At 32.8% G+C, this 117109-nt stretch overlaps 5 protein-coding genes, 1 long non-coding RNA gene and 1 other non-coding gene across 12 annotated transcripts; 5 read left to right on the top strand and 2 right to left on the bottom strand.

Annotated features, from left to right (window-relative positions):
* The first annotated feature begins 16138 nt into the window (after positions 1-16138).
* On the top strand, positions 16139-31258 carry LOC145724332 (uncharacterized). The gene is made up of 4 exons (XM_081972508.1): positions 16139-17334; positions 24357-24569; positions 24622-24813; positions 30200-31258. Exons 1-4 carry the CDS (start codon positions 16419-16421, stop codon positions 30409-30411), a joined length of 1533 nt encoding a protein of 510 aa, XP_081828634.1. The 5' UTR covers positions 16139-16418; the 3' UTR covers positions 30412-31258.
* A 1446-nt stretch (positions 31259-32704) lies between these two features.
* On the top strand, positions 32705-37212 carry LOC145724968 (uncharacterized). The gene is made up of 3 exons (XR_014177138.1): positions 32705-36235; positions 36296-36401; positions 36454-37212. It is a non-coding gene; the product is annotated as an uncharacterized LOC145724968 (long non-coding RNA).
* Positions 37213-37337: 125 nt separating this feature from the next.
* Positions 37338-38871, bottom strand: LOC145724967 (arylalkylamine N-acetyltransferase 1-like). Its single transcript, XM_081973483.1, has 5 exons — positions 38712-38871; positions 38474-38657; positions 38224-38420; positions 37776-37906; positions 37338-37719 (listed from the first exon to the last, which is right to left on the bottom strand). The coding sequence occupies exons 1-5, from the start codon at positions 38817-38819 to the stop codon at positions 37476-37478; spliced, it is 864 nt and encodes a 287-aa protein (XP_081829609.1). The 5' UTR covers positions 38820-38871; the 3' UTR covers positions 37338-37475.
* A 1866-nt stretch (positions 38872-40737) lies between these two features.
* On the bottom strand, positions 40738-68811 carry LOC145724241 (beta-1,4-glucuronyltransferase 1). 4 transcript variants are annotated; one of them, XM_081972401.1, is made up of 10 exons: positions 61745-61889; positions 61440-61566; positions 61230-61361; positions 46321-46492; positions 45976-46272; positions 42428-42675; positions 42192-42345; positions 41962-42136; positions 41744-41897; positions 40738-40998 (listed from the first exon to the last, which is right to left on the bottom strand). In XM_081972401.1, exons 3-10 carry the CDS (start codon positions 61236-61238, stop codon positions 40798-40800), a joined length of 1410 nt encoding a protein of 469 aa, XP_081828527.1. In that variant the 5' UTR covers positions 61239-61361; positions 61440-61566; positions 61745-61889; the 3' UTR covers positions 40738-40797. The 4 variants fall into 4 exon arrangements, with proteins under 4 accessions (XP_081828527.1, XP_081828526.1, XP_081828525.1 ...); XM_081972400.1 differs by lacking the exon at positions 61745-61889 and adding an exon at positions 68726-68811 and having other exon boundaries at positions 61230-61566; XM_081972399.1 differs by having other exon boundaries at positions 61230-61566.
* Positions 68812-76970: 8159 nt separating this feature from the next.
* Positions 76971-91738, top strand: LOC145724832 (uncharacterized). 2 transcript variants are annotated; one of them, XM_081973273.1, is made up of 6 exons: positions 76971-77120; positions 80166-80362; positions 84392-84628; positions 87667-87733; positions 89346-89521; positions 90898-91730. In XM_081973273.1, exons 2-6 carry the CDS (start codon positions 80197-80199, stop codon positions 90990-90992), a joined length of 741 nt encoding a protein of 246 aa, XP_081829399.1. In that variant the 5' UTR covers positions 76971-77120; positions 80166-80196; the 3' UTR covers positions 90993-91730. The 2 variants fall into 2 exon arrangements, with proteins under 2 accessions (XP_081829399.1, XP_081829401.1); XM_081973275.1 differs by lacking the exon at positions 76971-77120 and adding an exon at positions 77300-77509 and having other exon boundaries at positions 90898-91738.
* TRNAI-AAU (transfer RNA isoleucine (anticodon AAU)) lies at positions 88125-88198 on the top strand. Its single transcript has one exon. It is a non-coding gene; the product is annotated as a tRNA-Ile (tRNA).
* A 3049-nt stretch (positions 91739-94787) lies between the features above and the next one.
* On the top strand, positions 94788-102019 carry LOC145724469 (protein Malvolio-like). Of its 2 annotated transcripts, XM_081972762.1 has the most exons (10): positions 94789-95075; positions 98183-98293; positions 98925-99114; positions 99170-99329; positions 99384-99578; positions 100591-100849; positions 100905-100964; positions 101013-101172; positions 101225-101447; positions 101526-102019. In XM_081972762.1, exons 1-10 carry the CDS (start codon positions 95055-95057, stop codon positions 101794-101796), a joined length of 1650 nt encoding a protein of 549 aa, XP_081828888.1. In that variant the 5' UTR covers positions 94789-95054; the 3' UTR covers positions 101797-102019. The 2 variants fall into 2 exon arrangements, with proteins under 2 accessions (XP_081828887.1, XP_081828888.1); XM_081972761.1 differs by having other exon boundaries at positions 94788-95075; positions 100905-101172.
* Positions 102020-117109: the final 15090 nt, after the last annotated feature.

The following is a 117109-nucleotide window of genomic DNA, read 5'->3' as shown; positions in this document are numbered from 1 at the left end:
TATCTGAAAAATCGATTTCCTGGAAGATGGATTGGTAGACGTGGTCCCATGGGATGGCCTGCGAGATCACCCGACCTCACTCCGTTGGACTTTTTTCTATGGGGGCATTTAAAATCTAAAGTCTATGCAACACAGCCGGCCAATATTGCAGACCTTAGGCAGAGAATAATACATGAATGCCGACAACTGACACCGCAAGTCCTCACAAATGTTCGCAAACTCTTCCAAAGTCGCTTGTATTATTGTATGGAAGTTAACGGAGGTTATTTTGAGCCATTAATTAAATGATAACCGCTATTTGCTATTATTTCTGCAGTTAACAAAAAATAAACACAAAACGTATTTTTTTTGGTAGATATTCAGGGTGTCTACTTTTCATTGAAAAACACTGTATACTCACTACTCAGATGTAATAGCTGCTGCCTTTTAGAAACCATTAATTTTCCAAAATTGCCGTCATATTTCGCCATCTTGAAACTAGAATTATCCAGCACGACCAAGAAATTACATCCATAAATAATTGTAAAGCTTCTTAAAATTTTGACTAATTTTTAATAAAGTTATTATCAGTGAACAATTTGACATAATAAATACGCCATTTTATATCGGTTCTTGTCAAACGAGCAAACAATGCAACAGGCAACAATGGCATAATTATACTTATAAAGATAAAAAGTTATTGCCAATTGAAATGATCCCAAGCTATATTGAACGTACTGTACAAATGCAGAGTTTTACAGAGCAAATTTTATCAATATTTAGACTGAAAAATGTCGGGATGGCAATCAAAAATGCTTGATGATTCACATTTAAGGTTATTTGTAATCGATCAATTTCATTGATTGATCTTAATCTAATGAATTTTTTTACCAGTTTCCTGAAATCTATGGACATCAGTCAAAATTATGAATGTTCATGTTTCTTTGCATAATTTTTGGTTTTTCGTTTAAACTCTATTTTATAAAGAAGTTTTTCCTTATGGAAACCTTTATTCAGACCTGGCCTAGTTTCTGGTAGACAAATTATAATAATTTGTTCGAAAAAATGAATTTTTACAGTTTCAACATTTTCTTACTGCTCTACGGCATTAAAAGTAAACGGTTTTGGTACGCGATTCTCTTAACCAATACAAAAAAAGGGCAACTCAGTTTTTTTTAAGGTTTTTGGTTAAGCTTTCTGCTTCGGTGTTCACAAAAGCGGAATATCGTGATAATAATCCACCTCGAATCATAATTAGCCCGATTGTCTTTGATTCTTAATTTGTTGACCAAATTAACTACAGTTATTTGGCAATTCACTGTAGTAAAATTAAATATTGTTACCTAATATTGGCCAATAAAAGGCTTTTTTAGAGGTCTTCACGTAATGCATTAGCCATAGCAGAACCGCACGACATTAAACAAAAAGCGGTCAGTGGCGATACTCAAAATTATTCAAATCCAGCATAAAAATTTTGATTCTCATGATGGAAGGTTACCCAACACATTTTCTACACTTCACAGTATCGGTAAATATTGTACTTTTCTGAAGAGATTTCAGGGTTTTTGCGATAAGTTGGTACAGTTCAAAGAAGCCTTTTAGTTCGCCTCGTTTCCAAAGTGAATTCGTTTATTGCAAATTTAGGGAATAAAAAGGAGAAAACTACACGCAGTGGGGCAATATGAATTAACCTTAGCAAGACCTGGACAACGTGTTTATTTTTTTTTTGAGATTTGCATCGTGCAGTTGAAGAACTGAAATAACTACTCAAGTGGAACGAAGGTTATATAATATTTATTAATAAACAAAAATTGTTCTACAACAAAGAAACCGTAAAGTTTACTTAATTAACTTGCAGCCATAAATTTCATACAGCTCTAGAACTTTCAGTTGAGACACTTTGTCAAGTGTGTGTGCAGATCACTCTGTATATACTGTAAGGATGAATGTGGGACCTTTTTGTTTTCTCTTGGGTTCCTTTAGAGACATTCAACATGGCAGAACTTTTGCATTGATTTAGCTATTTCATAAAATCAAATTCTTCTCGAATGCACTTTTACAAATGCAATTTTTCTCTGCCCAATCAATTTTTCTATATTTGATACAGTTTTTTTTTTACTTTCTAGTGCGCACCCAAATGAAATGTATTGAAACCGTTTCGCTGTTTCTATTTACGTCCATGCCCGACACAACGTTTACCATTTTTTTTTACTAGAAAAATATACTTTTATTTTGGTTGATGCAAGAATTGTTTCGGAGACCACAATAAGCAAATAAAGCTTTAGATAAAAAAATTAAAACAAAATGGTATTCCTTTTTATTAACGGCAAATTCACAAAGCATGTAATAAACGTGCATTCAGAATGATATTGTGGAAGTCGCAGATTAGTGACGCATGATTGTCCCGTAAAACCGTACGGACGAACAATAAAACTTATAAAAAAATGTATATTACATTTCCTAAATTAGAGTACAAAACGTGTTGGTCCTCTTATGTAAGCGTTTTTGTGCTCAAAACTACGCAATTTAAGTTAACCTCTGCGGTATTTTCAAAATGTCTGCACACAATGGCATCATAATATTTTTTCGGAGAGAAATTTATGTTTGATTATTCCTGTACTAACTTTTTTCATTTAAAAAGACTTGAAAAAGTTGGGAAAGGCGCAAATACGTAGTAAAATAAGCAATTTTTTTGGAAATAGTCAAGAGAGTCACTTTTAAAGTTCAAAAAGTTTTGTGTTTTTTTTATTTTCACATTAATTCTATTGCAACTGCTAAAGACCCCAAAAACATATTGCAAACTTTTAGATTCTCATTGTAATTAAAGCCGACATTTTGATTTTTCAAAGCTGAGACGTTTATGTCAACAAGTGTGTTTGATTAAAACAAATACACATACAATTATTCAAAGTTACTTTGTAGTTTTGATCTTCCTTTACAGAAGGTTTGTCTTGTGCTATGTAGTGTCTAAAAGTGTTTGAGAAAGTAACTAAAACTTCTATTCAACTTTGAAAAAGGTATGCAGAGACTGCCAAAACGTTGGTTTTGAAAAAAAAATTCTCCAACTGTATAAATATAAAAAAAATTTTGGGACCACACATATCAAATCTTTGTCCAAAAACCATAAAATCAAAAACACAAATGCGTTGATATGATTGAACTGGCTAATTCAAATTTTTAAACAAAGAAGATGATAAATTATATCGAGCTGACTAAATGCCTAACATTTTCAAGAAACAGTAGAAAGAATATATTGAATGAATGTTCCTCAAATTTTTGAAAGAATAGTGGGAGAATGAGAGAAATTGGTTGTGCCGATTAATTGATTAAAATTTTTAAAAGAAGAGTAGAGAATCGGATAAAATGATTGAGCTGACTAAATGCCTAACATTTTCAAAAAAGAGTAGAAGGAATGTATTGAAATGAATGTTGCTCAAATTTTTGAAAGAATAGTATAATAATGTGAGAAATTGGTTCTGCCCATTAATTGATTAAAATTTTTAAAAGAGAAGAAAAATCAGATAATATGATTGAGCTGACTAATTGCCTAACATTTCCAAAAGAAGAGCGACAGAATGTGTTGAAATGATTGAGCTGGCTAAATGTCAAAAATTTTCAAATGAAAACCGGAAGAATTTGTTGAACTGGTTGAGTTGGCTAATTGCCCAAAACATTCAAAAGAAAAGTAGAAAAATGTGGTAAAATAATTGTGTTGGCTAATTGACTAAAATTTTCAAGCGGACAGTAGAAGAATGTGTTAGCTAATACACCAGAAATTTCCAAAAAAACGAACTGAAAAAAAACAAAATTGTGTTGAAATTATTGAACAGATTAACCCAGAAAATTCAAAAAAGCTTACTGATAAAGAAAGAGCGGAAAAATGTGCTGAAATGATTGAGCTTGCTGATGGTTCCGAAATTTCAAAAGGACGAACTGTATTGATATGATTGAGATGGCCAATTGCTCGGGAATTTCAAAAAAGACTAACTTACAGGGCCGTATTTATGCACAGACTACATAGGCTGCAGGACACTCTCTGTAATATTTGTATAGTTTTATCTGTATTTGTAGTGAGGGCCCCTAGGCTGTAATCTATGTAGCTTTTACGTAAATACGGCTCTGCTTAACACGTTCGAAAAATCTATTCACATGCTATTGTCACAGATTCCCAACATTTACAAACGTACTATACACCGAATAATCGCATATGTCAGCAAGTCTAGTAGGAATCTGGGTCAATCGACGAGTATTTATTCAGCAAGGCTGGCCATCTAAAATTACTGGTCTCCGGGTTGGTCGGCGAGCAACATTCCCTAACTTGAAGTGGTGGGTCGGCTCGCTACCTTCTTAGGATCCCAGGCTGATAAGAGAAGGGTTCTCTCGCAACTTGAAGTGACCGTTAGAACCCTTAACCCTGTCAGTTGTTCACTTGGTCTTTTGGTCACACCGTACAAGAACACCTTTGCGTGCCCCTTTACGGTGTAGCCGAAGGGCTAAAACCCCACTCGTCTCTCCCGAACCCCCATGCGCTTAACGACATTCACGGCCGTGTTGGCCCTTCTTTTCTGGGGGTAAGAATAACCCTGTTTAAGTGTTTATTTTACATTATTTATAATAAATAAGGCTTACCTGTAACCAGAGTTGTTTCTCTACCATCCCTCACTACGCACCCCTAAACGTGACATGGTGGAGGCGCTCCGTTCAATCCCCGTCTAGTAATCTCCATATTGGTAGACACACCCTCGCAACCCAAGCCACTGAAGGCGAAGGGAAAAAAAAAAAGGAATGAATAGAGGGAAATACAACCTGAGGTCAATAAAGCCAGACAGCCCGTTTGAACCGAGACATAGAAGCTCGAGTGTGGGGGATACACGAAGACAGGAGCCAGAGGGCCTACCTGAATACATCACCCTCACTGTAGTGAGACAGAAAGAAAAAGCATTAGTTGAAAAGAAAGAAGGCGGACAGGGGGACAACGAGGATACAGAAAGCGAACTCGACGTAACAATAAGAGAGAAAAACTCACCCCCGCTAGCACAAGCACAATCAGAGAGATTAGAAAGCAGAAAGAAAGTGATAATAGGCACCAACGCCATGGCAGACGTTACAATCTCCACTGTAGAGACAGGAGAAAAAACACCCGCACTACCCCAGTTCATCAGCCCCCCAACTTTCAACCCCTGTACAGACTCAGCACCAGTATTTATAGCTACCTACGAGCGAACAGCGGTGGCTAACAACTGGAATGATGCCTTAAAAATACTGTACTTTCACTCCTTCTTACAGGGGGCTGCAAACATATGGTACAGGGAATATAAAGAAACTTACCCCGACAGTAATTGGCACCATATCTGCCAGGCCTTTAAAATCGAGTTTAGTGACGGCGACATCAATTCACGGCTACTCTCAAAAGTGCGGGAAAGGAAACAAGGGTCCCTGGAACCAACAAAAAACTACTTTTACGACCTAAGGGTTCTATACGAAGAGTACAAGCAAGTGGTCGACCTTGACGAGTTCCAAGAAATTTTTCACAACGGCCTAAGAGACGAATCCAGAGCAAGATACTACTGGCTCACGCATTTCCCCAACCGGGCCCCTCGAAACTTGGATGAAATGAAAATGCTGTGCATTACAATGGACAACGCTCCTGTAGAAACCACCCCACCACCAGCATTTAGACCCCAGCGCCAATTCGAGTACAATTCAGCTCCCAGGCAACAGTCAAGCTACGAAGTGAACCGCCCCTATCGAGAAAGAACCCCGCCACCACCCAGAAGGACGTACGATACAAGGCGCACGCCCCCGCCAGAAAGGCACTACGTCTCCACAAGAACTAGAGACAATAAACCCGCGTGCTATTACTGCGGGAAACCAGGGCACTTTGCTGCAGTCTGCAGAAGCAGGCAGCAGTACCCAAACGCCAGGGGGTGGCAAAACTAAGCCCTGTCACCCTCTCCACTCAGGGCCCAACGTGCTGCAAAATTCTACACATCAACGCGGTGGTGAACGGTTACTATGTACCAGTAATTATCGACACAGGTGCAGAGTTAAACATAATAAGCCACCACCTCACAGAGGGGGTGTACAAGCGTGGCCAACAACCTACCCTACTACTCACAGCAGGAGGACAAAGAATAACTAGTCAAGGAGAGACATGGGCATCTCTTGAACTTAGGGGCAACCAAGTAAGAAAATTGAGAGTGAAAGCGACAGTTTTGACAGGCCCACCCCAACCTTTGATATTAGGGATGGAATTTTTAAGGGAAATGAAGGCCTCCATATGCTTAATAATGAACACACTCAGCTTGGCACAGAACATGATTATACCTCTAAGACAAAATACAAAAAACACCCACAAGCTGCACCCAATTGCCAATATAAGAAGCACCAACAATTTTAAATTAGAGCCAAGACAGGAAAACAGCATGCGAAGCTGGAAAGAAGTTTTCCAGGAAATGCCCGGATCAATTTTCAGCGTGCCAAGCAACGTCGCATGGGCCTTTACGTGCTCCACTACTCCAAGCAAAGACAGAGGAGTCGGAAAAGCCATTAGAAATTACCTAGCGGAGAAAGAAACAGGCAAAATAAGCTTAGGCAGTACTACCAGCTTTCAGAAAGGAAACAGGCACGTCCTACAGATGGCGTTAATAGAAAATAATGGTGAATGCACGTCCGCCCAGACACTTAAAAACTGCTGCGCTAAATTAAAAGAATGGGCAGTACGGCACGGTATCTCTAACATAGCCATCCCTAGGTCGACTGCCGCAAATAACAAAACTGACTGGACAGAAATTAAAAATGCACTCTACGAGGAATTCAAAGACACAAACCTAACGTTATGGGTCTCTAAAGATAAAAACCCGCGGCCAAAACCCCATAAACTGAGCAAAGGCAGCTCATGGGACGCCCTGCCGTACTTCGTAAAGGACGAAGAAAACATGGCTGAAAAAGTAAGAATGTTTGAAGATTGCGGCCTTAATCCAGGGGAAAAGAAAGCAGTAAAAGTTGAACCTCAGCCCCCAGGGTACGACAGCAAACTCATGGTGCCAAACGAAGGGTGGTTGATCCGCAACAACCTCTTGTGCAGCTTAGATCAGGCCGGAGAGGAAATCACGGTAAATCTGACAAACATAGGACCCACAAATAGAGTAATTTTCAAAGGCACAACGATAGCACGATTAGAATCTACAAATGAAGACATAAGCCACCTCTATACAACGTACAAAACTGAAGAGGACGTAGTAACACTAGACGACCATAAATTAGATCACATCACGGAAAAAGAATTCAAAAAGAAGCTGGAAAATTTACTAACCGAATATGAAGACATTTTTTGTAAATCACCTAAGTACATGGGAAAAACACAACTCATAGAACATAAAATAGAGGTCACGGAAAATAAACCCGTCAAATGTCGCCCTTACAGAGTGTCTCAAACTGAGCGAGAAATCATTGACGCACAGATACAAGAAATGTTAGAGTGTGGCGTAATAAGACCGTGCCATTCACCTTGGGCAAGCCCAGTTGTACTGGTGAAGAAAAAAGATGGCTCCACTAGATTCTGCGTAGACTACAAAAGAACGATAAACCCAGTGACCAAAAAATCTTGTTACCCAATACCGCAGATCGACGACATTCTTACATATCTGGGAAATGCCAAGTACTTTACCACCTTGGATATGTTTTCAGGGTATTGGCAAATACCAATTGAAGAGTCGTCAAAACAATACACGGCATTTACGGCACAAGGACACGGGTCATACGAGTTTAATGTGTTGAGTTTCGGACTGTGCAACGCACCGGCAACTTTCCAACAATTAGCAGATAGGATATTCAAAGACATGAAATGGAAAGACATCCTAATATACCTAGATGACATTATAATCTACTCAGAAAACCTAGATGACCACATCACAAAATTAAGAAAAGTATTTCAAAAAATGAGAGAAGCACATTTAACCCTTAAGCCAAGCAAGTGCGAATATTTACAGCAAAAGATAAGAATTCTAGGATTCTCTGTAAGCAGTGAAGGAATAAGCCCCGAAGAGGATAAGTTAGCGGGAATTAAGCAATTTCCCACCCCTAAGAAAACAAAGGAATTACAAAGCTTTTTGGGATTATGTAATTTTTATAGAAAGTTTATTAAAAATTACGCAGTATTAGCTCGGCCCTTGCATGAGGCAACAAGAAAGAACAAATTCTGCTGGGGTAAGGAACAAGAAGAAGCATTCCAAGTGCTAAAAGAAAAACTCACTTCAGCACCAGTCCTGAAACATTACAACCCTGACATTGGCTGCACAATGCATACAGACGCCTGCACAGAAGGAATAGGGGCAATTCTACTACAGGAGAGCGACGACGGACAAGAACACCCTATAGCCTATATAAGTAGGTCACTGTCAAAAGCAGAAAAAAATTATTCAATCAGCGAATTGGAGTTATTAGCAGCAGTTTGGGGAATGACCTACTTAAGGCATTTAATTTATGGACACCCAGTAAAAATAGTAACCGATCACCACGCTTTATGCTGGATTCATAATATTAAGGATCACTCAAGGAGGTTGGCACGCTGGGCTCTCAAACTAGCAGAATTCGATTACACTGTAGTGTACAAGAAAGGGAGTAAACACCAGGATGCAGACTGCCTGTCGCGGAACCCAGTGAGTAGTGCAGATGAGTACGTCATAGAAGACTTAGACGAGGTACCAACGTTCACCATCTCAACAGTTAATATGGGGTACTTGCAGGATCAAGACAAGAATTTACAGGACTTGAAACTTGCAATACGCAACCCTGAAGAAATCAGTATTAACGCACTGACACGCAGAAAAGCAAAAAATTATAGACTTGAAAACGACATTTTGTTCAAAACTACCCCTACGAAAGATGGATTGGAATACGCACTCGTAATTCCAAGGGCTTTAAGAGAAGAAATCCTATGGGAAGCTCACAATGCACCCACCAGTGGACACATGGGCGTCACGAAGACACTAAGCAGATTAATCCCTAAATACTACTGGGACTCTATGATTAAAGATGTCCGCGGATACATTAGAGGTTGCAGGGATTGTCAGGCTAGGAAAGGGCCCACAAACAGAAAACCACTAGGGTTTCTCCAACCCATAAAAGTTGGTCGGGTTTTTGATCAAATAGGCATAGACGTACTGGGGCCATTCAGGAAAAGCAGCCAGGGAAAAACCACCATTATAGTAGTAACGGACTATGCAAGCAGATATGCCATTACAGCTGCCCTACCCAATGGAAAAGCAGGCCCCGTGGCAAAATTTCTGCTAGAAAAAGTAATACTGATTCACGGGGTCCCACGGAGCATCCTCAGTGATAGGGGAAAAGTTTTTCAGTCGGAAATAGTACAGGAGTTGCAGCAAATCATGGGGATGAGGAGTACCTTTACAACTGCCTACCATCCATCCTGCAATGGCCTTACAGAACGGCTGAACAAAACACTGGCTGACATGTTGTCACTCTACTGCAGCTCTGATCAGACAGACTGGTGCTCATACTTGCCTTTCGTCACCTTCGCTTATAACACAGCAAAACAAGAAACAACGCAGTTCAGTCCTTTTCAACTGGTGTTTGCTAGAGACCCCACACTGCCGCTGGACGCATCTCTACTGGACAGTAACGATGACTTAAACTCCCATGAATTGAGAGAAAAGGCACTACTTCTAAGGGCAACAGCAGTAGATAATATCCACAAGAAACAGGACAAAGACAAAGGCATTTATGACGGCAAACACAGAGAAGGGGAATTTGAAGTAGGTGACAGGGTCAAAATTTTCATCCCAATTAGAAAAGTGGGTAAAAGTGAGAAATTGCTACTACGGTGGTTTGGGCCCTATAAGATCACGAAAAAACTTAGTGAGGTGAATTACGAGGTGAAACAAGAGAAAGGGAAGAAAACAGACGTGGTTCATATAGGGAGAATCTTGCCGTTTTACGATGAATGGACGCTCGGGGACGCGTCAGAAGATAGCTCAGATGAGGAAAACATGGTGGGGGAACAATAACTGGCGCAGGTCAGCCAGGGCCCCTATTACAAATATGGTATAAAGGGAAAGTATAAAGGAAAATTATATTTTGGTTGTATATATTATTGTTTAAACTTAACGAAATACGCTTTGACAAACATTCATCCAGCAGGCAAGCAAAAAACCATACCAACCACAGCGCCTATAGCGGCAAACGAGGACTCTCCGGGAGACAACACAGCAAACTACCCGGACTTAGCTGATAACTTCTTGCAAAGGTGCCAGCGAACCATAAGATGGCAGGGTACCACCACCTGCGAACTGAGTAACAGGTGCTCGGGTACCAGTCAAACGAAGTCCAACCCAGGCCTACCTCAACACCAAGCCGCTTGTCCAGGGACAATGCAGCGTCATATGTAGGAATTTGTGAGCGTACAATTTAGGTTATAGTATTTTTCAAATAAAGGCAGTGGCCACACCTCCTGATAGAATAAGGCGTTACAACATAAGACTAGGGTAAGTAGTGTTCGGGACGAACACTTTTTGGGGGAGGGAGATGTCACAGATTCCCAACATTTACAAACGTACTATACACCGAATAATCGCATATGTCAGCAAGTCTAGTAGGAATCTGGGTCAATCGACGAGTATTTATTCAGCAAGGCTGGCCATCTAAAATTACTGGTCTCCGGGTTGGTCGGCGAGCAACATTCCCTAACTTGAAGTGGTGGGTCGGCTCGCTACCTTCTTAGGATCCCAGGCTGATAAGAGAAGGGTTCTCTCGCAACTTGAAGTGACCGTTAGAACCCTTAACCCTGTCAGTTGTTCACTTGGTCTTTTGGTCACACCGTACAAGAACACCTTTGCGTGCCCCTTTACGGTGTAGCCGAAGGGCTAAAACCCCACTCGTCTCTCCCGAACCCCCATGCGCTTAACGACATTCACGGCCGTGTTGGCCCTTCTTTTCTGGGGGTAAGAATAACCCTGTTTAAGTGTTTATTTTACATTATTTATAATAAATAAGGCTTACCTGTAACCAGAGTTGTTTCTCTACCATCCCTCACTACGCACCCCTAAACGACCCCAAAGACATACTGGAAACTTTCCAAAAATTGCAGAGGCCTCACAAATGTCAAACTTTTTTTTTATTTTTAAAAATTACCGCATCAGTAATGCGTCTGAGAATTACTGAAAACTCAAAAATTGTTAAAAAGTTCTACAAATGATTCAAAGCTGCCACAAATTGTAAAAAAATTATAGAGGTTTTAAGAAATATTTTGGAAATACCAGAGGCTTGTAAATGCTACTGAAAGCCTCCTAAAAATTGCAGCAAAGGTTCGGCAAGTGTATTAAATTGTACAAGTTTTATTTTTAATTAAAACAGAAGAATTTGGAATTATTTCGGTAATACCAGAAACCTTAAGATAATAATGAAAACCTATTAAGAATTGCCAGACCTCTATAATGCGAGAAATGCAGTGGCATCTAATTAGGAATAAAAACCTATAAAAAGCAAAAGCTTTTACAAGTGTTCTACAGCATCTAGGAATTGTCTAAAATTACCACAAGTCTCTAGAATTATTTTGAAAATGCCACAAAGCCTCTAGAAATTAGTGAAACTATCTTAAAAATTGGCAAACCATCCAAAAGGTCTTTTAAACTTGATAGAGTCTTCTAAAATAACTTTTCCTGAAATGCCAGTGGCCTCTAATAAGTGTCCTCCTCTCCAAGTGTATTATACCTTTCAAGCATTTTCTAAAATTGCTAGACATCATCTAGAATCATTTTGAAAATTTCCATAATCCTTTAGATACTAATGAAAAGCATTAAAAAATTGCCACCAAAGACCTCTAAAATTATTTCGGAAATGCCAGAGGCTCTTAAATAAGCATGAGACTCTCACAAAAATTGCTATAAGTTTCTCTGTGTAGTGTTTAAAACCTCTTCCAAAAAGCTTTTTAAAATTACTAGATCATTTTGGAAATGCCAAAGTACTATTGGAAACCATCTAAAAATTACTTGAACCTTGCAAGAATTTTCTAAAATAGAGGAATTTTTCAACTTGATTTCAACGTAAATTCTAACAATTACTCGTATGTTGGCAATAACGTCATCCTATATTAGTTTGATTTTTCGTGTAGGTATTAGGTATAATATATTATTTTGCTGTTTGCAGTTCCATAATCCATAGGTAATTATTAGCATTAATTATAGGTATTAATTATTAAATTTCTTTCTATTTTAGTCAATTATTCAACGCTTACTAACGAATTGAGTAATGATTTAAACAATGTTTTATTCATAAGTCACTTGTTGTCTAAACTATTAATTTTCGTATTCTAAAAAGCAGGTTTTCTTTATATTCTGTGTTGTGTTTTGTTAAGTAAGGTTTGTTTAAATGACTCTCTTGCAGTTAACTATCTAAAATAACTATACGGGGTGGTCAAAATACCCTAACAAATAACTTTTGCAAACTTTGTAAAGTTTTTAAATGTAACACCGATACATTCATACTCATTTGAGAATTAATTATACCAAACATTTTTCTGTGGTCAATTTTCTTTCTAGAATTGCTGAAATTAAACATAGTTTGACATAAGATATAAAATATGTTTGAATTGGCTTCAGAATAGAGCGCAACAGATCATCGTAACGTGATCTACCCTGTATAATATAATAAAGAATTTGGTATTTGGGTTTATAACTCATTCTTGCTATACTGTGGTATAAGTCCAAATCATAGATATTTGATCTCACATTGACTGAACTGTTTGGCCTTATTTGAAACATTTGTAAACCTGATAATCATAAACAACTTTTTTCTATTGTTCTTCTGGATTTGATTAGGAGATAACACACATTATCTACCCCGTCAGTAATGAGTAATTACTCACGGGTTCAGTAGCAGGTGCTGACTATTGTCACTTTGAGTAATATGCTATTAGTCTCTCGATGATTTGAAATGAAACTTTATCTTCGTGAGTAATAGCAAACATTACATGCTTGTTGAATAATATACTATTTGATTGTGTCTTGTTGTTTTATAAAACACACACAAAGTATAGTATTTCTATTGAGTTCCTACTTCCACTACTCATATCACTTTACTAGATTCATAATTTTTCTCTTGAACTGCTGGCACTTATTTAACAAATTTGAAACTGCATTACTATTATAATTATGATATTACAGTAAATACAATGTCATATTTAGTAGAATTTCATTCATGAACGGACCCGTCTGGAAAATAAACGATTACTCCTTACCGCAAACGAACGTTGCAAAAATTACATTGGGTTTTGCATTTTTCAGTTTACTCCAACGATCGAAACCATATCGAAAGAGTTTCTTTGGCCCGTTACGAGCTGCCGCTAATACTATTGAATGGCGATATGGACAGTTGAGTACATTAAAAACCCAACTTTTTAGGGTCTAATGATAGGACACGTCGATAAACACTAAAATGCACTGTTGAGTAAGCGGAATTGTTGTTTTTGTCGCTAAAACGAAAAATCTCTTATGGTAGAAAGTGTTTTTCACTTTCAAAAAATTTCAAATTGATTATTGTGAATGGTAATAACTGTAAAACCACACATTTTTTAATAAACGAGCAATAATCTTCTGAATCTGAAGACATTAAGAACTTTTCGTTGTCATCCTATCACTCAGTTTAATATTCTACACCATTTACACATGTAGTTTAGAAAATATCACTTGGATTTTAAAAATATAAGTTGGATTTCAGAATCTATAACTTGTATTTCATTATCGTAAATTTGGTTTTAGAAACCGTAAGTTGTATTTCAGATTCGTCACTTGTATTTCAGAAAAGATCACTTGTATTTTAGAACGCGTTATTTCAATTTCAGATTTTTTTTGTGTTTCTATGTGGTTATTAGTTTATTGTTTTTTTTTTTAATATCACTTGAAGCAAAAAAACCTGCTCTTCGGGAGTATTAATTTATATAAAATATACAGGGTGTCCCGTAACTATATGACAATCTCTCGGAGGCATACAGGGGAGGTCAAAATAATACGATTTGGTTATACAATTTTTTTTAAAGTCATTCCCAAGGGAAATATTGAGCCCCAAAGAACTGCCTTCCAATTAACGTTTTTGGCCGTAACTTTTGAAACACTGTATATTGTAATGATTATTGGGTTTAATGTTTTATCGAAAGAGACCTTCTATTTGACATGAAAACCAGGTATCTCGTATTCGAAAGGCAGGAACTAACTGGACCTAAGGCACAATTTGCTTAAACTTTGACAGCTGTCATTATTTTCAGCTGCAAACGCCATTAATGGATACTCGTACCATTTTTATCGAAAAATTGTACTCTTCTCTTATTTCGATAGAATAAACGGGTTTCGAGATAAATCGATTTTTCATTGAACTGCTTAAACCACAATGTACTTTTTCTAATTTTGGCATATAAAGTGACACTTTTCAAAACTGATTAGAGTGACAAAATGTTTTACTTTTCGCAACTAGTTACGAAAAGTATCACTTTATGTAACTAGTTATGAAAAGTTTATTTCATCACTCCCTGTTTTTAAGCATTTCCGTAGAAACATATGGGCGACATCCATCATAACATGTCGTTGTCACAGTTTATACAAGGTGCTATGAAAGTGAATATTTGTGTTAAATCACTTTAAAAGATTGTTTTCACAGCTTTTTGGTCAAAATTAGAAAAAATTATGTATGCAACACGTTTCTAAAATGTCTTATTGTGTAACTCATTCAAATTGTAGGACCTCGCTGCGCTCGCCCTACAAACATTCATTCGTTACACAAAATCGAACTTTTCGTAACTGGTTACATAAATAGCTATTTTTTACTTATTTCCTTTTTTTTATTAACTTTTTTTGCTACACTTTAATTTTCCAAATTACAAATGACCATGTCTAAAATCCAACTGCTCTTTTCTATACTACAAGTGACTAATCTGAAATACAAATTGCAATTTCGAAAATCAAATTTATTATTCTAAAATTGAAAGTACCTTTTCTGAAATACAAGTGATATTTTTCAAATCCATCTTACGGTTTCTAAAATTCAACTGACGCTTTCTAAACTACATGTGTAAATGTGTAGTGTAGTAAATACAGTAGCGGATAGGGTCAACATTGTACTATTTAGTTCTGAAAACGTGTCACTGCCCAAAATGTTAATAAAAAATTCAAAAAAATGTGATAGAGAAAAGAAAGTTTTTTTGTTTTGATGAATTATTATAGAAAATGTATTTTTTTCCAATATGGCCAAATAGATCTACGAATAAGTGATTTGGTAGAACTGAATGTGCTCATCCCACAATTTTTCTTATTCCATATTCGAATAAAACGCAAAAAAATATGAAATACGTATTTTTTTATTATAAAAAACATGTTTACCATAACAAAAATTAAATTCTAATGATAATTACCTATAATCATAATCAAAAAAGTCTACCTAACTAGCCAAAATAAAATAAAACTTGAACTTTGCCAACTTCAAAGTTATGCCTAATTTTATTTCACTGTATAAACACCCTATGGAATTTCAACATATATTTAAATGTTTATTTTATTTTTATTTTAGTTTATTTGCTGTATAAACCAGGCATTAAGTTAGATTAATATTTTACAATATTGTACGGTTAAAAAAAAACTGAAAAATGTTATTTTTTCATCAACAAATAAATAAATGAAGTCAAAGTTGCGCATTTTATTGCTATACACAGAAAATGCTTAGAATTTCCAGGATATTTAAACAATGACAACAAAACATTTAAAAACACATACAAATATACATTTCCATTTGAAAAGCTTGATATTTTTTTTTGGAACTCTGTATGGTATTATGAAACAAATCACCATATAGTTTGTTACTTATTTAGATTAAGACAGGTACTTTACAGGAATAAGGAAAGTTACAGAAACATAATTTTCAATATAAACAATAGATTTCTTTTCATTTAGAAAAAATTAACAAACAAAAGTTATATTTAAAAGACCGTTGTTGAGACATTAACTTAGCCAATAGTTTGGTTTCTATAAAACCAACAATACGTTTGCAAATTTTTAAGAAATTTAGATACGTAGTATGCGAAATATCGTAAACCAATCTCTCTTATTGTGACATGGGCCTAATGAATTTAACAAATGTGGGCAATCAATATTTAAAAATACACCCATAGATGCTTACTCAACGGGCCATTGTAAAGCCATCAGACAGATTAACGGCTTTTAAATAACAATACTAGCTGAATTAGTCTGTTAAGAGCGGAACCAAATCCTTTCATTTCTGTCACCGATAAGTTACCCGGTCGTCGGGTACTTAAGTTGTTGCGACAAATTGAATGCCATTTTTCTCATTTCAAGTCTGATCGGTGCAGTTTTATAACGATCGGGGAAAAGGAAGTTGGTACTCGGGTTCTAGCGGTTTAACTCACATAAAACGTTGCTATGTATAGATTGGTGGTGTCCTGTGTTTCCTTTATGCTTTTGTGCGGTCGAATCGAAAGTGCAAAGGATGCTGTGGTAAAACCGTTTGTGATATTTCAACCTGGTGATTTTTTCGATCCATTTACTGAAAATGGATTGGCGGAAAGTCAACGTAGGGATTCGATTGTGCCGGCGCAACCTGGTTCGTTTGCAGAACCCCCTAATAGTGGTTTAAATGCCAAGCGATCTAGAGTGAGATCGATAGGGCAAATCAGTGGAAATGCCCAACAGATTAACGCTCAACTATTCCACCCGAGTTCGTTTTTGGAGGAGTTTGATAAGTTCAGTAATCAGGTAACACAGAATCAAGCCACGATCAACTCCAGAAGAATTGACGTACCACCTCAAACTCCGTTAAGACGACAGAACCCAGTGAGGTCTCGCACTAGAAACCCTGTTAGAACCCAAGCTAATGTAGTACAACAACAAACCCCATTAAATCACGCATTTCAAATACGCAATAACAACCAAAACGTTGGTGCTAGTAATCCAATTAGAACACGAACTCGTGATCCTGCAAGATCCCAAACTCAAAGGTACCAAAACCCTTTGTTAACTCAAATTCCACAACCGGCTAACCCGCAACGGTTTAGTTTACCGAAAGTAAACGATGCAAAAACTGCAGGCAGTGATGGAGTACAAGACATCATAAAACAAGCTTTAGCAGCCGATATCAGTGCATTACCTGTCACATTGCAGAAATTCTATATTGAACCTCAGCCCTTAAAAAGTCAAATAGTTCATAATAGAGGTCTAGAAAGAGAGAATAGAGGTCATGAACCTAGTCGTGTTCACGTGATTGAACGACCGGTTAAAGTGGTGGATACACCTGTTGAGGCTAGTCATGTACATCCACATCATTCTAGTGGTCAATCAGGTGTGTATTTCTTTTTCTGTATTTTTTAATAGACATTTCTGTACCAAGAATATTACGGAAGATAGAATAGTATGAAGGTCAAAACAGTTAATCAATCAATCAATCAAAATCAAATGTGTCTTATTTGACTAAATCGGTAGACAATCAATGCTTGAGCAAACTCAACTTGATAAATTTAAAAGAAAAAAATCAGATAAACTGTCAATTTCAGCATTGTCAATTATTACACTATACAGAGTGTTCCTTAACAAAATGTACTATTTTAAAAAGACGTTTTTAAAACTCAATTTAAAGATTTTTTAGCTGCAGTTATATCCTTTGATTTATACAGGATTGTCGTTGTTGTTGTTCTTTACTTAACTAAACTCATATTGTTTACAATGTGTTGTTGGATTAATTATTATTACAATTAAATTATGGAAATATTTTTATATACCTTTGCTAGTTGTGCTTGGTTTTCACGCAATAAAATCTTGAAATCCTCTGTTACTACCAATGAGTGCTGTTAAATTATTACACACGAACTCTGGAACACCCTGTATATCACTTAATCTTCTTTTACAGTTTCTGTGTTAGTAGCCAAATTAATCGTTTCAACATATTCTTCTACTCTCCTCTTCTGAATTTGCTTTTTCTCTAAGATATTTCGACTTTTAGCATCAATAAATCAATCTTCTTTTACAACCTCTGACCGATTAGCCAGCTTAATCGTTTCAACTTTTTCTTCTGCTCTTCTTTCATGACAGTGATGGAATTTAGATATTCTCTAAAATATGTTGTTGTAGACTTTGATATCGATCAGTTCATCCACCATCAGTCTTTAGACAAGACTCCACCAGTTGGCCAAGTTGAAACCAATCGTTCCAACTTGTTTTCTGCTCTTCTTTCCTGGTGCCAGAAGAATTTAATTCTTTTTTAAAATATGATTTGCTTTTCATCTATCAGTAAGTCTTCTTTCAAATTTTCTGGTTAATTAGCCAGCTGAAGCATTTCACCACATCGTCTGCTCTTCTTTTCTGACGCTAATGAAATTTAGTTATTTTTTTTAATATGTTAGCTTTTGACATGGATCAATCAGTCTTCTTTCAAAATTTCTAGGCAGTTAACTAGCTGAAGCAATTCTCCACAACTTCTGCTCTTATTTTCTGAAGTTGAGAGATTTTATAATTCTTCTTTAAAACTTGTTGGCTTTTATAACATCAATCATTCAGTTTTATTTTGAAAATTTTTGGGCAATTAGCCGGATCAAGCATTTTTTCACATTTTCCGCTTTCCTTTCTGAACCTGATGAAATTTAATTCTTCTCTAAAATATGTTGCATTTTGACATGGATTAGTCAGTCTTCTTTAAAATTTTTAGGCAATTAGCCAGCACAAGCATTTCACCATATTTCTTCTCTGACTTTAATAAAATATTGACATAAATCAATCAATTAACCTTCTTTCAAAATTTCTGACGCTGACGCTGAAAGATTTTACAATTTTTCTCTAAAATATGTTGGCTTTTAACATCGACCAGGTCAGTCTTTCAATTTTTTTTGGCAAATAACCAGCTCAATTATTTTAATACATTTTCCGCTCTTCTTTTCTAACAATTATAAAATTGTCTTCGTTTCTAAAATATGTTAACTTTTAACATTAGTCTACTTTTTCTTCTGGACAATTAGCCATCTCAATCGTTTCAACTTTTTCTACTGCTTTGCTGCTTTTTTGACATTAATAAATTATAGAAATATTCTCTAAAATAAGTTGGCTTTTGATATTAATCTTACTATTAGTATTCTTTCAATATTTCTGGGAAATTGATCAGCTTAAGCATTTCAGCACATTTTCTTTTCTGACTAATGGAATTTAGTTCTTATCTAAAATATGTCGCATTTTAATACGGATTAGTAGTCAGTCGTCTTTAAAAATGTCTAGGCAATTAGCCAGCTCAAGCATTTTACCATATTTTCTGCTCTTCTTTTCTGATGCTAATGAGATTTAATTGTACTGTAAAATATGTAAATGGCTTTTATTTTCTTCTTTCAACTTTTTTTATAGTCTTTTTTCAAAATTCCTTTTGACAATTAGCTAGCCCAATTAATTCAATACATTTCCGCTCATTTTTTCTGACAAAGACAAAATTTCCTTCTTTTCTAAAATATTTTGATTTTAGATTAATCAATCTGACCTTTTTTTATTTTCTGGGCAATTAGCTAGCTCAGTTGTTCGCAACACTGAGAGAATTTCTTTCTTCTTTTGATATCAATCAATCAGTATTCTTTTAAATTTTTTGGTAATAACCCGCTCAATCGTTTCAACATGAACTCTTCTTTTCTGACCCTGATAGAATTTAATTTTTCTTTAAAAAATATTGGCCTTTGATATGTATCACTTTTAGTATCAGTCTTTATTTGGGTATTTGTTTTGTTTTTGTTTGACATGATTGGGTTTTTAGCCAGCTCAATAACTTCAACATGTTCTTTCGCTCTTCTTTTCTGACTACTAAATAAGATATAACATCGATCTGGTAATGTTTTTCTAGTTGTCGTTTAAGTTTGCATGATTTTTTGACTCTACAATTTACATAAAGTTATAATAAAATATTTTCCTACTTGGTTGCGGCAAAGTGCACTTTTAGGCACTCATTTGAGTGCCGGAAGGACTACTCTTCCGCACCGGACGCGGTAAAGTTACTTTTCCGAATTACATGAATAATAATCCTGAAGTTTATATGTGTAGAGTAAAGATATCCATATGCACCAATCTTTTTATGAGAAAAAAATTAGTGAGGTAAAGTTACTTTTTCACACTCATTTCATTTTTCGAAAATATACATTTGAATCAAAAAACAATAACTATATATTTGATTTCCCAATTAAGAATACACTTTTAATCATCTTTGCAAACAGACCCTGTCATTAATCATTAATATTAATTTTACTATAGGTTCATTACAAATATTGTTCCTAACACATGCGGAAAGCGTCTTTTCCCCAATTAAACTGCTTGTCCGAACTCCGCGTTGTTTCCGCACTTGTTAGGTAAATAACTATTACATATTTTTACTTATCAAGTAAGTAAATGAGTAGAATACTGATTTAGTTATTACCCTTTAACGCAATGTAAAACTGCAAACATTTTAATTTTCTATCACGTAAACTGTTGAGAGTAACTAATTAATTCATCTGAAATAAATTCCACTACTTTTTTTGACAATTTTGATTACACCACAGGCGTAGACTACTTTCCATAAACAAAGTGGTTTTATCCAATTTTATTCTCTGAAACGTCCATTCTCATTAATTAGAAAATCAACTACGATATTGAATATTTATTACATCATTACGTAGTAAATTCATTTAAAACCAATTTGGCGATTTGGAGAAAAAAACAATTTTCAGAGCGATGAATAAGCGTTTGGTTTGCTTGGATGAACATGACATAAGCTAGCGAAAGTGATCAAATTTTTGGAAAACTGTAATGGAATTCCAAAGAATGGTTGCGGTTTACCAAACAAAGTTAAAAAGATGTTTGTTGCAGACATTGAGGAATTTCCAACCTTGACACTGCAAATTGCATAAACCAGTGGTGTCTAACCCGAAATTAAAGTGTCCAAATAACTGTAACAATTAATTTGTTCTCGAATTTAAAGGGTTAAGCAAAAATAGGTAACGTTACAACATATGCAGCTTTTTCAAATACCAGACCATTTTACTAGCATTAAATTCGGCATTTTGTAGTTGAATTGTGTCTGAATTTTTTAACAATAAATAAAAATCGCACTTACATGCTCCGTGAAATCGCAAATAAAGTGTGAAATTAAGTGTCACACTATTATTATTCTATTACCTGCCAGAGTTGTTTTACTTGCAAAGCCGCAAAAGGGGAAACCATATTGTTATGATAGTAGTTTTAACAAAACTTGCACAATCGACCATACGAAAGTCACAATTTGACTTGCATGATCTTCGATGTTACTAAAAAATTTAAAAATGTTTGATTTTTTTAACTGGTCCACCCAACTTTTCATTAGTACAGCTTGTCTCAATACACCATTTTATTTTGCGATGGTGCGTAAATAAGATTAGTTTCATCACTTGAAAATTAGAGAAAATATTATTTTTTTAAGTTTTTTTAGTAACTGCATGTAATTTGTTTTTAAAACGTTTGACTTTAATTCAAATAAAGTCGTTTTTTATTTCTATTTAATATACAGAGTGTTACAAATTCGTGTGTAAGCATGGAGATCTCGAAAACGGTAATAATATAGTTTATGGCATTATTGTGCTATTTGCAAATTTATAATCTTAAAATTCCGATTACGAAATATGTATTAAAAAAAACGAACATCTTGAATGGTTTTTTTTAATATATGGTTATCCCAGCACATATTTTACAAACAGTTTACTAAGAATTTACTGACCGTTTAGGAAACTGACAAATTGCCAATTAGTTTTCAAATTTAACATTTAATAAGATAGAGAAGCAATTAAATCATTAGCGAAAGCTTCTCGGTTATAATTTGGCCACCCCGTATACATACATTTATTATTAAGAAAATTGCAATAAAAAATTAAAATAGACGAGTTCGATTATTTTCCAGAAAACAAACCTTTGAATGGCTTTACGGACACAATGTGTACAGAGTGGATCAAAAACGTATATCTGTTGACGTGGATTTAGGTTTTTTTTTCCCTGAATTTAATTGGAGATTTAGATGCGCCATATTTAGACACCCATGAAAAACGGATGAGATTTTTCCAAATTCAATATATTTCAAAAAAATACGAAAACATTATTGCATGGTATTTCTGTCGTCTGGTGAAACTAGTTTACTTGCACCGTTCTATTTCCGATCAAATGTCTCGGTTATTTGTAATTTTTAATTTTTAATAGTTTTAGTAATGTATTGAGATAAAAGAAAGCTGAAATTACGGGCTAATTTTTTGACGTTTGAACCAACCTTCTGCCTGTCATAGAAATTAAGTTATTAGCTGTCAAATTATGACATATTCAATAGAATTTGTTTTCTTGCACTGCTCTATTTTTCGCTCAATATTTCGGTTATTTGTAATTTTTTAAAGAATACTGTGTTGAGACAAGGGAAAGCAAAAATTACGAGCTACATTTTGACATTTAAGCGAATTTCCTTACTGTAATAGGGACCAAGTTAACAACTAGTTTACTTGCACTGCTCTATTTCCCGGTCAATATATCGATTATTTGTAAGTTCTAAAAAAATTGTAGTATTAATTGTATTAGCTAAAATTACAAGTGCTCTATTTTTCGCTCAATATCTTGCTTATTTGTAATTTTTCAAAGAAAAATGTGTTGATATAAAAGAAAACTGAAATTACGGGTATATTTTGACGAACTTTTTGGCTGTCACAGAGACTAAGTTATGTGCTGTCAAATTATGACATTTTCAATGAAACTGGTTTACTTGCACTACTGTATTTCCCGGTCAATATATTGGTTTTTGTAATTTCTAAAAAAAATTGTATTTAGGTAAAAGAATGCCAAAATTACGAGCTACATTTTGACATTTGAAGGAATCTCCTAACTGTCATAGAAACCAGGTTAGAGGCTGTCAAATTAGGTCACCTTCACTATTTCTAGTACAGTTACACTGTTGTATTTCACGCCAATCATCTTGCTTATTTGTACTTTTTCAAAGAAAAATGTGTTGAGAAAAAAAAAACTGAAATTACGGGTATATTTTGACGTTCGAACGAACTTCCTGGCTGTCACAGAGACCAAGTTATGAGCTGTCGAATTATGACATTTTCAATAAAACTTGTTCAATTCTTGTCAATATATTGGTTATTTGTAGTTTCTAAAAAAAATTGTGTACAGGTAGAAGAATGCTAAAATTACGAGATACATTTTGACATTTGAAGGAATCTCCTAGCTGTCATAGGAACCAAGTTAGAGGCTGTCAAATTATGACACCTTCACTATTTCTAGTACAGTTACACTTGTATTTCACGTCAAATATTTTGCTTATTTGTAATTTTTCAAAGAAAAATGTGTTGAGATAAAAGAAAACGGAAATTACGGGTATATTTTGACGTTTGAACAAACTTTCTGGTTGTCACAAAAGCCAAGTGATGAGCTATCGAATTATAACATTTTCAATGAAACTGGTTCAATTGCACTACTTTATTTCCCGGTCAATATATTGGTTTTTGTAATTTCTAAAAAAAATTGTATTTAGGTAAAAAAATGCCAAAATTACGAGCTACATTTTGACATTTGAAGGAATCTCCTAGCTGTCATAGGAACCAAGTTAGAGGCTGTCAAATTATGACACCTTTACTATTTCTAGTACAGTTACACTTGTATTTCACGTCAAATGTCTTGCTTATTTGTACTTTTTCAAAGAAAAATGTGTTTAGATAAAAAAAAACTGAAATTACGGGTATATTTTGACGTTTGAACGAACTTCCTGGCTGTCACAAAAGCCAAGTGATGAGCTATCAAATTATGACATTTTCGATAAAACTTGTTTACTTGCACTGCTCTATTTCCCGGTCAATATATCGGTTATTAGTAATTTCTAAACAAAATTGTATTTAGGTAAAGTAATGCCAAAATTACGAGCTACATTTTGACAATTGAAGGAATCTCCTAACTGTCATAGAAACCAAGTTAGAGGCTGTCAAATTATGACACCTTCACTATTCCTAGTACAGTTACACTTGTATTTCACGCCAAATATCTTGCTTATTTGTACTTTTTTAAAGAAAAATGTGTTCAGATAAAAAAAAACTGATATTACTGGTATATTTTGACGTTTGAACAAACTTTCTGGTTGTCACAGAGGTCCGGTACATACGTAATACAATGTAAATAATAAGTAATAATTACTCAATCTAATGATACATTAAAATTATAACAAACACGCTTTATGAACATTTCCTGCTCACGAAATTAGAATAAAGAAGATTTTACTCAATAAGGCCTTCACGATTGCCAGACTAAAAACTAAATTTTCTATTCTAAGTATTTTAACTAGTTTTGCTGTGATTTTTAAAGGTAAATCTACGGATAATGGCCATCACCACGATACACGTCATCATAGAACCCACGACCATGAAGACGAAAAAGACTACGAAGGCAAACATGAACACAGCCAGTCCAATTACAAGAAAAACGCAGGTTTTCACGACGTAGTTCAGAAAAGTACCGAAAATGGCAAACAACAAGAACACCACGATGAAGCAGCGCTTTATAAAAAACATCACGAAGGTAAGTTGGGTTCTTCTTTTCCAGAAATTTGACTAAAGTTGGAGGTTTAAAGCGGAAAAGTCCCATAAAGCCGGAAAGTTTGGAGAGAAAAAAGGTCATAAAAGGGGACACAAAACGAAAGGCTACCACAACAAATTCCACAGGGATGAGTTTCATAGAGAACATCGGTTCTACGACGATTTCCATAAAGAAGGATTCCACGAAAAACATGGGGCTAAACAAGGCCGATATAAACATAAAGAAGGTAAGTTTCTTATAGAAAATTTTAAGTTTATAATGAATTAGTGTAAACGTCTTTGGTGTAAATGTATAGAACCTAATCTGCACGAAGTATACAAAGTGTCTCAAATGGATGGAATATCTCCAAAACTAGAGCAATGCGGTTTCCGCGAATCAGTGCTCGATTTTTGTGAAAAGAACGATGGAAGGGGTGATTTTGAAAATATGACAGTTTGAAGAATGAACCCTCCTCGTATTTTCTTTATTATTAGCGACACAGAAGAACTACAAATGGTTTTCCGTCGAAAATTTAACGTAGAACTATCTAATCCGTTTTTTTCTGGAACCCACAGTTATACAGGGTGGTCCAGTTTTAAGTGTCAATAATTCAACATTTGATAGCCAATCAAAAAATAAGTTGACTTGCATTGTGTCATTTTTCTGAAAAACGTTTCCTAAGGAAGATACAGTCCTCCAAATTTCAATTTAAAAAATCGTTTTATAGTTTAAAACTGAACATTCAAGACTTGTGAAAGTCCAAATTTGTACTGAATAGTCTAGAAACGTGCTTTTTACTATTAGGAATGGTCTTATGATTCGCTTTCTCAGACTGCCATCCTGGTTGAGTGTCTGAAACTGGCATTCAAGAACTAAAAAAAGTCCGGAAATCAAGACAAAGATTGTATTGTGCATGAAACTCATTTTTTACTACTAAAAATAGTATAAAAGTTGACTTTTAATGCTAGAACGGACCTTACTAGTACTAAAGAGAGTATAAAAGTATATTTTCAAGACTTTAATTGGTGTACAACTCAATTTTCTGGACTGGACAACAAGTCTAGAAGTAAATTAAATTTTTGGACTATTTTATTTCTAAAAATTAGTTCTCAAGACTATTATTGTAGCAATTGGTACCAAAATTTTTTACTTTTATTACTGAAGAAACTTGACTTTTGGAAATAGTCTTAAACTCGATTTTTCAGTCTTAAAAAGCACTAAAAACAGTCTGAATTTCTTAGAGATGCTACAATTTATTGCACCTATGAGTGTAGAAGTGGACAAACTGGCTTTTAGGCCTGGTAAGTCAAAAACTTTGTAAAGATAGTCTTGAAACTCGATTTGAGGCACTGAAAACAGTCTTAAAACACTAAAAACAGTCTAGTTTATTAAGAAATACCCGAATTTTTAGCACTGAGGTGTCTGGAAGTCGATTTAATAGTGACAAAGCTTGGAATGCTATTTTAAGTCTATGCTATGAAGAATGTAAAAATTATTTTTTAAGTTTGCTATGTCAATAACTTGGTGAAGATAGTCTTGAAACTCGATTTTCCAAGCTGAAAGCAGTTTTGAAGCACTAAAAATAGTCCAGAATTCGAAGAAAATGAAAAGCAAAGTAAAAAGCACGAAAAGTTCGTTTCCAAGACAAATTTCATGAATGTAATGTCAATGTCCTGCATCTAAGACTATTTTCAAGACTAAAATATTGAAATTTGTCTTCAAATTATGAAAACCTACTTCAAATGCAAATTTTAAGCTTCTGATGTCACTTTTCATTAGTTCAGTCACATTTTAGGGTTCAAGTCAATTTTTAAGGTTTAAATGTATGAATTTGTAGTAACAAATTCTTGAAAAAGTAGTTTTTATGTCTACAAGTCAATTTTTTTTTTTTTCATGCAAGTCTCTCGATTTGCATGAAAACTGGTTACAAACACAATTTTTAAGCTTCTGAAATTTTTATCTTTTCTAATTCAATTTTCAAAACTAAAGTCTTTTAGTTTGTCTGGAAACTATGAAAACTGGCTACAATAATATTTTTTAAACTTCTTAAGTGAATTTTCCGTTTCCAAGACAATTTTTAAGTTGGGTTGTATTAGTTTTGGGTCTTTGACCGTAATAACGTGTAATAAAGTGCTTGTTCCAAATTTGATCAATATTGCTCCAACGGTTTGACAGTTATGACAAAAAAACGATTTTTTAAACAGAAATTTGAAGGACTGTATTTTCCTTAGGAAGCACTTTTCAGGAAAATGACATAACGAATGTCAACTTATTTTTTAATTGGCTATGGATTGGTGAATTATTGACATTTAAAACTGGACCACCCTGTATAGATATTAACCAAATATACTGTTTTTAAATGGGACACTCTATATATTTTTACAGATTTCAAATAAGCAAAAAAATACGTTTACAAAAATCTATCACTAAAGAGATTTTTAAAAGGTTTTTTTAGGTTAGAAATACCATAATGGCTAAATAGCATTAGTGGATTTTAATCTTTTATAATGTCACCAGAAGTTAGAAAACTGTTTTTAGTTCTCAAGGTTGAGAGAAAAATTGTTTCAGTTTGAAGCCCTTTAGCGGCCAATTGATTAACTTACCAACCAGTACCAAATTGGCGAGTTATTTATGATTAAGTGAAATACTGCGTTAAAAGTGAAAAAAAAATTAGTCGACTTTGACGCCGTCTAGCGGCCAAACCGCCAAACCAATTAACCAAAGTTGTCATATTTCTACAAAGGCCATTTTATTGGCTATTTATCGAGATATTAAAGTCGTTAGCATGTTAGTTAAATAGGGAAGTTGTTTAGGTTGAAACAAAATAGTGCATGAAAATTGATCAGAAAACATTTGTCGTCTTTGACGCTCTTTAATGGCAAAACGATTCAACCTGTCAAGCAAAGTAATTATATTGTTTGAAAAGGTATTTCCTTGGCTATCCATCGACATAAAAGGTTCCTTCATTATGTGTCAAATAAGACAGTTATTAACGATTGAATGAAAGACTGTATGACAAGTTTCAAAAAACGTAAATTTGGCAAAACGTGTCACGTGATCTAGAATACACGTGCAAACAATGATTGGGTAATGATTGGGTAAAAAAAGTTACGTGATTTTTTTCACTTTGAATGAAAAAAAAGTCAAAATATCAGCCAAAAGTCACGTGACACTTTACCAAAAAAATTGTGTAAAAAAAAATGGCGGAATTGCGTGTGAGTGTCTCACGTGACTTTGACAGAACAGAAAAGTAAATACATTTTAGAAAAAGTCAAATCAAAATTGCCGGGAAAAAAATCACGTGACTTTGGAAAAACCAATTGGAGTAAAACAAGCAAAACATTGTCAAACTGGCGGAAATGTCACGTAATTTTTAAAAAAACTGGTTAAAAGCCATAATCATTGTCAAAACCTGATTGAACCTAAAATCTTATTTTTTTCCCAACTAAACCTCCAAGTTCAGCCAAGCGTAACTCGATTATTTGGAAAATTATGAAAAAAGTATACAGGTTAATTCAAACTCGACCCTCACCATTGGGATCTCGGAAACTATAAGAGATACGAGAAAGTTTAAATTGGGGCAAAGTTGCGCAATGTAAAGCTCAACCAAATGCCGTTTGAAAAATTTTGATTTTTCGAGAACTTCCGAAGATATCCGAAAAAAACTGAAAATTTGATTTTTTGTTTTTATTTATTTCTAACCTTATTTGAAGAGATATTCCAAAACTAAAAGCACCTTTTCATTGCCACTTTTTCCCAGCTATTCGATGATGGATTCAAATTTGCCACACGACGTTTCGTTTTTTGGCAGCCATCATCAACTTTCTTTTTTTTATGGGCGCCATATTGGATTTTTAGCCCACCAAATAGTACGTTTTATTCTGATTTTAGTGATGTATAATAACTTATGATTTTTTCCATAAATAACAAAATAATTCAATAAAAACTAATTTTACCTTAGTTAGCTTTGAGTTAATGAGACGTTTTATGAAGATTACTTGGTAGTACTTGTCACACGCAATTGACCTGAACATACTTAGTCACAAAGGTGTACACGTGACTTAAACCGGTTTATTCTCTTGAAGAGCTTAGGCCACTCGCTACGCTCGTGGACCTAGTTGTTCTTTTCGTGAATAAAAAATGGTTTAAGTCACTTGCTGTATAAATAACTATTTAATCACTCTGAATGACATTCGCCTATTTACAGATGTAAACAAACAAACATCAATGTTACATCTACGGGGCGCGGTGAAAATTTAATAGAAGTGTAATTTTAGTTTTTTTTTAATATAAGAAGTCGAAATTTAATAAAATACTGTATAAAACACGTGACTTAAATCGGTTTATTCACTCGAACAAATATGAATGAATAAAAAATGATTTAAGTCAGTTGCTGTATAAATAACTATAAACTTGCACTTAATATTATAAAAAATTGAAATTTGGCAAAAAATTAAGTTCCTAAAATGATGATCTTTCTCTTGGAAACATAAATAAGCCTTTTAAGTTAGAGATAATGCTAACAAATCTCTTTTTCTGATTAACCTAAATAGTTCAGCAATGCTTGTATAATAATAATATTTTCTGCGGGGGTTTCTTTTCTAGATACATTTTTAACTATGATTCACGCTCTAACGATCGTCCGAATTATCGTGTTTGACAAGTACTGTCAGATAATGACATTTTATAAAACGACCCATTAACTCAAAGCCAATAACTAAAGTAAAAATAGTTTTTATTGAATTACTTTGTTATTTGTGAAGCAAATCATAAGTTCTTATACATCACTAAAATCAGAATAATACGTACTATTTGGTGGGCTAAAAATCCAATATGGCGCCCATAAGAAAAAAGAAAGTTGATGATGACTGACAAAAAACGAAACGTCGTGTGGCAAATTTGAATCCATCATCGAATAGCTAGGAAAAGGTGGCAATGAAAAGATGCTTTTAGTTTTCGGATATCTCTTCAAATAAGGTTAGAAATAAATAAAAACAAAAAATCAAATTTTCAGTTTTTTCCGGATATCTTCGGAAGTACTCGGAAAATCGAAATTTTTAAAACAGCCATTGGTTGAGCTTTAAATTGCGCAACTTTGCCCCAATTTAAACTTTCTCGTATCTCTTAGGGTTTCTGAGATATCAATGGTGAGGGTCGAATTTGAATTACCCTGTATAAGGAGAAAGTTGTAGAGAATTTCACTTTTTACCAGATTGTGCTAAGTTATTTTTGCCTTAAAAAGCTTCCTTAGAGAAATATTTCCGAAAAACTGTGTCAAACTTTTTGAAAACGTAATTTTTCGCTTATTCCACATCTGCATAAATATGTAAGGTGTCCCATTTAAAAAAAAGTATGTTTAGCTTATATCTTAAAAACGATGTGATCCAGAAAAAAAATGGATTAAATATTTGGTTCCTACGATGATGGTAGAGAAAATACGATGAGGGTTCCAAATTGTCATACTTTAAAAATGTAGCTCTTAGAAACGGGGGCAGCTGTGGAACATACTACACCATCATTTCTTTCTACTCCATTTTGCTATTTTTGGAGATACCCCGTAAAACCATCGAGTTTCAGACACCCGGTACAAAAAAAACAAACTAAAATAAGATGACGTTTTTCTGAAATTTCAGGAGCTTACAAGAAGGGTAAAAGCGCAAAATCTGGTAAAGAAGGTCACAAGCACAAGAAGAAAGGCGTTTCGAAAAAAGGTCACGTGGAACAAGAGCATAAAGGTTTTGCTAAAGGGGGTGGTAAGAAAAAGTACCATAAGCACCATAAGGATTACCACAAGAAAAAAGGTTCTTCTGGTGGTAAACAGTATGGGTACCAAAACGAAGAGTAAGAATAGAATATCACATTTTATTTTAAAAATTTGTTGGCTTTGAAGTCGCATTTTAAATGAATTAAACAGGGCTAAAATAAACATACGCCAAATTATGTATATTTAGCTTGTATACTGTTTTATAACCGATCAAACTTATTAAGGTGGTGTTCCAAAATTCAGTGATTTGTGTACAGAATAGTGGAAAAATTAGAATAGGTATAATAAAAGGTATATGCCAAAACAATTTTTTTTTATAAATTTTAATTCAAGAAAAAATAAAAAAACAAAAATTGAATGTTTTTTTAGTTAAACTTAAACGGTAGTTTAGTTCAGCTCCAGTTAGCTAAATTAATATTGTACAAGCGGTTTTCAATCAATACACAGAAATTTCGATAATACATTTCTTCATTCAAATTTTCGTGAATTATAGATTTGAACTAAACGATGCATGTAAAATTGTGTTAATTTCATTCTTAAGGAAAAACGCACCGGAATCAATTTCACGCAACTTATTTTAAAATCGTTTCGTTTGTTGGTCCTCAATTATGTTCTGCTTTTTTGTTTTATATTAAAATACGCCTAAATTCGTCTTGCGTGAATAATTTATAACGAAATTTCTAGAAATTCTAGTTAGTACTAGTTAGTAGAAAGTTTATTACATTTTTTTTTAGAAAATATTATAAAAACTATGTTGGTTAAATAGAATCACTAATTTTGGAACACATAGCTACTTTTAGAAACTGCAGTATCACTTTTAATATTCGTTTTTAGATTCGTTATTTAAGTTTATGTTAAGACTTGTAAATACGATTTCGTGTATATAATTTGTTATAACCTACTCTAATAAAGATTTTTTAATTTTTCAGTTGCAGTTTCTTCTCAGTACGTTATTTAATTGGATAATGATCTTTTTTTAGTTTAGAAAAATTTACCTTGGAACCATAATGAAAAAAAAAAAAAGAAAAGGTAACACCCACATTCATACATTGAATCTAACCAGATCTCTGTATAGTTTTATTAATATTCTAACCAAGAAATTTTTAATTACAATAATTTATTACAAATGTAAAAAACTGTTTACAGACAGAAATTCTAGTTAATAATAAAAAGTTTTTAAAAGTTTAGAAACTAGTTTATGACATATTGCACCAAATTTAAGTTTATTTAACTGCACATATTTATTTTCAGAATTATACCAGTTTTACCTTATTTTTTGACTATTGTAAAAACCAAAATTCTATCAAAACGACTATAACAGCTATTAGATTGGATCAATATCTGAAAACTGCTTGAAGAGAAATTTTACGCCTTTAAACATATTTTTATCTCATCCGTGTTAACAAGTTTTAATACCTTTGCAGATTGCAAAAACCGAAATTTTCATTATATAAAATACCAGATGTCACAAAAGTTGCGTATTCTATTGATAAAAAGAGTCAGTCAAAAGTCAATTTCAATTTTTTAACACTTTATTACTGATATTTTGGAAAATAAATGGAACTTTTAATTCTTAAAAACAATTTTAGTTTTCAGCTCCGACGTTTCGTTTTTCAGATACCACTAACCATTATCAACACTTAAATTCTAAAAATTGTGTAGCTGCATTATTTGAGCAGCTATTAAAAAGCGTTAATAAAGAAAATTGTGGCAAACTTTATGCTCTACAAGATTACATTTAGGTGTTTTCATCCTTAAAGCCCTCCTCAAAGAGCCACAGGGCAAAAAGTAACAAAATGCACCAAAATGTTATTTTTCAATTAGTTGGATTTTTCACGAAATGGAAAATGTTTTTCTTACAAAATAAGTTTATGCCAACAGTTGCTTTGATGGTTTTTGGATTTTTAAGGGTTTTAATGGAACAAACATGGAACTTATCGACCTTTTTCAGTGTCATATTGTTTCTTCAGAGTTATTCTAGAATTAAAGAAATAGTCACACTTATCACTAAACCACTTTGCTTATTTAAATCGAGAATAATTAAAAAACCTTAATTAATTAAAAAAAGTTAATTATTATAAATTGTTTATTAAATTGATATATTCTTATAAATTACTACTAAATTTTTAAATAAGCTTCTAGTTTAAATCAACCTGAAACATTACAACATTAAATTTGTTCTCAAGAGTTAAAGCAAAAAACAATGAAGCAAACGTAGTCAATTACAAGTTTTTTTGCTTTTAACTTTAATAGAGCAAAATGATCAAAAATTACTAGTTAACTCAGTTTACACCAGCAAACTTTTATTGGATTCAACCATAGTGAAATTAAAAACTTGTAATAAAAAAAATTAATGCAGTTTTTTTAGAAGTACATTACACAAAGCAAAAAGTTGAGTTTTTTTGTTATAAGCAATATTCTTCAACAAATTATCCAAGCAAGATATAGTTTTTCTCTAAATTGAGGAAATAATCTGAGATCTTGAAAGTTGCCACCAGACATCATTGTGGTTTTTCTGTCAAACTTCATATTTCACGTTTTTACTGAAAATTAAGCGAAAAGAAGCTTTGAAAGGTTTTGTCGTGATATTACACCTTTGTGATTTAATAAATTACATTTAGCAAAGAGATAATTTAGGACTAAAGAAAACTTTGGCAACAATGTGTATTTTGCCTCTTTTTGTTTGATTCTCGTTATAAATATTTTACATTGTAATGTAAATGTGTGTGAAATTGTTGCCAAATTTCATTTTAATTATTGAAAAAAAGATACACGTATTCAAAGATGAACATAGGTATATGTGTGGTATAATAATAACTAAGAGAAAGAGAGTTTTACTGAATTTTGTGTATACGAAAAATTAAAGTAATCAAAAGATTGCAATATTGCCATAGTCTAGAAAAAATAAAAACCAACTCACATTTACAATTTTTAGTCGTTCAAAGTGAAACTTTTCTATTTGTGACGTAATTCCAATTTAGTTTTAGTAGGATTTTCTATATGAGTATAATCGGAATATTTGAATGTTCAATCTAATTTTAACTCAACTATTCTATTTATTGAACAATCCCATTATTAAAATAAAATCAAGTCTACATCGCTACGGTCTATTCTTCTGGTGAACACAATCATTTCAATAAAATAAGAATGTTGACATTACCTGTGTAAAAAGTGCAAAAAACACGAGAAAGGCTCCTAACAATTTACAAATGAAACCTCATTGCTTAAAAGTCATTTGCGACTACTGAAGCACGGTAACACAATGGTTATCATGATTATGTATAATATTTAAAACAGTTTTTCAACCTATTCACACTTTTACTTTGTGCCAATAGAAGAAATAATTTCATGCTTCGAAAAGTCCGGATGTAAAGACGTGATTGAAAAAGTTTACAGTGAAAGTATTAGCAAATTGATTACAAAGTGGAAGTTTGTGGTATAATTTAACCATTTAGGGTTTATTGTTGCGGTAATACAGGGTGTTCCAAAATTGTCATTCGTTAGCTATAAATTCTGTAGGTTAAAATAAAATAGAATAAAAAAGCACTGTCAATATTTGACCTAAATTATTAACTGAAAACGAGCTCATTTTAAGGCAGTGTAGCTTTCTTATGCTCAAATGTATATCATAATTTATCAACAAATCATCAGGACGGTCCAATTTTATACAATGTCCAAGACTGATGTAAGATGTTTCGATGACAAAATTTCGTTTTGATGATTTAAAAAACCAAAACCAAGACCCGATTAACGCAATCGGAATCGACCATTCTGAAAATACATAAAACCCAAATACCGTTTTTATGTATTGGGATATTACCTCAAAAAATATGTTTGTTTTGAAAGATTTACTTTTCCTTTACCGCAAATTTTGCCCGGCTTATTATCGAAACTATACCAATTAATTGTCCATTATAGTTTGTTTTACATAATATCGAAATTAATCTGTACAATTTTAATCACATTGCTTAGCTAATAATTTTGTTATTAATTTGTTGCAACATGCCTTTTGTTCTTTTCCTCTAAAGTCTTAACAATGTAAGTATTTTCAGGAACAATACCGGAATAATGATAATGAATGTGGTTTCATTGATATGTTTTAAGATATCTTCTGCCATCAACTAAAATTTCTGATTTTTTTTAGAGAAACTAACTTTCAGCAATCTCAACCTCAACAATTATTAGGTATTAGCTAAATGTTTTCAAAATATTCAGAAAAATGCCCGAAACATGTTAATCAACTTTGACGTCCTCTAGCGACTAAACGGGGCAATCTAGTCCTGCCTGCTCACTCTCACGTGATAGCTGTATTCATTTGTTATTTACAATCATCTGACATGTTTATACGGAATGTTTTAAATTTTGGGCAAATGACAGTTTTTTATGGTCTACATATACTGGCATCGGCCATATTGAATTTAAACGTCAAGGTGGTCATTTTAACTAATTTTGACCCGGAGAACCCAAATCCAGTATCCCTTTGGCTGCAGCTGCCGCCATTTTGTCACTGACCTCTTAAGATCAAAATTGATTTACATCTGGTCGATCTTACAGATAATCTGTTTATACAACAATTGATAGAGAAAAGTGTATAGCACTTGGGTCTGAAGTACATCTAGCCTTTGTTGATTTAGGGAAGGCATATAATACAGTCTCAATCTCGCTTAAATAATTGTGATTAATATGCACCACCATTCTCTCTTTACCGATTAGTTAATCTTTTTACCTACGACCTCAGTGTAAATAGCTATTTACGCATAGTTTTCCGTTACGTAACGAACCTCTTTACGCACAGTTGTAAAAAAACGCACAGCTGTAAAAAAAGCGCACAGTTTTAAGATCGGCCACAAACTATCGCTCTAATGCTGGGAAAAATTGATTTTGTTTACCTTTCTTCCTTTATCAGAGTATATTAGATGAAGATCATCGCGTAATGCATTGTTCATACAGTTTTAAGTAACTACCACTTCGTCTAGAATATTATCTGCAATAGCAAACACAAGTTTTCCCTTTCTTCTTAATAACTGTAATGTTACCATAAATAATTATTTTAAGAACAACACTAACAACTATTTATGTAACATGATTTGTGAATTTTTTGTATTACGTTATTATTTTTTTCTTTGGTGGCATAAAACCTATGATTAGTTCAAATATGATGTCAATACGTTGAAAATATACTTTTTTAATGAAAAGTTAGTCTGAATTATATTAATTGCGAAAACAGGACTTTCCATTTGGTCGTAGGTAAAGTATAGTACGTCACACGTGCTCTAAGGCATTTTACGCACTCATGGAATTACACAATCGCCGCTACGCGTTTTCGTTCGTAACTTTTTCCATATCGTGCGTAAAATGCTTCTTACAGCACTAGTTACGTAATATACAATAAACAGTTTGGCGCCGCTGCAAAATTAAACCGAAAGACGAAGAATATATGCTTTATCCAAACTTTTGTGTTGTGAGACAAAGAGAGTTCCAAATTTTTTCTCTTTGGAAAAGCAGTGTTTAATAAATTTAATTGCTAACAATCATGCAGATGTGTTAGAAGATAAAAAGACTAACAGGACGTCAATGGATATGAAAAATAGTCTGGAAACAAATTGAGGATAAATTTAATTCTAGCGGGCTTCTTATTTGCTACAGAACGAACGAAAAACGAAAAAAGTTAGCAGAGAAGAGAAAGGAAACAACAGGGGGAGAGACAATATCAATCCAGAAACAAGATGAAACCGATGAAATGTTAATGTCAGTTTTAAACCAAAAAACTTTAGTTGGGTCTCAAAATAAATTTGATAATGATGCAGATTCAACAGCTACTCTACAATCCCAAATAGTGCAGAAAGATATAGTATGTGAATTCATACAGGATGTCGATGTAAAAAATGGGGCTTGCTCTGAAATGGTAAATTTCCTACTATACATTTTCTTTTTCGAAAAATTTGAATAATTAACCCAATTTTAGGGACATTGCTGAGAATATTCTTGACTTAACTAATGATGAGAGGACTATAATTAGAGGCCAAGAGGCAAACAATAAAGCTGCATCATCTTCAGAATTAAATGCCAGAGTAAGTTAGTACTTTTTATGAAAGGTTTGTTGTTTAATTTTTTTGTTCACAGAACAATAATTGGAAAAAATACACCCCAGCTGCATACACCCATGTTCACTATTAGATCCTGCACTGAAAATTCAGAAAACAAAATCTAGGATTCAAATCTAATCAACTATCCGATACACCACAAATTTCTATGAAACGGAAAAGAATGGCTACATCAACTGTAATAAATGTTAATTTTTGGCCTAATTGTTCTTTTCGTGAATAAAAAATGGTTTAAGTCACTGGTTGTATAAATAACTATTATTTCACTGTGGAATTTCAGTACATTTAAATGCTTTTATTTTATTTTATTTGAATAAACCAGGTATTTAAGTAACTCATATCTACTACTTGAAAAGAAAATAGTTATTTACATTACTAGTGTAGTATGAGCAATTTTATAGTCACGAGTGGGAAGTATTGTCACGACGAGATCGTAGATTGAGTTGTAATCGATCGATAATGAATATTTTATTGTACTCTTAGGGTGCTTTACCGCACTAGTGCGATAAAATCAATGACTACGTTTATATCGAGCAAATTGAATCCGCTTATTCAATCCGAACATGTAAACCGTCATAAAATCCTCGATATAAACGACGCGGATTAATGATTCGAATTGACTAGTCAATCCTAAAAAATAACAGGATTGAATTGAGTTTTGTTTTCGTTAATGTGAAACAGATTGTTTGTTTACTGCAGTACTGCAGATATATGCAATTAGTAAGTTGTGATATAATTTTATAACAAATTGACAATAGTATTGACGTTGTTCTTACCTTAATAAAATGTGTGTATTAAATAAAATAAAAAATTAATAAAATGCACTTTCTGAATGTCTGTTCCACAAACCCAATAAAGCAGCAATACATAACCTTAGAACACACACATTAATAAGCACAAAAATTTACTTGTGTTACGTTTTTATTCCCTAAAATATCGTTAAAATATTATTTTCAGTAAATATTCTTCTGTTCGTTATCAGACAAATTAATCATAATGAACAGAAAGTTGAATACATCACTACATGATACAAGCTGAACATTAGACATGCGTTTCTTTAGGCTTCTCAGATTTTTTGGTTTTACCAAATGACAATTTGAAAAATTTACTTTTTTCTCCAATTTTCTTTTTTAATTCGTGATATTGGGGCGAACAGTCGCAATATATTTTTACGCTTTCGTGAGGCCATGGCGGTTTGAAAATTGGCTCCAAATTCTGGTCCAGGTAGGTGCAATATGGAATTTCGGCCACTTTTTGCATTCCCAAACGTTCACAAATTTTCGCTCTAAAAATTATTCAGTGATAAATAGCAAAAGGAGCAATTGAAATTTTAAAAATTACGTGTGTAAACTGGTTGCGTCGCATCGTATTACTGGAAAACCAGCATCAGCACCTAAACTTTTTGATTCTTCTATAAGACGGAAAGCAAGTCCTTTTTTGCGGTGCGGTCTTTTAACAAACAGATGAGCCATCTACAAAAATAAGTAGAAGATCTATACATGAGAAATTTCACTAATAATAAATGTTGAATTACGTTTGTTTTAACAAATATTTTTCCTTTGAAGCTTTAAGTTTCTGTAATGTATTAGAAATATACTGAAAAAATACAAATATCAGGTGACCTTAAACTTGAGAATCTAATTAATTTTCCTAAGCATTAAACCACCAATACGAAACACATACACATATTAAAATGTAAGTTTGATATCTCTGGAAAGTAATCTGGTAATTAGTAATTCTGCTTGTACATGTCAATAACTTGATGGTGTAATTTGTTAAATTATAGTACCTCGTAAACTTTTTGAACTCCTAAACATCTCCAAAGATCTGGAACTCTCATTATGTGAGCATAAAACAATATCAACTTTCTGATATCATCCGACTGAATTTTGCATGCTAACTTCTCTTCCATATCTGGATCCCAAGGATTAGTCGAAGTATTTATGCATGCGCCTACTATACAACCGTTATATTTACATTTTGCCACTAAAATTACAATATAATTTACTAAAATAAAAAGCAACTGCATTAGATTTTACCTAAAGTGTAACCTTCTGCCATAGCGTGCATTGCCCTTTCATCCATAACTGGATTTGGTCGAACGTTAAGGGATGAAACTGTAGGCTCTCCATCGTAATAACCCTCATGCATTACCTTTAAAACTTCATCGAAATCATCCTTGTTGGCTCTCACAATGACGTAAGGTGATGTTTCTCGAACTTCCTATATCCAGATGATTGTATAAAATAATTGGAAAATGTAGCATTAATTGAATACCTGTTTTTTATGAAAGAATGCCAGTTGCCTTTTGCAGCGTGTTTTGATAATTTTTCGTGATTGGTTACCGATAATTTTGAATATGGATGGGCCAAAAATGAGTGACATAGTGACTTGAATTTTTGTCGAAATGACACTGACAAAGACATTTTGGTAGGTAAAACAGTGTGTGTATGATTGTTGTTTTATAACCTGAACAGGTAGAATTTTTATATTACATAAAGTCTGATCACAATGTTTTTGGATCTACCCTATCTATGGAATTTTGACATTTGGCCCTTTATATATCTTTGACAATAGTTTTTCTTTAATGTTATATGATAATTTTTTTATGCCATGTCAACTATACCTATACTAACAAAAACTTTACTTTCTAAGTAACCTTTCTAACTTACTTCACTGTGAGTTCAAAGGCAAAATAGCGCACTATTTTAAATAGGACACCATGTACATTATTACGTTATTCGATTCAGCTTTCTGTGTTCAATTTTTCATATTCTGTTAGTTTTCATAAAAAGCAATAAAAATCATCAAAAATTTTATTCTACTAGATTAATGGCGGATTGCACCGCTGGAAAAAGTGTATGTTGTAGGGAATTTTATCCTGTAAAAGACTGTTACAAAGAACTTTTATTCTTGTGAAAGCACAAAAAAATGCTTTAAAAGACCCTAAACAAGTTCAAAATCAACTCAGTTATTTAAAAAAAATCAAAAATGTGTAAAAGAGGAAAGTTGTAGGAAATTTCATTGCCTACCAGATTGTATTACGGTATTTCGGTCCTAAAAGGTCTCCTAAGGGAGATATTCTCTAAAAACTTTGTCAAAGCACAAAAAAGTGCTTTAAAAGACCCTAAACAAGTTCAACCAAAAGTAGGTAACTCGCTTATTTAGAAAATTATCACCTAAGCTAAGTTGTGATTTGACTGTGACAGACCATGTGCAAAATGTCATAGTCAAATTAAAACCTAGTCTAGGGTGCCCTTAAATATGTTAACCGGCCCTAAACGAAGAAAAGTTAGGAAGAGAAAAGCAAAGAAGAATAATTTAAAAGAAAAATACTTGAGAAGAGAAAAGAAAAAAGGCACCAAAAATAGTATAAAGAAGAAGATAACAGATATTTATTTAGCATAATAGCTACATACAAAAAAAAACAGTAATCATAAATCTTATTTTATCTTAAGAGTCGAAAGAAGAAGAAGATAAAGCAAAAAATAAAGAAGAATAAGACGAAAGATAGTTTCGTTTTCTTTATTTGGAAGCAGAAAAACTTGATGTTCTCTAAGTTTTCATAAAAAGCAAAATAGATCAACGTTTGGCGTATCAGGAATATAGACCAAAAAAGAAATAAAACTAATTAAAAACCAATTTAAAACCGTCTCTTTTTCGAAAAGTAATTAACATAACTTCAATAAAATATAATTTGATTTGGTGTTTTATTTAAAGTAATCAAAACATGTGTCGAAAATTTGACAAGTGATTGACATATTAATATGTTGATTTTGACATCAGACTCTGGCTATTGTTATTACTTTATTTAAACTTTGCTTAAAGATCAAAATTACCAGGGTTATCTTTTGAGTAAAATATAAACATTTTTCCATTGTACTATACAAAAAACGCACATTTTCAGAGATGCACATTTAAGATCACAACACACAAGTTTAAGGTGTAAAACTGGTTGTTCGAAGACCAAAAAGACCTCTATTTCAAATGAGACACACTGTATATTATGATCATTCAATTCAGGTTTTCTCTAGAACAAGAACTATACAAAAAAAAATTAACATTTCTAGAGATATATAGAGTAGAAGTTTCAACAGGAAACAGGAAGACAAAGATGTGACAACGTTTGAGGTTACTTCTAACATTTAACCAAAAAATGTCTGATTTGATACTTTAAGATTTTTTGTTATTTTCTTATTCTATAGGAAAAATTCCATGGATAGGATAGATTTAAAAAAAAAATTATTTGATTTCATAACATTTTCCAGGTAATAAAATTGTACAAAAACAAAATAAATTAAACTTATTCACAAGAACACAATCTTTATTAAAAATACAATTTGAACACATATAGAAAGAATCTCTAATGTTTAATCATGTTAAGAGGATCTTTATTGTATCGAGCAAATATCTCCTTTTTGAAGTTATCGAACAGTTTCCGGTTCTGGTTGTTTTGGTGTTCTCTCCATGGAGGACGACCTTTCTTCACTTGTAATCCCCAATGGCACGTAAAAATGGGAGATAAAACGTAGAATTCGTAGCCGGCGACAAACATCTCATATACCTAAAAACACCACAATTTTTAGTAATAATAATTGTAGAACTAGCAATAACAACAATAAGTAAATACCATGTCTTGACGTAACCGATCATACATTTAATAAGTGTAATGCCTCTTTCACAATGAATGTAGCATAAGAATCACATAAACATAAACATAAACGGAAACTTAATTTATTTCAAATTCTTGTTATTTTGGTTTATTTTGCAATTTCTTAGAAAAAAATGGACATTTTGTCGTATACAAATATGAGTTTTATGTTTACGTGTTTGTTATGTTAACGTTTATTGTGATAGAGGTATTATGGTTAATCTTAAGATCTTTTCATTACTTTTATGTTTCGTCATTTTACTTAGTGTAATCAAAAATGTGCTGCAATTAGTGTTATGTGTCAAAGTAGTCAAGGCGAAGATAAATGTCAAATATAATTATGGGATTTACAATGGAAAGAGATTTTTATGCAATTTATATTATATTCATAATAGAGAACCGGTTTCGGCTTTACGAAACCATCTTCAGTGTTTAATTTAAAGGAGAGCAGGTAAAATGTGTAAGGTGATGGTTTAAATTTTGTTCACTTTCCTAACTCCTTTATTGTTTATTTTAGCCCAAAAAGCTGCTGGACCAGAACCAGTATAGACTCCAAAACTAGGGATGATCAAAATTCAATCAATCATTCTGTACATATGGAAAGTACCTACTCAGCGATTTAGAAATCTAGATAATAAAAGTATACATATTGGTTTACCTGACTATTCCTTGTATAACCATATCCAATAAACCGCTCATCATGGGGTGGTACATTATCAGTGGATATGTAGAAGGGTTCATAGAGAAACTCAAAATTAGTGACCGGATGACTTATTCTCACTTTTTCGTCCGGATCTTTATAACTTTGCCATCTAAAAACAATCCAGTTAAAACTCAAAACGTAACAAATTCAACATAACTTTGAATATCAACTACCTAGTGAAATTTGTGGCATATTGATTATAAATAAATACTTTATGATGAAAAGGTCTCGCTAATCCTTTATTGGCCATTCGTATCAAATCAGTCTTATTTGGTGGGAAAAATACTCTTTCGTCTAATTCATAAGTTGGCACTACGTAAGCACATTTACCTGAACACTTCTCGGTTTCTACAATATAAGAAAAACACCAAAAAATTGTAATGCAGGACGTGAAGAGACTTACCAAAAAACTCATTCAAATTCTCAGCCATCCCTTTACTCGGAATAATATCAACATCAGTAAGAAAAATATATTTGGTTTGGCAATTTTTACGAGCAAGGTTTCTAAGTAAATTTTGTGGATATGGCAATTTGTTCTTCCATGAATTGAATGGATACTAGAAAATAAATTTGACTAATTATTATTAGCTATACCATAATCTTATAAAAAAAAATATTCAGTGACGTTTAAAAACTTACGCGCAGTTTCATGGTAGTATCTACAATAAGCTCTTTCAAAGCACCCATAGGGTTACCGCACTCCATTTTCGATAAAGCTTCCTCATCTATAGCGTAGTTTTTTGGACCCGTATCTCGCTTTATTGCTATGTGAAAGGTAACTTTATCTCTAATTCTTTTATTGCAATTTCTTAAATACATTATGTACAACAGGAGATGATTCAATTCTTTTTGGTTCCCAGCGAATACTGATAAAGATATAGGACCACCTGAAATAACATGGCAGAGTTAGGTCATTGACGACCAACAAACTGATTTTGTGTGAGTTTGTCTGATTGACTTAAAAAAAGATAAAAAGCAATGAATGTATAGCGAAAACCAAACCAAATTGCTAATAAGTCCCAGGGTGATTTTAATTTCTCTCTGTGTAACTTAATTGTACAGAGTGTCCACACATTGACCGGGAAGCAAAATGAATTTTGTTAAAACGACATATTGTTGCCCTGTTTCTTTTATAGTTTTTGAGATTCTACATTTTACGGAAACTTGCTTTTATTTCCCAAACTTTGCTATTTAGATATACGAACAAAATTTTTATAGTTTATTTGCAAAGATTCTAACTTTCTTTTAAAATAATTGATAAACCAAACACAAGGTATTTGAAAAAACGTCAATGACATACAGTGTGTCCCAAATTGGTTTCACATTCATTGGGATCTCGGCAAATGTAAGAGTTACAGAGTCTTGCAAGTGGGGAAAGTTTCAGAGAATGTTATGTGAAACTTATTTCCGGTTTCCAAATTGAATTATCTTCCTCCGTTTTCCGGAAAATTGGAAAAACGAATAATTAGAAAAAAATCTATCGTTGTAGTGTATATACAAGGTGCCACAAAGTGTAAGAATCTTAGAAATGTAAGAGATACAGAGGTGGTTAAAAATTGTGGCAAAATTGCTCAGTTTAAAGTTTTTTAAAATGCCGCTTTCAAATTTCAGAAAATTCCATTACTTCCGAAGACATCCAAAAAAAATCAAAATTTTGAAAACAAGTTTTTATTTTATTCTTTATTTATTTGATCACATAACAGAAAATATATGACATTTTTAATATTGCCACTTTTCCTTTTTTACAACGTAAAACAATAATATCATATTTGATATCCGACGTTTCGGTTTTTGGTTACCATCATCAAATTTTTTTTTTTTGTTGATTGACACGTTGTCATTGCATCTTTTTCGCTTTTTCTTCTAAAATTTGACAACGTCACATTTAAAGTCCGACTTTTCTATTTTTGATGATCATCAATTTAATTTTTCTTTTAATATATTTTAATTCTGTTTTTAATTAGCAATATTAAATATTTTGCTTGAAATTTGGCCTAATATTGGGTGAATACTAACCTACCACATTTACTAGAATATTCCTCCTGATAATATTCGAGTAGTTTTTCAGTGAAAATTTGACTTTATAAACTATTTTCAGTATTCTATTGATTTACAGATGTCAATTTAGCGGCTTAAGCTTATTAGAATTATGGTCCTTATAATACTCCAGTTGAAACTTGGTCTTTTAAGTTGAATTTATTAAACAAATATTTTATTAAAATGTTTTTGGAGCATTTTTAAAATTTAAAAAAAAAGTATGTTCTAGTATTTTAATGGCATTTGTAAAATAGGTAGATTACCGCCATATTAATCATTTAAGATCAGGATCTGACCGAAAAACTTCTGGAATAATATCAAAAAAGATTGTTTTAGTAAGTTGGACCACAAATTTAACATTTGTCAAATTGGTACATCTCTCACTCACTCAAATTCGCGTTTTTAAGTCAAATTTTAAGTGAAAAACTTTAAGGTTATTGTAATAAATTCAAGCAACTAAATTGACATTTTTATATTATATGGGTATTGAAATTAGATTTTTAAGACCAAATTTCGAGCGGAAAAGTTCTGGTAAAGTTTCAAGAAGGTTAAATTACAATAAATGTAGGCTTTTCAAAGTAGAACTATTATCAGTGTAAAAAAATAAATTAAATTATATTTCTAAAATTAGGTTAGAAATCAAAGAAGTGTGATCATTGCTAAAATAATTGTAACAAAATTAACATTAATAAAAAATTTGTTTTTTTTGCCGATCTTGGGAAATACTCTCTTTTCATATCTTCATCTACTATCTACAATATTTAGAACTAGCTCATTAACAAAAATATAATTTGTGTTATTTCAGTGAAACTGCAAAACTGAACCATATCATATGATGAGAAAAAACTATTCGAAAATGTAAAAATTGTAATACCGCCCATCATAGAAAGAAAGTTGACAATGATAAACAAACTGAAACGTCGGATCTCAAATATGATATCGCCACGTTGTAGAGGAGAAAAAGTAGCAATGGTAAAGTGTTATTTAATTTCATTTATCTCATCAATTAAATTAACAAACATAGAAAAACTAACTTTAAAAATGACATTAAGTGTTTAAGCGGCATATTATTACTTAAAACTCCAGATTGCACATTTCGTACTTATACACGAATTTGTTTTACCCTATACAGGATGATTCCAAAGTTGGTGCTTTCCTTTCACTTGCGATTTGGGCTTCAAAAAATATGTTTTTTTTTCCTTTGACGCTTTTTTGAAATATGAACAATAACGAAGATACAGGGTGTCAAAGTTTTACTGAAAAAATAAAAATTTAAGCGTATAATTTTTTAAAAACATTTTCGAAAAAAAATATTACCCTACTAGTTTTTTTTCAACATAAAATGTATTATTGAATTCCTTGTTCAATTCTAAAAATAAAACCCCTTCTATTATTTTTTGCTACGACGCACCGCTTTCGAGTAAAAAAATAAAAACCATCTTAATGCGTGCCTAAAATTAAATGCTGTTTTAATTTAAAATGTCAAATTATTAAAACATAGTTCAAAGGCGGCTGAAATCTTTTGTTTTTGTTTATGTCTGTTGATAAAGAATAACCTGTAGTTAGTTAAAATTAAATTTAAGTTATTCTTTATTTTGTTTTTTTTTCAGTCAAATTTTGACACCCTGTATCTTCGTTATTGTTCATATTTCGAAAAAGCGTCAAAGGAAAAAAAAGCTTATTTTTTGAAGCCCTATTCGCAGGTGAAAGGAAAGCACCAACTTTGGAATCACCCTGTATAGTAACAAAAACCTAATTAGATCTATGTTCCAGTAAATTAATTAAAACCTTGTAGACTATTAGAATTATGTATAGAAAGTGCTACAACAAAAATAGTTAAAATTGAATTGCGGTATTTGCGTAAATCATCACCAGCACTCACTGTGTTAAGATGTATGCAAACCCCGTATACGTGGAGTTAACATCAATGTATCCAATGACGTAATGCCAAAAAATTTTTGACATCAAATTCTGATAAAAATACACATACAAATGCAACAAATGTAAGCTTCTAGAGAGAAAAGGATTAAATCTGCTAATTTTTGAGACTCATATTAATTAGACTATAATTTTTTAGGTTGTCATCCTTATATCATGTTGTCAATTTTACACTACATATCCGATTACTAATAAATAAAGTTTATTCTTACCCCAGTAAAGGCTGCTCTCAATAAGAGACGCGATCTTATCCAGAGAACTTTGAGTGGCCAAACAAGTTTTGTAGGCCTTTGACAGTTCCACATACTTGTCACCCACGATAACATTATCGAATAATTTATACTCGAGTTTGTTATCCGCTCTGCCCAGAGCTAAATTCAGATTCAAAGGGTATTTTTGCTTTAATTCTAAATTTTTGTAATACTCCGCAATATTGTCGTAGATTGTTTTGTTCAGGCTTGCCACTTTCAATTGGGCCGCCTCTTTGTTTTTAGGTGTAGCATCTAAAACTATAATTTTACAAAGTTGATTTAAAAGTGGAAATCTGTTCTACTTACGATTATGGGATTTGTGGCTTTTACACTCGTTCAGTTCATTTTTCAGATCGTTCACAACATTTGATCTCTGGTTACATGTTGTGACGTAGATCAGCTTTACGGTCAACAGAATGTTGTAGGCAGTCATAAAGACCAAGATGCAGATGCAAATCTTCCAAAGACGCCATTTGCTCTACAAGGAAACAACAGATCATTCATTAGATAATTCCAGTTGGAAAAAATGTTTACAATTGGAGCTAGCTTAGAAATAGGAATTTGGATTCAGCGTAAATTTAGAATTTTATTATTTTATGGATTGGGCTGTATTATGCAATTTTTTCCAATTCTAAGTTTTTTGTATAAGGATAAAAAATTATGTTAGGTTAGGTTAGGTAAAATTGTTAAACATCCTTTTCTCAATCCTTCCATAGTAGATTAATTATTAATAAACGAGAATTATCGGATAATAAGAAATATTGACACTAAAACTACTTAATACACATTAATTTGTGTTTTTCTGATGATCGCAGGCACACAATACAAATTAGAAAACCTTGAGAGTGTGTAAGATCAATTTTTATTACCAGAGTATAAAATAATTATTAAATGATTACTAGACTGAGTGAGTAATATGATTCACTGCAATTAGAATGGAATTCAGTTACTCCGGATTGTGGATGATTCATTAAAGATTGTGTTTTTATTACCAATAATTGATCTATTAAGATTGATTTTTACTGGAAAACATATTTTGAAACTACTCCCTACTTATACAGAGTGTTTTTTAAACTGTCGTGATTAATATGATATTAGTATATCTAAATAAACGTTTGTTCCTTCAAATAGAACATTCTAAAAGTTGTAGTTACCCTAAGAACATTTTGCTTTTTACCAGCATTTAGAAAACCCCTGTGTATAAATGAAAGACTGTCTACTAGGAGAAAGATAATGTATGGTCTGGGAGTGACCTCATTGAATACTTTATTAACCTGCAGAGTAGAAATTTACTTGACTTTCAGCAGCTGTGCTATTGATTATCAATTTAGTAATTTTCTAGTTATGAATTAAAAATGAAAAGGGAGCATCATAACAGAAAAAAATGTAATTATTAGTAAGAAACACTTATTTATGCTTAGCTAACACATTAGCTAACTTCTCAAAGAAAATATCTGTTCCCATGGAAATTTTGTATTTTTTTCAGTGGGACCGAAAATCTCTATGATTTTGATGGTTGTGAATTTTGGGGCTTTTGTTGTCTCTCAAATACTAGCTAGATTAGAAAGATTCAGAGATTGTTTAAGCTAAGTGAGTGAAACTCGATGGCGTAAAGGGTTTTGGTCGATAAATCGAAAATTTCAGTTTATTGAGCACTTTCTAAAATGTATATTGTTTCTTAGAACAATACACCTAAGTTGATTTTCAAAATCAAACTTACAATTTACTTTTTTGGAAAAACAGTAGCTGGTAAAAACCTATTGACAGAATTTAACTGTCAATAATTTTTCTCTCTGTGATTTGCAACAAGTCATAATAGTCATAGTCATAATAAATAATTATCATATGTATCTAATTTTGCCTTATTTTCATGTTTTAGTCAGTTTAGACACTGTAGTCTTTAAAAATTCACAGCATTGCTATCATACATATTAGTTATACTAATTATAAATTATTATATTAACTATTTTTGAAAAGCTGAAACAGATTAAGAAAAAAATATATTGTGTGTCATTTTTAAAATAGTGTTTTTTTCAATAAAACTAAAGTACTGGTCAAAAATCTATTTTTTTTTATGCAGGTTGTATAACACTTGAGAAGAGTAATACTGTCTTAAAATAATCTTGTATTTATAAGTTTCACTAATTTAAAATTTACGATAATCATCCACACGCCAATAGGACACCCTGTACACTTTTGTTTTCATGTGTCTAATTTTAATCAGTTTAAGTGTCTGAGGATGTCCATAAAATTTGAAAAACGGAAATCATAAGTCAAAATGACTCAAACTTCTCTCTCTGACATATGCAATGTGTCATAAAATAGACTCAAAATTTTGAAAAGAATTCAAAACTTACACGGGGCCATCTATTTAAAAAAATCAAGTTTGACATAACTATTACGTTGATCGTCCTGTATATGTCGATACTACGTCAAAAAATGCGCAACAAAAAAATTATAAATGGCGTTTGAGTAAATCATAGAAAAAATAGTCTTTCTGTAGACCGATCATACACAGGCTGTGCAATTTCAGATGCCAAAAATTTGCATCAATTATTTTAAATATACAGGGTACCACCAAATTATTTTACCAAAAGAAAATATTTTTTAATGAATATTTCCCTCATGTGTTAAATGTCCCATATGAGCAGTGCATTTTCACCAGAATGACAGCGATAATTGCATTCTAAAGTGATAATTGCATTTCGATAATTGCACTGTACGTATTGTTACGGTCTGGGCCTACTATGCTCGATACTTCTTAACGAGCGCTCGCTTCGGGATGAAACCGATGCGCCGCAATATCTGGCCGGGCGCGTATTAAAGTAGGCCACAGTTAGGAAGCGCTACCTGGAAGGTTCGAAGCAAATCGCGAAGCGTTTCGCGGTCATTCTAGAACGTGGTTTGTGAATATAAAAGAAGCGGCGTCGACGAGAGAGTAGAGTAGTGTAGTAGTGAATTTGGGAACGCGGTAAAGTTTAAATAGCGGAGTAATTGTGGAATTGTAGTAGTGTTTTTAGTAGCTGTGTTAATTATTGTACGCAGTGTTTTAAAGTGTAAATAAATTTATTAATTGTTGAGTTAAACTGACTTTGTGTGAACCCACGGGAAAATCGTAACAATTGGTGTCAAAGAAGTGCGATCAGACTTTAGTGCGACGTGAATTGGAACTAAACTTCGGGTTAGAGACTTGTGTTCAGAACCGGACTAGAGATTTTCGGAACAGTGGTGTGTTGTTCAATTTATTTTATGCCAATAACAAGACGTCAAAGTGCAAACATGGAGGCCCAATTTGCAGCTATTATGGACATGCTTAAACAAAATCGACAACAAGACAAGGAAGAACAAGAAAGGATTCGACAACAAGACAAGGAAGAACAAGAAAGGATTCGACAACAAGAAGAAAGAATTCGACAACAAGACAAAGAAGAAAAAGAAAGAATGAGACAACAAGATATAGAAATGCGTCAAGAAGATAGAGAGCGGCAAGAAAAGCGTAACGAAGAAATATTGAACGTTCTAGCGGGGACCAAGAGTATGTAACCCATAGTCTCAAAAAGATGGAGTATGATGTTCAGGTAAAATTTAATGATGTTCGGGAGGACATAAATAAAATTCAGAATGATGTAGAGATAAAGCTACGCGACTTAGAGCGGAAATTTGACAGCAGAGGAGCCAGCTCTACAATAATCACCGGAAACGGGCTCAACAAGATCAAGCCTCCCACATACGATGGTCAAACTTCATGGGCAATGTACCAACTCCAATTTGAGGCCGCTGCAAATGCAAATGGATGGAGTAACGAGGAAATGGCTGTAGCACTAATAGTGGCATTACGAGGACCTGCATTGGAGCTGTTAGAAACGGTGCCTATCGCCCAACGAAGCAACTATGAAGCATTAGTAGCTGCATTAGAACGTCGTTATGGGGATCAACATAAGAAAGGACTGTATCGAACGCAATTAATGGCAAGACAGCAGAAAACTGGTGAAAATCTAGAAGAGTTTGAAACCGAAATTCGTCGCCTTGTGCATCTGGCTTACCCAGTCGTCCCGGATGAAATCCAAGAAGAACTTGTGGCACAGTATTTTGTAGATGGGATTCGAGATCCGGAGGTAAAGAAATGGCTGAAGATGTTCAAAGGGAGCAACAACAGCGAATTACTGATTCGAGCGCTGGAAATGGAAGCTGCGTGCAATGATTTAAAGCCAGAGCCTATTCAAGAGGAAAGAGTACCGCCAGCCGATCATGTTGCTACATTAATAGATGAAATTAAAGCAATGGTAGGCCAATAAGTGCAACAAATGGCAGCATCAGGAAATAGTCAGTCCACACAATTAGAACGATCACGCCCGATCACGAGAGTGGAGTGTTATCGATGCGGACGTACGGGACACATTAGAAGGAATTGCAGACAGCGGTCTTGTTCTCCAAACCCACAGTGCCGACGAAATCAGGACATTAGAACAAATCACCGGAACTCCTCTGTTAAAAGAAACATTACATGTTATATTTGCGGACGTAAAGGACATTACCAATGGAATTGCAGACAGCAGTCTCGTTTACCGACCCCGCAGAACTGGCGTAACCAGGAGCAGGAAATGAAGAACCCGGAAGGACATTTACCGCGATATGTAGAGGATCGTCAAGCTTTGGATAGTGACTTAAGGTATCGGAAAGGACAAATTCATAATGGTTGGAGGATTGGTCAAATCGCGATGGTGACAGATAAAGAGGCTACAAAAAGAATGAAGAGCTGCGTTTCTAAGGAGGACATAATAAAAGGACAGCGCTCAGACTCTGATTTGGAAGTAATCAGAAGATGGTTGGAGAAGGATTTGAAACCGGATTGGCAACAGATTTCCAGATATGGACCAACAGTAAGGGGTTACTGGTTGCAGTGGAATTCGCTTCGACTGCGAGATGACTTAATTACTCGCAAATGGGAAAGTCCAGACGGAAAACGCTTTGTTTACCAAACAATAGTGCCCAATTCCTGCAAAGAGAATGTGCTGCGAGAACTACATGACAGTCGCAGAGGAGGACACTTTGGAGTAAACCAGACTTTGGCTAGAATAAGAGATCGATTTTACTGGATTAACTTCAGAAAGGACGTTGAGGAATGGTGTAAACGGTGTGAGCAGTGTTCGTTACAGAAGGGATCCAGCACAATTCGGGAACTTGAGAGAGAGAAGATGAAACCAAACAACAACCGTATGAAGATGACACTGGACCACAGACCAACTGGTGGCAATTATAAGGAAGGTGATGCTGTGTGGATGTTTCAACCCAGGAGGAGCAAAGGATTAAGTCAAAGATGGCAACGACACTGGGAGGCACCTTACAATGTGGTAAAAAGGTTAAACGACGTCGCCTACAGAGTCCAACGCAGCCCCAAAGGCAAGATGAAAATTGTCCATCTGGACAGACTCAAGAAATACCAGGTGGTGTAATTTCTGAACTGAAGTTACCCCCGCCTGTCTGAGATGGTCTGGATGACCTATACAGTATTTGCGAAATGTGAATGAAACAACGTACTGGTTACAATGTGAAATTTAATAATAAACCTTGAAACACTACGACACATTTACTCTTAACGCACCGCAAACGATACACTCGCGTGCGCATACTGATCAAGACTCCTTTTTACATTTCTTGCGCCGGTTAGCAACCGTAGTTCCAGACACCGCCGCCCGCTCCCCGCAGTCCCCTTGAAAAATACGCGATGTATTTTTAGGGCTTTTTATGCGGAGTTGCCAATATGTGCATGCTGATTATTAACGTTCAACATGCCCCCCACCTTGAAAGGCTACTTTCAAAAGAGTAATATTGTGTCAAAGAAAAAGTTTAACATGTAATGCTTAACATAAACTTATTCTAAGTAACGCTATTTACATAGGCAACAGCCACTGGCAAACATTAACCCTTTGCTACATACTAGTATCTATAGGCAATGGAGCCAGCTTTACGACTGCTCGTTTAATTGTGCCATACGCGGTTTTGACCGTTGCAACGCGCACAACACCATCTGTGCCCGGGTGCACTTCACTAACACGCCCGAGTTTCCAACGAAACGGTGGTAAGTCATTATCATGAACCAAGACCAGTTCTCCGACAGCTAGATTTCTGCAACTTATCTTCCATTTCTGGCGTTGCTGAAGTTGACGAATATACTCAAATGACCATCTGTGCCAGAACTGCTGCTTGATTTTCTCAAGTTTCTCGTACAAGGCTAGTCGGTTTACTGGTGTATGTTCTAAGTCAGGATATGGTAAAGACGACGAATCCCGACCGATCAAAAAATAAGACGGAGTCAAAGCGCACAAATCGTTAGGATCACTCGATAATCGCGTTAAAGGTCGACTATTCAAAATACATTCTATTTGACTAAGTATTGTACAAAAATGTTCAAAGGTTGGCTTGAAAGGAAGATTTGACAAAACCTTCATTAAATGCCTTTTGGCACACTTTATGCCGGCCTCCCAAATGCCTCCGTGATGTGGAGAATACGCGGCTATAAATTTCCAATTGATATCTAAATCTGTACCAAGTTGTTTGATGATACAATTTTGATTAGATTTTAGGAATTGTCCAAGTTCATTCAATTGGTTGTTTGCACCTAAAAAGTTGCTTCCATTATCGGTGTATACATTCAGTGGCTTGCCTCTACGAGAGATAAACCTCTGAAAGGCTTGTAAAAATGATGATGTACTTAGTTCTGTTGTTAGCTCTAAATGAACAGCTTTAACAGTTAGACATATAAAGAGACATAAGTAACACTTTCCAGTTTTTCCTGGTCGACCAGCATGATCTTTGTAGAAAAAAGGTCCAGCATAATCAATTCCTACATGAGTAAAAACTGACATCTGTGGCGATACTCTAGCTGCTGGTAAGTTCCCCATAATGGGCTTAACAAATTTGGGATTAAATTTGAAACACACTATACATGTCCTGACGACCTTTTTTGCCAAATTTCTTCCAGAAATTATCCAGTATTTTTCCCTAACTCTTGACAAAAGTAGCTCAGGCGCACAATGAAATGATGAAATATGCTTTTCTCTCATGATTAACAATGATAAATGATGCTTTCCTGATAAAAGAATTGGATGTTTAATATCAAATGAGTATGGTGCATGTTTCAATCTACCCCCCACCCTGACAACATTATCTTTCAAGAAAGGTGATAGAGACAATAAATTGCTTGTTTTAGAAACATTGCCTGTCTTTTCTAGATCATTAAGATCTTGACCAAAAGACTCTTTTTGAGCAAGTTTGATCAAAATATCTTCAGCTGACCGATGCTCTTCAACGGACAACTGGTTCGTCTTCCTTTTGTCATGTTGACACTTACAGTTATGGATAAAACGCAGAACTAATGCCATAACCGTCCTAATTCGAGGAAAAGAAGAAAATCGGTTAAATGGAAACAATTGAGTTGTAACTTGGACAAAGACTTCAACGTTCTTTTTAGTTTCTGGTAGTTGTAGTAAGTCTATTGGCTCAGAAATTGTTATGTCAACTGGCCACTCAGATCGAGACTGGTACAACCAAGTTGGTCCGGTCAACCATTCTCGTTGTCTTTCAACGAGCTGTTTAGGAGAAGTACCTCTTGAGACAAGGTCAGCGGGATTTAGCTCCGTAGGTACATAATTCCACATTTCAGGAGGAGTCAGTCCTTGAATTTCTGTGACTCTATTCCCCACAAAAACTTGAAATTGATGTGGTGATGATCGTATCCAAGCTAGTGCCACAGTTGAATCACACCACATGAACGAATCGTCAATTTTAAAAGTCAATGATTGTGTCACCTTTGAGAAAAGTTTAGACAAGAGCAATGCGCCGCAAAGTTCCAATCGAGGAATGCTTATCGACTTTAATGGGGCGACTCTTGTTTTTGACACTAGAAGATTGACAAAAACATTTTGATTTTTATCAATTGTCCTTAGGAAAATGCATGCGCCGTAGGCATATTGAGACGCATCGGAAAACCCATGGATTTCAGCGCGAACACAGTCCTTACATGTAGCTTGTCTAGGAATATTCAATTTGTTTAACTCTGGAAGTTCCAGTCGAAAAGATTTCCACTTACGAGCTAACTCAGTGGGCACTTCACCATCCCAAGGTATATTTAATGACCAAAGTTTTTGTAAGAACATTTTTGCTCTTATAACGACTGGACTTAAAAGACCAAGCGGATCGAAAATCTTTGCCACTTCGGACAAAATAACGCGCTTAGTTACTTTGGCATGTGGAATGATAGGATGTATGAAAAATGAAATGTAGTCTGAACTAGAGGACCAAGACATACCCAATGTTTTGGTTGAATCAGAAGATCCAAAGTAAAACTCGTCTGAAACTGCTTTTGAGTTATTTAATGAACTTAAAATGGTTGAGCAGTTAGATCGCCACTTCCTTAATTGAAATCCAGCGGATTCCAGAATTGAGCTGACTTGATTTGCTAGATCAATGGCTTCACTAACTGAATCAGAACCGGAAAGAAAGTCATCAACGTAAAAGTCCCTTTTTAAAGATTTGGCTGCAAGAGGATGTGATTGCAGATGATCTAGACTCAACTGAAGCAAACATCGCGTGGCCAAAAAGGGTGCACTTGCTGTGCCATAGACGACTGTATTCAAGGAGTATGAAAGAAGTTCTTGATCTGAATTTGATCTCCACAAAATCAACTGAAGAGGTTTAAACTCATCGGCTACTAGTATCTGACGATACATTTTACAAATGTCTGCATTAATCACAAAGGAATGCTGTCTGAATCTTAGTAATATAGATACTAAGTCTTCTTGAACTGTTGGTCCAACCATCTGGATTGAGTTATAAGAGAGACCACTTGAGGATGCAAATGAGCTGTTAAAAACAACCCTGAGTTTTGTAGTGGAACTATCTTCTCTGAAAACTCCATGATGGGGTGAATAAAAGGTTGTTTGACCATCAGAAGGTTGAAAAGGTGACATGTGCTGTAACTGCTCATATTCTGTCATGAATTGACAATACAAATTCTTTAATTCGGGCTTATAATTTAAACGTTTTTCTAATGAAAAGAATTGCTTTGCGGCTCCATCTCTGGAATGACCTAACTTAGAAATAGATTCTTTAAGTGGAATGGAAACCACAAACCTACCATCTTCACTTCTACGAACAGTATCAATAAAGTGTTGTTCTGCCATCTGTTCTTCCTGAGACCATGGACATTTAGTTGCAACTTCTTCCAATTCCCAAAATGTTTGAAGTTGAGTTTGTATTTCATACTGACTAACAAGATGACAAGTTGAAACTTGTTGGGAGTTGCGATCAGACATCTGACTTGTAAATGACCCTGTCACAATCCAACCAAACTTAGTGTTCTGTAACACTGGCAAACCAGGTCCTAAGTTTCGGAATCCTTTGCACATGATTCTCCAGAAAACTTCGGCACCAATCAGCATGTCAATGTCTTGCGACAAGTAGAATTTAGGATCAGACAATGAAACATTGGAAGGGATATTAATCGAATCATGGCTCAAAGAAAAAAGTGGTAGTTTATTTGTTATCTTTGGTAAAATGAAACATTGAATGGAAACATTAAAATTTGTCTGAAAGGAACAAACTTGAAGTGTGCAACCTTGTGAAACCTTGACATTTGCTTCGTCTATGCCAGTGACTGAAGTATTGGTTTCAAACTTGGATAAAGACAACTTGCTCGCAAATTTACTGGACACAAAATTAGACATTGAAGCATTGTCAAGCAACGCACGACATAAATGAGATTGTCCTTCAGAATCCACAACGTTTACCAAAACGGTTGCTAGCAAAACTTGACTTGCACTAGATATTTTACACACTGTTGTTTCCTCGGGTTGATCAGTTACTGAACTGTTAACTTGTTCAACCAATGTTAAACCAACTGGATTTACTTGAGGTTCTATTGGGTGTAATAAGGAGTTATGGTTTTCAGAACATCGTCTGCAGGGTCCAGATTTACATTGCGAAATAGTATGACCTTTTTGAAGACAATTTTCACAAAGATTTAATGATTTTACCCTTTCCCATTTTTCTGGCAAAGTCAATGAAAGAAATTCAGGACACTTGTAAATGGAATGATTTTGGGAACAATGATAACAAGCAAATTTTCTTTGAAAATGTTTGTTATCTCTTTTTTCATGTGAATTAGATAAAAGACATTTTTGAGGATGACTGTCACGTTTTTGAAAGTTGTTAAAATTAGATTTGTCATTTGCTTTGTGAGACGATTTTTGAAATTCGTGTAAATTAACTTTCTCTAAAAGATTTGCCCTTGATACTAAGAAAGATTTTAATTCATCAACAGTTGGCAAATCGCTTGCACTTTCATGTTGTTCCCAGCTAAAAAGAGTTGTCTTGTCCAGTTTGCTAGTCACTAAATATATAATCATTGGGTCCCAATGCAACGTACTGACACCCATTGATTCTAACGCTCGTAATATCTTTGACAAAGTATCTACCAAACTGCGCAAGTTAGCAGGAGCACAAACTTTAAGATCTGAAATGTTAAATAAACTTCTAATATAATTGTGTATCATTAGACGTTTATTGTCAAAACGCTCGCACAAGATCTTCCACGAAATTTCATAATTGCTTTCTGTTACTTCAAGTGACTGAATACATTGTAAAGCAGAATCTTTTAATGACGTTCTCAAATAGTGTAACTTTTGAACAGCATCCAAATTATCAACATTATGAATCAATGATAAAAAGAGTTCTTTGAATTCTAGCCACTGATTAAAATCACCTGAAAACTTTGGCAACTCGATAAGTGGCAATTTGACATTTAATGGCTTAGTACATGAACTTGAACTAGTAGAATTTACCACATCACTAGGATTCTGAGTTGACGGCACAGAGTGACTTGATATATCAAATATAAACTGTTTTGCATCCGAGATGACCTCATAGTACTTGCTTTCAAAGGTGTCACCTGGATCTTCTTGAAATCGATCAAAGTCAATTCCTTCCAAGTCAAATTGTACGTTATTAAAATCACGCAATAAATGGCTTTCAATGTCCTTGAGACGAGTATCTAGCTCTATTAATCTAGACGGGTTTGGAGAATTTTTTAAAGCATTTAAAAAAGAACTAAACCGCACCAATTTCGTTTGTAACATATCTTTTTTACGCTCCAAGTCCCTAATAGCAACTTGACTGTCCATTTTGGACTGCTCTTGACTAGCATCCTGTCTGCTTTTCCTAGAAGTCATATTTAATATCTAACAGTACACTTTGACCAACTTAGACTAGGAAAACCGACAAACAAAACCTTAACCTTATACGCAAAGCTAATATCTAACATTAACTTTAAATGCAAAAAAGACTTCTGAATTCTGAAGTATCACTACAAACATTTAAGTATTACGTAATGTTAGCCAATGAAAGACAAACTGTAGATGCAACGCTAGATAAAACTATAGAAAATATGTACATATACTATACATTAACTACGTTAACCAGTTCGTAAATGTAATGAATAAATCCGTTTTTTTACGCACAAATTGAAGTGATTTGTCCGAACGCGACACGAAAAACTACGCAATTCCGCGAAACGCGACCCTGACTAGAACAATACTTTTTCGGAAAATCAGCAACTCTGGTACTTACATGAACTTGAGACTCTGGAACTGAGCTCCTTGCTTCAACTGCACTTGTATTCAATTTTAATTGACAGTGACTAATGCTCCAAACTGCACTTCTTGTTTGGCTGTCACTTAACTTAAACCTTGTTCAGTATTTAAAGTCTGAATTTGAGTAAAATGTGTCGTTACCGCCCTGGCTGGCAGTTTTATTAACGTCGTATTTACTTCGGTTTATTAGGACAAATAATGGTATCCGCTCTCGAAGGACCAAATAATGGTGTAATTTCTGAACTGAAGTTACCCCCGCCTGTCTGAGATGGTCTGGATGACCTATACAGTATTTGCGAAATGTGAATGAAACAACGTACTGGTTACAATGTGAAATTTAATAATAAACCTTGAAACACTACGACACATTTACTCTTAACGCACCGCAAACGATACACTCGCGTGCGCATACTGATCAAGACTCCTTTTTACATTTCTTGCGCCGGTTAGCAACCGTAGTTCCAGACACCGCCGCCCGCTCCCCGCAGTCCCCTTGAAAAATACGCGATGTATTTTTACGGCTTTTTATGCGGAGTTGCCAATATGTGCATGCTGATTATTAACGTTCAACACCAGGGATTAGATGAAGCGGATCGGGACGATCAGCTTTAAGAGGGGGGCAGTGTTACGGTTTGGGCCTACTATGCTCGATACTTCTTAACGAGCGCTCGCTTCGGGATGAAACCGATGCGCCGCAATATCTGGCCGGGCGCGTATTAAAGTAGGCCACAGTTAGGAAGCGCTACCTGGAAGATTCGAAGCAAATCGCGAAGCGTTTCGCGGGCATTCTAGAACGTGGTTTGTAAATATAAAAGAAGCGGCGTCGACGAGAGAGTAGAGTAGTGTAGTAGTGAATTTGGGAACGCGGTAAAGTTTAAATAGCGGAGTAATTGTGGAATTGTAGTAGTGTTTTTAGTAGCTGTGTTAATTATTGTACGGAGTGTTTTAAAGTGTAAATAAATTTATTAATTGTTGAGTTAAACTGACTTTGTGTGAACCCACAGTTGTAACAGTGTAACAGTATCTATAACGACTGCATTGTTGTAGAGCCTATTGCTAGTATACTAATTGTTGTCTTTGCGCAGTTTTTTGACTTTTTATAACCAAACAATGTCAAACGCGATGTCAACAAAAATTAATGAACGGTTTGGAACTTGCTCATTGAGCTCCATTGAGCAATCTATAGTTGCAGCAAAACCAAAACATTTTCTTTATTCGGGAAATATTCCCCAAAATTACATTCGTGCCTTAAAAATGACCTGATAATTCTGCGTTCAAACTTGTTATCTTTGCAAACTGCATTCGGTCATTTTCATATTTTTTTCTAAAACAGCCCTCCACCTTCGGTGTCGGGCTCTTTCGCCAAAAAAATATGGAAATAAACTCATGCAGTTAAGAGATAACAAGTTTTCACGCAAAATTATCGGTAATTTTTATGCACTTGTGCAATTACCCCCGATAATTATTCTAGCTAAATAAACAGTTTGGAGGTTTTAGAGGCCCCTGGAATTTCCAAATAATTTCAACTTGAGAATTTTGTTAAATCTCAAACAATATGTAATTGGTGGACAAAAGGATATCAACAAGAGCATAGGACATGTAGGGTGTTTCAAAAAACAACGGAAAGTAAATAAACAGCATATTTTTTGTCAAAAAATAAGGCATAAAGCTATAATATTAATTCAGAATGTTACCAATTTTGTTACAAAAAAGTGTCCAAATTGAAGTAGAAATTCAAATTTTGGGCCATGAACTTAGAAAAAAAGTACCCTGTATGGTAGTTTGTAATAATTGATAATTTGTTCTTTTTTTTCTTAGAGTCATCATTAGTAATTTCTGTTCCATAGGAAGCTGCAGGTTTTAGTAGCATTTTTAAGATTTTTGGTGAAACTTTTGAGGCTCTGGCTTTGGCAATTTCAAAAGATAACTGTAAACATTCTTCCAATGACTGTAAAGCTGAGAATTTGTGGTATACAGGGTGTTCCAATAAGCCGTACACGCCGCTGTTTCTCGGAAACTATAAATAGTAGTGCTTTCGGAAAAAAATCTGTCTAGTAAATATAGCATATAATAGAAAATGCTTCTCCAGCTTTCTAAATTCACCGTTAGGGAGCGTTTCGACACCACTAAAATAAAAAATTTCTAAAAACTCTAAAAATTTAAATGGAATGGTATAGCAGAAATACGATGAACTCAACGAACAATTTTGCTACTTAACTTTTTTTTTCTTTCTCTTCATATAAAGTGGTGTGAGTGGTCCAAAGTTTGCTTCGAAGGAAATTAAATATCTCGAAAACGGCTGATCATAGCAATCGTTTTTGCGTCATTTTAAAGAGCATCTTCTGTCCCAAAGGTCCAAAGCCTCTCAAAACACATTTTTAATTTAGTTTATCGTCTTTCCTGTAAAGGGCGTGTTTCCAAAATGTACGTTTGCAAAATGCAATGATAAGGCTTTCTATTACCTATTCTATAAATAATCCGATTATCTAGCGTGCTGTAAAAACCGCAGTACTCTGTCTCTTCTGTAAAGATCACAAGATATCTTCGAAAAATCGTTCAAAAAGCTCTTTTTAAGCGGTTTTTCTCTGATATCTCGTGTTACAGAAGAGATAGAATATTGCAGTTTTCACACCACGATACATAATCAGATTCTTTAGGGAATAGACAATAGAAAGCAATATCATTGCATCTGATTTCTGATTGAGATATCTAGGCTGAAAGTGTAAACTTTGCAAAAACGCCTTCTACAGGAAAGACCAAAAACAAAATTGAACATATGTGTCGAAACATTTTAAAGAGCAAAAAATGATCTTTAAAATGTCCCAAAAACGAAATCTTTGCGATCAGCCGTTTTCGTTTTAGAGATAGTCCATTTCTGTCAAAGCATCATTTGGAACATCCCCACTACTTCACATAAAGTGATTTTTTTTGAAATAAGTTTTTTTACCATTTTCTATTTTAGTGGTATTGAAACGTCCTCTAGCGGTGGATTTAGAAAGCTGAAAATTGTTTCCAGCATTTTCTCGTGGCCACATTTACTATACAGATTTTTTGTATAGTTTTCGAGAAACAGTAAAATGTTAAACATTTTAGAACTAAGTAGGTAGTTGGATATTAAATATCTGTCATTTTCAACCAAAATGGTTCACGAATCAATATTATTTTCTTGTTTTAGTATTACTTTATGATTGAATAATCATCAATATAATGATAATAAAAATAAATATTTGCACAGTGCGGTATTCCAAAACATATTATATTTTCGGGTAAAACGGTGTGAAAGTGTAATGAAGTTATTTGTTATTATAGGGTTAGTTTATGATTGTTCAAGTGGCGACATACTCTTATAAAGCATCAAATTAGAGTTTATTTGCAACAAATGTATGTATGAATTAAATATGCAAATATAAATATTTAACCTTTTACCAAAACTGCCATTGTCTTGGTTACTTGTTGATAAAGAGAAATGAGCTAAATTTAAATTATTTGCTTCTAAAATTGAAAAATTGAATTTCAAATAGCTCTTTAACAGAAACAAGCATCTGGAGTATCAAAAGTGTCACTTACCTGAAACATTAGTTTCTCTAGGTCACCACTTTAGATATGCAATAGAGTGAAAATTTGCTTCGTTCACCTTTTTCTAAAACACTCTTGACCAAACACCTTCAAGTTCATATTCATTGTTCAAATGAATGGTATCTGGAAACACAAACGTTGGGAAAAACAATGTTTAATGATTTAACCGTTCAGTTTCATCAAATGCGATCATAACTCAACGATGATAACGGTGCTAGTGTAATTTCCAGGCCTGTACTGTATGTTGTATGTTGTCCTCCCTGATTAGTCTAGTAGATTTTCCAGACAGTGCAGCTGCTGTATTGTCGCACCGTAATTGAAAGAGGACCTGCAAACGTATAATATTTTATAACCTGTTGCGATATACATTCAAATACCGCATTATCAGTTTTATTGCAAAACCATAAATAATCAAGCGTGTTATTAGGCGGGTTAAATCTCCGCCGCATTCTTTTACTGCTATAAGTTTGAAAGCATGCGAGAAATCCCCGTAATATCACTATTACCTGATTAAAAAGATTTTATAAACCGATACAATGGTGCACTTCACTTCATTCTATTTGAAAGCAGTAGAATATCCGACCCTATGATAGGGACCTACATATAAATTGCCAACGCAGCCCTTAAGTGCGCAAGATCTACACGTGCGTAGGTTTGTCCATATCGATCCAGGATTTTCCTCTGTTTTCTTAATTTTATGAATGGAAAATCGACTTTTTGACGAAATCAGTAATGAATGTGTTTTTAAGTTCAAATTCAATTCTTGTGAAATACTTTATTTTGCCATGCTAATAACCTGTAGAATTTGCCTAGAAAAAAAAAAGAAAAAAATATGTATGTCATTTGGTCGCTTTCTTAACAATTTTGTGGTTTCTTATAATTTGTATGCAAAACACTACATCTGTTGTTGTTGGAATTGGATTAGCGTTTGAGTGTATTAAGATTCAAGGTGTTAAATCCAACCTGTCCAAGGATTACTTGCTTGATCGTTGGTAGTAAATATTGATAACTGGATACATTAAACTTAAAAGCTTCTGAAATTAGGTCGATAAGAGCCACGTGACTATTTGAGATCATGTTGGATATCCCATCCAATGACTCGTTGTTTTGTTCTTCACCTAAGCAATTTTAGAGTAAACCTAAAAAAATTAATATGTTGCCACAAAACACAGACTGTTTAATAGAATGTGGATTTTAGTAACATCAAGTTTTTTCTTGATTGCCGGTACATAAGCAGTTACAGGAAAATTTAAGTTTCCTTAATAGAACTTATAAATTCACTCTGTATAAACAGAGTTATATAAAAATCTAAACTTTTCACAACAAAAGAAAGTATATATGGTGGACCATGAGTAATGGGACATAGAGCTACTATCAAAATAATACAATTTAGCTAAATTGTCCTATACCGAAAGTTAATATTAAGAAAGATACACGGTGTGAAAGTTAAAATTTATCTCGAGACAGAAATTAAACTTTCCCCCATGGTTCGTATACTATTTTATTTTCAACCATTTATCAGGACCTTATCAAACTTTTAATAAATCATTTAGTTGAAATATTGATTGCTAGAATCCGGATTAAAAAGCACTAAAATCGTGAAAAAAAGCGCTTAAAAAGCAAAATCATTTTCCTCCAAAAATGCATAAAAATCTGTAAAAAAGCTTTAAAAAAGCACAAAACTCTTTCAGAGATGATCAATTTTTTTTACTATTTTTGAGTTCAACTTCTAAAAGTTTTCAAACTGCTTTAGAAGCATACGGAAGATTATAATTTGGAAGGTTTTTGAACTGTTTTGAACTGTAAAGAGCATATTGAAGGTTCTGGAAGGCTTTAGAGGCATTTGGGAACTCTTACACGGTTCTAGGATTTTTTGGAAGCTTCTAGACTGTTTTAAAAGACTTCCGAATGCTCTGGAGTTTCTGTAATGTTTTGAAATCTTTTTAGACTACTTTCGGAGCATTGAAGTCTGGACTGCTTTTAAGACATTTTACTTTGAACTTTTGGAAGCTTTTAAATTGCTCTTGAAGCATGCGGAAGCTTTTAGATTGCCTTGAAACTTTTTGAGAGCTTCTAGACTAGTTGAAGACTATTTGGAATGCTTTAGACTGCTTGAGAAGCATTTTGGAGTTTCTCCAGTGTTTTAAAACCTTTTTAGACTAATTTAGGAGCATTTGTAAGGTGTTTGGACAGTTTCAAGATCCTTGAAGGTTCTAAGGCATTTGAAGCCTTGTAGACGTTTGAAGCTGTTACTGCTCTAGAAGTATACGGAAGCTTTTAGACTGTCTTGAAATATTTTGAGAGCTTTTAGATAAATTGAAAAGCATTTGTTAGTGTTCTAAAAGCTTTTGGAAGCTTCTAGTCTGTTTTGTAAGCTTTTGTAAGGCATTTTAGAGCTTCTATAGAGTTTTGGAATATTTTTACATTTTTTTAGACTACTTTAGGAGCATTTGGAAATTTTTTGGTCAGTTTAAATTTGTAAATTGATACTTATACATTTTGCAGCATGTTTTTGTCGTTTCAATACAGCAAAAGTCAATATTACCTCTTGGCCCAATGGCCTACTGTGCGACGTTACAGAACCAATAAGATTACGTCAAAACTCCTGCGTTTTTCTGTCAAAGCAGTTATTAGTTTATTTTTAAAAACTTGAAAACTTGTTAAAAACTAGTTAAACCATACAAAAATAGCAGTAAATAAGCACAAAAAACTAAAATAAGCACAAAAAGAAGAAAAAAGCAAAAAAAGCATGAACAAAATATGTCAAATGACGTGTTTTTGTATAAATCGTTCACATTAGATGTCAAAAGTTGGTTGCTTTTATTATTTACAAAAAGCTAAATTTCTAGAAATCCGGACTCTATTGATTGCTAATAGTCTCTAACAATAAGGTAGTATAGGTGTACGAGTAGTTATGACTTCAACCATGATAAACGACTGCTGATTTGTTTACAAGCTTGACAACGTCATTACTGTGCTATTGTGTTTTCAAAATTTAGAGCTGAAACGTTTCTTAAAGTTCTTAAAGTTCTAAAAGCGAATAACTCACCTTTTCTAAAGAACGAAAAGTAGAATTAACAAAATTCATAGATGAGCGTATGTTTTACTAAACAAGCAAAATTACTTCTCAATACTTTAGTTCACATAGGTATACATACTAAATGACATATGACGTAACCTTTTGACGTTATTAAACGGTTGATTAATTTGATAAAAAATCAAGAAAATTTACATTTTATTGTAGTAGTAAAAAAAGACCCTTAATCCCCCCCATTCTTTCAATTTTTTTGAAAAATAAAAAAATTTAAAATACTTTTTTTGTACTTATTTCACCGAATTTAAGGTCCTTTGGTATAAACATGCCCTTTGCTGTGCATTGAAACCCTCCTGGAGCAAAATACAAAAATTGCCAAAATTGCACTTTTTGCAAAAATGACATTTTTTCAATTTTTGAATGATTGTAACTTTTTTAACTCTTATAGATTTCACTAAAACGCCATTAGAAAGAGGATAAAAAATACTACAAAATGAGCCAAAACTGGCCTCTCTAGCTCTTCATGTTACCGAGATACTGAATTTCAAAAAGTAGTAAAAAAAGACCCCTAGTTATACTCCGCTTTGCGTCGTTCGGTCAACTGCTATCAGCGTGCGGAAAAGTGTCACTTCCCGCACTTGTTAGGTAAATATCTATTTTCGACTACTGACTTTGAAAGTACCTCATAGCTGAAAGTGGTTATTTGCCGCACGTGTACAGAAAGTGAATAATTTTCTGTCCTAAAGCGTTTTCGCTTCCTACTAACAATCTACCCACCAACTTTACAGTTTCATTTTTTTCACAATTTATCACTTTATCACAGTTTTTTATTTTAGAAGTTAATCAACCAATATCCTTATACATGTGTAAAACAAAATGGATTTTACTAAAATGGTTTTAAATATACAGTGTTAAAGCTACTTTTATAAATAGGTTTGATTAATGTGTATTTAAATGTAACCTTAAGGTTTACTGTTTTTGGTATACCCTAGATTAACCAGTTTCAATTAATTATTGCTTTAAGTTACTTTTAGGGAATTAAGTAATTGTGTAATTTTAGGTTATTATTACTCTCTTTTTCTATTAAATAAAAATAATATACTTAACAAATCAAGTTACAAAGTAGTACAACGTGGATGTCTTACCGATTCAATAACAAACCATACAAAATCCATATCTTTTTTTCAATTTGTTTGTATTTAGAATAATTGTAGGAAAATAATTTCTACTGTAGAGCAACAAAATAAATTTTGTTACTTTGTATAGCTCATTTTAATAAATCACAAACTATATTATAATTTACGTAACAGTTTCACCGTGCTCGATTTAACTTAATTGATCATATTCGAAAAACATTACCGTGACATCATGATGATAAATAATAGAATTTTGTAATTAGGTGCATCGATATAATTTTTATAAAGTTTCAAACTATTACAAAATTTGTTTATTACATAATATTGACACACCTTGTGATAATAACGAAAATCCGAATATCTTCTATAATTTTTTAGAGAATATTGAGATGCATAGGTAGTTTAGAATCACTTTTGTATTTACAGGATGGATCTTTACTAAACTAAGTAACTTGCAACAAACCAAATTTGGAGGTGTTTTCAAATTTTGATATGTCAAATAACTATGTTTTATAGTATGTGGCACAAACATAGAACATTAATGGGTTATCTTAAAAATTAATTAAACCCACATACTTTTTTAAGAAAAACCCGTAAATGGTTTATTTTTGCACGTCACCTGCAACAATTTAAAATGTTTATTCTTCCTTCAACCTTTAGCAGGCAAAAGGCGCGAATAAAATTTGTTGTGGCGAAGACTATGTGTCTTTTTCATTTTGTATTTCTTACACCTCCACTGAGAGATTATGGACTTCTGCTTCCAATTTAAAGTTTATCTAATATATGTATATTTTTATTGTAACAGCAATAAATATAATATTCTTCCTTAAAAATACTTTTTCCGATGATATAATGCCTAAATATACATTCATTTAATAAACAAAATATTATAATAATAAATATCACAGAGTTGAAGAGCAAAACAAACACAGCAAACAGCTGGATTTTTTTTATTAAATGGTTATAAATAGATGAAAATCTAATATAGTGAAGAGGAAAAGTCCGGCAGGAAATCATTATTGATTTATGTGAAACTGTGTTAAGTGGTATACAGAGTGTCCGGAAATGGTGTGACTCATACCCTTGGTGCTGTAGAACTACCTCGTATAAGTGTTGGTCGTACTATATCCATTATACAGGGTGTCCCACGACGAAAGACATCGATTGATATTGGAAAAAGTATAAATAGAAGAGTTTTGAAAATTTGGCAGAATACTGATGTGGGCATGCCCAATCTAACTAAAATATTTTCAAGATGGTTGCACTTCCGGTTATACCGGAAGTCGATCACAACTTTCTTATTTTAAATAGAACACCCTATGTATTATTACATATTTGGATTCCTCACAAAATTCTGACCAACTTTTGTGTACAATGCCGTATGTCTATCTCTAGCCGTTTTCGAAATATTTGATGTTTTTCCAAAAAAGTGACAGTTGCAACGCTCAACATATTTTTGTACTCTGTCAAAACCGTATTTCATTTTGCAATGAAACTTTGGGTTATTGTAAATAAAGGATCGTTTTATTAAACTGAGGGTGCGTAAGGACTCATTTGTATACAGGGTCGTCAAAAAAAAATCATAAACTTGCCACTAAAAAAAATGAAAAATTTCAAGTTTTTTAAATAGAAACCCACATTTTTTATGACGGAATCATTTTGAGCATTAAAAATTACTATACGTTTCAATTTACTTGCCTATACCTAAATCCAACCCTTTTCGTTTTATTTGGGAATAAACATTTTTTATTCATAAAACTCCAGATTTCTTGACAATTTCTCTCTCTAATTACGTGTGGATTTATGTCACACCAGTAGTGTGAATTATGTCTATTGATCATTCCATTTTTAGTGAAGTCCTCGTCGCTCTAAATAATATTATTCAAAAACAATTCTTTTCCATAGTGACTAGTCAGCAAAAACTCACTAAAAACCACTCTCTTCGGAAAGTCAACTTCCTTTAAGTGTTGCACTAATTTAAATAAAAAAGAGTGAAATTTATGTTTCTTCAGGATCCTTTGAATTGAGCTTTTGGATATGCCTGATTCTACAGAAACTTGTCTTATTGACGAAGTTGGATTTGCAACAAAATAGTCCAAAATTGCAATTTCTACATTTGTTTTATTAAAGATTGGTTTTGTTTCAATAGCTTTTCTCTTCACATATCCCGTATTCTTAAAATTTTCAATTATTTGCTTGACAGCTTTTGGTGATGGCTTTGCTTTTTCCGGATAACGAGCGGCAAATACCTCACATGTTCTACTATCACATTCTCCGTAAATAATAAACAGATTTAAGTAATCTTGGTTGGACGGCATATTTGCAGTTGTCAAAACACTCAAAACTAGTGTTATTAACATGCCCTGCATTGTCCAATATCACCGTATGTCAAAAGCATGATCAACTAGAGTACCAGCTAATCCCAACCATGCAGCCTAATAAAAAAAAGGTTAATTCTCAAATAAAACGAAATGGGTTGGATTTAGGTATAGGCAAGTAAATTGAAACGTATAGTAATTTTTAATGCTCAAAATGATTCCGTCATAAAAAATGGGGGTTTCCATTTAAAAAACGAAATTTTTTATTTTTTTTAGTGGCAAGTTTATGATATTTTTTTGACGACCCTGTATACAAATGAGTCATTACGCACCCTCAGTTTAATAAAACGATCCTTTATTTACAATAACCCAAAGTTTTATTGCAAAATGAAATACGGTTTTGACAGAGTAAAAAAATATGTTGAGCGTTGCAACTGTCACTTTTTTGGAAAAACATCAAATATTTCGAAAACGGCTAGAGATAGGCATAGGGCATGGTACACAAAAGCTGGTCAGAATTTTGTGAGGAATCCAAATATCTAATAATATATAGGGTGTTCTATTTAAAATAAGAAAGTTATGATAGACTTCCGGTATAAACGGAAGTGCAACCATCTTGAAAATATTTTAGTTAGATTGGGCATGCCCACATCAGTATTCTGCCAAATTTTCAAAACTCTCCTATTTATACTTTTTCCAATATCAATCGATGTCTTTCGTCGTGGGACACCCTGTATAAATAAACATGAAATTATAGAACTTCCAGTATTTTTTTTTGAAAAATGTTAATAAATTAAGATAAAATAAAGATTATAAACATGAAGGCAGGACGTGTTTAACTCTTAATTAACTAATTAAACCCAAAAAAATAATTATTGTAAAAAGGTGCTATTCGAATGCTTTTAAGCAAATTAATATTTTTAGGACAGACTTAAAACTACGTATGAATGAGCATTAATTAACCTAAGTGTGTGGCTACAATTTTATTGTTATACGTACCAACCGGATATTATTAGCACGTAATTGTTTTCACTAAAAAAGTTATAATAGGGAAGTAATTCGACCTTCCCCTGATTCCGACTATAATTACTAACCAAAATATTGTTACTAAATTCACGGTAATTTAAAATAAATTTATGTTTACAGTAGTAAAGGACTTTGCTTATACTTACAGATAGTGAGATAAGCTTTTAGTAGTAAATACAAAAAGTTTTAAAATTATTCTAAAAGATAGTGTTCTAACCTGTTGAACAAAACTTTTTTAAGTATCTGCTGAAAATCCTCCGGATATTACCTTTTTATGACCTTTAGATATCTAATGATGTTGCTGATCGAGATGAGAACAAAAATTACGAGGTTTTTTAACCTTTTTAATTGGCACGTTACCATATTATGCCGAAAAACATAAAATGTAATTTTTGTTCTCTATTTAAATCAGAATACCCTGAAGAAGTTTTACAAAAAACTTAAAAAAGTTTCAATTTTTAAAAACTCTTGCAACTCTACTGATAAGAAAAATTCCAGAAAACTATGTGGACAAGGATTACCTTGGAAAATCATTTTCACAAACGTGTTTTGGGGAAAGTGAGATTTTTCCAAAGAGTTTTTGATAGTCTCGATAAATCTGAATTAGCTGGATAGTGACAAATTCAGAAGATAATAGCTATAAAACCTTAAATTCAAGCTGAAGATCCTAAATTCTCATTGAAGGTAACGCATATCTACAAGGTGACCAAAATAAAGATGCACTGCATGAGAATCTCCGAAACCGTAAGAGTAAAAAGTTGCACAATCAGGGGACCATATACATGGCGCTTTCGAAAATCAAGTATTTCTTTTCATTTTTGCGATATGTAGAAAAATCGGATTTTTTATTTTATTTTATCGGGGGTAATATCCCTAGTGAATTTAATTTTTCCGGAAAAATTCGGAAAAACGAGTTTCTAAGTAATTTGTTTTAACGAGGATTTTTAAAACCACTCTCGCTCATGCTATTTGTTAAAACAAATTACTTAGAAACGAGTATTCCAATTTTTCCACAGGAAAAATTAGATGCACGAGGGATATTTGGTAAGATTATTTCCTGAGTTAAATAAACATTTTATTTTAATTAAAACAATAAGAACAATAACTTTCAAGCTAGAAAGGGTAACACTATTCTTTATGTTGCTGTGAGGAATGTAAAATTTTGTCGAATTTTTTTCCGGAAAAACTGCTGACAGCTAAGTTGACAGTTTTTAAGTAATTTTTCCACTTAAAATTTACATTTGTTATACTAATTCTTGATAGCGATTGGTCAAAACTGATAGGAAGGAAATAATCATCTTGTAGAGCTCGAAAAGGTGCCATAAACAGTAGTTTTTGTTTTTTGAAATGATTTGAATTACCTTCAAAAATAAATAAAATCAAAATCCGATTTTTTTTATAAATATCTCAAAAATGAAAAGAAATACGTACCGAAAGCGCCATGTGTATTATTACGCAACTTTTTCTGCCATCTTTATCTTGGTCCCCCTGTATATCATGTCGTTTTGAAAATAATTTACTTGTTTTTTGTGTATGACAGTTTTTTGAACCCAGAAAAGATCGCTTAATATGATTTAAAACTACAAATTAATCAGATTGAAAAGCAGAAAATATTGAAAAATGTTGAAAAAATATTACAATAAGTGTCAAAAAGCAAGAATTTTTTAAAATGTGATAGATTTATAAATATAAATATGCAATATAGTTAAAAAATACTATTAAAGTGTAAAGATCTGATGGAATGATGTCTAAACTGGTAAAAACTTTCTGGATATACTAATTTAAATAAACTGTAAAAACTAAGCTAAAATTTGTTCAAATGTAAAAGATTGAAAACTGAACAGCATAAAATATTGAAAATAAAAGATTTAAGATTGTGAAAAAATAAGTCAAAAAAATGTACTTGGAGATAAACCCAAAATACTAAAACATGCATAAAAGGCGATATTTTTAGAAACCTAACAAAACTGAAATTAAAGTTAGTTAGTTAATAAGTTACAGTTACTATTGAACATAGTACTAAGTTAAAATTAGTATGAAACAAATGGAGAACGACAAAAATTATATTATTAATGATTCTACAGGGTTATTCAGGTTTTAATACACAAATTTTAACCACGTATATCTCGGAAATGCGTCTTTCAGGAAATACAGGGTGTTGAAGTTTTATAGAAAAAAAGAAGGTTGCCAATTTTACGAACAGTCAATTCTTAAGTCGAAGGACACCATTTTGAACAGTTATTATAATTTTTTATCAAATGTTTAGTAGTTTGTTGCTTACAATTAGTTTATTGCCTCGATCAGTTCGAATTTGGATTACTCAAAAACGGTCCGTCGGAAGAAAAATTTCCAAGAGACCTTTTTCCTTCAAAATTAAACGGAAAATGGAAAAATCATTTTTATTTTTATAAACAGCAGTGACGTACTTTTTTTTTCTTAAAAATTTTCAGGTGATTTAAAAATACTGGTGGAGATAATAACAATTTTTTAATTGGCGAATAATCGGCTCTTTATGTTTATGAAAACCACAAAGTTTCATTAAAATATGTATAGGCGCTTTGAAAAAAAATGAATATTGTGTTTTTTTTTTATAAAACTTCAACTATAAATTAATTTTAATTAGCGTCCTCTGCTTGTAAGAGCAAAACCAAGATCTAATTTGAATTTCTCATCTTACAAATTCTCTAAATACCAAGTTTCGCCCAAAAAGCAATATTATTTTGAAAGTAACAAAACCAAAAATTAAAATTTAATTTTTCTACAAACGCATTAAAAATTTAACTTTTAACACGCTACTGAACTATTAAGAGTAGCGTTTTAAGGCACTAGTGCTATAAAAAAGCATTTTAAAGCACTACTGTTAAAAGTCAAGTAATTAAATGCTATTTCGTACTATTGTCGGGATTCTTAGGTAGTAGGCCTAACGTAGCCTTTCTTGGCTCACTTTCTTTATTCATTTATGCGACAAAATTGATAAGAACACGTATTAAAAACTATATTGACAAAAAGCCTTTAAATTGGCAAGCCTTCAAACAAATATATTTTTGAGGGCAACAATAATCGTTATGGAATTATTGACAAATGGAACTGGTTTGACTGTTCGCAGAAAAAGAAATTCTCAAACACAAAGAATCATTGAAATTTTTAATGCTTTTGTAGAAAAAAATATTGTATGGACTTCGTGTTTTAAGTGATTTTAAGGCCCTCATGCGTGCCTTAAAAATGCACTTTTAACACTCAGATCATAAATATCTATTTAACATTCTGTAACTCGATAAGTAAGGCTTTGCAAACCTATGCTTATATGGACTTTTTATCTTTAAAATACCTGGGTAATGGCCCTGTAAAATATCGGACACTTAATAAAAACACCCTGTATAGGAGATAATATGTAATGGATGATCCCTGTAATAAATGTCCGATGTAAACAGGATTGACACATTAATTTGACTTAATTTTTTATTTGAAGTGTGTACTATTAATCTCAAATTCAAATTACCAAACTTTTTGAGTTTTGTTTTCGTTAATGCGAAACAGATTTCGGGCTTTGTTGATTTGCCGACAAGGTGGATTTTTTTATAGGTAAAATACACACCTATATTTCTGTAACATTTGTGAGACTGCTGATAGATAACAATTACGAATATATTGTTATCTCTTTCTGCTTGAATAGTGATATTTTTTCGATCCTTACGGATCTTTCGAACGCATCCAATAATCCAAAATTATCAAATGTAAGTAAAACACGATAAACACTCGATTGAATAATCCTTAATTCAATCCGCTTTGTCGATCGGATTAACAGCCTATGATATAAACGTAGCCATAATAGTCTGTTTAGCGACTTCTGACTGTTGCGTCACAATCACCAGCAAAAAACGTATGTCGGTGATTAAATGTGATGTTTATTGATTGTCAAAATGAGTATGTATACCAGGTGTCCAAGAGCACCCTGGACATAGGAGATTAACATGGGAAAATGGTTTTGATTTTTTTGCGCCTGTACGGTTCATTTAATGGAAAAACGCTTTAGATAAAAGTTGTAGAGCACATTTTCGGCTATCAACTTGTAATTTTTTTAATACCGTAGATTTGACTATTAAGACGAAAAAGGGATCTAAAATTCGGAAATTTTAAATCTCGCGCCAAGCGGTCGTTAAGGAAAGTTTATATCCGGTCGTGCTACCAACCTTTCAAAATCATAACAAATCGTTGTCAGTCATTCTGTAATCAAAACATTCAAAACAAGTTTATTTAGTAATAATTTTGAGTTACTACCCACATACTGCGAAGAAAACACAAATAAATAGTGATAAAAGCACTTTATCAGAAGCCGCAGTCCAAAAATCTGGTAAGTTGCGTTCATAACATTCAATGTCTCTACTAAACTTATTTACTTTGTAGCAAAATTATTTAAGAAAACACTGGTTTTGCTTGCAAATATTTAATGAGGATGACCGGATCACCTATCTCAAGCCTCTTCATAACACTACCAAACGATTTTAAGTGATAAAAACAATGGACTAGGAAGGCCTGCAGATGTTTGAAGATAAGTTGCTTTACTATACAGGGACCACAAAAGAGGGTAAATACTTCCCTCAAAAGTGGTGCAATTTAGTGACCTATGTGACTGATAGTTTTATTGTATCCTTCTGTTTTGTAGTGTTATCAACACACCATAGTGTTTAAGTGGTTTTATATTGTATGATGTTAATAAAAAGGCATTTTTTATAACTGATTGTCAATCTTTTTTCCCATCTCTACAGGGTAAGGTAAGTACTGATATTTAATTAGCTCCATTAGTTGACTTGAACATCATTCACCTACAAGGATACTTGTAAAATGTCTACTAACCAAAAATCGTTTATTTGCAAGTGTTGTGTAACTCGAGTTCACATTTGATTAGTAAAGGTATGTCCTGTGAAATGGTGTATTGAATTAGAAGCAAATTGTTTCTCTTTAGAGACTTTCAATCACTACATTTCACCTACCTTTGCTAATTTGGAACTCCACTATTATCCAAACAAACATTAGGTTAGTAAGACAAAGTTGTTTTTAGCATAGCTTGTATGGTGACAGGTTCAGCCACTCACACTCAATCTGTGGAATAATCACTGTTTATGTGGTAAGACCAGTTTTTTTTGCCACCTATTGTACCTAAGCTTTTCACTTGAAGAAAATGTATACTACCTTACCTACCGTACCTTGAACTGTGAATAAATAAATAATGCAAATGTTCAGTGTTCAAAGTTTTATTTGGAACAATTGAGTGTGTGGAAAAAAGAACACAATTATAATGTTAATACCTAAACCTAGAATAGAACAGCTCATGTAGATAGCTCAATTGAAAAGTTGGTTTTTCGACAATACCTACCATATACAAAAACTTTTGCCACCTGACTGATAATTTAATTTTATTTAATTTAATAACTGTGTAAGTCCATCTTCTGTTCCTAGAAGGGGTTTCTCAGAGGTTTTATAGCCAATTTAAGACTATTCACAGTCACATCAAATTTTGAGATTTAAGTCAGATATCAACACTGAATCATTTAGAGTTTTAGTTGCAACACTGATGAAGACCCTCGCTGATGATAGTCCATGAAGTTAAGCACATTGAAGCTAAATCACACCACTTTTGAAGGAAGAATTTGGCCCCTTTGTTGTTGTCCCTGTACAGTAGGAAACTTATCTTCAAAGATCTGGCTTCATTGTCCACTGTTTTCATCACTTTAAATCGTTTGGTAGTGTTATGAAGAGGCTTGAGATAGGTGATTCGGTCATCCTCATTAAATGTTTGCAAGCAAAACCAGTGTTTTCTTTAAGAATTTTGCTACAAAGTAAATAAGTTTAGTAGAGACATTGAATGAGGTTCTGAACGCAACTTACCAGATTTTTGGACTGTGGCTTCTGATATAGTGCTTTTATCACTATTTATTTGTATTTTCTTCGCAGTATTGGGTAGTAACTCAAAATTATTACTAAATAAACTTGTTTTGAATGTTTTGATTACAGAATGACTGACAACGATTTGTTATGATTTTGAAAGGTTGGTAGCACGACCGAATATAAACTTTCCTTAACGACCGCTTGGCGCGAGATTTAAAATTTCTGAATTTTAGATCCGTTTTTCGTCTTAATGGTCAAATCTACGGTATTGAAAAAATTACAAGTTGATAGCCGAAAATGTGCTCTACAACTTTTATCTAAAGCGTTTTTCCATTTAATGAACCGGGATTACAAGCGCAAAAAAATCAAAACCGTTTTCCCATGTTAATCTCCTATGTACAGGGTGCTCTTGGACACCTGGTAGGTATAACTAAAGGCAGTGGCTACAATAAATGGGCCTGTCCCACAATTTTTTTTTATTTCATAACTACAAAGACGGATTGAAAATATTATACCCGTATTTTTTTGTTTTCAAAAATATTAAGTCTAAATAGAAAAAAAATCCAACCAAACAGCGACAAGAAGTGAAACAGTTGGCGTGCAACAGCCAATAAAATCGCCCAGAATTACGTACGTCACATGCGCGCCAAAACAGATCTTTTAAATTTAATGGACAAGTTCAAACTAATGTAGGAACATTTACGACCATATTTTTTTCTTCAAGAATATGAAAAATTAGTTTTTTGATCCTATTCTTTCGATTTCAGTCATTAAAACAAAAATTTATGATATGTGGGATAGGCCCATTATATATTAAGCTGGTGTTCAGCACTTCAACAGCAAACTGATAAAAACGTCAAAATAACCTGACATTAATTGAACCGTCAAACTGTCAATAGTTGGTAGTATGATGTTACAAAACACACATTTTTATTAGATATTCGTCTAGTAAAATGAAAAAAAAAAGGACGCAACAGTTAGAAATGACTGAATAGATTTTATATTATAGAATTTTTCCTTCAAATTTTTCTAAGCAAACCGGGCTAAAACGTCAAAAATGGTTATCCTTATATGCTGATGTTCTATAGGAGAGTGTCTTCTGAACAATCTGATACTGGTGGTCTTTATTACAGCAAAAAATTATGTGGTCGAAAATACAGGAACAATACAGGAACTTAGTAACCACTTTATTTAAAACAGAAGAAAATACATAGAACTAAAATACAACTGACTTTTCACTTGACAACCCACCATTCTACCTCTCTGATACCTTTGTCGACCTGGACCCAACAAAAAATGCTGAAAAAATCTGATTTGGACATATGGAAGAATGGATCGGAAAAGATCATTAACGATTGTTTTATTATACTTAAAAGTGATCTTAATTATGTTAACTGTCTGAAACAGAACTAGTTAAAAATTGTGTTTTTCAAATTACTGCAATACTTAACCACTTAAAATAGAAAACTGAAAATTATAAAAGCTTTTTGAGACCACGTTTTTAGAGATTTTTGGGGCAATCTAAACTAGTAACCTTCTGTAAAGCTGACAAATTAACCTTTACAAACTAAACATTTGACTAAGAGTCCATTTAAGGTGACGTTTTGAATAATTGACTAATAATAGGACGAAATTGAATAAAATACATTCAAACTTTGGCAAACCAACTTTTATTGAATGAAAGTTTGTTTTAAACCACTAAAGTAAGGTGAGGTAATTGATGTAAAGTGGACTTTGGTCTATTAAAAAAGAAACTAATAACCAATTTTTGTTGTGTATTATTGTTGTGTTAATGTGAATGTACTTTTTATACTATCTAGATTTTTCTAAAATATTTAAAGTTAAAAAACGAAATAAGGTCAAACGTGACCTTTAAATAGAAACTTAACAAATTTGATTAGTTGTGGCTTTGCAATACGTAGCATTGTTACGCATTGCTTGAAACAAAGCCATAACCGAATTAGAACAGTCAACAAAAAACTTTAAAGACTAGACAAAAGTGTATAATAACTAATAACCTTTCTCTCAAATATAAGAAAATCGAAAATACAGTACCTGCGGGAATTACCTTATGTGATTCAATTTGCAATACGATAATCCAATTTTTTCCAAACTAAGACTTAGTACCCAGCATTATGTCTAATTTTTTCCGATAAATTCGACAAATCGTAACATTTTGCAATGTTTATTTAACACCGCCCAACACCATTAACTAATTTCTTTGAATGTTACAAGAACTGCTGTGCAACTAAAACTTATTATCTAACTCGTAAAAACCGCATAAAATTGGTGATTTGCCCTACCAAAGTCGTCGCTCTCGATTCACAAAAAACAGTTTATAAAAGACTCGTTTTGTTTATTCCACTTTATGTTTTGAAAGAAACTCGATCAAACTCGTCTAGAGGGAGTGTGTTTTTTTACGAAATATTTTGGTCATTTTACGACCGGAAGTGCTACTTGAAGTGATTTAGTGCAGATTTCGGTAGGTCATACTCAATTAACTACACTAGAATCTGCTTTATTATTTAACAATTTTTAATTGAATTAATTTCATGGAATTCCAGGAAAAAGTAAAATTGTATTGCACTACGTAAATGCATTTGGAAATTCCATTTTTAATTTACTACTATGTTAGTTTCGCTGTCGTACTTACAAGTTAAATCAGTGCTGCAAATTTAAGTTTGGCCTGTGAGATTAACAGTTAACAATTTTTTTAGTGGTTCTACACAGTTTTTACTCATAATTTCATATTTAAAAAAAAAGTTAAGTGCGTGTTATTGACTTTTGCTAAAATGTGACTATAAATGATAATCAAGTGAATACAATGTAAAGTTAATTGGACGTTTTTAACACGTGTTTGTTTATTCTACGGTAATAATCTTATAATCTGAGAGTCTATTGTATAATCAGAACTTACGACCTCGATGTAATTGAACCTAATTATTGACCATATATTAGTTAATCGAAAATTGGCAGAAGGTCAATATTTTTTCCAAAACGTATCTCAATTTTGCTGATAGTTCTATTTCCTCTATGTTTGCAGTTAATTTTCATCAAGAACGTTTGTATAACTTAATAAATTAGGGAACTAAACCTTGACAAAAACAAAAGTAAAATATGGTATGACCTAATATCATTTCGCTTTGATTTGCACTATATTTAATTTTTAAAACTTATACTGCTCCTCTTATTAGAAATGCTTTTGGAACGGTGAAAAAACTTATATTTTTGAAAATAACCGACGTTTCCACGTTTTGATTAATTCAATTTCATGAATCCCCTTTGAGGAAATTGCTACAAATAAATACAAAATTAATAAACTAGTTATTGGAATTTTCTGCACTAAATGGCAACTCTGCATGAAAAAGTACTTCATCTTCCAGCACCAGGGCAGTGTTACTAGACCAAAGTTTCAATTTATTAACAGTGTTGCCACATTTCGATTATCTTAAAAAATACTCAAAACTCAAACAGTCAGTAAAAGACAATCTAGAAAAAAAATATCTGTTGCACATTATGCTGGTACTATTCAAGTGTAAATTATGTTCACATACAATGTTGTCAAACCTTAATGAGGTTTGGCAATTAAATAAATTCTGCAAATATTTTTCAAAGAAACTAAGTATTTCTTAAGATTGTTTTGCATTGATTGGCAACTTTGATCTGCATAATCATATTTTAAATACCTCAAATAAGTCCGTTCCAATTTAGTGTGTTTCTGTGTTGCAAGATTCATTATTTTAAGCAGATCCATCTGTATGTACATTTTTTTCAGATTCAATATAATCTAAAATGTATCATTAATACAATCTCAATAATAGTAATAACTTGCTATTTGAACACTTCTTCATCAAGAAAATACAGAGAGAAGCAAGTTTTTCATTTTTACTAAAACTGAACTAATTAATGTTCATGTTGTGAATTACAATACATGAATTACATATACGTGACCTCAAACACCTAATTTTAAACTTGAAAAATGTTAAAATCTAAATTGTAAAAAAGATCACGTGACATAAAACGTAAATTTCCAGTTTGGCAATTTAATTTTTGCAAAAAAAAAACAAAATTAATCGTACTAAATCAATTTGAACTTTTCAAAGATAACATAAAATACGTCTTATTATAAATTTTATTTTGGAATTGATCAAAAAAAATGTCCCGAAGTTGTTAACCTAAAACTGTGACACTGTCACGTGACCTTAAAAATTGTATTTTAAAAAGTGATACTTTAAATGATACTTTAATTAATTAAAATTTAAAGTAAATAATATTTTCTAGGAGGTATAGGAGTTCTATTTTCTTGACAAAATATTATTCGAATGTAATAATTTATAATATTACAGTGTACAAATTAATAGCAAAGTTTCAAATCAAATTCGATTTGTTATAACAAATAACTATTTAATAAACATATTGTAGAACAAAATCTAAAAATAATAACCTTTTAATTCGCCATGAAAATAAGAAAAGTGTGTTGCTCTTTCAAAAATCATCATAAAATCACATTATTATTATTATAATATATTTCTTAAATATAAATTACTTACAGTTCAGTAGTAGTACCGTAGTAGTGCAGTTCAGTCACAGTACTTTAACAGAATCCGAAAAAAATCAAATATGAATGTAAATTTTCTCTTTGATAAGGTGGTTGGTTGGGATATATATTTTTTTTTGATGACACAGTTTAAACTTACTATTAATCAGTTCCATGTAAAGATTGTATTTTTTTAAAACCACCATTATAAGTGTGTTTAGTAATTCTTATGTCATCCAACATAATACCAAATTTTTTTAGAAAGTCAGATATTGAACATATTTCCTTGGATATTTTACACTAACCGGCAACACTAGCTTCAGTTCGTTTACCTCGAAAATATGGATAAATTTCCATAAAATTAAGTGTAAAACGTATTAGATTAAAGAAAGGGTTTTATGAAATATGACAGCAAAAAGTAATTTGTACTATTAAAAAGTTTGGATTTCAATAACTTTTTATTGACTTTTCAATATGGCGTTTGTTGCCTATGTATATTAGAACTACCATAGCGTTTAATTATTAATCTATTTAACTGGTTACATTTTGTACCTTATATAATTCAAAATTTAGTAGAAAATCAACATAAAAATTAAACTAATCACCGTTTTGAACACAAATACTTTTCTATTATATGGTTAGACAGTTTGCGGTTTGCGCTGACAGCGTGAAATCGAGAAGCGCAATCACCAAAATTATAACACTTTCATCCGTCTACGTAACATTATCAATTATTTGTACTTATAGTACATTGTCCTAGATGAATGGAACTAAAACGTAACAAGCCACAAAAACTAACTAGAATTCTTTCAAGAGAGGGGTTTGTGGCAGAAATAAACGGATAATCCGTTATCTAAGTGCATTTTTGACTGTTCCACTCTCCACTGAGATTTCTTTTTAAATGGACAGTCTTTTGTTGCTTTTGGTAGTTTAGTTGTACTATTCGTACACTTTTGTATGGTTAGTGCTAAGAAAATTGTTTTGATTTAGGTGGTGCTCGTGCTAGCTAGCTTAGACCGAAATGGCTAAACTTTTTATATGCTTATCCGCCCTTTTGGTGGGCACCCTGGCGATTCCTATTAAAGATGAACTGATGTTCGAAGGACCAGATGATACGGCAACAGTGGAAAGTACGGTGAGAGAGGCCAGAGCTGCTCCAAAACACATTGGTGATCTTCTAAAACCAGGTAATATTTTAGAGTATTATAACAAAAGTGTGTTTGTAAATATTTATTACATTCGGACATATTTTAGTTTTAAGATTTTAGTTACAAATATTTAATATAGATGTCGCGACAACGTATTCCGTACTTTCAGAGAAATTACTATTAATGTGAGATGTTTTACTAACAAATTCGTTGATCTTTACTTTGTTTTTTAAATAATTTCTAAAAAAATTTAAATTGATAACACAAAGGTGGATCAACTGTGTATGATTTTTAACATTTTCGTTTATAAATATGCGTTATGTGTTGAAACTTTTATCTAACATTTCAAAATAACACTTTCGGCCTAAATTAATCCTACTTTTATCACCTCAACTTTTTTACAAAAATTAATCTTTTTTAATTTGTTTTTTTAGGACAAAATACAAAACTTTTTTCCCTCTACAAAATGACATTATTCTAATGAAAAATTTCGATTTTCTTCGGCATTATCAACTTTTTTGTTTCTTACGACCGCCATATTAGATTTTCGCATATTTTGCTAAACATTTTGTTTCCAGGTTTACCAACTTATGTCATAATTAATATTTTCCTCAATGTTTTCATCGTTTAGCTTCATGTTGGTATTTTCAAAACTTCCAAAAAACTCAAAATTTTGAATACTTACCTATGTTTTGTTTTAAATAGAATGTTTGCTTTAAACTTGTTTTTCAAATGATTTTTACTGTCTAAATATAACTGACGTCCTGTCTTATTAGCTCATCACTCGGTACATAGTAATGTTATTGTGTATGAAAGAAACAGAACCAGAAACCATCTGGAATTGTCAGAAACTGAGAATTGCCAGAAACTATTTGACATTGCTAGAAACTATCTGGTACTGCTAGTAGTGACATGCAAATGTCAGAACTAATCAGTGACTAGATTTTAAACATTGTTTAGACGAACGGTGCAAATGGCAATAAGAAATCTACATAAAATTATATATCGTTATTGATTCAAGATTTAAAATTATCAGATATTAATTAAATAACTCTGTATCAGTGTTGCCAATTTAAAATATTTAATGGCGGTAGAATATTCAGTCAAAAAACGGTAGATAACGGTAAATCAAAACTAATTCATTCATTTTACATTATTATACAGGGTGTCTTTTAATAGATATCAATAATTTTAATCATTAATTCTTGCTATAAAAGCGGTACTTCAAAAATACAGTTTTTTCATTTTTATTTAATAATATTTGTTTTTTCAGTTTTGACATTAGTGACAGATATCACGGGGGTTTAAAGGATAATTTAGCTAGGCAGTCACGTGACCATTGTCAGAAATCATAAATCTCAAAAACACTCTTTATATCGAATACTGCAAAAAAACGTTTCTAAATCCTGATTTTTGCAACTTTTGAGAATGGTTTGACAGTTTTGACGTTAGTGACAGTTGTCACGTGATTGTAGAACACTATTTAGCTAGACGGTCACGTGACAATCGGCAAAATAACTGTCAAAAATCTCAGAAACACGTTTTATATCAAATACTGCAAGAAAACGTTTCTAAATCCTGATTTTTGCTACTTTTGAGCATGGTTTGACAGTTTTGACGTTAGTGACAGTTGTCACGTGATTGTAGAACACTATTTAGCTAGACGGTCACGTGACAATCGGCAAAATAACTGTCAAAAATCTCAGAAACACGTTTTATATCAAATACTGCAAGAAAACGTTTCTAAATCCTGATTTTTGCTACTTTTGAGCATGGTTTGACAGTTTTGACGTTAGTGACAGTTGTCACGTGATTGTAGAACACTATTTAGCTAGACGGTCACGTGACAATCGGCAAAATAACTGTCATAAATCTCAGAAACATGTTTTATATCAAATACTGCCAGAAAACCTCCTCCTAAACCCTGATTTTTGCAACTTTACAGCACGGTTTGACAGTTTTGACGTTATTGACAGTTGTCACGTGATTTCAGAAGACTATTTAGCTTGACTATGAAGTGACAATTGTCAAAATAACTGTTAAATCTCAGGAAATCGTCTTGTTTCGAAAACTATGTTAAAATGTAATTATTTTGCAAATTCTAGTAAAATTTTGACAATTCTGACAATAGTGACAGACATCACGTAGTTTTAAAGAATAATTTGGAGAAAAAAAAGGACTGTTTTACGCGAATTTTTAGAATCCTTATCTAATTTCCTATTCAATAAACTGAAAAAGTATATGAAAACTTTCACAACCAACATAATGGCAATAACGTAATTAAAAACGGAAAATTATATACAAAAAACAGGAGAACGGTAGAAGAACTACAAAAACGGTAGTATTGATATTTTAGAAGCACGTTATAATGAGAAAGAGAGCAATAACATCCAAAAAACGATTTAATAACAAAAAAATGGTATCCAAATTTTCTAGTAAAAGTTAAGTTTTCCATCAAAGTCTTAAGTTGTCTATAAAACTAAAATAAATCTTATTTTAACTGATACTATGACAAGTGATTTAAAACCGATAGCGACATCTAGATAAAACAGACTAAACCGGGCTTGATTTTGAATCAATGATAAGCTTTTAAGTGAAATACTTTTAATAGAATGGTAAGTTGCCAAGTTATCCAACAGATGACACTGTACGTTCCAGTCAGCAATTATTGTTAACTTTTTATTTATTATCTTTAACGTCACGTTGCCATTTATCGGTAATTTAAATAGTATATATAAAGTATAGACAAAGATTTAAAGTACCTGAAGTATTAATTTTTATTTCATTTTTTTGCTTACAACTTTAACAAAAAAAACTATTCTACAGCGTGCACTAAGGTTTTTATACAAAAATGAAATTAACCTTAGTGTGCTACTTTAAACAGGGTGTAACAAATTATTTCAAAAATAAACCAACAAATCTAAATATTTTGTTCAAGATACTTTTATAATTGTAATTTGTTAGTTAGGATTAAATATACAGGGTTGTTAAATGAAGACTGACCAACCTCTTTTTTTGGACTTCCTTGTATGAAATTGAAAAATGTGAATTCAAAAATTGCTACCAAAATATTAAATGTTTATTTTATTATCATACATCATAACATTTTCCTAGTAGCCAATATTTCCAAAACTTTTTTAATTATTTTCAGAATTTGGAGCACATTCTGAAAATAATTTAAATATTCCTGGTGATCAATTAGAAAAAATAAAGTAATTTTTGTATTAACAAATATGATAATTATGCAGAATTGCAGTTTTCTCCAATAGTGGACCATGATGTGTTGATCTTTAATTTACTAGAGAAGAAGAAGAGTAACACAGTTCTTTAACTATTTATATGTTATTATATGTATCCAAAATTTAGAGAGGAAGAGTAGTCGCTCTAGTTCTGAAATAAATTTTTGACCCTTACAAAAATATTCCCAACATAATGATGAACTTATTAGGCGTTATTTTCTATACACACTGTAGAAATGAAGAATAGTCGCTAAATTATAAAGATTTTTTTTACTTTACTTAAAATCGGTCAAATTCTGGTTGCTAGTCAATTACTTGTGCAGTAATCCTATTTCAAGGTTAGAATTATTTTAATAGTAATTTTTGGAGTCTACTACATTAAATATTTCAGTCTTTTTTAGTTGTATACAGGAAAGCCAAAAAATAAGGCTGGTCAATCACTAAAGGTTTCTTACCTACATATTTTAATAAAAATTTAATGCAGCATTATAGATTATTAATTTATAATCTAAGATTGTATTGCTTGTTATATTAATATTTTAAATTGCATATTTACGATGTGAGAATCTTAGAAAACAGTTTTTTTTGTTACCAAAATATTTATTTTATTTAGTACTAAAGATTCACAGACAAACATTTTTTGGGAACACCATATTTTAACAATATCAATGAACTACTTTACTTAATCAGTTACGTGAGATGATAAGCCCGTTTACTTAACTGACGACACTTACCAGAAACTAGAAAAGCACTGTGTCATTACTTAAATTCCACAAATACTTAAATAAAAAAAAACACTTAGTTGATTGTTGCTCAATTTATGCTCTAGGTGTAAAAGACGCTTTTCTATACGTTTACGGTGATGCCGAAAACGATGACGGAGAGTTTCACGGTTATTCCAAAACAATGGACGCTAAAGGACAAGACGGGTACAAGCACAGAGATAAATTCCACAAACAAGACGGTGATAAGTACCGATACGAAGTACATTCCGAATTTGGACAGGCGAATAGAGCGAAAATTGAGAACGAAAACGACAAAGGATTGAAGAAAGCCATTAAGGAAGGTACAAAGACCACCACAAATGCACCCAGTAAATTAGAATGGTTGGAGTACACTGTAGTAGATCAATTGCATGACCAATTGGATTAAGTAGTGCATGTTGTGGTGGATTTTATCACAGAGGAATGTTGTTGACCGAGGCATGGGAATTAATAAACGCTGCACCTTAGTGGAAATAATAGTCTTGAGTAATCTGTAATTTTTAGTGCGAACAAGATGACACAGTAATTACAATTAGAGTACAGATCTAACACACTTACGAATAAGAATTTGTTAGATCTTGGAAATATTATAGACAAAAATTTCAAGGCCTAGTATCTAGACTTAATATTCGCTTTCGACTGGTCAAACTGATATGTATTCTAGATAAAATACAAATTACCGGATTACCCAATCTGTCTGGCGGAAAAAATCTATTGGAGATATTCCTGACGTAATTTCTATAGATTGTCCCATTTTGGTTCTACATGTATTGGGATCTCGGTAATCGTAAGAGCTATAGAGTCGGTTAAATGAGGAAAGTTTTAAAGAACTTTATGTGAAACTCATTCCCGGTTTCCCGTTTTACGGAAAAAGTTAATTTTTAAACAATTGTTTACAGTTCCTTAACAAAGCCAAAGAGAGTTTTGAAACTAAGATATTATATTGTTATTTATTTCCGAGATATGGATTATAACTTTGTAAATTTTAAAGGTCGCCATCCTGGATTTTTGCATTTTTGTAAAGCGCTTAAAATATTCTTTTTAATGATGTACAGGGTGTCCGGATTTGGTGTGTTTTGACAGGAAAACCCCATTTCCCAGCGAGGTAGGAAAAAACTAGTATACCTGTAGAGAGCTCGATTTTTGAAAAAAATATTAATGAGAAAAACCCTATTTCGATATCTTGTCAGTTCGCGGCGCTAGAGGGCGTTTTTAAAATTTCGCCCATTTTGAAAACTCCTCACAAAATTTTTCTTTATTTTATTTTTAATAATTTTCTACCGTTAATTTACTTTAGTTACTTTAATGTGTGTGAAAATACTGAAAAAGTAAATTGTTATTGGGTCTATATCTGTTATTCATTGAAAGTTAACTTCATATTTCATTTATTTCTAGGAATAATTATAGACATACTTACATCGTAGAAAATGTATATTCGAATATGAGTTCCATATAAAATTAGGAAATTATGTCAATTATTGAGAAAATGGAAGGCAGTATCAAAACACTAAGTACTCCACTGGAATTACATTGAGCAAGTGCCTTCAGAATGTTTTTGTTTCACTTCTATATTTTAATAAACAAAAAAGTTGTGAAGAGTTTTCAAAATGGGCGAAATTCGAATAACGCCCTCTAGCGCCGCGAATTAACAAGATATCGAAATACGATGTATGCCATTAATCTTAACTAGTTTTTTTCTATCTAGCCGGGAAATAGGGTTTTCCTGTCAAAACACATTAAATCCAGGCACCCTGTACTAGATGATGGTATTATTTAGTTTCTAAATAACAGAAAAACATTTTTTAAATTTTTGTCAAATTGGAAAATGTTGCCGCCATTATGAAAGACAAGTGACTATCAGTGTTGTATAGCTTTGGTTATATCTCCGAATTTAGAAAATCGGAAAAAAGTTCTATTTATTGACTCCATTACTTGATTTTGCGTACAGATTAATGTAAAATTTGACTGACATTATAACAAAAAAAAAAAAAAAAACAAAAAACTGTGCGATTGCGTTTAGTTTTGATTTAAGTAATTTTTTGTAAAGTTTCTCTATCAAAAGTATGTTATTATCATATTTTTTCATTTTATTTAGATAATTTACAACCCTTTTGATACCAACTTTACAAAATCTTATATAAATGCAAACACTTATTTTTTTATCACATTATGAAATTCTGTATTGAATTTTAGGAAGTTGCTGATGATAACTTATTTTTGGGCCACACTGAAGACATAAAATTTTCTCTCTCTCATATACTGTATAAAATAAATACCACAAACGCTTTGATAATATCAACCAGAAAAATGAAAGGTTTACCAGAAAAAACAATAAGTCTCAGCCCTTCGCTCACTGACCACCAAAATTGGAGAAACTAGGAAAGATTTGGCAATGCCGTAAACGGTGAAAAGACTCTAAAAACAAAAACTTTTCTTTCCGACATTAGAATATGCTATTTAATAATTAAAATGATAACTCAGAATGAACAGTTCTCACAAACCATAACTTGGTTATGTTGAACGTTATCATTTATTATTTATTAATTAGAAATCATTTAGGAATTCTACGTTTGAATATCTCTGCATCTAGATATTTTAAACAGTGGCTACTTGACAACTCTGTATCAGAATGTCTCATAATAAAAGCAACCTATTCTAAAGTAAGATACAAATTAAAAATTCAATTAAGAATACGACATACTGCACTTGGAAAACGATCCATCGTAGAGGCTTGTGGCAAAAAAGTTATAACTAAAACAACCAAGAGAAATGAAATAGAATTTTTGAAAATTTTTGGTCATATTCTATATCTCAGAAAAGTAAGATAGGAACATGCAACCCGTTTTGCTTAAACATCAACCGTTTGCCTGCTATAGCCTTCCAAAATCACTTACTATTGATAAATCTAAGAAGATATAGATTGTGTAAAAAAAAACGAATTAGGGAATGAGGAAAAGTAATTACTTAAGTATTAGAGAATGAAAGGACGAAGTAATTTTAATACCACCAACTGATTTAAAAAAACAAACAAATAATATTAATAACCTAATTGGTTTATTGATTTAAAATTAATTAACTAAATATCAAACTGGGTGTTTTAATAAAAAAATTCAATTTTAAAGTACACAATGAATTAACAACATTACTAGGTAAAAGTGTGACTGTGTAATGGTATAATTATTGCAAACTGTTCTTTGTTCTCGCTTGTCTATAATAAGTATTAAAAATTATTTTTTTGCAAAAATAATTCAGATAAAAGTATAAAGATTTTACTAACATGAAAATAAAAATAATATAAAATATATTAAATTTACTACAGAATATTTGGTTTTATTTTCAGCTGGTGGGGATGACGAAGAACGTGAAGAGTCCAGAAAAGCGTATTCAGTTTTTGAAGAATTGAATGAGTAAGTGCATGGTATTTCATGGTAATATTTTAGTACAAAAATAGATGGCGGTATAAAAATAAACTTATTAATTTTGTTTAATTAATAACTTTTTTAGACACTTAATATTTCTTGTAAATTATAGTATTTTAACACGTTATTGACCTAGAAAGTTTTAAAATTTACCCTTGGACTTAAAATATATTGAAAAAACATGGTCGTTAACCTGTTAAACTTTATATTTTAATTTTCAAATATTTTATAATCAAAGAAATGTATGTCAGAAATTCGAATAGTACCATTTTTTAGGTTTTTCGGCACTTGACAACAATGCACGTTTTTATTTTTTATCCTAAAACACAATTTTGATTCACCTGTCGTATCTACCAGTAAATTCTACTTATAAATATCTGGCCCATTAGCTCAGTTGGTTAGAGCGTCGTGCTAATAACGCGAAGGTCGCGGGTTCGATCCCCTCATGGGCCACTAACTTTTTTATTTTATTTTTGTATATCTAATTTAATAAAAATGCTCATTAAGATTCGCTATAATGATTTAAAAAAATAATTAACTAAAATTTTTTAGCTTTTATGATTAATCGGCGTTTTTAAAATTAACGTTTAAACCAGAGCAAATCGCGTTTACGTCATTATGACAAAATATACAATTTTAACGGTTTTATTGTGAAAATTATTATTAAAGAGAAAATTATTTATTAAGCAGAAATAGTTGAAAATTATGTATAAAAGATAAATAGTGGGTTTTTCCAAAAATAGTTTATACATATAAAAAATGGTTTACTGCGTTTAGCATAGGCAAGATCTTAGAAATTTTTTGAATAAAAAATTGGTCTATAATTATTGCTTTACAAAAATTGAAATACAAAAAATATATTTCAAAACTGCTGAAATAATTTAATTATAATTGTAGTAAAAAAATTGATTGGATCTTTAATTCGCATGGTAAAATGGATACAATTACTCATCTTCAGGGACTACAAGAACAATAAACATGGTTTAAATTTTTTATGTGTACAGGGTGATCAAATAAAAGTGGCTCTCGGCTTTTTTAACTAAACGGTTAATCGTAGAATTTCGAAAAAAAAACGTGGGTTATGGCCCAAAAAATCGCTAGAAAATATATATTTTAGTTTTGGAAAACATTCACAAGAGGGCGTACTAACAACTTTAATTCAAAAAAAGGGCTTACCTTTAAAATTTCAAATGCAATACTTTGAAAACACATGCCAAGGAAAGCAAAGTTTATTTTTAGCAACTTTGATTTTAAAATAGTGGGAGTAAGTCAAAAATTGCGATAACTTTGAAATTCTTGGTCGAAGAGCATTGAGTTTGACACCAGCATTTAAGTTATCGGATTAAAGTTAAAAAAAGAACTAAAAATATTTTGTAGCGATTCTTTGAGCTTATTTTTCTAAAAAGTTTTTTCCCGAAGCTTTACGATCAACCGTTTAGTCAAAAAAAACCGAGAGCTGAGAGGTTAGCAATTCAAGCAATAAAGGAGATAGAAGAACATTTGTTTTAAAAACTCTCCTAAAACACACATCTTAATTAACTTGAAATTAAAGAAACTAAGATCCAAAGATTTAACCTTTAAAAGTAAATAAATCTAATAGGGATGACAAAAAACAACCAAAAAAGAAGGTAGAAGCTGAATTCAACTACTACGGGGGAGAAGGTGGTGGTGAAAGCGAAGGAGGTGAAGGTGGCGGAAGTTACTACAGCAGCAGTGGTAGCAAATCTGCCAAAGGTGGTGATGGTGAAGGAGCCGAATCTTCCGAATCATCAGAAGGTATGAAATTTTTTATTGGAAAGTAAATATTCTTCTTTCCAATATATGGTTGAATATAAAAATACCTGAAAAATAATTTTCATTATTATCTATAATGATTCTTAAGACCGCTTAATTCATTAAAAAGTTAATAGCTTCAGACCTTTTTTTAGCAGACTTATTCCGAACAAAACGGCTTTCGTGTCGATACCTGGAAACTAAATCTGCTATTGACTGACAATTGGAAATTGCCAGGCAGGCAGTTCGTGTTTGTTTAATACTGTTCCTAATTTCCTTGGCTGGGTTTGACCCGAAGGGCTGATCGTTTTTGGAACAGCGAACAATATTTGAAGTTTGTAGAGGTTGCAATTAAATTGTCACAATCAGAGTTCTAAATTACATTTATAGAAGTAAGAAATTTGTAAAATATACGCACTCATAATTAAGCTGTTTACAATAAACTATAACTGGAATTTTAAGAAATTTAATTGTTGTAGATAATCAGATTTGGGACACATTGTATATCCAATTATTATCACTCGGTTATAACAGAAAAATGGTTATAAAAGGTGTTCCAAAATTGTTGGCAATAATAAAAGGGCGAAGAAAACTGCAAGGATAATTTACTTGCTGTTTTTAATAACATTTTACTAAAATTTAATATCGGACATTTTTGACGACAAAATCAGAATTAAAACTTAATTTAGCGAGGACTGGGGACACCAGTTACCCAACTCCATTGAATTAATTAATTTATAAGTCCTAGAAGTTTTTTTAACCTCTGTTTATAAGTTGTTAAATGAGAAGAGTCTTCAGTCAGTCAAAAAATTTTCGGCAAAATCACCGATTTTGTATTATTTTGATGATCAATTATATTAGTACTTTAGTATCAATTATACGTTTCGACACATCAGATAAATAATATTTCATTTTTTTTTTGTGTTTACGAAAAATATGTCTGAATTCACTTTTTCAGAGCAGAAAATTCCATTAAAACCTTAATATTCCCAGAATTAATTTGTCTACAACCAATCAGGTCATAACAACCTATCGACACAATATCACAATACAACTTAATAGGTTTGCCTTATCGATTTTTTTAGAGAGATTGTAAGCTACATTGCAACATTACAAGCAGCACGTATCCGATAAAATATTTCTCAAGTATGCACGTTAATAAACTTTAAGTTACACTTGACCTTTTCTAAAGTATTGAAAAAAATCATCGTTTTTACGTCAATAGAAGAACTGACAGCTGTATTAAGCAGAAATAGATACTGGAGTTAACTAGACATTTGGGAGTTTAACTCCAAACTTAGATGCCAGATTTTCTATTACCTATATTAATACCCAATGTGGAAATTTAAAAAAACACTTAATCAAATGTTCAATTTCAGGTGAAGGTGGTGAAGGAGGAGATGGTGCTGAAAATGAGGAGTACGAAGAATCGTCCGAAGAAGGTGACGGTGAAGAAGAAGAAGACGAGTACTAATTTTAACCACCTAAATTAGGGTTATAATCTGATACCAAATATTTTCATCTAACCTTCCTATCCATTTAGACTATTGCCATCTTTCTCAACTTTTCTCAATTCTTTTTCTTCTTTAACTCAACTACTTATTACCTCATTTACTATACTTAATAACTTTTTACTAATACTTTCATTTCAACTTATTAACTAACCATTTATTACTCTTATCTAACCTATTCTTTCTACTAACCATCACGAGACTCGATCTCTGTTTTCATTTCATAAATTTTTGTTGCATGTATTTTTTTATTATATGATCATAACTATAATATACGGAATCATTGGTTGCATTATAATATGTATATTTTATTTGAATCATTTAAGAGATTTGGAGAGACTTATATTTATAATAATTAAATGATCGTTTTCATTAAAAGCGTGTGTTTAAATTTTGGTTTGACCGGGGTATGCAGATTGGATTTCATTATTAAATACTGAAATTAATGTAGTAAGATTTTTGTCATAATTTTGTCAATATACGAATGTCGAGTGAGTTGTTTTGTAATTTTGCAACTCAGTTTTAAAACTCGATGTATTTTGACTAATTTAAAAAGCAATGAAAAATCTATGTATAGTCATATTTTTAAGTTTAGAAATAGGTTTAAAACTTTCAAATTATGAGTGCAGGCTTTACTGTTCAAGAAATAGCTGTAATTGAGACAGACATCTGAATTTTCTGAATCTGAAAATTTACTCGTTAGTTAATGTTAAATTTAAAACTAGAAATTTTATAATAATATGAAAATTGACTTGTCAGTCATATTGATTTCTACTTGGTATACCAGGTGTCCAAGAGCACCCTGGACATAGGAGATTAACATGGGAAAACGGTTTTGATTTTTTTGCGCCTGTACGGTGGATTTGATTGAAAAATCGTATTAATGAAAGTTGTAGTACCTATCACGGGCTAGTTTTCTGTATTTTTTTCAGATCTCTAACTTGAGCCGTTTTGTCGTAAAACACGAACAAAAATACGAAAATTTAAACTTTTTACCTGCACTGTATAAGCGGTTGTCGAGCAACCGTACCAGCAACAATGATCTGTTTACCCGTTGCCCGACAACCGCCTATACAGTGCAGGCCAAAAGTTTAAATTTTCTCATTTTTGTTCGTGTTTTACGACAAAACGGCTCAAGTTAGAGATCTGAAAAAAATACAGAAAACTAGTCCGTGATAGGTACTACAACTTTCATTAATACGATTTTTCAATCAAATCAACCGTACAGGCGCAAAAAAATCAAAACTGTTTTCCCATGTTAATCTCCTATGTCCAGGATGCTCTTGGACACCTGGTATATCTAAGTTTAAAAAAAGTGTTTCAGCCAAGTTTCTTAGCTAAGAAAATCGTAAATATCAAGTCAATTTTCAGACAAAAATGCTAGAACTAAAGAGAAAAATGAAAATTGACTTGATAGTCAAAATTCTAGAGATGGAGATGGAAGTTTGACTTAATGTGGTAACTCGAGAAAATGTTTTTGTAGTCAACTTTTAATTCCTTCAAGCCAGTTTTCAAATTTTTGAGATAAAATTACTATTTTTTTTTTTAAGGTCATATCTTGTATAATGTTGCATTTTGAAACAGTCCGATTATAAAAATGATTAAATGAATATTTAAATGCTTATATACGATATGAAATTTTCTGAGTAAATAAGTTTAATTCTAATTATATTACAAACTTTAAATCGATAATTACAAAAATAATTAACAAAAACAAATTTTGGTCGCCATTTTCTCGAAAACCGTGCAGGCGAGATGTGTCATTTATTTAACAAAACTTTCTTATAATCAATTTCTACGGTGTTCCATTTAAAAAATATAACTTTAGAATGCCACAATTTTTTGCGATACTCTGTATAGTCTAGACTAATTGCAAAATGATCTTGCTTTGCACATAGTTCCATAACTTTATTTCAATTGGATAACAAATAAACCAGTAATCTTCCGAAGGACTTCAGAAGAAGAGGAAGAATATGTTTTATAATATACAGGATGTAAAGTTGTACATGTTTTTTTTTGTGGCTTTGTCGCCACAAACTAAGAATTAGTATTTTTTTTAAATCACTAACAGGTTTTTCTTATTTTAAGAATAACAGCAAAAAAAATACTACATGAATTCTTCTCTTCGTATTAGTCCAAACACCCTGTCTACAGGGTGTCCCATCGGGAATTACCGCGGTCGATATTTCGAAAACTACAAAAAGTAACTGTTTTAAAATTTCCGAGTTTAGTATTAGCGTCTCCATGTCTAAAAAGTTTTAAATTGTGAGATACCACGTTAGGTATTCGAAGTTGTTACTAACTTCACTATTTTAAATGGCCCGTCCTGTATATTATTATAAGGTTCGTATCACCTATACTCTATTTAAAAAAAAACTAGGAGGAGCGAATGAAGAAGTCTTTGATGTTTAGGTTAGACAAATGAAGTTATATGCCGGTGTATAAAAGTAAGAACAGATTAATTTACAGTTTTATTGTTTAACTAACATAAACATACAAATTTAATGCTAAATTTAAATTTCCAATCATATATTAGCTGCGTCACTTCACTTATCTTTGATACAATAATCAAATTTGGTCAATCACATTTGACCACTGCCTACCTAATTCATAATTGCGCCTCCTAGTTTGTAAATAGAGTATAATGAATTAAAGTATGTTATCTATCTGCAACGGTGTTCGAGATATTGATGTTTGAAAAATGACAATTTTGCAATTTGAACCGTCATAGCTCTTAAAAAAAGTTAAGAGAGGAATATGCATGGCATTTTGAAAAATGGTTTTGGCAATAAGGGTTTTGAAAAAATAAACTTTGCGCTTATGTTTATGTGTTTTTTTATGTTAACGTTCATTGTGAAAGAGGCATTAGTTTTACCACACCTGTATGTAACGATAACATTACAATTTCACGAAGTTAAGTAACATTGAGTATTAACGTTACAAGGACGTTTTACAAAAATGTTTGTTTCGTAATCGATGTAATTATTGTGATACTTGTGTTTATTGGCTATTTGGTTTTCAATGTTAAATTTGAATCTGTCTTACTTAGGCAGACAAAAAATAGTTTAAAATTTTGTGTGCAAATCTGTAAAAGAAAGAAAAAAAGTGAAGAAGATCTTCCAGCAAACTAAAGTGATATTTCGAAGAAGAAAAATGGTGATTGTTTTTTTGAAGAAACTAGTAATTACATAATTAAAATGTATATCTATTACTAGCTACATGGTTTTGTATAATTTAGATAGGAAAAAACCAACTAAATAAGTTAAAATTAATTCATAAGATACCTGTGTTAGCAACGATAAGAAAACCAAATACTTGTCATATTTTATGTGACGAAAATCAAATAATCAAATATGTACTTGAGAAAACTTGCTACTAAATGTTATTTACATTTCACATTTTTTCAAATTGGTTGGTAGGATAGGTAAAATGTAAAAATGAAAGCAAAATATTCAGAAAGCATCTGTAATTTGAGCTTTAGTTAGAGTTGAGAAATAAAAAAAAATTAAAGAACGACTGGACAAAAATAATTACATATTTTTTTAGATAACCTATGCCACATCCTCTGTCTCGAGATATCATAATAACGTATGCCAAACACCCTGTATTAACCGTATTTTTATTAATAAATTACGATAGTTTGACTGCGTAACGAGAGCCTACTAATAATAATAAAAGGCTAATCTGAAGAGTAGTACCACTTAAGTGCCTATTGTTTAAAGAACTTATATAAAGTTGCACGAAATTTTCGTTTCGGCCTTATAGAGCCCGCATCTGTTACAGTGCCAATACGAAATTGAATTTGTATAAGCAACCAGTAAAAACAAAACAACTAATGAAAATCTTCAATCTGGTACGTGTGATAACATTGGTGTTTACTGTACGGCCAGCCTGAACATACAGATATCATTGTTTCACGAATCTCAGAGTTCACCGGACTACAATATGTGTTTAGCATTGTTGCATTTAGTTTAATCACATTGACATACCAGTGAAAAGTTATCGGAAGTGCGGATTTTTTAAAAATGACGAGAAAAAATGATGACGTAAGTAGATTTAGTTTAAATTTATATTGAGTAATACTGAACGTAGAATTAAGAATATGAATATGAAATGCATTTAAATTACAGTTTTCCTTTTCGTTATTCTACTTAAATTGTGAAAAAATACAAGAAGACTCATTTAAAGAAATACATTTTTTTTACGCCAAATTTTTTTCTACGACTTCCATAGAAAATAAAACCTTCCTCCTTCATTTGAGAGATGAAAATATCACTTTAACTACCTGGGGAGTGGAAGTGCCACCAGAGAGACTGAAAGTATTTTCCTCCCTAGGGAGTCCTCCCCACTCCCCACACTTCGTCACTTTTTTGACAAATTGACATACATATTTTTAGTAACAACAACTTCATTTGCAGCCGGGTATTATGCATAAAACATTACACATTGGTCGTAGGAAAAATTAGATGCGCAACTCTGTAGTAAACTGCTTTTCGCACTCTTAACCTTTGAGCAAAAGTTGCACTTTCCTCCCTAGTTGCGCAAATAACTATTTTTTTTTAATATCATTATAATATACAAGGAATCTCCTAAGTAATATAAAAAATACCAGCGTCAAATTTTGAGGCAATTTAATGACAAAAATTAAGATTAGATTTCTGTTGCGCGTAATATACTATACTATAATAATACGTTACATCTAGTTTCCGCGTAAGCCTGTTTGTAAGGATCTTTGTAAGGAACTTAAAACGATGGGGCTTTAAGCTTAATGGGTGAAAGTTGCTGAGATTTAATTTGTCTCCCTTTTTTGTGTAACAAGATGACTTGGGCATTTTGCCATGTTCTTGGAATATTACCGATGTGAAGACATTTGTTCATTAAGATTTTCATGAATTCCATTGTGGTTGTGCCTTCCAGTTTTATCATTTCACTAGTGATTTTATATTCACCAGGACCATTTTTTAGTTGGCTTAGGGCTTCCTCAATTTCGGTGAAGTTTATGTCAGGGATTTCTTCTGAGCCGACGTTCATGATCTTACATTGAGTATTAGCGTTCTCTAGTTCCAGTGCAATTGATAAATATTCTTCGATTATATTTATTCGCCGTCTTTGTTCTTCATTTGATAAATGCGTGCTTGTCCATTTTTATCAAGTGATTTTAGCACTCTCATATTTTTATTGTTTTCTATTACGGACTCTATCATGCAGTTGTTGTGACCCTTTAAATCTCCTTACTCCTTATACCCCTTTTAACTTTTATGTTAAGTTCTCTATAGTTAGGAACACTTCTATATGTGTTTCTTCTAATATTCATGAGGTCTCTTGTTTCTTTTCTAATCTCACTGCATTTTGGTTTTTCCCCCGAACAGATCTGTTTTGTCACTGTCTGCATGATGTTTCTTATTTTTTGTTCCAATTCATCCAGGTTCATTTCGATCATCTGGGCAATAGAAGGAAGTTTGCTACTCTAAAACTAGCGTAACTTAATTCGATTTATGCTAATTCAGTTAAAAACCCAGTGTGTTTGGTTACTCTAGAGCAGCTATTTAGCCAAGGCAAGCTTTATAACTGAAATCTACTTTAAGAGTCTGTTAATTTTAGTAGGGGTCCAAAAAGGGATTGCCAAGCAACGGTGGGGATCTACCAGACCGACTCCAAAGGATGAAGTTAGATGGGGAGCTTCCAAGGTTTTAGGTCGTTCAGTACGTCGGAGCGTGGACTAACTGGGTTGCAGGGTGCTGAGTGCAAGTACTGAGGCACCTGAGGCACAAGGTCTCTTCGTCAGTCGTAGACCGTGTAGAGAATGCCAGTTGGTGAATGAACTGAGTATTTCTCCACGTGGTTTCAACCACAAAGGTGTCGATAAGACTTTCTTGGTGTAAAAATGATTTCCGAAAGATCCTAGCTTATACAGATCAGTCTGACGACTATTGAGTTGACTTCAATCTCACCGGAAAAAAAGAAAGCTAGATAGGAATTACACAAAACGCTTTAAATCCGCAGGGATCCTTCCTTCCTGAATTCCCTATCTAACTAGGGAAATATGGCTTCTGCTCCCTTTATGGAGCAATTTGCCAGGGGTTTTCTTTCTGCCTAGGATTTGCCTGACTCTAGGCCAGCCCCAGAAAGGCCTCTTGGTGCCTCGGTATACCAATCAATTTGTTGTCTTGTGTGGTTTAGGGTGCTGAGGGTTAGAAGGACAACACAACAAAGGAGGACAACACAACTACTGGCTGAGAGCAAAATGGGTCCAGAAACCTTATGAGGAAAAAATTCAAAAGTGAAACTGATTCTAGAAGAATCGTCTTCAAGGGTACAGAAAGCTCAAAGGGCCTCACCTTTTACAGGATGTACTATTTGTCTCCCACATTGTACTAACCTACGACCAGCACTATTGGTGCATAATAGTGACGTCATAACCTAAATACTGTGGTAGTCACCAATCACACTGGTTAATATTAAGAATGAAAGTCAAATTATGTTCCATTCGGTTACACTCACCACTCCAAAGAACTACATTATTCAAATCAGAATGAACATTGAGTTTTATTCAATAAAAGTTAGCTATAGTCATTTTGGATTCTGTTGTACGCTGTCTTAAATATTTTTTGAACTAAACATTTATCATCCTTCAATTTATTCATTTCATCCTTCCTGTAATTGTAAATCAAATTATTCCTAACATTTTGGGAAATATTTGCTCGTCTAAGAAAAAATTATATCTTTAATACTCTGTATTTTGGAAACAATGTCTTCTACGTTAAGTAGTTATTTTATTAACGACTGAAAGAGCAAGAGTCGGTAAAGGATGTAGTCCTTCTTTCTGGCTGTGTGGCAAATTTGATAAACTAGCATGTTTTTACTTACTTTACTTTACTTACTAGCAAAGTACATATATTCTTGATTTTCATCATTAAATCGGCTCAATATGCAGTTCTTGGAAAATTTACATTTTTTATCCTTTTTAACTTCAAACGCCGAGATATCTGGAAAACTTGTAGACGATGATGGAAATCACTGCAAACACTTGTTTGAAAAATAAACTTTGAAATAGGCATGGGACTTGGTTGTATATAAGTTTAGGTTTTATAATTGCTTTTGTTTTAAGCCACCCTGTACAAATTTTGTTTGTAATAATTAAGATCTTTTACAGACAACCAAAAAGGAAGAAGGCAAATGGTCCTACTACTACGAGCACAATACTGACAATGACCTTGAAACCTACTTTTCTTCGGACAAAATCGACATTCCCGAAACAGAATCGGTAAGTGAGTAGGTACCACTTAGTGTTTACATAAAGCAAATTTATTTCATAATACTATGTTACAATCCAAAAAAATTACAATTATTTTAAGTTTATTGTAAGAAGTTCTAAAATGATTTTATTTAATTGTCAAACATCAGAGTAGATTTATTTGGTTTGGTCATGAGACAATGTGGCAAAAACTTTGAAATCATAGGTTTGTAGAACGTACTGTGGTTTACCCAACATCATCAGAAACTGTTAAACTCTTCATCAATTTTGGCACTAAATTCAGTGCACTCTGCAAGTTGCGTGATTATAGTGATGTTTTCGTCTTGCACCATGAAAACTAAGTCATCAGCAAATCCATTGACCACTATTCCATTTAAGAACTTGTTTCTATAAACAAAGAAATAGAGAAACGAGTAACTCGTCGCCACAAACAGACATAACATATCTCCAAAAAAGTAACGATTTACAAGCTAATATAAGTGTAAAAGTCAGTGCATTAACCAAAACAATCACTTGACACCAAAAACTTTATAAAACCCACTTATACACCCACTTAATGATAGCAACAATGTTGCGTTAAAATTTAAGGAACACATCTCAGACTTTACGAATACTTAAGTCCTACAATATTCTATTCTAGACCGGATTCAGCTTTAGAAAATTATGGGCATTTACCGGACCTGGTTTCCTCATGTCTATTGCATATTTAGATCCAGGAAATATAGAAAGTGATCTGCAATCTGGTGCTATAGCACGATATAGGTTGTTATGGGTGCTATTCGCTTCCACTATATTAGGATTTGTAATGCAATGTCTTGCTTCGAAACTAGGTAATCTCTTAACTAATAGTCCAAGTTATGCGATTTAAGGTTTAAAGTAATTTAGGTACCGTAACTGGTTTACATCTGGCTGAAATGTGCCACAGACAATACAAAAAGTTCCCCAGATTACTGCTGTGGATTATGATTGAAATTGCAGTAATTGGGTCTGACATGCAGGAAGTTATTGGTACTGCCATAGCCATTTATATGTTGTCCAATAGAGTGTGAGTTCTTAGAAATATATTATGTGGGTTTAATAAAGTTGATGATTTTTTTAGGATTCCATTATGGGCTGGGTGCTTAATAACCATCGTAGACACTTTTACCTTTCTTTTCCTAGACAGATACGGACTGAGGAAGTTGGAACTTTTTTTCTGTCTGCTTATTGCTATTATGGGTGTCACTTTTGGGTATGAGTACGTCGTGTCTGCACCACCAGCTGCGGATGTTTCAAAAGGGCTTTTTATTCCATGGTAATGTTTTTTAATACTAAAAATGGCAGAATTACAGGGCAAGAACGGGTAAAAAATACATAATCTTCTCTACAGGTTGGGTTTAGGGGGATAACAAGTTTAGAGTACTCAGCAGCACCATTTCACGCTTCAACAAATTACCCCATCCAGTTTTTGGTTCTACTGCTTATCATTTTCTCAAACCTTATCAAAAACAAAATGTCATCTCATTCTTCCACACACCCTGTTTCTGCCCATCTCGACCCTCTATCGAATTTTTCTATTACTAACGACATTTTTCTCGAAAATTTTTGTGCCAATTTGCCCCACAACAACAATAACCTGTGGAGAAGACTGTGTGTTTTTTACCCGGTATTGTGCAGGATTCATTATGAAAGTAATGCGCATTTTCAAGGAAAAATATATTTATTGATTCTATTGGAACAAATGCTTAAGATATGTTTCAATGGAGACGTACCCTAAAATTCCTCTATAGGAATACCTTTTAAGAACGTTGTAACATGCGTTTGGGTGCTCTTAATACTTGCTGTTTAATTTCCCGATGCTTTCCGTTCAGCTCTCTCTTTAGTCTGAGAAAACCAAAAAAGTCACAGAGAGCTAAATCGGGACTGTAAGGGAGTCTGGAGACCACTGCGGTAGTCAACCACTACAAGGCCCCCAGTCACACCGTTTTCATCCTAACCAACTTCCTGGCCTGAAGCAGCTTCCCAGTCATCCCCCAGCCCCGACTTAGGTCCCTGTGACCTTTTTGGTTCTTCCGACTGACGAATTATTGCGTGGCAAACATTCAAATGAATGTGACAACGTTCTTGAAAGGCATTCCTGTAGAGAAGTTTTAGGGTACCTTCCAGTCGTGACAGACTGATGCAGCCGAGGGCTATTTTGAAGAATCTGAAGCATTTGTATCAACAAAATCAATATTTTTCCCAGAAAATCCGCATTGCTTTCATTCTAACACCCCTCCACTGTGTGAATATTTTCACTTTAGAATTACAGGGTATTTTTCACTTAGGTGTGACAATTGCAACTCTGACATTCTACTGCAAGCTGTAGGAGTGGTAGGGGCTGTCATTATGCCACACAATCTGTATCTTCATTCTGCTTTGGTGAAATCCAGAAATGTGGACAGGAAAAAGCCTGACAAGATCAGAGAAGCCAACCTTTACTTTGCTATTGAAAGCGCCATAGCTCTGCTTGTCAGTTTGATAATCAATATTTTCGTGGTGTCTGTTTTTGCTTATGGAATGTACGAGAAAACTAACAACGAATTGGTTGGTTTTATGCAAATAAGTGTTGACATTTTTGTTTGATGGTGATGTGTTTCAGTTAGATGTCTGTAAAAACCAAAGCAATCAAATGTATGACATTGCAAAAGACGCGTTTGATGTAAGTAAAGATAATAGACTAGACAAGTGTTTGATGATCCATTTTAAGGCTAATGATGAAATTGTGGATGCTGACATTTACAAAGGTGGAATTTTTCTGGGGTGTACTTTTTCTATAGCAGCAATGGCGATATGGGCTGTAGGGATTCTAGCTGCTGGTCAAAGTTCCACAATGACAGGCACATATGCCGGGCAATTTTGTATGGAAGGTACTATAGACGATACAAAGTTAATTTCCTTTCTAAATATTACATTTCCCAGGTTTTTTGAACCTTCAATGGCCTAAATGGAAACGAGTACTGTTCACTAGAAGCATAGCTATAGTTCCCACATTTCTTACAGCTTTTTTCAGCTCTTTAAGTGAGTTGACCACTTTGAATGATCTGCTGAACGCAATCATGAGTCTTCAACTTCCATTTGCGTTAATACCCACTATAGCATTTACTAGCAATCCAAGGTTGATGGGAAAGTTTGCTAACGGAATGTAAGTTTTTAGTCTTTGAAGACTGTACGATCAAAACTCGTTAAAATTCTTGTGAAATACCAGTTAAATACTTTTTAGGCTGTATAAAATCACATCAATACTACTTTCAATAGTGGTGGTTGCCATTAACATATTCTTCATCATTACCGAGCTAAATGGAGAAAACTTTAACATAGGAGTGATAGTTTTAATCTACATATTCTCATTTCTCTACTGCGTGTTTGTGATTTACGTTGTGATTCATATGGTGATTGCCTTTGGAGGTGACAAGTACCAACACATTCCATGGGTGGAAAAGTATTTTACGATATGTCTGGATGACCATAACCGACATTACGTATCTGATTAAGTGGAGATTTGAGTAAGATATAATTGATCCTTAAAAATTCAAAACAAGTATTTTACCCTTATCTGAACGTGACAAATTTAAATTGCTTAGGCACTTCTAGTCAATAACGTGAAGTTTTATATTTCAAGTGGCGGATGTTTCATATAATATGTACATGTCGAACTAATAATAAAATGTTTCTGTGTAATTGTTTCTGTAAATAAATACTTTTCTAAGTTTGAAATGCTAATGGATTCATTGTTATAAGTTTCTAAACTAAAACGACGAAACTACTAAACAAAACGAAGTATTTATTCTAATAAATTGCATCCTGTACATACCAGGTGTCCAAGAGCACCCTGGACATAGGAGATTAACATGGGAAAACGGTTTTGATTTTTTTGCGCCTGTACGGTTGATTTGATTGAAAAATCGTATTAATGAAAGTTGTAGTACCTATCACGGACTAGTATTCTGTATTTTTTTCAGATCTCTAACTTGAGCCCTTTCGTCGAAAAACACGAACAAAAATGTGAAAATATTAACTTTTTACCTGCACTGTATAAGCGGTTGTCGAGCAACCGTACCAGCAACAATGATCTGTTTACCCGTTGCCCGACAACCGCCTATACAGTGCAGGCCAAAAGTTTAAATTTTCGCATTTTTGTTCGTGTTTTACGACAAAACGGCTCAAGTTAGAGATCTGAAAAAAATACAGAAAACTAGTCCGTGATTGGTACTACAACTTTCATTAATACGATTTTTCAATCAAATCAACCGTACAGGCGCAAAAAAATCAAAACCGTTTTCCCATGTTAATCTCCTATGTCCAGGGTGCTCTTGGACACCTGGTATATCTCATAAAGGCAAATATTTCCAATCTCTATAGTTTTATTTTAACACTTCTTGAAGTCCTCCATACCCATCTGACCTACATTTTACCCAAATTGAACACATAACAGACTATTGTTCTTTACCCAAAAATATGTATACCTAAAATTTATCTTTTTTGAAATTATCATGATAAATAATTTCGCAAATGTCAGTTGGGACATCAAATGATAGTTTAAGACCTAAAATTTGACAGTTATGACTTATGGCTTATAGTCACGTGACACTTGTTATAATTATCAAAACACATTCGTGTGTCCCAAATTGGTTCTACATGTATTGGGATCTCGAAAACAGTAAGAGCTACAGAGTCGATTAAATAGGGAAAGTTTTAGAGAATTTTATGTGAAACTTATTTCCGGTTTCCAAATTAAATTATCTTTCTTCGTTTCCCAGAAAATTGGAAAAACTTCAGAGGCTGCATTTCAGAGGTTGCATTTTCTGCAACCAATGACGATAGATTTTTTCTAATTACGTCATCGTGTTCTACGTAAAAAAGTGCCTTAATAATGTCTTAGTTTCAAAACTCTCTTTGGCTTTGTTAAAGAGTCTTTAAAATGCAGCTTCTGACGTTTTCCCAATTTTCCGGAAAACGGAGAAAGATAATTTAATTTGTAAACCGGAAATAAGTTTCACATAAAATTCTCTAAAACTTTCCCCATTAAACCGACTCTGTAGCTCTTACGGTTACAGAGATCCCAAAACATGTAGAACCAATTTGGGACACACTGTATATCAAATGCAAAACAGTTGAACCTTGTTTTTACATCTCAATAATGCCCCAAATGACTATTCGATATATTTCTTACGTCACTTACAGCTGTCAACTGTCAAAACTCATTCAGGGCTAACATACAACTGGAATACGCAGATTTATTTACGCATTACAAGCTGTATTTATAGTTCCATAGAGGTATTTAACAGTCGTGTTATTGACAGACACTTTTATATGTTTTTCACGCAGCTTTGACTCCAGAATAGATCTATCGCTTGGAGAAATCACACTGTACATTGTATTTATAGTTCTATGGAGCAAAATTTGACAATTGTGACGTTAGATGACAAGTGTAAACTCTACATACAGTGTGGTTCCTCCAAGAAAGACATATATCTGATTTTATAATTTTCAAATAGTTCAAATTCCAATGCCTGAATTATTGTTTTTGATGTGCATTTATCAGATGTTTTTTCTTAATTTTCTTGAATTCTCTTAAATTTTCTCCAAACATAAATTTATAAAAATCTTCCATCTCTAGACATTATATGCAGTGATCTAAAAAGGATATTAAGAGCCAAAAATTGATATACATATTGTAAGACAAAAATAAATCGAGAAATTAAAAAACTGGTAAATTGAGAACATAATTGAGTTATTAAGTAAGTTATTACATTTAATTGAACTAAATGAATCCATATTTAATTAAGAGAACTAAATGTACACGGTGGACCATAAGTAATGGTTCAAAGAGCTAGGACAGTTTCCTGACATCAAAATATTCTCTATTTTCTCTCTCTACACCCCTGAAATGACCATATGAAGTTACAATATGATTCTAATTTTTCAAATATTTGGTATTTTAATATATTTCGTTTTGAGAAAAGTTTGATAATTTTTTTTCTATCTCTTAAAATCAAGTGTGGCTACCCACCCTATCGGTTAGCAGTCACATTTATGATCTAACAAGCAGTAAAATTTACTCTTAGGGTTTGATAAACATGGTTATTTATTGGTAACTTTTAATATTGTTGAAAATATTGCAGTTTTTGCTATTATGTGCGGAAAATAATTCAAAATTATGATGTCTTAACAATCTAAATCAAACGTAAATGGTTTAAGTACGACCATTGTCACAAATAAACCAGCAAATGTTTTTTGATTGAACATTTTACGTTTATTTATTATATCTATCTATCGGCTTTTCAAATGCTCTTAGAAATGTTTAGAATTTCTTTTGAATTAACGCTTTGGTACATTTTAATCAACCCATTCTGTATAAATTACAGTTCTGTACTCACTACATATTTAATCTTTGAAGACTATTATATGTCCACTAACTTCAACGGTTTAGTGATTTAAAATAATATAACTTCATCATAACTTATATAACAAATAATTTCCTATATAGTTACACATTCTTTTACTATAATTCCACATATTTCTACAGTTCTTCACAATAATTCTTAAAATTGGTTCGTAATTCATAATTTTTGACTATTTTAAGATCTCATTGTTCCTCATTTATGCGGAGTAACCCTTGCATTTAAATTTGCATAAGCTGCTTTGGAATTATTGACATACCCTGCACAACGCCCTATGTAATGAATTATCCGAAGGTGTTGGCTCATATGCTACATAGTAAACAATACACTAAGCGCTGCATTGGTTGCATACGCGAGTTACAAATATTTGGCAGAAACGTAGGAATGCCTGTTCCTAATTAACGTATTTGTGATACTGCACTAGCAGATTTGGCGTTGCAACGCCCTAGGAACCGAAATTATCTGATATTGGTTCTAATAGAACATTAGGAATGATTTAAGTGCGTCTGGAATTATACGTGAGATATTCGCAGGTGAAAGGACCGGGCTAAATCACACATCCTGGATGTTAAAGTGCTTGAGAATACGCTGAATACGGAACTATAATTTTCACTGACTTGCCACTAACAGGATAATCCATATTTGAAATCTCGGATCAAAGAGATTAACTCCTAACGTGACTGGATGACAATTGAACCGCACAATTGACCACAGTACAAACACTGTATCTTTATCTATACACATTACAGTGCTGGAGGATATGTCAAGTGAATGGACAGGAAGGCTTTACAGTTAGCCACACAATATGATAGTTTGCGGTGTATTTGTGAAAATTTATAATAAACGCATACTGAGCTTTGTCCAGAAAGAATTTGCAGAACAGAATAGTATTAGTATGGCTAAATTTGAATTTATATTAAGAGAAAAAAGTTTTACTCTAGTATCTTATTATAGTAGTATTTAGTACTTACATTCACGTAATTGACAAGAAAATGTCACTAAAATTAAAACCAAAGCAATATATGGAGACTTTTTCTCTTTTCTCACTAAAATAAAGATACATGTCTCAAAACAAAAAGTATTTATCCAAGATCAAAAAATTTGAAACAGTAAACTGCCGAGTCGTAACTCAATGGACTCTATTTTTTTCAAATAAACGTCATTTTGGGTATTAATTGGATTTAAATTAAAACAAAAATAAATTGTTTCTGTTTTCAAAGTTTTTTTTCTTCGTCACGTTGCCAAACCTTTCATAGTCTACAAGATTTTTCTGGCAACTTACTGCTTCTTGAATACTGAGCTGGATTTTTACGTCAGTGGAAATGTAGGAATAACTTAAATTGAAAATATGTAACATCTTTTTTTTAATGTAAGCACTTTAATAAAGATTTAAAAATTTTCTTAATGAGGATTTCAAAAATGTGCCTAAAACAGTCATTTTCTCACTCCAAGTGGGTTTTACAGGCGATATTGTTCCTGTTTTTTTCAAACTGTTTCTGGCAGTTCAAACTTTGACACCACATTTCTCGTTGACTGTACCAAATCTTCTACGGTTTTTTTCAGGTTGTTGGATAGGAAATTTAATAAGGATTCCAAAAATGTGTCTAAAACAGTCATTTTCTCACTACAAGTTGGTTTTATAGTGGGTTTTGTCTCTAACTGTCCTTTCAAACTGAGTTTCTGGCCGTTCAAACTTAGATACCGCTTTTCTCCTTGACTATATCAAATTGTGCAGTATTTTTTTATGTTATTGAATAGGAAATTTACTGAGGATTCCAAAAATGTGCTTAAAAAAGTCGTTTTCTCACTCCAAGTTGGGTTTATAGTGGATTTAGTCCTTGACTGTCCTTTCAAACTGAGTTTCTGGCAATTAAAACTTTGATAGTGGTTTTTTCCTTGACCATACCAATTTTTGTAGTATATTTTTTACGTTATTGAATAGGAAATTTAATGATGACTCCAAAAATGTACTTAAAACAGTCATTTTCTTACTCCGAGTGGGTTTTACAGACGATTTTGTCCCTGACCGTTCTTTTAAACTGTGTTTCTGGCAGTTCAAACTTTGACACCACTTCTCTCCTTGACTGTATCAAATTTCTATTGTTTTTGCAGTCTATTGGATAGAAAATTTAATGAGGATTCCAAAAATGTACTTAAAATAGTCATTTTCTCACTCCAAGTGGGTTTTACAGGCAATTTTTTTCCTGACTGTCCTTTCAAACTGAGTCTCTCTGGAAAAAGTTGTTTTGAGTCAAATTTGCTTGTATCAATGAGTTTTTTTTAAATAATGTGGATATTATGTTAAGTAATGTAAAAGAACAAAAAATATTTTACCTTCATTTAGTTGGTTTTAAGTAAATTCGTCTTATTTGACTTTAACGAAGATTTTTACTTCAGCCGCGTAGATATTTCTGTCATTCATTGATTTATAAAAAAATCCAGCGTTGTTAAGGTTGAAATCTGCTTCAAACATACCAGTTCATTTTACATAAATGAATGTATAATATGTTATACATTCATTTATGTAAAATAAATGAATAATAATGTTTTTCTTTATGAACGGAAATCCTAGTACACCAACATAGACCATAATGACTGACATAGAATATAAAAAAAAATTGGCACGTCTAATAAATTATTAAAAAAGTTGAATTAATCGTATTTACGTAATAAAATTAGTACTCTTAACTTTTTCATACCTAAAACCTAATTAAAACGTAAACCCTAATTAAATTTGTTTTTGACTTTTGATAACCCATTATCCGTATACAAAAACAACGTTAAATTGTCAAAAAAGCAGTCCAAAGTTGACTAAAGAATAGAAATAATATATTTCATGTTTTAACATTTTTTTAGATAAAAATTTGTCAAAGAATACTGTCAAAAAGATTGTTTATTAACAAGTTTATTTTAATTTTAAACTTTGACACCACATTGACAACATACAAAACTACCAAAGCAGTGTAAAGTTGTGAGAAAATCGATATAATAAATTTCACATTTTGACTTTTTTAAGGCAGAAAACAAAAATTTTTAGAACTGTCAACAATTTATATTTAGGACATTTTTGAGAACATTACCCAAAAATGTCAATATTTTATCGATCTGTCAATGAATAGTGGCAAAGTAAGATTTTTTTTACTTTTGACAACACATTGAAACATTCAAAAACGGCATTAGATTATCAAATAGACAGTGTCAAGTTGTAAAAGAATTGAAATAACATTCAAAATAAAACAACCCTATACAAAAACACTTAGATAATGTCAAGTCGTTGAAAATTTAGATATGATATTTTTGGAGACTTTAACAAGAGAGAAAAGAGAATTATCATAATTTTATACTTTAATTTTGGACATCACATTGGCAATATACAGGAGAAACGTTAAGTTCAAAAAAGCCAAGAAAATTAAGACACAATACAAAAGTATTTAGAAATTGTGAAATTGTAAAAAATTTAAATTTTGACATTTAGACGTAAACAGTATAATATTCAATATTTAACTTGGTTTTAGAAAGTTTCAATATAGTAATTGGCAACGTGGCTACAAAAACTAAAAGAAAAATTATACTCAAAAAGTACTCCCTGGATAGGGTGGATCCAAAAACATTGACATTAACATTTTTTAAAATTTTTATTTGATTAATTACCACTAGAATTGACAATAAATCTAGGTTGCCTATTATTCGTGTAACGATTCTGAGTTACCCAATTTTCTAACTGAACACTTATTAGGTTGTGGGAAAACAGTGGTTTTTGTTATTATACAAGTACATTTTTTGCGGTTACCAACCCTTAAATTAAATTATTATTAATACTTTTAGTAAATTATTTTGTCAAATTGAATACTAGTTTGATTTTAGAGTTAAATTAAATGAACATGTTTTTCTTTAATTATTGGTCGTCAAAACCCGGTTTCTCAAAAAACTAAATAATTTGCCTGTGAACATTTTTTAGCTATTCACCAGGGTATTTGCAATAATTGCAATGTTGTTAATTGTTAAATCAGGCAACGCTATCTTAGTTGGGAGATACAGGACGATTTCAAAATTACTGCATGGAACAATTTTGAAATTCCAAAAATTTTATTATTCCTATTTTAATAATTATCTAATCACCATCTTTTTTTGTCCTATTTCACTTAATCTCCCCCCCAACCTAATTCAGCAATTATTTACTGTTTCTGGCATTGAAAAGTAAGGTTTTATTTTACCGGTACGTTGTTTACTGTTTATTTTACTTGAATGTTGTGACATTGATAGTCCTGTCAGTCACTGAAAATGACAAAAGCTGGACGAAATTTAAGAAAATATAAAAGAAAATGCAGCAAAAGTCAAGAGCATCCTAAGGTAGGGTATACGTAGTTTTTGCGGCATGAAAGAATAAAAATGCCACTGCTAATATTAAAAAAGATTTCAGGGCGTTATAATAACGCCCGCCTATAATGCCCTCAGGTTGTTATGAACACTAATCTAATCTACACGGTTTCCAAGGTATTATGTATTCATAACGTATAGGTGAAACATAAAACTACTTTAATTCTCAACAGAAAAAAATCACATTTTTACCATATGAAAACGATGACATTGGAACGCGGATTAATTCAGATGAGCACAATAGCCAAACGCTTTGCAAAGTTTTTGATTAATTGAAATATTTGGAAAGTTGTAATTCTATTAAAACTAAACTTTGTTCGCTCACGAGTTCTGGATTTAACTTGTATAATCGCAGTAATTCAGGATTATAAAATTTTTTTAAATCCTGTTATCTTTTACCTTATATAAAAAATCAAATAAAAGGTGTTTTTTGCAATATAGCGACAGAGCATTTTACACAGCGATCACGAACAGGAGTTTTGAAACAAAATGGTTCAATTTGTGACAATAGATAACTAAACTCGGGGGATTAAAGTGGTTGTATTTAATCTTGCTAATTGTTTTCAACTTCCCGTCAATTGATGTTTTTTCTCTTGTAAACATTTTCACCAATAATAATCTAGAACAACTAAACTAAATGTACAAACATATACAGGTCTGTAATTTCCATCTCACGATCGTGAATCCTCGATCAGGTTGGACACTGAGCGGCATCGTTTAGGGGGGTCAGTTTGTTTTTTGCACTTTTTGGCATGCGCAGTGGGTCTTACCTCTGCGCAGTGGTATAAATTTTGTTACTGACACTGAGCGGCATAGTTTAGGGGGGTCAGTTTGTTTTCTACACTTTTTGGCATGCGCAGTAGGTCCTACCTCTGCGCAGTCGTATAAATATTGTTACTGACACTGAGCGGCACCGTTTAGGGGGGTCAGTTTGTTTTTCGCACTTTTTGGCATGCGCAGTGGGTCTTACCTCTGCGCAGTGGTATACATTTTGTTACTGACACTGAGTGGCATCGTTTAGGGGGGGGTCAGTTGGTTTTCTACACTTTTTGGCATGCGCAGTAGGTCCTACCTTGTTACTGACACTGAGTGGCATCGTTTTGGGGGGGGTCAGTTGGTTTTCTGCACTTTGTGGCTTGCGCAGTAGGTCCTACCTCTGCGCAGTAGTATAAATTTTGTTACTGACACTGAGCGGCATCGTTTAGGGGGGTCAGTTGCTTTTCGCCCTTTTTGGCATGCGCAGTAGGTCTTACCTCTTCTCTAAATCGGCCTCTGTCGGTCTAATGTTGCAGAAATATGGGCAGTGCGAATTACGGTAAACAACGTAAAGTTGCTGGCGAATTTTCCGGGAAAATACGCGATTTTTACGCGGTTCGGCCATTTCGGTTTAGCCCACTAACTTTCCGAGAAACTTGATCCGCACACTGAAACATTAATTAAACTGAGGTGAAGTCGAGTGGGTTTTATTATGAGTTAGTTTGATATTTAGTGCATCTGATTTGCTTGTCTACGAGCTTTAAGGTAATAATTATATTAATAATGAATTTATGGTTTATCTTAAGTTCTAAAATATGTTTTCATAATTTATTAATTAAATAATTAAACAGAAGCTAAACTTAGATTAATTCTTGTCGGCTCTGGGCTTAAATTGTAGAGTGTAGAGGATTAAATTAAGCAATGCTATCCAGATAAACAAAACTGGTTAAACTGAAATAATGATTTCATCAATAACCAAATACAGAGCAATTTAAATAGATATTGTAATAGAGAATTTTATGTCCAATAAGATACTGCACATCAATTTCATTTAGTGAACGTAAAATTATGTTAATATTTTAGACAATAGTTGCATCACGTTGTTCAGCAAAAAGTATCCTTCTTCAGTAATTTCCAAGTAATTGATTGATTGAATGGCTTGCTGCGTAATTTATAGTTCGATTAAAATGCCATTCTAAGAATTGAAAAGGTTACTTTTAGAAACATTCGATCACAATCAAATTTTGGAAATTCGTTTTATAACTTATTTGATAATATAACTGAAAATAAATGAAACATTATCACTTTTCCTTTTATCACTTTCCTCCGATCCGACGTTTCGGTTACCATCATCAACTTTGATTTTTCTGATAAGCGTTACACGATTTTTACTTTTCTCAATTTCTTCTCATTTTTTCGGTTTTGTTTTGCAATTTAGAAAAAAAAAATGTTTTATATAAAAGGTGCTCTGAAAATAACGTTTAAAATAAGTTATTTGTCACGTGATTGCGTTGCTATTTTAAATTCGTAATCATGTGACACGGTGTCAAATGATGTCACAAAGCCCGTTATGACCTTTAGAAGATAACTGAAAATAGATGATACTTTACCGTTGTCACTTTTTCTTCTCTACAAGGTGACAGTATCATAAGTTTCACCTTTTAACAACCATCATCAGGTTTTTTGTTTTTCTTCCTTGAGTTTTTGCTCTAATATCCACGAATTACAACCTTGAAATTTAGGACGTACTGCATATTTTTCACAAGTCATCAGATTGTACTAAAAAGCATTAAAAATACAAAAATGTCAGTTAAAATGCAACAAAACAATATTTCATTATTTCTGAAATCAAGGGATTATGAACCTGAAAATGTGTTTTTTCAAAAACAACCTTTACCTCAGTCAGATAGTGAAAAATGCGGTGTTTGCAGTAAATTGATTTTAAAAGTCAGGGACGTACTGCATTTTACCTTAAACAACCCTTAGCTCAGACAGACTACAAAAATGCCATTGAAAATGAAGGAAAGTCAGTTAAATTGCAACAAAACACACTTTCAGTCAGTATTTCTAACTGGAGGTCTAATAAACTAAGTCAGTAATTGATTTTAAAATCGAGAAATGTACTGCATTTTTTTCAAACCTAACTAACTAACAAAGTCAGTTAAAATAAAATATAACACAATTTCAGTCAGTATTTCTGAAATCTCACGATTACGACCCTGAAATTTGCTGTGTACCTACTAAATTCAATCTAACATCCAGGAGTGTACTGAATTGTTTCGGCCTTGGCTGTGTAACTAGTAAATTGACCTTTTAAAATCCAGAAACGTACTTCTTTTATACCATAAGCAACCTTTACTTTAGGCAGACGATTGTTACGATGTTATTCTCAAAGCGCTCCTTGAAAACAAACTTTTACGACTAATACGACCCATAAAGTATGATTTATAAAGAAAAGTAATGATGGTATATCTAAAACCAAAACGTCAAATTGCATATATGATACTGCCACATTGTAGAGGAGGAAATCACTGTCAGTTGTCAAAAACTAAATGTGTGTTCTTCCTTTCTTTAATTTAAAAAAAATAAAAACTAATTTCCTACTATCTACAATTCGTTTTTTTTTTTTGATATATTATTCATTTTATTAAACTCCAAAGTTCGAAACTTTTAATTATAGATATGTAGTAACAATTTAAATCTTTCTTTACTCTCGGTTTTGAATAATTGTTACTTAAGAAAGCTTAGCATAGCACTGGATATTCATTCTTTTACTATGAAAGCAATAATCTCAAGTCAAATTATTTGCCTTTAGAATTAGATCTAAAGATAATATAGTAGATTTGATATCAGTGTTAATCACAGCTGATAATTCTGGAAAAGTCTATCTTTTGATTAACGGCTTTAAAATTATAGATAAAGAAACTATTGGTCGCCAAATTTTCACTTCTGATTATACCGGTCCTGTCAAACATATACTACTTTAGAATACAAATTCCTATATTTGTAGTAAAAAGATCTGATTTGGCCTACCCTGTATTTATAAAAGATGATTTAACAATTTTTGAACAAGCAATGTAAAATTTTCTAAACATACCAGATCCATAGCTAACAAACCGTTATAAAACTAACTCGACGAACCGAATACATTTGTAATTCAATAACGGTGCGCTTTGAGGATGCTCTCAGCAACAAGCCCAATCAGTTTCAGTCCGCATATGCATTTCCATCTTTCATTGTCGAACCTTGACGACATCGCTAAACCCTATTAATCGTCTTTTGAAAAAACCGAAAAGGGAAAATAAATGCCCGCCCCGAAAATTCTACCAAATACACGAAAAGTAAGAACATCGCATCGATCGGGAACGGGTCCGTCTTATCCTTTGTCACCGAATGACTAATAGTTGACCTGGACGTTTACTGCTTTTATATATTCCGAAAGACCTATTCATCAGATTGTGAAGTCAGTTCCGGGGTTTTAGTCAATTCTGGAAAAAGAAACATGCGGAAGGTTCAATAGCTGCTAACTATGTGACCGGTATTAGTTGCCTGTGGTTTAATTAACGAGGAAAACCTCTCCACTAGATTGAAATTTTCTTTTTTAAAAAACGGAGTAAATCAGATTTTCAGAAAATTGCCCCTAGTGCTACTTTGTTGTTTGCTGCTATTCTAATTACTGTAATGTCGGTTAAATTTTTCAAAACAGTTTTTATTGACACTTGTCATACAACCATCAGATCCGACTTCGATCCGATATTTCTCCAAAAAACGGATCGGTGTGGGATCTGATGAGGGTGGGCACTCACGTCAAACATGCTTCCGGATTTCAATTTATGGTACACTCGTATAATTTTGCATTTTTTGTTCGTTCAGTTCTTGATTCAAACAGTAAACTCCATAATGTTCAGGAATTTCAGCAAATACATAGCAATAGTGGCACTCTGCATAGAAGAAACTGACTGACTGACTGAGACCTTGCAGTCTGCATTAAGACTTGGAATATTGGATATAATTCAAAATAGCGAATATATTGTCACGAGCAAAAATGTGTTCCATTAAAAAATATAGTTACTTATGTAAACCAGAATATTCGCGAATGACAACAGAGGTTTAGAGGTTAGACCTCTAATACCATAATTGTAGCTGTTTGAACAAATAATTATGCGAAGCAGTTTGCAAAGTTTTGTAAATATTAGAAAAAAGCAAAAGTTTGAACCTAGCCTATACCACATGATATTATCCTTCAATAAAGGTGATAGAGACAATAAATTGTTTGTTTTTACTAGATCATTAATTTCTTGACCAAGGACTCTTTTTAAGCCATTTTGCTTAATACATTTCTCTTGTCATGTCACTCTTCCTAAATCCAGTAAAGGAGGAGAATATTCTTCTTCTGCTGCGTGTCCATTAATAGATAGAGTTTGTGATCACATTTATCCACTCTTCCCTATTACGTATGGTCTTGCATTGTCCTCAGTCCTGTCCACTGCCTAACGGTGAGGAGCCAGGACATCTTTTTCTTGCCGATTCCTCTCTTGCCCTCAATCTTCCCCTCAATTATCAGATATGCTGTTTTTCGACGTTTAATGGTGTTTAAAAGTCTTTATTGATTATTCTCAAGACCTCATCGTTAGTTCTTCTTGCAGTCCATGGAATTCTCAGTACACGCCTATAGAACCACATCTCGAATGCGTCCAGCTTGTTCATAGTGCTCACCTTCAGTGTCCATCCCTCCATCCCATAAAGCGACATTGTCTAGACATAGCATTTGACAAATCTAATTCTTAAGCCAAGATCGAAATCAGTATTGGTGAGCACTTTTTTGAATTTCATGAACGCACTGCGGGCATTTTCAATCCGGCATCTGATTTCTGTGTCTGATTCTCAGTTTTTCACACAGCCACGCTACTAGATATTTAAATTTATTTACTCGCTCTATTGGTTGATTCTCATATGTTAGGCTTGAATTTTGAAATTCTTGTGGCTCTTCGAGTAATTATCATGAATTTAGTCTTCTTGGGGTTGATATTGAGGCCCATGTTCCTACTGCATTCCCCGACAGTCCCATGCATATCTCGCAAATCCTTCATGTTATCTGCAATTAGAACTGTGTCGTCCGCATAACGAATATTGTGACCCATACACCATTCACCTTAACGCTCACGTTGCGTTTTTCTAGGGCTTCCTGAAAGATGGCTTCAGAATATAAATTGAAGAGAAGTGGGGAGATAACACATTCTTGTCTGGCCCCTCTACAAATTGGTCTAGCTTCTGTGAGATCGTTAATAACTCTGACTTCAGCCATTTGGTTCCAGTATAGGCTTTGAATGCAGTGGATGTCTTTTTTGGTCTATGTCCAATCTATTTAGGGATTTGGATCAGTTTAGGATGTTGGACTCTGTCGAACGCCTTTTCATATAGTTCATTAGTTCTAAATCAGTATTATGTGTTATGTTAATCATTTGGCGGGATATTTGCCTGTGTTATAGATTTGATTAAATATCGTCTGAACAACTGTGATGATTTTGTTGTCCAACAATTTGAGCAACTCTACAGGTATGTGGTCTGGGCCAATCGCCTTTCTATCTTTGGATGTATTGATCGCTCTTATAATTTCCTCTTTGTGATGGGAGGTCCAGAGAGGTATTTGTCGTCTACATATTCAACAGCAGGTCTTTCATCGGCAAAAAGGTTGCTAATATAGTTTTTCCCAAGATTTTATGCTGTTGAGCATCCTGTGCTAATTTTGCCTCATCGTTTTCTACATTAGAGAATGGACTCTTTCTATATACTCCTGCTGTCTCAATGAAATACCTCAAATTTCTTATGGTTGATACTAAAAGTAAATTTTTTTGCATTTTTTGCACCTGCGGTATTGACAACCTAACATTGACAGAGGAATATTAACACCAAAATTATAGCTAAAACATGATGTTATTATCTTTTTCGTTTTTGTTTTGGGTTACGGCTTAAAGTAAAGAGATTGCGGCTACAAGCTACAACTTCTTATTTAATATTTACTATTTATGTACTGGCACTTGTCAGTCTATATGTCATGTAATAAGCTCCATAAATTTATCATTTATTAACACCTTCCACTTATACTGTTAAGACTAATTATTACTAATACTGTCTTTAGAAGAATAAACTAAACTATCATGGGTTAAACGGAATAAACATAGAATACTTAAACTGAACATACGAGATTGCATGTTTTGGGTGCGTACACATCTCATTTAGGAACACACTGTCAACTGCACGCAAAATACGACATATCGGGGTGTTTATTATAATGGGAAGGGCGTTGCTAAACCAGTTAATTTACATGCAAATTCCAGTGAAAGGATAATAATTAGCTTCAAACATTTTAATTTAATGGTGCTGTGTTAAAAAAATAGAAGCATTTAAAGCCAAGTTTTCGAATCGTGCAAAGCAATGATTACATCGAAATTAATTAAAAAGCAGCAAAAGCAAATAGAAGTCATTATCGCAGGCACGGAAACGCTTAATAAAAAAGCCCGTATTGGATTAAATCAAAAAGATTAATTCAAAAGCTATAAAACAATTAACAGGGAGTCGGTGTTTGGATAAAATTAATTATTAATTATTACATTTAATTATTAATTGATAAAATTTCTAATTAACTTTGTCTACTGATTTTGTGTCGTTTTTTTTGATACCAAATTATACAGTTTGAGTCTAATTCAAATTCACTGTAAAGCGCCCTTAATGCAAGGGTTATTTAGGTCCGGCCCTCAACTGCAAAAGCTGCTGGGCAAATTTGAGGTGATCTCGAAGGTCAAGAGATATTGAAATTATTTGTACCCGAAAGTGCGGAAGGCGGAAATTTAATAACTCGAGTAAGATTAGTTTAATGGGGTTCGAGGGTTATAATTTTCCAGCAACCATTTGGAAAATACCTGTTTAATTTTCCCAATTTATAGTGCTCGACATAATCGTGGGATATGTATTATTATAAGCCCTTTTCCTTAAGTGTTTTAAACACGTTTTCCTGAGTTCTAATTAAAACTTGAAGTTATAGACTTTCATTATTAAAGTTTTCTCTCTCATTACTGTTAGAATTTAAGCTTAATTATTCAATACATTATCGCCATTAATGAAACGCGAATATTAATATCTGGTGCGGTTGCGATAGAAAGATTAATAATCGTTGCCACCTTATTGAAGCTGATGCTAAACTTTGGTTCAAAGGGTTCGAAGACTAATTCGCCTAATTGGTACAAGATATGACTATGATTACCTGGTTGGC

The sequence above is a fragment of the Ips typographus genome, linkage group LG2 (genome assembly GCF_016097725.1).
Source record: "Ips typographus isolate SLU linkage group LG2, UJ_Ityp_2.0, whole genome shotgun sequence".
Classification (NCBI taxonomy): Eukaryota; Metazoa; Arthropoda; class Insecta; order Coleoptera; family Curculionidae; genus Ips; species Ips typographus.
Note: the sequence above shows the minus strand (reverse complement) of the source record. Positions and strands in the feature narration are given on the sequence as shown.

Coding starts and splice junctions, on each gene's coding strand:
- LOC145724332 (XM_081972508.1), top strand. CDS start 16,419: ATGTATAGATTGGTGGTGTCCTGTGTTTCCTTTATGCTTTTGTGCGGT. Junction 17,335..24,356: donor TCATTCTAGTGGTCAATCAG/GTGTGTATTTCT, acceptor TGATTTTTAAAG/GTAAATCTACGGATAATGGC. Junction 24,570..24,621: donor TTATAAAAAACATCACGAAG/GTAAGTTGGGTT, acceptor GGAGGTTTAAAG/CGGAAAAGTCCCATAAAGCC.
- LOC145724967 (XM_081973483.1), bottom strand. CDS start 38,819: ATGTCACTCATTTTTGGCCCATCCATATTCAAAATTATCGGTAACCAA. Junction 38,658..38,711: donor CATTCTTTCATAAAAAACAG/GTATTCAATTAA, acceptor ATCTGGATATAG/GAAGTTCGAGAAACATCACC. Junction 37,720..37,775: donor GACGCAACCAGTTTACACAC/GTAATTTTTAAA, acceptor AATAATTTTTAG/AGCGAAAATTTGTGAACGTT.
- LOC145724241 (XM_081972400.1), bottom strand. Junction 42,346..42,427: donor ATACTACCATGAAACTGCGC/GTAAGTTTTTAA, acceptor TTTATTTTCTAG/TATCCATTCAATTCATGGAA. Junction 42,137..42,191: donor GAATTTGAATGAGTTTTTTG/GTAAGTCTCTTC, acceptor CTTATATTGTAG/AAACCGAGAAGTGTTCAGGT.
- LOC145724832 (XM_081973275.1), top strand. CDS start 80,197: ATGGCTAAACTTTTTATATGCTTATCCGCCCTTTTGGTGGGCACCCTG. Junction 80,363..84,391: donor TGGTGATCTTCTAAAACCAG/GTAATATTTTAG, acceptor TTTATGCTCTAG/GTGTAAAAGACGCTTTTCTA. Junction 87,734..89,345: donor GTTTTTGAAGAATTGAATGA/GTAAGTGCATGG, acceptor TAAATCTAATAG/GGATGACAAAAAACAACCAA.
- LOC145724469 (XM_081972761.1), top strand. CDS start 95,055: ATGACGAGAAAAAATGATGAC. Junction 100,850..100,904: donor AGAAAACTAACAACGAATTG/GTTGGTTTTATG, acceptor GATGTGTTTCAG/TTAGATGTCTGTAAAAACCA. Junction 101,173..101,224: donor CGGGCAATTTTGTATGGAAG/GTACTATAGACG, acceptor TACATTTCCCAG/GTTTTTTGAACCTTCAATGG.